General features: G+C 40.2%; 2 protein-coding genes across 2 annotated transcripts; one reads left to right on the top strand and one right to left on the bottom strand.

Annotated features, from left to right (window-relative positions):
- Positions 1–1,972: 1,972 nt before the first annotated feature.
- atrnl1b (attractin-like 1b) lies at positions 1,973–76,134 on the top strand. Its single transcript, XM_034107217.1, has 29 exons — positions 1,973–3,106; positions 6,291–6,374; positions 7,194–7,307; positions 7,550–7,678; positions 8,170–8,378; positions 10,123–10,297; positions 11,186–11,273; positions 11,911–12,166; positions 14,262–14,445; positions 14,556–14,710; positions 14,860–14,944; positions 15,768–15,982; positions 16,344–16,462; positions 16,778–16,910; positions 18,781–18,968; positions 21,009–21,222; positions 21,838–22,029; positions 28,817–29,050; positions 30,088–30,225; positions 32,507–32,600; positions 39,018–39,070; positions 41,157–41,251; positions 41,503–41,581; positions 43,560–43,717; positions 46,196–46,257; positions 50,940–51,018; positions 60,162–60,269; positions 73,085–73,199; positions 74,285–76,134. Exons 1-29 carry the CDS (start codon positions 2,856–2,858, stop codon positions 74,407–74,409), a joined length of 4,131 nt encoding a protein of 1,376 aa, XP_033963108.1. The 5' UTR covers positions 1,973–2,855; the 3' UTR covers positions 74,410–76,134.
- A 14,790-nt stretch (positions 76,135–90,924) lies between these two features.
- On the bottom strand, positions 90,925–118,255 carry gfra1b (gdnf family receptor alpha 1b). Its single transcript, XM_034106947.1, has 10 exons — positions 117,742–118,255; positions 117,133–117,441; positions 116,347–116,430; positions 107,367–107,545; positions 100,529–100,701; positions 99,791–99,900; positions 98,243–98,377; positions 97,031–97,233; positions 93,051–93,098; positions 90,925–92,553 (listed from the first exon to the last, which is right to left on the bottom strand). The coding sequence occupies exons 1-10, from the start codon at positions 117,779–117,781 to the stop codon at positions 92,413–92,415; spliced, it is 1,422 nt and encodes a 473-aa protein (XP_033962838.1). The 5' UTR covers positions 117,782–118,255; the 3' UTR covers positions 90,925–92,412.
- Positions 118,256–144,179: the final 25,924 nt, after the last annotated feature.

Consider the following 144,179-nt stretch of genomic DNA (forward strand, 5'->3'; position numbering starts at 1 on the left):
AGAAGCACGTTGCCCATAAACTACATGTCCCACAATGCATCTCAAATATGACTTTTTTTCTCAGAATTTGCCTTTTTTTCTTCAAAATATGCATTTTTTCATAGAATTCCTTTTTCTCAGAATTAGATTTTTATTTCAACATGTCACTTCGATTTATTTTTTTTCTCCAGAATTTGGCTTTTCTTTTTAAATCATTTTGGGATATACACACTGAAAAGACTTGCAATTATTTGCCCTAGACTTCTGCTTTCAGACGTAGTTAATTATGAAGTTATTACCCTATCCGATGATAATCTAATGCAGAGGCAATAATGTGATATAATACATTATTTTATATAGATGATATATTTATATATGTATTTTTATATAGTCTTAAAGTTACAACCGGCCCTTTGAGTGCAACCATAATGCTGATTTGGCCCGTGATGAAATTGAGTTTGACCCCCCTGATCTAGGCTATGACTGTAAAACATTGAGAACAGGAACCTTGCTAAGTTGGTCCTGCTTTATTCCTCTAGCTCTAACAAAAAGGCTGTCATTTTAGTGTATTTGTGGTAGAGTGTGTACCCTACTTTCTTACATTAGTGGGTCTATATCTGTATTTCTCTGTGCAACATTGCCACCTGCAGGTGTATACAAGAAGTGTACAGCTTTAGATTAATACAAATTCAAACCAACACAAATTATAAATAAATAAAGAGTATTAATATATGACTAATGCATAATTGAAATGTAATTGTGACTTTTCTGTTATAGAGAGTAATATGGTAGTTGTATGCACTATAATACAATGCCGAAGAAGCATTGTTTATTTTCAACACTTTGTCGACCTTCAACTGCCTATCACAATCGGCATATGTTTGATAGACACAAACAGAAGCACGTCAGATTTATTTTAGCCCTGCCGCTTGAAACAATTACACACTCCACCAAAGCATCAGTCAGACTTGGCAGCTGGCAGCTCACTGACAAGCTTTACCCCATACACAGATAAGTGCTCTCTGATGTACTGCATCTGATGTTAGAGTGCTTTACAGGCCCAATAGAGCCTCCTCAAAAGAATGAATGATAAGAGACTTTTATTGAAAAGAGCCTGTCCCTCCTTGACCTTGCCATAACATTGTGTGTTAATTTACTGAGGTGTGCCAGGACCACATATGATGAGAATATAACTTCACGAATGTAAATGTAAATGTTATGCAATTACAAATGCAGATGCGGAAGTTCTTTCTTTTTGCTTTGGTCAGGTTCAGCAGGGCAATTGTAGCTGTAAAATTACCTCTTCGTATAGCAACATGAGCTTGCCTGCAAGGACAAGCGCTGACTATTTTGTGACATCATCATTCTTATCATTATTGTTAATGTGTTTACCTTTTCCCTGGTAATGGTGTTCCAGTATGTGCCATTAAGAGTCAAGAAATGTATGAATTTCAACTAACACTTATTTCACTAAACCATGCAGTGCATACTTTTAACACTCAACTGCACAGAGATGACACTCAATGACAGCAGAGTTGATATTTGGAAAGAAATACTGGAGATTTTCAATATCGGGGTATCTAGTATTTACCAAAAAATTAGGTCATTTGCAATGGGATAGTTTATGCTACTTTTCATATATTGTTAGAGCTGTTTACCCTAAATGCCCATGTATTTGCCATATACAGTAAACCAGAATAAGGAAAATAGTTATCCACAGTTATTATATTTTCTAATTTGCTTTTGAAGAAGGTTGAAAATAAAATGGTTAATCTTTAAAAAAAAGTTTTGCAAGGCATATTTGTCTTTCCAAATGTCATACACTGTGAACTTTAACAGTACAGTACTGTATATTGTTTGACCTGAAATACTTCTGACACTTCCAGCTTTTAAGTGCCGCATTAAATATCTTGGAGGGTCTTTTGTGACACTGTCCCTTTAAATACAACCCGTCCCCAGTGCGCGTGCGCAGCTTCTGTTTAGTTTTCTCCAACCTGATGAACTGTCTAGTGTCGCTGCGCTAGCAAATCCATCGCTGCCTTCTTGTCATGTTTTGAGCACAAGAGCGGTGTTTTGTCCTACTGGAATACAAGGAGACACTACCACAACATGCTGCCAACGAAGTATACGCTTGAAGGTGCTTGAAATGCCGTGGGAATAGACCAGAAGGACCAACAACAGTTCAAAGTATTTTCTCAATGCCCCCCAGTCGGCAAGAATAGCCTTCGAGTTCCCACATCACACCACATCCATGTTGACTGCGGCAGCCTTTCCACTGGGTCTACAAACACCATAACCCCTTTGTTCTTCTGTGGAAAATATACGGTTAAATCACGGTGGTTTGTGGAAGGACCATGGCATGTTATAATGTACATCCCTGTTTGAGTCTGAAGGATTGTTTACGCGTTAAAATGGCTGCTGAAATTGTATTTGGAAGAGAGCAGTCTTGAATCATTGCAGTAACGTTTCATTACCTAGCAGAGAAAACAGCAAATAAGCTACGGAGGCTAACGAATAATGTTTTAGCTAGGCACAGTATTCAACGAGTTAGCTGCTAAATTAGCTTTAATCGATGCTCGGCTTTTTCTGTAGGTTCTTCCAACAAGAGGTAGGGTGAAGGGAATTCCTCCCACTCCAAATCTATGCATGCGGTTAACAGGCAGCCTTTAAAACCCTTGGCTAACCTTACGTTTTAATAGCCATTTTGCTTTGTACACAGGCTAAGCTAAGACTAAATGTAAGTATGCCTAGCACTCGACGAATATGCAGGACTTCTTTGTTTTAATTGAAGCACCCTGAACAACCGAAGCTTTTCCCCAGAAAGCAGACCTAAAGGCCCCGGTGTTTCACTCGGCTTGGTTGACCTGGAGGAGAAAATGGATCCTGGTGGGAAATGTAAGACTGAACTGTTACTCTTTGGACCCAAACTAGCCACCCACGGCGACTTGCGGGGTATCAACAGATACTTGGTGGTCTGTGTTTTGTTTTACTTTGTACTGTACACTCACGCCTCCCCGGCGAAACCTTGTGACAAGAACTGTCTATCTGGAAAATGTATCAACGGATCCTGCGTCTGTGACCGAGGATGGGTTGGAGACCAGTGTCAGTACTGCCATGGCAGGTTCAAGTAAGTGATTTCTTTTTGAACATCTGATTACTTTTGGTGTCGGAGCCTTCCAATGTAGGTTAGGATCAATCGGAGGCTGTTTTCCATCAAACAACAGTGTCAGTAGGTCATTGGCACACAGCTAAAACAAACCTTGGAGCAAACAGGATTTGAGGAAGATGGCTTGCAATAACTGTCTGCCAGGACTAACAGAAAAGCCTTTTAAATACTCAGTAAACAATCAGACTGTTGCTCACAATGTAAACTATTTTTCTGAATGAGCTAGCAGCCTCCACAGACCTTTTGAACACATATTTGACCAACATATCTGAATACAAATACTTGAATTGATTACTAGCAAACATATTTTTATTTGGTGTACACAAGTATCAGAAAAGCCCACCACAATTTACAAAACCCTGAGTTATTCATTACAAATGGGTTCAAGGTTCTTTATTTGTCATGCGAACATAGCTACTGAGTAGTTATGTCGATGAAAATCTTAGGTCACAGGCTTCAGTGTGTTGAAAGTTCAGTGTGACTAAAAGTCCACAACATTAAGAAATTCAGTTTATGGGCATAAAACGCAATGAAAAGCATTACATCTTCACTGTTTATAAACTGCAAGGTTTAGTAATGTCCGTTATTTTCTGTCTTATAGTTTACTTTAGGCTTTGGTGGATTGACTAATTGTTTAGTTAAAATGTCTTATTTAGCCTGTAGCCTCCCACAGTCCTTCAATTCGGGCTTAGTGATTTGTCAGTGTATCTTTGGAGATATACCCACATGTCTAAAGTTGACTAGTACAGGAAGGAATGTACCATTATCATGCACAATCAATCTGCACTTCTGAGCACAGACAAGAAAAAGAAGGCTCTAACATACACTGTTGTATTGACTTGCGTCCTGATGCGTTTGCATTGATTCCACATCAAATCCTTTCAGAAACAAATTCCTTTAGCTTCTGCCAGAGAAAAGAGCCTACTGTGGCTTTGAGGAAACATCTGCAACTAATTTAGCATATGCCATGCAGCCTGTCTATGGGGATGACATCTTTTGTTCCTAAATTGAAGAATACAATACACATGTAAGAAAACACCATATCAACCCCACAATAAAGGCAATGAGTTAAGGATTGTTTGCTCATAGGTATTAGTTAGGAGAAGGCAGGAAAACAAAAGTGACCTAAGGATAAACGTCAAACTACTATGCTATAATCATATTGAAAGTGACTCTTGACATGAACATCTGACGGCTTCTCCGTACATCTAACGCTGCCCTCTATGGTACAGAAGGGCTTTGATCACAGTCATTACCATTGGTCCTGAATGTGACTGAGTTAGTAATGTGAGAATGTAACTGAGAGCTTCCCTTTTACCAGTTGAATAGACAAGCATGATCATAATAACACATTGCTGCATTAACACATGTTTCGGCTTCCTGCTTAACACTTGTGAAATCGTATCTTGTGAGTTATGAATCATCACAGAGTCCTTTTTGATATTATCCGTTTACATGTCTGATTTTAAACATGAAAGCAACGGTGTTTTTAAACCACAGGATCACAGTCTTGAAACGTTTAGGGACAGTCTCTTGAGCAGGATAGGGTTTCCCTGTGAGCCGGTCCAGAGTGCGGCATGAAACATTCATCACCCCTGGATGTCTACTCTGCCTTAATTCATTGCTGGTTGGTGTTTATAATGATCAATAGGCTTTGCATACACTCTATCAATCTGCAGATACACCCCAAACGGACTTATCATATAACATGCTTTCGTGTAGTAATGCGAGTAGTAAACAAAACCATTTTCAGGACATATTTGAAGCCATGTCTCAAGATTATAATATGCATACCATTGCATCTTGGTTACTAACCCATCTTGAGTCCATTATCTTGTCAAAACCTCTGACTTGAATGTATCTTACATCGTGTTTTGCATCTAAGGCGGCTGCTGTGGACATACAAATAAATAGAATTCCCTCCCGGGGTTACTCGGACCACCCACAACAGCCCAATATGTATCTGTGAAGCTTTCAGAGTCATAAAAAGTAACCGGCTTTCAGTGTTCCAGTGCTTTCAAGGACTGAATGTTATCAAACCTAAGTATCTCATATCTAATCTGTTACAAATAAACAAACGTCACAGCTATTATAAACTAGTTTAAACTACCAAGTAATCAGTCCCCGCATTTTTTTCAAAGAGTTTGTTTGCAGTTTTGTGGGTGGCTTACACACAACTCCAATCTCATGTGATGTCATGTCAGTGAGGGACGAATGTTGACTTACAAGTTAATTGCGATACACTACAGTAGTATTTAGCTTGAAGAATATGAAAACAAATAAAAAATGTTCCAGACATGGGCAGAAAGAAGGGTCTCGTTATTGCATTTTTTGGTCGACAGGAATTGACTTTGGCCGGACTGACCGTTTTCTTGGCTTCTTATTTTGAAGCTTGTTACTGAATGCGGTGTGTGACTCTTTCGTTATGTTTCAGTTCTCTTTCATAGAAAACTTTGAACCTGGACAGGAGAGCTGCTTCACACGGCACATTTCTTAACTTTTATACTCAAAAATAAATGTTTTGAATAAGATTTGTTACTTGTCAAACTTTAAATTACACAGCACTCTTTTAAATGCATTTAAAGATGAACAAAATGTTTCGGTGGCATCGTTTGTCTGTACCAACTAATAGTGTTACTGGTTATGAAATACAATTAGCATTTTGAACATCTCTGTGATTTCTGACTGTTCTGAATGACCACAGGACCTGCTATTGGGCCGCTTCAGGGTCATGTCTATAGGATGTCAATAAGGGATTTGACAGACATTAGCTCACGCTATGTTTAATATATGAAGTGGTATAGAATATGTTTAAACCAACATTGACTTTTTCTTTTAGTGTTTTTATGTTTTACAGAATGTCCACTGTCTTGAAGTCAACACAACACATAAGATCATTATTTAGGATGCTTTTCCATTACTTGTACTTCTTTGACTTGACATGCAAACAAAGAAATGTACCTTGCAGCAGTTTGCATAAACATCAAAAAAGTGTGATTGGTGTCTAGCCCGATAATTGTTACAGCCCATGAATGACCATAAGAAGAATTGTTTACTTTGGATTACAAATATATTTCTGTCATATGTCCTTACACATTCAACCTAAGGCAACACATGACTTCTGTGCTGATCTCTGATCTTCCAGGTTGACGGAGCCCTCAGGATATCTCACAGATGGTCCAATCAACTACAAGTATAAAACAAAGTGCACATGGCTCATCGAGGGCTAGTAAGTACTTTTATGAATTGGTATGCCTTACAGAAGCTGCGCATGCACAGACAAATTCAATTATGCAGTGTATCTTTGTTGAAAGGAGTGTCATGTTGTTGCTTACACAGCATCACACAGCGACTCTGTTTGACTACATTTAATCAGCAATCGTTGCTACTTGTTTTTGTACAAAGGACAAAGTTGTTCGGAAACTTTATCAATGTAACGGAAAGAGAAGGCATCCTATTGGAAAAATAACATGTATATTTACTGTTTTTATTCTTGTATTTCTATGCTTAAGTAGGTCATAAATAAGTTGATATAACACGTGACATCCTATTCGATAGGAGGCCCACATGTCTAAATCCTGCTAGTTGTAAAATAAACGTGTGTGTTGTTTAAAGGTGGGGTAGGTCATTTTGGAGAAACCAGCTCGAGTGCGCTAGAATTTGAAAATACACAGCCGGAGAAAATCTGCCACTTCCTTACAGAGCCCCTCCTCCAACACACACGAACGTGCACATGACCAATGAGGGCACGAGATAAGTTTGTGCCCCGATGGAAGGCTGACAGGCAGGTAGGCCATCCAGTTTTTTTAGCCGGGCCGGCTAAAATGATTGGTCGTGCTTTTTACAGTACTACGGCTTCCACAGATGAATTTCTTTTATGGATTTTTAGTCAAAGCACTTAAGATATTCATTGCTATCGAGATGTTAAGAGTATTCCATGGAATATAACAAAAAGTGTATCTCGAGCCGGTTTCTCAAACTTACCTACCCCACCTTTAAATGTTTATAAATGAAACCTAAACCCTGTCTTTGATTGTTTGTTCTGCAGTCCAAATGCGGTTCTTCGGTTAAGATTTAACCACTTTGCTACAGAATGTAGTTGGGACCATATGTACGTCTACGATGGCGACTCGATATTTGCTCCGCTGGTTGCTGTTTTCAGGTAAAGAAAAGTGGATTGAAACGTTATGGTTCTTATGAAGTCACTTTAAAATCAGACACAAATACTGGTTGTTTAAAACAATTCCAAATGGATGTATTCTTTTTTTTTTCAAGACATGAGCTTGTCGCAATTTTTTGTAGCTCATCATCATGTGTCTTGTGACTGTCATATTTTACTGTAAACTACAATTGGGGCGAGTTATCAGAAAGTGAGGCAAATGAATGTTCTGCATTTTATCACAGTGGTCTCATCATACCGGAGATACGAGGAAATGAGACGGTTCCTGAGGTTGAGACTACTTCGGGCTACGCACTACTTCACTTTTTTAGCGATGCTGCATATAACCTTACGGGGTTTGAAATATTTTATTCGTAAGTATGCAGACTCTACATTGAAGCTTAAACTACCATAAAATAATACCTTGCATTGTTTATATCTTTACATTTGGACTCCTCAGGAAGAACTCATTTCATTGATGTGGCATCTAAGGCCCTCACCTGTGTTAAAGACATTTCATCAGTGTGTTTTATTTCTAATAGACTACAGTGGACTGCTTACCAGTTCCATTTATTCCTCCTTGCTGTTGATGGATGGTTAATGTTTCTGCGTCCCACATTTCAGCAACAAAAAGGCTGGCACAAGTGCTTTTCTGCTGGACTAAAAACTTACAGCAACAATCCCCCCTAATGTCCAGTGACCTGCCCGATCGTTTTTCATTTATTACCAATCCTTTTATCCCCAGCTCCTTTGCCAAACGCCGGATGATACTCATCAATCTTCCCCAGTCTCCAAGTAAAGCTCTGTGCGTGGCCTGAAAAGCGCATGCAAGTGTTTGACTTAATGAAAACCTCCTTCTGTCCAGGATCAACTCTTGTCCCAATAACTGCTCCAGTCATGGGAAGTGCACGCCCGGTAACTCGGCCACCAGCAGAGTGTACTGTGAGTGTGACAAGTACTGGAAAGGAGAGGCCTGTGACATCCCATACTGCAGGAACAACTGCGGCAGCCCCGACCACGGCTACTGCGACCTCACCGGGGAGAAGCTGTGCGTCTGTAACGACAGCTGGCAAGGTAACAGACAGCTCCGTCTAAACCAGGGGTGTCCAAACTACGGCCCGGGGGCCAAATGCAGCCCGTTGTCCATTTCTAATTGGCCCTCAGCAAATTCTCAAAGTATCATGGTATATGGCCCCCACCTGAAACTCGTGCTTGTCTTATATTATACTTCTTAAATATATATGTGAGCCTATATTACACAATAGATTTCATGTGTTGATAAGCCCACTTTTCAAATACATTCAGTCAATTAGAGCGGAGAACATGTTCAAACAAATCCTAGTTTTATTTCCATAACAAGCTTTAAATAGACCCTTCATATTTCCCCATATTATAAGCAATCTGAGGCTTCTGTTTTAAGGGATGAGCTGCAAACAGAGTAAAGTAGACCCTATGGAGAGCTGTGATGTTTTCAAGTAGAAAGCATACTTGACCTACATTTGATTGATTTTGCGGAATTATAACTTAACCTATAAGGCAGTATACCTCACCTCTAGTGAGGGGCCCAGCCCTTTGTATGTTTTTCTGTATGTGGCCCTCAGCGAAAAAAGTTTGGACACCCCTGGTCTAAACTCAACAGATGTTTGCAAACTTTCAGATCCAAAAGGATGGTTTGAAGTGTGTGAAACTAAGTGTGATTGAATTACTATGCCATTGAATGTTACATGTGACCAGGCACATACGTAGCTTTAGTGAAAGACTGCTTGCACGATGCACCACAGAACGGAATGGTGAATGGACTAGTATTAGGATTTACTTTATTATCAGCAGCCAAACCGCTTGAAAAAAATGGCTAATTCACCAATGTATATATTGTAATTTACATGTTATATGTTATAATGCTATGTGTACATTCTTACACTAACTTCTTATGTTTATATAGATATTTGTATTCTATTTAATTTATGAGACATTTTACTTTCTATTGCACATTCTAACTTTTTATGTCAATATTTATATTCTACATTTATTTTATTCTAAAATTGAGCACATTTTTATCTTACACGGGATAGATATAATATTCTGAATCTGATTTGTGTACATCCTAACTGCAATACATTCTTTAGATGGTTTTTCTAGCGATAAAAATAAATGATTTAAAGGAAAACTAACAATAAGAAGTCCCAGAACCTGTTAAGCTTTCACACACTTATAATGATAACAATAGTAATTTCCCCACATTCATAACACGCACTTACTGTATGACTCATGTGCAACATACTTTCAACATCCCATGCTGTCGCTCCTCCCATGTCTGCTGTGATGGTTAAGTAAAGATGTAATGAAGACTGTGTTAGCAGACAATTGTGAACAGCTGTGTTGTTTTGTGTCATAATGCTGATCGGTAACACGCCGGTAAGCCCCATGACAGTTATTATTATTATTATTATTATTATTATTATTATGTGCCTCCAGCTGGAGGGGACCAAATGCTTTCACGTGATGAAAGTTGACAGTATCATTAGCAGAGGCATGCGCGTTTTCAGCACGGCCTTCATTCACACACAGTTTAACATATTTACAGCCCCTTGCCTGTCATGTTCGGTTAAGGAGTGGTAATGCTTTTGTTTAGAGGCATGTTTGCTCTTCTGAATGAGTAGGAATTAAAATATGTGGCGCATACTGCTGAAAAGTCCCATCCCTTAAATAGATTTAGCTAGAAGTTCTTGGTCTTAAAATAGTTTTATGTGTTCTTATTTTAGAAATGTTGAGCTGAGATCTCGAGTAACATTGTTTTTTTTCTCATCCTATCTCTTAGGCCCAGACTGCGCTCTCACTGTTCCTTCAACCGAGTCCTTCTGGGTTCTTCCCAGCGTCAAACCCTTTGGCACATCACTCGCCAGAGCTTCCCATAAGGCTGTGGTGCAGGAAAAGGTCATGTGGGTCGTGGGCGGATACACGTTCAACTACAGCTCCTTCCAGATGATTCTCAAGTAAGTCATGTTGCATAATATTTATTTTTTCACATGCAAAGAAGCCGGTTTTTTTTTTAAATGTAATTGCAACATTCAAAGTAGGGGAACCGAGAACTCTGTCAGGGCTATTTCAATGGGTGAAAAATATTGCACGTATCTGCCCCATGGCTTGAATCTGCACTAAAATTAAATGTGTCCTTATTTGGCCCATGCAACACCCTTCCACCGTGTTCTATTAAATTCGGACATGTAGTTCTTTCTCAATCCAGCTGACAAACAAACAAACCAAATTGAAAACATCACACTGGTGGAGGTAATAGGAAGTGTTTAGTTAGTTTGTCCAGTCCACCGTGAAATGGGGTTTAACAAACAAAAACACCAAAACCTGCCCTGCCGCTCAATCATTTTCATTTCCACTAAAGCCCGGGTAGAGTGTTATGTACTCTATTAAAAGCTCATATCTTAGATTAAGTTCTGAGCATGCCCTTACTTTAAATACTCACATATCATATACACATCTAAGCAAAAACAACTAAAGGGAGAAATGCAGGAAAATGTGATGACTCCTTAACAATTCCATCGCACTGTTTGTCCAAACCAGTAAGTGCCGGAGTTAAAGTTTCAATGGTGTGCTTTGTGAATGTATAGGTGTTGCATTCACTTAGCCTAATTGAGTATTAAGTGTTCTTAGAGGGCTCTTAAGAACTGACTTACAGTATGTGCTGAGTCATGTCCTCTTAGAACTGAGTTAAATTGCTACCGTTTGTGATTAAATCACCTGATCGTGAGGTGAAAATAGATGTTCTTGAAGTGAGGGAGGGACAACAACATTTGTGCAGGTAATTAAATACGTATCAGAAGTGTTCATGCATTGGAGTGTAAATGTTCTGTTGCTTTTCTCTGCAGCTACAACCTGGAGAGTGGCATCTGGAGCACCGTTCCCGTCAGCGGTGGCCCCGTGCCAAGATACGGCCACTCTCTCGCTGCCTACCAGGTAAACACACTTTTAAAAATACCACAACTGTCGTAGGAGGGAGGCAGAATTAGAAAGGCGAAAGAGAGAAAATAAAGTTTGCTCATACAGGGACTTTTTATTCAGTATTATAATGTCATCTTCAAATAGCTACATGTCTTTATAAACAAAGCTTAGACACATGTTATATATCCATGGGAACATTTCATATTCTCAGTGTGAAATATTCCTCTTTATCTCAACAGTAAGTAGATGAAGGAATTACGACAAAACAGGCTTGAAAAGGAACATTTTCTAGCATTATGTTCTGGTTTTAAAAAAAGTATTTATTTGAACGCTTCTCTGGACAGTCTTGCACTAATGTGCATTCTCAAAGATATTGAAGTGACTGTTATTTTGTATATATTGATTGATTGTTAATGTGTGCATATGTATAAATGTGTATTTTGATTGTGTCTAGGTATATACATATTTTTTATATATATTTGTTTTTGTATTTGGGATTGTGTGAAACGGTATTTCGATCTTTCTGTCTGTAAACACAAACTGAAAGATTGACAATGAAGTTGACTTTGACTTGACACACTTTAACCTTCCATCCACTTTTATAGCAGCAGGTATCACTTTAAGCTTATTTGAACGCCTCTCTTCTCCTCAGGATGATATCTACATGTTCGGGGGGAAGCTGGAGGCGGGTTTGATGAACGCGACGGAGGAGCTGTGGGTGTTCAACTTACCCAGCCGGACGTGGCAGCGGAGAACTCCTGCGGGGGGTGCACAGACTCAGATTTACGCCGTGGAGGGGCACTCGGCCCACTGCGTGCTGCTAGACGAGGGCGAGGCCATCATGCTGGTCATCTTTGGCTACTCCCCCATCTACAGCTACGTCAGCAACGTCCAGGAGTACAACCTGAGTGAGTCACGCAGCTTTAAGTCACCGTTTGTTTCTCATTCTACCAGCTCCTATTTGTTTTATTACATCACATGACGTCTAGTACATTGTAGGCAGGGTTCGAGTTATAAACTGAGCTCTATGGGGGTCTTTAAAACTAAAACTTAAAAACTAAAACTTATAAACTTAAAAACTTTGACGCACACTCAGCCAGGCCACTACCAGTTTTTTTTGGTGCCATTTTGCTGGATTTATTTGTCAATATTTACAGCGTTGCTGCCCATAGTGATAGCCCTATAGTTTAAATTTACTACCCAAAAATAAACATAATGGACATGGGTTACTATTTAATTTTTTTTACAAATGTATTTAGGAATCTATCCATGTGAACATATTTTCAGTGGGGGTGGACCTCAAATCCTCCACGGGGGTCCGGGGGCATGCTCCCCCGGTAAGATATATTTTTTAATTTTGGAGTTAAATGCATCAATCTGGTGCATTTTGAGGGGAAAATAAAGAGACTAGATCTATGGAAACACCCATATGAAACATAACTGTATACATTTAAATAATCATACAATCCTAAGAACATGGCCATAACCAATAACATACCATATCTAATATTAAAAAACATTGAAACTTGTTTATTTATTTATTTTTGGTTCATTTATAGTTGCGCGTGTGTCTGGGCCCCTGAACCAGCCTCACCTGTCTCCCTCCTCTCCCTCCTGCTCCTCTTTGAGGCACCAACAAATACTTTAAAAGAGTATCTTGCCTTTTTTTCACCTAGTTAACATTTGCTTTCTTTTTATTCATGCTTATTTTTCTAATCACTCCCCCCTCAAATGGAAATATGTGTTAGCATAAATGGAGACCAAACCGTTTGAGACCCACTGAGATAACTGACTAAGTTAACTATTATATAAACACTCAACAGTCCGTAACCTCACCTGAGCTGTAGTTATCTCTCTCAGTCTGACAGTAGAGAGCTCTCCCTCCACCTTATTGTTGAAACAGCTCCTGAAATCCATTAGGGTAGCTAGCTAGCACCAGATGCTAACAACAACAATAAAAGTAACCGGTGCTCTCGCTCTCGCTTTCGCTCTCTCTTTCGCTCTCGCTCTCTCTCTCTCTCGCTCTCTCTCTCTCTCTCGCTCGTGCCACGGGAAACCTCCGGTCCTCCCGATGGCCAGTCCGGACACACACACACACGCACGCGCGCGAGCAGCAGCCCTCCTCTACTTGCTACAAACTTAAATATGAAAAGATTCAACTACGCACACACACATCATCTCGGCTAGCGCAGCACGCTCACAGGCATAGATTGCACCTTGGAGGTGCAGTGCAGGCATATTGTCATTCAAAAGAGTTCTTTTGGAAAACATGTTTTTCTTTTAGCCTATTTACCTCGTTAACGTAAATAAATACGCATTACATTGACACATGCATTATATGCAAATAATGGTTGTTGGTAAAGTATTAGCGACCCCCACAGAAGTATGATTTCACTGCGTCCCTGGGAGCTCAGACCCCTCCTTATAGGAGCCCAGCTCCCATTGGCTCCCACATAACTCGATCCCTGATTGTAGGGTAAGGCGTGGTATTTAATTACAGTGCAAAACAGACATTCCAGGCAGCTTTAATTGGCAATATTATGAATATCCCCTGCTAATAAGAGAAAACAGTTTGACACAGCTGGTTTTTCTGATAATGTTTTGATCAAACTGAGCTCAATTGCACACCAACTGCGGTCAAACTGAGTCTGGTAATGGTTTGTCAAACATTTTTAGTAGTTTGGAATATTTATTTTTAACAATTGAAAACCTACAAGCAAAACAACTTGTGTGAACTCACAATAAACTCCACATTTCGCAATTAAATGTTGCGATACAAGAAGCTTGGAAGCACTGTAGCCTATTTGTAATTTGACAATTTGTTAAATGTAGGAAATCAAAACCTACAAAATATGTTCACAAAACAAACTGCTGCCAACCACTCATGCCCGTCTGTTTCCTGCCAAAGAATATCAAGATCTTTAGGGTGAAGAGCCCATCTGTCTCTAAAGAATGTAGACTTTTTCATATGTATTAAATGAATCTCTCTATATATGTTTTAAGGATCCAACACGTGGGTAGTACCCAAGACTCAAGGAGCCTCTCCCCAGGGAGGTTACGGCCACAGCAGCACGTTCGACAGTGCCAGCGGCAGTGTGTATGTTCACGGAGGCTACAAGGCATTTCCTGCCAACAAATACGGCCTTGTTGACGACCTCTACCGCTACGACGCTAACACGCGGACATGGTAGATCAACGGATATTCATTATGCATGCATGTCTGTGCATGTGACACTGTCGGTTACACGTTTTCTTGTCACAGTTGCCCTTGACACACTTGTCGCGCATATGTTCCAGGTTCATCCTGAGAGAGAGCGGCTCTCCACGGTACCTGCACTCGGCTGTGCTCCTCAGCGGCACCCTGCTCTTCTTCGGTGGCAACACACATAACGACACATCGCTCAGCAACGGGGCCAAGTGTTTCTCTGCGGACTTCCTAGCCTACGACATTGGTAGGACTCTTGTTTTTAAACGGCCTCCAGTGGTGTTTTCAGCAGCTTGAATAATGTGTGTTGTCTCTGGTCTCGGGTATTTGCAGAAATGTACTGTCTTAATTTTTAAAAGCACAAATAAAATGGTCTCTGACATGTGTTTTCCTCAGCTTGTGATGAGTGGAGGGTCCTGCCTAAACCAGACCTGCACAGGGATGTCAACCGCTTTGGTCACTCTGCTGTGGTTAGCAATGGGTGAGTCTCACTTTTTGAGTTTCAACTAAAACACACTGGACAGATGCCACAAACAAACTACCATCCCAGCATCCTTTTAAATGTCTTTATGTCCTTTCTTTATTGTTTTAGCATATATAGACAATATATAAGACAGTACACAAACATCCACTAGACATAACAAAATGAAGTACATTACAAGTCACATAAATAAAATAAATAAATAAAATGAACTTCACAAACACGTGGGTAGGCTACAAACATGTAGGCAGATATGAAAGGCTTTTATCCTTCTCCCAGCAGAGGAACATTAATCATCTCCAATTTGCTGACCCAGTGTACTCTCTAGATCCGCATGTTCCAGATAGTTAAGGAAAGGGCCCCATACTTTTTTAAATAGTTCTTGTTTTCCTTTAATTGAACAGGTTATTTTCTCTAATGAGACACATGCAGACAGTTCTTTTAGCCAATACTTGGACTGTTAACATTTTTCCATGAAAAGTGCTATCACGCGTTTTGCCATATGTTTCGACGTACATTTAAAAATATTTGTTCTCTCTTCCCTAACCCTAACCCTTGTGTTCTTTTGGGTAACACCCCAACACAACACATTTAGGCTCCATGATTACCTGCAATGATCAAATCTCTTCTATCATACATTTGACCTCTTCCCAAAGTATTTTTATCTTGGTACACTCCCAAACACAATGAAAGAATGTTCCGTCTTTATGTCCTTTCATTATCTTGACTTTGTTGCACTTTCTGATAACTGATTTGTCCCTTCCTGAAGGATTTACAATAACAATCTTGTTTACACTCTGTTCTCATGTTTTCCCATATCCAGGTCCATGTTCGTGTTCGGGGGCTTCTCCGGCACGCTGCTCAACGATGTGCTTGTTTACCGACCCCCCAGCTGCCAGGCCTTCTTGGCAGAGGAGGGGTGTGTCAAGGCTGGGCCAGGGGTGCGCTGCATCTGGAGCAGAGGTCGCTGTTTCCCCTGGGAACCCAGCATGGCTAATGGAAGCATTATTCCTGCCCCATTCTGCCCCCTTAAAGCTGGTGAGAGAGAGGATTCCTCTTTTCTATTTTTCTAATTATTAATATTTCCCATCATTTTTCCTACTCCAGCTTTTTCCTCTACAGTGACTACACAGGCATTACGTTGTCAGCTGTTCCTAGGGATTTCTATTGTGGCTTTAGCTTTGACTGGTACTAATAATACACTTAATCTTTCAGTGCTTTCACAGGATGTTCCTCTTTTTGAGTTGTCAACAAATGTAATACAAGCTGAGTCACAAAGTGTTCTTTCCTATTTAAGGACATATTATTGTTTTACTTCCCCAAAGACTCTTATCAGGAAATGGACCTCATCCACATACACACTCATTGCTGCTCTCCGTTGTCCCTCTCCCTTTTTTAGTCACAGTGGACGAGCGCTGCTACCGGTTCTCAGACTGTGCCAGCTGTACTGCCAACACCAACGGGTGCCAGTGGTGTGACGACAAGAAGTGCCTCTCTGCCTCCAGCAACTGCACCGCTGTGAGTGGTCCACCAGGGGGCGTCGGAGCACTGCTGGTCTTCTCAAACACTGCAGAGTTTGAGATTTCTGTGCATCATCACTGTTCAAATCAATTGATAATCAGGGTTTAACTTGGTGCCTTTGCTTAGGAAGAGTACATACAATTTTCCTTTTGTCCTCATTATGTAATTTGAGTTCAATCAATTCTATCATAGGACAAACAGACCTATATCTTTTAAGGTGGAGAAGATATTTACTCGCATGACACAATCTCTGCTCTTAAATTCAGCTTTTGTTTATTCTCCTCCTTTTTTCTATACTCTCTTTTTCTGTAGAACGTGAGGAACTTCACTGAGTGTCCGGTGCGCAACGAGCAGGTGTGCACCAAGATGGCCAACTGCAAGAGCTGCTCGGTGAACCTCAACTGTCAGTGGGACCAGAATCAGTCAGAGTGCCACGCTTTGCCAGGTAAGAAAGACGCTGGGCCCCCAAGCTGAGTTCCATACGCAAAAACACAACCGCACATTGAAGGCTTTGGATTTAGTTCTCACACATGAAACTTGGTGGAAGGGTGTACCATGGGCCAATGAACAACCTGCAATTCTCCTGTAGTTCTTCACAACACACAACCCAACAAGGGACCATGTGTTTAAGTATTGTTTAAAATCTATCCAGGTAATAAGCCCTCTTCTCTCCAGGCAGCACCATTTTTATTAGAAATGTGAAATGGACAGAAAAGACAAACACCACTTACATACACAATACAGCACTTTCTTCCGTTACTGTGGTGTTTTTCTGAAGCTTCTACCTCATCAACTTCTTAAAAAACTTGACCTTTCTTCGTTTTTTTCTTTTGAAAGCCTTTCACCGTCTCCCTGCTGCAGCACCAACCTCTTCCTTAACTGTTACTAAACCTTATGGGGGGAAAATATAAAAATCATATTTTAATGATGACCTCTGTTGCTCCGGGCCAGCATGCGCAGGATGTTTGCGGGTAAGGGTGTTAGCAGACACACACACACACTGCTGGCAGGAGGGGGATTAAGAAAAGAGTCCCGGGCAGGGCCCTGGGGCATGGCCGTGGCAGACTTGTGCCTTTTTTGAATGCCCTTCTTGTCAAATATACATTTGATGTGCACATTTTATTATACTTCTGACTTAAACACATCATCTAGTATTTGCAGGAAATTACTGTCTTCATCCTGATGTTGTTTATCATGTCTGTCAGGTTATTTAGTTTAGCAAACACCCTCTACTCCCCCTCCCAAACGTTGAAACCGACTGAATCTGAAGAATTGATGCTGTCACTTTATCCAGTTTGTGAAGCCTTGTCGCCAAAGGGCTTGTTGCTGCAGAGGGAGTGGATACGTGTGTTTGTGTGTTTATTTCCAATGCCTGAAAGGATGTCTCAATCTCAGGAGGCATGATCTGCACACACAAAATAGATATGTGCATCCACATACACTTGTACATCTTAGTGTGCACCCACCACATTTTTACGAGAAGCCGTAATTAACAGACAATTTGGCATCCAAACATCACTCCATCTCTCCGAGGCAAATACATGCAGATTACACTCCTGCTGAAGCTGTGAAAACACACACACACACACACACACACACACACACACACACACACACACACACACACACACACACACACACACACACACACACACACACACACACACACACACACCACACGCACACGGTCCCAAATCTTAAATCCTCTTTGGTTTGGAGGAAGGCAGACCTCCTGCAATCTGTTTTCATGATTTTGTGTCTTCTACTTGCACTGCTTGTTTTTCAGCGTTTAATGATTTCATTACATTCTACCAAATTATAGGGTAAACCATGTATAGTGTCTCACCTAGTACATACCTTCAATTTAGCTTTACTCATTTGGGTCACACGGACTGCTCTTATAGCATTAATAAAATATAAAAGCTTTTTTTAACAATAAAGCTCTAACACACCTTTTACAAAACCTTCTTAGCACCGAATGGGAAAGCTAGTGACTACCGGTGAGCATTCTGGGGCATTTGGGGGTTAAAGAGTGATTTGAATTTTGTACATATACGGTATATTGCCAGGTGGCCAGAAACATGACTCTACATATGTGTAGTTGTTGCTCAGTAACTGTTGGCTGTGTTGATAAGCCAACAAGTTATATGGAATATAAAAGTAGATTATATGTCAATGTTGTGTTCACGACTTGTGTGTGCTGCCCCCTAGTGGACACAAACAGAATCAGTAGTTTCAGGTTTAATGTTTGATACATTTTTTGCACATTCTCTCGGCCCATGGCTCACACATCTCCTCATCATTCTTTTTTGCAGCCCAGCAGTGCAGTGAGGGGTGGAGCCATGTGGGGGAGGCCTGTCTGAGGATCAACTCCAGCCTCGAGAGTTACGACAACGCCCAGCACTACTGCAAGAACCTCAACGGAAACATCGCTTCGCTCACCACCTCCAAACAAGTGGACTTTGTCCTCGAGGAGCTGAAGAAGCTCCAACAAGAAGACAAGGTAAATATACATGTATTGGCAGTAAATACAGTACATCAAATTCAGTCAGAATAGTTTCCATCAGAGTCCCAGTGATTGGGTTTGTAGCTTAAATCCTGATGTTTAGTCGATTGTAGGGACCAGCGGCAGCGAGTGATTCTCTGCTCTGCTGATGAGCTATGCATTCTGTTATGATTGTCTACGATCAGTTTTGAGTTTGTGCACTCCACCGTTTTATGCCTGATTGCTTTTGGCTTGTGTAATTTGTGTCTTTCAACCATTTTTCATCAATCTGTTTTCTTCGGCACTGCCACAAACAGCACGGTTTGTATTTCACAATGTCACAATTACAATTAGACAACACTGCTAGGCTTTCTGAGATTATGCACCCTGATGAATCTGGCTGTTAAAATCAAAACATCACTTTGCCTTGTTTGAATCGTTTTATCCTTCGCAACACCAAAACAGTTTCTTCTTCCTGCCTTATATAACAAACCAGGGCAACAACGATGAACACTAACGGTACGTCCACACAGCGGCTTTAAACAAATCTTCCAACGCTTCCAACGCTTCTCTGCCCATTGACTTTGAATGGGGATGACGTCACTTTGCCTCGCTTTTCGCCGAACTGCATTGTGGGGGAGCGAAGCGAAGATTTCCAGGATTTTCAGGATTCAAAAGTTGAGCAATGTTCAACTTTTGAAGCTGAGCTGGAAGCGTCAGCCAATCAAATCCCGTTTATGCATATCTGACAGTACAAGCGCTAGCCAATCAAACCGCGTGTAAGCAGGGAGAGCCAGACCGCAGTTAATTTCCTCATATTCCAAACGAGAAATGATGGGAGCAAATCACCCGGTTCTTTACGACCAGACTATTTACCGGGATACAAACCGGAGGAACCAGGCATGGAGGGAGGTGGCAGAGACAGTGGGTGAAACTGGTAGGTTTTCGCCTGTTTGGGGAGTTTATATATATATATATATATATATATATTGCTCGCATAAAATCCCCGGGGTTTGTATGTCGGGGGGCGGGAGATTCATGTGATTGGTTGTTGGTCGCGTTGCTCGCAAAAAATCCCCAAGCTTTCAGACACGCCCATATCCAAGATTTTCAAGATTTTTTCAAAAGCTGCTGTGTGGACGTACCGTAAGACATAGCCTTAGATTTCACTTTGAAGAGAGCATTTTTTTTAGTATTACTTTTCTATTATGAAGTACATTTTGAGTTGTATAACTAATAAGAAGAAATACATGAATGGAAATCTATGTGGCAAATTTAAACGTGTTATTAAAAACGATGTTCCATTTACTTTGAAAACATCAATTTATATATAATAATTCAACTGAAAAACCAATAATAAAAAAAAAAAAAAAAAGTAATAATAGAAAAAAAATCTAATAATATTTCGATTACGTTGTTTTCGTAATCGTTGCAAGCCATAATCGTAATTGCGATTAAAATACGATTAATTGAGCAGCCCTACCCTCACCGTGATACAGTATATTGACCTTGAGATGTCTTTTCTGCCTGGGTTTACTGTACTGAAAATTGCTCATAAAATATAACTCATAAATAATGATTTGTTTATACAAGAAAAAAACTGTCCTGACAACATCAGAATTTAAGACTCTTCCTCTTTAATATAAATGATGCTTTTGGGCAAACACTCCCTCTCCTCATCTCACAGCTTCACATCGCCTGGCACTGAAGGAAAATTGTGAAGTCTACTGATGATTTTAGTTTGGTCATGCCTGCTGTATTCACGAGAACATCGTTTGTTGTCAGTCTGCTGGGTTTAGATACACATGTTTGTTCCAAATAGAGCCTTGACATCTCATTTCCCATTACATTACAAGTTGAATCCTGAAGGCAAATAAGAAATGATACGTGTGTAATTATTTTCAGTAGACTTTTAATGGCATTTTTGATTCCCAGGTGTACATTTGTGAGACATTTATTCCCTAAACAGCATGGTGGAGGCAGAGTTTGGATTTGTTTTATCTTGCATTTGAACATCCGGTTGCTCTGGGTTTTTAGTATTTTGCCGTGTCTCCACAGCGGCTTTCTCCCTGGGTGGGCCTGAGGAAGATCAACGTGTCGTACTGGGGCTGGGAGGACATGTCCCCCTTCACTAACAGCAGCCTGCGATGGCTGCCCGGAGAGCCCAGTGATTCTGGGTTCTGTGCCTACCTGGAGGAGACCCAGGTGTCCGGCCTGAGAGCCAATCCCTGCACGGCCACCGCCCACGGCCTCATCTGTGAAAAAGCTACCGGTAAGACGAGCAAATGTTTCATAAATATGTGATCTGTTTGTAATATGACATGGGTATATTGTCATATTTGTACATTATTTCCGTATGCAATATTTATTGTATTGTACAATATTTAAATTCACATTTGGGATTATCTCAATATAATTGATAAAATATATATATTTATTTTTATTGCAACTTTCTTGCACCGTTATGTCAATTCCCCATCCCTCACTGTTTTTTTTTTTTTTTTAATGTTACGTTTAATTTATTTAGCATTATTGAAGTAGGTTCAAGGTTCAAGGTTTTTATTGTCATGTGTGCAACTACAGTGTAGTTCTGACAAGGAACATCTTAGGTCACAGGCTCCTCCAACAGTGCAACACAATACAACTGATAAAATAGCAAGTAATTAAATAAAATAGAATATAAGTAGCCTGGGATTTAAGATTTCCTTTGCCAGATGGAAATGAGCTTTTAGCTATAGTCTGGCATAAAGCATCTTGTCTCTTTTTGAATATTTTTTGCATGGCTGTTGTTCAATAACAACACATGCTCTTGTTCATATGACTATAAAGCTTTTGGAGAAAGAGTCTTTGTCATGTTTTTTCTTCCGTCTCGTCCTTTGCTGTCCAGGTAACCCCAACCAGAGCAGCCGTCCTGCCTGTAAGAAGCCGTGCTCGCTGCACACCAGCTGTGCTAACTGCACCAACCAGGCCATGGAGTGCATGTGGTGCGGAAATGCCCAGCGCTGTTTGGACTCCACCGCCTACGTCGTCTCTTTCCCCTACGGACAGTGTCTGGAGTGGCAGACTCGAGACTGTTTGGGTAAGTGTCTTTTACTGAACTTCATCTAAATGAGGTGTCTTTAAAGCCCAGAGTCCAGCATTAAGGTGCAATAAGCTTCACCAGATTGGCTTCTGTAAGCAGTCGGTATTCATCACTGCCAGAAAGGAGCTTAAGGGAGGAAAACCGCTTTGTTTGTATGTGATTTCCTGTGATTGGCTATGGAAGCTTTTTGTTTTGCTTTGCTTTGTAATGGCCAATTACTCTCACATATCGGCAATGCAACTCTTAACATTTCCCTGTTGACCATGCTGCAGATGGGACCTTTACCATTAGCTGACCAAGTGGTTTATGGACAGGTTTAGAGAAGCCTACAAATATGTGAATGAAAACCGAAGCATAATGGCAATGGCTGCAAATACAGTAATGTTGATGTGAATGTTATTGTAGTTTTTGGATAAGAATCAGGGGATACATTTACCCAGGGAACAACTAAGGAGCTGTCGCAATTTAGTCGAGCCCTGCGCTGCAAAATGCTATTTAGCCAATGCCCTTTTTTTAATGAACAGTAATATTACATTACATGTCACTTGTTAGACGCTTTTATCCAAAGAGACTTACATACTCAATACTGTGGGCAATCCCCCCAGGGTGAAGTGTCTTGCCCAGGGACACAACGACATGCTGACTGCAGTGGGACTCGAACTTGCTATCCTCTGATTCGAAGATCAGCGCATTAACCCACTGCGCCACAGGCCTCCCTAAATAAATAAACATCAGAATGAAAGTGTTCCCTTTTCAGGCTGTACCTTAATTAAATAAACCTTTCAAAGATGAACTATGATGGAGACTTTATATAGCTGTTGGTTAGAAGAGAAAAGGTAATCAGAATAAAAAACAAAATCAATTTGAAGCCATTTGATCCTTAAATATTCTGTAGAAGTACATACCATTTGTATAAAAGCACTACTGGGGATAACAAAAATAATAACAACTTAATTTGACCTCTTTATTAAACCCAAATTATAAGGTGCTATACTCGCAAGACAAACAATTAAAATGGCAGAAAAAGGGATTACCCACCAGGGTTGGATGGATAGAGTAACAGGCTTAAATTCAAACATGAACCAACAAAACACATCTGCTTGGTATTCTTTATTTGTTATCATGTAAAAAGCAACATTAAATAAGTACTGCACACATTCAGAGGTACCCTGTTGGCAGTATTTCCCCGTCACATTGGTAAGTTGTTTGGAGAGTTCCCTCACCTGAAGGTCGGCGCGGCTCGGCTGTGTGATGTTTGAATTATAGCCTTGGTTCTGTCGGATCGTAAAAACATCTCTGACCGGTTTAGCGAGTAACACATTTAGGGGGCTGAAGGGTGCAGTCTCCAATTCATTTGCGTCAGATGGTATTAGGTAACCCCGAGGCGTTTCTGAACACAGTGGATATTTGTCTTGAGGAATGTGTCCCTTATGGCGTGAAGGACAGAGAAGGGTATCCTATACATGTTCTCTGTTTTCTTTTATTCTCTTTCAGCTTCCTCTGTCTGACTTTGCTCCTCCTCATTAACGCTTTTAAATCACCACTTAAGTATTGGATTACCTCACCTACTTCTTTACTCCTCATTTCCAGTGCATCAAGAGGCTTTCTTTATGCTGAGCAGACTGAATACATGCACTTAAAAACTCAACCTTGTGATAAAAAGCCCTGTAGTATCATAACAAGTGCTGAGTGTGAGAAATGCATTTCTTCTCAGAAAAAAGGCAATTTTTGCAGATTTGACATTGCACAGGAAGTTATTTGTAAGTTCTTAAAAGTTGTGGGTTTGTTGTTTTTATATGGGGAAGGACTCTTGTTATGTTCTTTAACAGCAGTTCTAGTGATCTCTACCTGTCAGGTAAGTAGTGATCCAAAAACCTCTTTAGCGTCAGTGTAGAAATATCTTGCCAGATCAAACACATCAACATCTCTGTGCCACAGTATGAACACACCCTCTGTTTCATCAACGAGAGTGCATCTCCTTGAGCTGACAGACTTTTAAACATGCAAGGTCAAGTTGACTTTTGATGTTTTCAAAGCATATTCCTCCGTGCTTGATTTGATCGTTAATATTAGGACCAGCCTGTTCTTCCACATCAATGTCACTTTTTTTTTTTACTCCTGCAGGTAAGCTGTAGGTGACTGGGTGTATTCTAGTAAAGTAACATTTTTTTGTATTACTTTAAGCCAGGGGTGTCAAACTCAATTTCATCACGTGCCACATTAGCATTATGGTTGCACTCAAAGGGCCGGTTGTTACTATATAAATATACTAGTGCTGTCAAAATTATCGCGTTACTTTTTTGAATTAATTGCGTTAGAATATTTAACGCATTTAACGCATGTGCAGAATGGCCCGCCCCATACGTGCCACTAGTGGCAGCGCCAGGGTATGGCTGGGCTAGGCTACACCCATACCAAGAAATGTTTTAGCCCCACCATGAAAAATGATGTTAAAGTAAGCAAAATAAAGTCTGCCAACTCACGCGGAGTAAATTGCACAGACAGCAGTTAGTAAGATTGATTTCAGTAGCCACGGTTTTGAAAACGTTTGTCACGTAGTGATCGTCTTCTCAATAGAACATCTTTGATAACGGCGTGGTGTTGTTGCAGGAAGTACTGACGCAGAATACTTTTGCTGTAGTACAGGGGTGCACATAACTAGTACGCAGGGTATGTGCCTAATCTGAAATGCGTACCGTCACTTGTGTCACAAAGCGCATTTGCGTACCGACGTACTTGTGTAGCTTTTCCAGAAGGCGGTTAGATCACCGGACGACAGAGTCGGTCTCCGTGTGCACAGACAGGGCTGCTGTTAACGTCGGTCTGTACAACGGAACTGTGCCAAAACTACGCCAACCGGCTGCGGAGGGAGACTCCCCCCTTCACTGGAGAACTGCGCTAAAACAGCTGATCACAACGTTCACACTCTGTGGTCACGAAGTACTCCACTAGCCGCCGCCGCCCCCTCTGTCGACTTTCCTGAAGTACTCCCCCGTTGATAGAAATCAACATGTAATGAATTAAGACCCCACAGTTTGATGATTGATAGGTGCAGTGGTGTAGTGGAGATTTTTTTACTGGGGGGACGCTATTTTAAATTAGGTCATGCCAAACAAGTGCGCACGCGCGCAGTGCACTCACAAAACGGGCAGACAGGTCCACAGAAACTACCGGTACGCTTAGTCCTACTTTACTTACTGTACTGCAAAAAGCAGACGGTGCTGTGCTCAACACACACACAGACTCAAAACCATGGACACACTGGCACATACATTACATAAACAATGTATAGGCCTAAATTGCATAAACTACAGTATTGCAACTAAGCAGACAGCGCTGCTTTTCTCTCTCTCTATCTCCACTTTCAAAATCTATTTAAAACTCATAACAAACAAAATTCCCAAAGTTGTCCTGAAATTAACTTATTAAATAAACAAAAGGAAAAATATATATAGCCTACTAATGCAAACATTGAATCTGGACTGGAAATTATTCTGATTAGGCCTAGCCTACATTGCAAATAAGCAGACAGCGCTGCTTTTTTCACACACACACACACACACACACACACACACACACACACACACACACACACACACACACACACACACACACACACACACACACACACACACACACACACACACACACACACACACACACACACACACACACACACACACACACACACACACACACACACACACACACACACACACACACACCTTGCGTTTTGAAGACTGATACATCAGATATGGATGAACAAACTTTGCAGCCCAGTTTCCCAGCTTTGCAGTCTATCCACGGGTATGTCTCTTGTTTCCTCCGCCACATCTCCTCCGTCCATACCTCTGGGAAAGGTGAGCTTGAGCTAGCCAGGGGAACGTTGCTAGCGCAGCTAACGTGCACGTTAGCTAGCATTATCCACGTCTTTAGGCGGCTCTTCTGATGATGTACTGTTGTACTAGTAGCAGCTTCACTTGTAGCTTCGGTGCTGCTAGACTCTTTCTTCTTGTGAATTATATTCTTTTTAGAAAATAAGTCAAGTAAAAAATGTTTGCCTGCCATTATAGAGCTTTTTCGTTAGCGTTCTTGAGGGAAAGAGCTGCCGCAAAATCGGCGGGCGGTAAGCTGGCCGTGGGTGTGTCACTGACACACCCCCAGCTCGCCGCGGGGTCACGAGCCTGACTAATCATAATTCTTTAAGGAAATCGTTTTTATTTTTTATTATAATTACTGTGAAATGTATTATGTTTTTGTCATTATTACAACAAATACACACTTGCAACTGATAAGACTGGCAATGATTTTATATTTATTAGACTATTACAAAAAAGATCATGCTCCAAATAAGTGGGGGTACGGCGTACCCCCGCGTCCAACGCCCACTACACCACTGGATAGGTGTGTGTGTGTGTGTGTGTGTGTGGGTTGTCTTTCATTTTGACACGCAGAAATGTTATAATAAACATAGATACTGTATGTTAAATGGATATATCCGCCTTCTTTCATTTATCTTTCCATTCCCACAACAATATACATAAATAAATGACATATTTTGGACATAGTTCGAATGGTGATTAATCATGATTAATTAATTTTTAAGCTGTGATTAATCTGATTAAAAATTGTAATCGTTTGACAGCCCTAAAATATACATATATATAAATATATTATAGCCTCTGAATTGGATTATTATCAGATAGGGTAATAACTAACTACGTTTGAAAGCAGAAGTCCAGGGCAAATAATTGCAAGTCTCTTCATTGCCCATGTCACAAAACGAGATGCATTGTGGGACATGTAGTTTATGGGCAACATACTTACATGTAGTAAAGTGGCATGTAACCGTATAATAAACGTATTATATTCTTTGAAAGCTCTTGCGGGCCACATTAAATGAAGTCACGGGCCGGATTTGGCCCCCGGGCCTTGAGTTTGACACCCCTGCTTTAAGCAATAGAGGCAAACATTTAATGACCCTTTTTTTCAAATGTGGGTATTTACTGCTTGACAGTATGTAACTTATATGACGGTAAAATGGATCTTTCCTTGTTTGCGAGAAACTCACTTTTTTATGATTACCTCTGGGAATTAATAATTTGTAATTCAAATGTTCTGTTATTAAATAGAAGGACAAATAATGAATCTATTAATAAAGCAAAAACAATCTGCATATTTTCTCTTTCTAAATAAAAGTAATTAGTTTCACCCAAAGCCTTTTTTTAATAGTTTAATATAATTTATTTTAAAGCAAAATATGCCATTAGAAATTTCAACCAATAATCATTCAGCATCTCTGCCATTAAAATATTCACAATGCTTAAGTACCATGACAACTGGATTTCTACATATTTTAAGAGTTACTGGTCTTAATGCTGCTCTGTGCAGAACACTGTCATAATGGAGGAACCATTTTCTTAAATTGAATAGAGCAGTAGGGAGAGTAAAACAGTTAACTGACGTTAAGAAGATGTTTTCATATAGTAAGTCCACTTACTCGTGAAGATATTGCAGCGGCGTTAAACACAGAAAAAGACAGATATCGAAATGGTGATGCTTTCATTTTGAATAATCTCTGTAGTGTCTTACCTCACAAGCAACATCACACAAGTTCAATTTGCGTGCATTTTAAAATACACTTGAAAGCTTCCATAAATAAATAAAGTCTTTGCAGGACAATATATTGAGTACAAGCTTTATTTGTTCTGGGAAAAGCTGTTGACACTGGATACAGCGACTGTGCCTTCCAGACCTAGTCATCATTGAATTCACGTAACGGCTCCAGGCATCAGATTTAGTTTGCTCGTGTTCACACGTATTGATTTATCTGTCGAAATGCATGTGGAAAATGTCCGTTTTGTTTTAATGGCAGATTTCGTATGTGATCATGCCTTTGTGTTATGGCCAGACACAAGTCCTCATCCAGCTGCTTCTCTTCTCCGAATGGTGTGTCATGTCGTCAAAACAGACTTAAATGGCCTTACTTTGTACTGATTGTTCTGCCGTTGTCATGGTTTCACATCCATTAGCAGAATCGCTGTAGATTTGTTTGACATAAACTGAGGTAAAAGCACTCAATGTTTGTCTCCTTTAAAATAGTAGTGACATTTCTCCCCACCCTGAAGAGTCTGTCTGGCAGGCAAGTAGGCAAGTAGGCAAGTGGCGGCGCTGAAACTTGTCAAGCAATTAAGTGGCTTGAAAGTTCATCCCCATACTGACAAAACAGCGAGGTGCCACTTCACACATCACACATCACATTTAATCCTTTTATTGAACTTTGCTCAAACTTTTCTCACTGGCCTTGGCTTGTAGACACATTTTCTATCTCCTGCTATGGCTTTCCCCCCTCTCCATCGACTGTTAAATGTTCATCTCTTGTCTTCTTACGTGCTCTTAAACCTGACACCTCGCTGGATAGCGACCAGCGTGTGTTTTCAGTGCAAAGTACGTTAATGTTCCTTAATCTGTATGTCCTGTTCAAGGCTAAGAAATGACTGCATTTGTCTGTTAAAAGGCTGAAATCCAAGCAAATAAAACCTGAAACCACATTGGACCTTTTTGTTACAATTTGCATTCTGCTGTTTGTTTCAAGGTGACTCCGGGCTAACTGAATGATAAAATGAAATGCAATTGACAAATGCAGCTAAAAAATCAATATAGAAAGAAAGAATTATGTCCCTAATAACAAAGCAATATAAACAAAGCAAAAACATTTTGGGTGCAACAGTAGTTTTTCAAAGAAATATATCACAAGTGTCTCACCCCCGTCCCTCTCCTTCAGCCCAGAACTGCTCCGGCCTGCGAACATGTTCCCAATGTTTGGAGCAGCCCGAGTGCGGATGGTGCGGAGACCCCAGCAGCACGGGGAAGGGTCTCTGCACGGAGGGCTCTTACCGTGGGCCGCTGAAGAGACCGGCGAAGCAGGGACAGCAGGTGCAGCCCTCAGACATGGTCCTGGACCCGGGCGTCTGCCCCAAAGACAAAGGCTTCGAGTGGGCCTTCATCCACTGCCCCGGTAAGTGATCCACTTCCTGTCTGTCTTACTGAAATTACAGATCATGCATCATTACTTTATCTACTTGAGAGGTTGTTCTTATGAAGGATTCTTGTTACAACTTCCCTATGCAACTTATCCCTCCCTGAGGACTTCATGCAACCTTATGCTAGTGCGGCATTTAATGCTGTCATTAAGCCCAAGTCCATACAGCCACGTCATGTCATGATATGCTCACAGCTAGTTGTAATTTGAGAATATGAGATGCTCAGTGGTTACATGTTAAGGGGTTTTGGTGATTTTTCTTATTTAAGGTTTAAGCCTTTAGGTCTCTTAGTTTTCCTTTTCATTCTCAAAGTTGGAATTATTTGTAAAAATCAATTTTTACTGTCGGAGCACATTCAATACAAACTAGTTTAGTATTAAAGTATGTTAGTCTACAAATCAATCGTGCATAGAATAACACTTTTTATTATTTTGACGTTTGTTTACCACTCCATTAGAGTACATTCATTTGTATTTCCAATTGGACACATAGTTCATTAAAAGTGGCTGCCATTAAAAAATAAAAATAAAATCAGATTAAATAGTAATTATTATGACATGGCAGACACAAGCTACTGACAGCTCTAATGGGTTTGTCGCTTTTCCAGGAAGCAACAACAACAACCCTAAGTGTAAATTCTGTTGGGATGGTGTCAAAATCCTAGCTGACTATTAGCTACAGGGCACACAAAGATTGTGTTACACAAATGACTCAGAATTGACTCAACAGGGTCCAATGAGACTCACGGACACATTGAGATTGTGACTGCGAGCATGTAGGAAGAAATTACTCATTTTTTTTGTCTCTAATAATTAAAAAAAGTGCTACTTCCACCTTGTGTTAGCTTGTCTTCTACCCCCCAGCATAACCAATACAGCTGTAATATTCACGAGTTATTCAATATGTTAACATCTGGAATTTGATGTTTACTTTTCTTAAATATGTAGTTAAAGACGCAGAAAGTCAGAGCAGACCTTGCATTTTCAACATTCGCTCTCTGTTTCTTTCTCAGCGTGCCAGTGCAATGGCCACAGCAATTGTGTGAACGGCAGTGTGTGTGAACAGTGCCGTAACCTCACCACCGGTCCTCACTGCCAGACCTGCATGCCTGGTTACCATGGAGACCCGACCAATGGCGGCAAATGCCAGGGTGAGTGCCGCATCGCCACAGAAATGAGTCATTCTGCTCACAGGAGACTTAACGGATTTACTTGTTATCGTTTTGGTGAAGCAGTCAACTGATGTGGTTAACATCGAACCACCTTAATCTTTTCACAATTACCTGCATATATTTCATTTGAGTTAACTACATTAAGTTTAAGCAAACACTAATTACATTCACTATTTAATTGTATTTAGAATAGACCTGCTGTGTGTAAATGGTAATTGAACTCCTAGAGGAATCTTCGCTACTCATTGAATTCTAATTAGTGCGTGATAAACACACAGTAATACAGCATCTTAACCACCAGAGGGCACTGTTGGGTGGATACAAATTGGTGACAGTTTCTCTGTCCTGTTTGATTAATGGGAATATTCCTCCATATGGTGGTTTCATTAACAGAAAAACAACCAAAGGAAAAACAGACATCTGGTCCCTGATGGTTTATTTTTGCTGTAGTACCTCAGCTGAAAATAACCACTCTCACTAAAGACGGTGAAATATCAAGATTAACTGTGATTTTCTGACATTCGAGTGAGCATGGAGCAGATGTGGTACGCTGAAGGTCACATCCCCTAAATCCATGCTTTGTTGAAAAAAGAATGCGTCATCTACCCTCATTTAGCCTCATTTAGCATGTTAGGTTTAACACACGTACAGGAGTGTTTTGATATCATAAAGGCCTAATGAATATTCCAACACACCTGGTTCTCAGGTTATGTTACTCAGGTTTCTCTCTCTTATCAAAAACTGTTTTGATTATGTTTTTTAAACCGGTCATTGCTGAATAAATTGCATGGCAGCCAATAATTTATACAGCATTCTCATTTTCCGAGCAACGGCACATAACGGCAGCTGAATTTAACACGGAGAATGGGTGTAAACATTAGGTTGTAGCATAGCAACATGCATTCAACTAAATATAAAAATGACTGCGTGTTCATGGGCGTCACTGAATACATTTGAGATTGAAAAAAGACTGGTCGAGATTCCTATTTGAGAGGAGACTTACCCACGCTTGTCCCTTATGAGACATGAGAAGCATTCCTGAGAAATTACATGGAGGCTATTGTTTGAATTGACTGAGCGATACACACACACGCGCGCGCGCACACACACACACACACACACACACACACACACACACACACACACACACACACACACACACACACACACACACACACACACACACACACACACACACACACACACACACACACACACACACACACACACACACACACACACACACACACACACACACACACACACACACCTTGGAGCTTTATGGTCTCCGATACCATCTGTTAATGCACAGGCTATAGCTGTAACCTGTACAGTGATACTGCATCAGTGAAGGCAATATTCTCTTATACTTTCGGAGCCTGAGGACAATCATTACTGCATGCCAATTGATCCATGTTTTAATGTGACGGGGGATCCATTGCATATGTAATGTGTGTTTTATGCACAGTGGGCATTTAGTGAACCCTGCTATCCAGTGTGACTTGCACAAAGTACCACGAAATCCCTGTATGACACGCTGTCATTAACAACAAGTGTTGGACAAAGTGCTATGACACAGTTAAAAGCAGTGCTGTCACCTCAAATATTCATATGTACGTTCTTGTGAGATGCGTAAGAAGCACTATGTCCGCTGACCCTCCTGTAATACGCCTTCTCAGTCGTTTCCATCTCGGTCAACTGAAAGGAATGAGTAAATGTTTTTTTTGTCCTGCAAATGCAAACCTAAAAGGCTGCCAAACTAGAAGCACTTAAGGAGCCAATTCACACGTCTATTGCTTCACTGTTTATATTCCACACACTCACACACACAATGCCCCGCGGGTATCCTGATGTCCTATCTAGCGGGGGGGCATATTTTCTCCATCACATCTCAGATCTTTGAAGCTGAGGCAATCTTTTGGGAAATACACTTGTTTACCATCTTACAAAGATCAATGTCAATTTCATCTCTGCGCGTTCAGTCCAGCCGAAGAGTTTTATTAAGTAGCCTAGCTTAGCACACACACTGCAAACAATGGGAAACTCCTAGCAATGTGCTTTAGAGTGAAGGAAAAACAACTGTTATTGCACAGGTTGTGCAGATGTTATGCTTTATTGTGCCCTCAGGAGATCCTGAGCTCCAAGCTTTTAAACTGGTGTTAGAGCTGCGGGGAACCGAAAACATTCAGTTATCATCGTTTTTTTGTTTGATACTAATATTCCTTCTTTCGCTCCCCTCTCTTCTTCTCCATCTTTTCAGCCTGTAAGTGTAATGGTCATGCAAACGTGTGCCAGGTGTTAACTGGCAAGTGCTTCTGCACCACCAAGGGCATCAAAGGAGACCAGTGCCAGCTGTGAGTACACGTGTTTACACACACACACACACGCACACACATCCAAATATCCTTGTTACATTTTCCAGCATTTCCAAGTATAACCCTATTCTAGTTCCACACAAGGTTATGGTTTCAGTTCACCATGTTTTTTCAAAAGTTCTGATCTGCACCATTGAGGTAAAATAAGAGAAAAACTGTTAATGCTTCAACAGAAATGTACTGGTAATGTCAATCATAACAGATGACTGCCACCGGGCCAGTAATCAGTTGGGATAGTGCCATGATGAAACGCCTGGGGCTATTTTAAAGGTAGCCATTTTGAAAAGTGAGACAGTCACTCATTGGAGGCTGTTATACGTTGTTTGTGATACTTTTACTTAACACACCTGAATATTGGTTCAGGTATTAACAGTAGATCATATAGAAAATAAAACAAAATTATATAACATGGCAATAATACCATTTACAATACATCATAATGGAAGATAGAGACTTCGGGGAGTTTTTTTACTCTCTACCAAAAATGTTACAAACTGGACCAGTGCATCTGTCAGTTTAATTATGAATGTGTTGCCACAGCAATTCATTTCTTTAGTGATGGATTGCGGTCATAAGGAAGTCAGAGAGACACACAAAATAAGTATACACATTAAAAAAAAATTAAGTTGATTTGTATTTGAACCCTGACTCTCAGTGACCCTTTTGTTTAAATGATCTAATGGGATTTATAGATTGTGAGGTCATAGTTCATGAGCATCGATTTCTGATCACTTAAAGCAGGACCCTTCCTTCCGATGTGGCAATTGGATGTTGTGGTATTAAAATAAAACAGAAAACCATCAGTTGGCGTTATTGGCCACCTCCAGCACAATTTCTGCTGATGCGGTGGATTCCCCTGGTGTGGGAGGACCATCTCCACTTAGCCGCCTGCTTTCCCAGTTGTAAGCAGAATGGACTGATGTTTTTAATACCACTAATGCAGTAAGAGATACAGAGGGGTCACTGGCAAACGGGAATGCACGCACGCACGCACGCACACACACACAATGCTTCCTCTCTCTCTCTCTCTCTCTCTCTCTCTCTATCTATCTATCTATCTATCTATCTATCTATCTATCTATCTATCTATCTATCTATCTATCTATCTATCTATCTATCTATCTATCTATCTATCTATCTATCTATCTATCTATCTATCTATCTATCTATCTATCTATCTCTCTATCTCAAAAACACCTCCTCAAAATCACTTCCTGAACGCACTGTGTTCAGACTGTGTCATCTCTACGTGTTGTTACACATTTCACACCATATTTAAAATGCATCTGATGCTCCTTCATAGAAAACATTTAAAGTTTAGTCACATTCTGGACATGCCATAATGATTCTAACAGTTTAGTCAGCAATAGTCACAGTAGTCATGATGCTCTTAAAGTCACCCTTGGGAGTTTTCCTACTTAACAAACAAAAGTTCTGTTAATATTCTCTTTCTTACAAAAACAACAACATTGTGTCTATATTCTTAAAGTCTATGCATGTCCTTCCTCATTTCTCAAGTTTAATTTGATATAAGTTTAATTTTGGATTGTTTCAGCCACTTTTACCAGCTACTCTTCCTCAGTAAAACGGGGGAAAATATTCCTCTATAGCCAAACTAGTAGTCATAAACTTCACAGGGTGCATTTAACCTTTTGGATTTAAATCTCAAACAAAGTCAGGTTTTTTTTATTATCACTTAACATTATTTTTCGTAAATGGGAGTCCATCAAAATGAATTGGTATAAGACGAGCTGGTAGCCTTAATTTATGTTTGGGAAAATGTGTACTGCCTGCACATGTCTCAAATGGAAAAACATTACACATAATGAATACACACTAGAGGCATCATGCGCTGTAGGTTAATCACATGTTGCTCACATGTGGGCAGAGGAATGTTAGAAAATGTACATTTACATAATCCGCAGCTTTTTCACATGATTACATGTAGATTTGTTATTTTTATACCATGGTCTCGATACAAACTATACTTTTGTAAGCCAACCTATATTCAGTTTTCATGAATGTGCCTTCGTAACACCTAACATAAAAGAATAATTTGCACAAGGATGTATACCTGTTACATCTTTAAAGTCATTTTTCATAGCAGCCAATAACACTGAACGTTGTTAGTTGTGTTGAGAAAAATAAAAAAATAAAAACCTATTAAAATGTACTCCAAAGTTCATCTCTTGGACGATGCAATCGATATAACATCAACGCTTTTGACTAATATTCCAAGTGAGAAAACACATGAAGTGTTTAGAGTCGGGTGGAGAGTGAGACCTCTTCAGAACCCTCAATTCTTCTCGGCGAATACATGACACTTTGCACAAAAAACTAAATGTCACCTTAAGTCCTGCTACCAGATGGAACGCAGTACAATGCAGAGCCACTCTCAGGATAGCAGGTGGCTAACATGACACAAACGAGCCAGTTTCTACCCAATGAAATCAAAGCTGCGTATCAGAACACTAGGCCATGCAGCAGCAGGCCGATCATCATCATCAGCCACTTAAAGGGCGGATGTGCCCATACAGCTCTGGAGATAGTTACGAGTAAAGTTCCTGCAGCCCATTACCGATTATCAGCTTCAAATTTAGCCAGCAACATAAACGTCCAGAATATGTCGCTAATTCGGTCCCACTTATAGACTGATTAAATTATCTAATTTCAGTTGTATCCTTTATCTCAAATCAATGGCACATTTACACATGTCAGAGTGAACACCTTTTATTGTTCATGCTTAATCTAATTGGTGTATGTGTTGACCATCAGTCCCTTTTTGCTGTAATGTAATTTCTAGTATCTCATTACATGCAATCAGTTTCTGTCAGCCACTCACCCTCACCATCCCGAGCAGTAACCCCTTAAACAAAGACCTCCACACAAGGGTACTCTGTCTTTTCCCCGCAATGCACACACACGCACACATGCGCGCACCGCAACCACCATTAGGACCGCCGAATAATATATGGCTGCAGTAATGAAGTGAAGGGTGCATCGGTGCAGAATCATTTTGCAAACAATTGACGAGGCCCACACTGCGTTACGGTGACGAGTCAAACAACAGCGGTTAGGGAAATATGTGTTATTATAGAGCTCATTTGGACACAGACATTATTCAGGATCCTTCGTCTGCTGGAGGTAAACGGGAGCAGCCCTGAGAGTGGACACGTGTGTGCCCCCTCCAGCCTGTGTATGTGTGAAGGACATTGTTTATGTTTATTCCACATTTTCTCTCCTTGTGTGTGTTGTGCCTGTTAATCCCAGCGTGTGCACAAGCGCAGACAAAGGTTCCAAGTTGAGTGCAGATCAAATTAAGATACAGCGGAGTGGGATTGCCTCAAGTTCCGATGTGTGCGCGCATGCATGCAGGTGTAGATTAAATTAAGATACAGTGTAGGGGAGTTGCATTATACACTCCACGATGAGCATGCGGGTGCACGTGTGTGTGTGTGTGTGTGTGTGTGTTTCTTACCATTTGCAAATGCCAGGCAGCTGAAACGCCCCAGCAGCCAGCGATGCTCTGTAAGGTCAAAAAAGCCCGAGGTGTCCTCCGTCCTTTGTACCGTAGTAAAAGAGCACTCTACCCTGTCCCCGCGTATTTAATATTAACAGTGAGAGTGTCGGTGCTGATCCCTCCCCATATCGGTGTCCTGACCCCCATTAGGTCCTCCAGAGCACCTGGGCTTGTCTTTCACTTCCTGGTGGTTGGATGTAGGGCCCTTGAGTAATCAGTAGCTCCAATAAAACAACTGTGGGGACAAGAGACATGGCAGTATATTAGATATATATATATATATATATGATTTAGCAATATGAACAATTTATAATAATTACAAATCAGAATGAGAAATCCTTTATTTGTTCCACAGCCGGGGACATTTGCTTTGTCACTGGAAAGGGACATAATACATCATAATAAACAAAGATTATTAATAAAGAGGCAAGCACGCATTGTTTAAAATATAAGTACACATTCATGGTTAATATTAAGTAGCAGCATTATGATATAGGAAGCGGACATAATCAAGTATTTAAGTTGCATCCAGTTGTAACACAAAGTATATATGTTGCAAATAGTATTGTTATTTCTCAACAGTGGTGTTACAGCCTGAAGTAGTGAATGAGTCACTCTTTAAAACAAAATCAAAGTTAAGTTGCAACCTTTTCTACTCTATTTTCTCCCTGGTCTTATTTAAGGAGTCAAAATAAGTCCCTCACCTGACAGACATTTTGTTTTTTTTGCACAATGTCGTAGACGGTGACTCCGGCTGTCTCGTGAATCCAAATTGCTGCAAAACAACCGATGCTGCGTTATTTTTAGAGGCAGAGTCATTCAGCATAACATCACTCTCTGTCATCTCCTCCTCCTCATCAGCGTGCGTGTCTCTCAGCTGGTTTTGCCCCCCCTCCAGTGCTCGATGGGTGTCTTCTGTGACTCCTCGACACCGCTTCCCATTTTAACAACTCTAATTGGTTGTCTGTGAGATAAAAAACAACTGTGAAACGAAATCAGCGTGAGATATGTTTGAATGTCATTCCCACTTTGTTAGTGCAGTTGTAGTTCTTCTAACGGCAGCGGGGTGACACAGTAGTTCAGAGTAAATTGTAGACCGGTAAAGATGGAGACACAAAGCGAAGGGATGCATTAAAATGGAGATAAAGAACCCTGTAATCCAATGAGCACTTTGAAAAGCCTTGATCCTGACGTAACACTTTGTGGATGTTAAATTATTTATCATTACCTCCTTTAAAAACCGAGCCTAAGAAACCCAATCACCACCTTTTTTAACAAATACACTTGAAAAGTTTGTGTAAAGGCTGTTTATTTAGAATTGTATTCAATCTATAGAAAGTTATAGAGATTGCATCCTAAATAATAATACAATCAGTTTGTGTGGAGAGTGGAGACTTTTCGAGGCTTCATAAATTACAATGTTTGTCAACTAACAACAATGGATCGGAGGCAAATAGAACCTCGTAATTGTCCAATTCCCCGCCATGTGTAGCCCTGGGTTATGACCCTCATTAGCTGGAGACAACATTCATTCGCCCTGGGCTTACAGTCATTTCACACTTGCTCCAAACGCAAACCATGGGTTAAGCACAGGGTAATTATAGTTTTTCTGGAAATGACTACTTTTTGTTTGCGTCTTTGTTGCTGCGTTGTCATCAGAATTGGACAAAGTATTTTCTTGCTCCATTGGGTCTTTAAGGGGGAAATTAAACTGTATATTTATTCCCCAATGAAGGCCGTTTACGCCCCTTATTACTCAGGCTTACTGTATAAACGAATGCATTTAACAATGAAGGACAGGATTTATCATTTGTAATAAGTAGTTTTGTGTTTAATAAAAAGAAAGAAAAAAGTATACATTTCACAAACTGAACAACATGCATCATTTTAGTGGTAGAAAGGCATTTTATTGTAATCAAAATGCCTCCGAGCAAACCGGCAGAATTTCTCGTTATGTTTGCCACGCCTCGTGTCTACTTCAATATCTTGATCACAACGTTTCTGATGAAGAGCGTTGGTCAGTGCAGATGTTAACAGCTGCCAGAAAATACCTATTGTCAAAATCTATTCCTAATTGGGAGTTATTTAAGTTTTTGAACGCATTTTAAGTAGGTTGTTAATGTGTAGGTCTTTTTCAACATTGCATTTAAGTTGCACTTTAGTAGGCTATTTAAATAGTTTTTTGTAAGCAGTTAGCACCGATTAAGGGATATTCTGTACTTGAATGCTGCGGATATAAATCCACTGATCTTCAACTACATTGCGATGTACTAACTAATTAATTTTGCAAACCAGCCATGTGCTGTGAGCATTGTGAACATGTTCACCCTGAGTTCTGAATATCAAGCCTGAAGTGTGAAACAAAGTCAAACTCGCCCTCGGCTCTTTCTTGCCTCTAATATGAAGTAAGCATAGGTCACTAGATGTAATCACTTATCTGATGCTTTTAAAGGGTTCACCTTAATTGTTGATATGTTTTCTTTTTCTTTCACATCTTAATTTGCTGCTATACAACTCAAATAATCAAGTAGGAGTTCATTTACATAAACTGTGCTTTTGGCTCCAAGGACATAACGGATTACATTTAGTACTTTAAGATGCTTCTCTCTGTGCGCTGGGATCAGGTAAAGTTTGTTTCATGGCACTTTAGTTGCTTGGATAAATAAAAGTAAAAAAACCAAAACGAATTAACTTTAGCTAACTATCAGATTATTACCTCTTTGTCAGAAGAAGAGACTTGATGAGGCGCCGACAGCAGGAGCTAATGCGCTGGCACTTGGCAAACACGGCTCCTGATAAGAAGGCATTCTTGCTCTCACTCTGTTAGCACCTCTCTCCTTCATCTTGTTCTCTCCTCTCTGTTTCCCTCTCTGCAGATGTGACTCAGAAAACCGTTACCTTGGCAATCCACTCAGAGGAACCTGTTACTGTGAGTAATTCTGCACTGTACAGAGACAACACACACACACACACACACACACACACACACACACACACACACACACACACACACACACACACACACACACACACACACACACACACACACACACACACACACACACACACACACACACACACACACACACACACACACACACACTTGATTTTCTTGGCGACTCTCTCTCTGCTTATCTTTCTCTCCGTCTCTACACTTCCACTTTTGCGTTAAGGGCAGATGGAGCATTTTAGCACTTTGGCACCAGGGGCGCTTGTTCAGTGACAGAATGACTTGTCGTGAAAATGTCAAGTGCATCAGAAGGAGTGAGTGATTGAGCTAATCAAGGAGACGGAGGAGTAAACTCTCCGCTCGACGACTCACTCCCTCAATCACCCACCTACTCATTCATTAATTTATAAAGTTGACTTAATGTCAGTTTGACTTGAGTGCAAAGTACAAGGGAAATATATCAAAGTGACTGATGCAAAGCGTTATGGAAAAAAAGAAATTGACATCCAGTGCTGACGAGTAAATCTGTGCCAGTGTTTCTGTGTATTCTGTACATGTTGGGGTTTGTTTACATGCTGTGGTGTCCTTCACGGTGCGGCGGTATGCATCTCTTTCAACACTCTGCCACTGACAACAGAGCCTTCGCCAAGGTTTTGTCCCTTTTTTGAAATGCCATGGCCTGACACCGGGCTCAATGACGGGGGAGGCAGGAACTAAAAAGCCTGGAGCCGGCTTTAACCTCTGCACACCTCTGGGACTTGCTCTTGAGCTCTGTTACTCAGTATTGTAAACATGACACCCCTGACTATCTGAAAGGCCATTGAGCATCGTGGATAAACACGCTGATCTCACAGTGACATAATCCAGCTCCTTCACAGTGTCTATCAAATGGGAGGACATGCCAGGTCGATTGGAATGAACATTTGATGCTGAAAAATCACATAAACAGACTTGATACATGACGATTGCGTTTGTTGATATAAGAAGAACTTACATTTACTTTTCTTTATTGTAGTTTTTTTTTTTTATAATGAAATTCAGCACATAGGTAAACAATAAAAACAAAATTGCAAATGTAATGTCTTTGTTTAATTTACAATTTACACCCGCCGTGATCAAAGAGTTATTACCATGTGACGTAGCGCTGAAAAACGATAAAAAAGATGACCAATCACAGAAAATGTGTACCAGCCAATCACATCACATCAGGGCGGGACTTGTATTATTAAGATAATTTGAGCGATTTAAACTTTTGCCAAATATTTTACCTAAAAAAAAGTCTTCTCAAGAAAAGCTTTTAATGCAGTTATTAGCTATCTTAAGTTGTTCGTACAGGTATGTACATAGAATGCATAACAAAGGACGCTATGGTGGCTTTAATAGACCTCGCCACATCTCAAACACAGTCCATATCAGATAAACGGTTGAGATGTACCCAGTTTGTCTCAGACGGCTGACATCTTTCCAAAGCGGACTGGGACCAGACATTTCTGCCAGAGCTAATGAATCATGAGTTAGCTGATCATTCTCCCAGACAAGTATCAAATGGGAAAAACATGTTCACTCCAACCTATTCACTTGAATCCAAATAGTTGTATTTATAAAAACAATGTTGACTGGTAAATGATTATTATATTATACTGTAAAAAGAAAACATCTACTGCCCTATTAAATCCATTTAAATGCGATACAATCCAAAATATATCGGTCAATAAATCTCATGTGTGTTTACTTTAATACTTACTCACTGCTACTTAATGTAGTCAATGCGTGTGTGACCACTATTAATAAATAATTTGTAACTCCATTAATCGCTGCAGGGGAGTTTTAGAGCCCGCTGTCAGGTTCTCGTTCTCTGCTTGATGAGAAAATTGTGCAACCTGATTGCCGTCATTGGATTTGATTACAGACTTTTAGATTTCCCTAGTCGCCTTCATGAAGTTTATTATTGGTTTTTCTTTTGATCATATCACATTGCGTACGTCTCTATGTATTCATCTTGTCATAGTAGTCTCTCGTAGTGTGAGCCAGGTATGAGCACTTTGTTTTATCATTTCCAAAACAGACAACCTCCTGATAGACTACCAGTTCACCTTCAGTCTCATCCAGGAAGATGATAATCACTACACCGCCATCAACTTCATGGCCTCACCTGAGCAGGTAATTATATCCTGTCGTCACACACTGACACCTTGACACTTTTTGATCTTTCTTCATTATAATCAAGATGTAAGAGCTGCATTTAGAGTTTGGAACAGCTCATAAATGATTAAAGTCTCAATTTCCTGTACCTACAGTAGGCTTTTTAGATCTACGTTTTCATATTAAGGCTCTTGTGTATGTGTGTGTGATATTCTCAAGTTTTTTTTCTATATTTAATTACATTCATGTTTTGTGTTCTCTGTCTGAAGGCCAACAAGAACTTGGACATGTCCATTAACGCATCCAACAACTTTAACCTGAACATCACCTGGTCGGTGGGATCCACAGGTACCTTTTATTTGCAGTTAATTGATTGTGTAGTAAAAACACATTGCTCTATATTATCTTCCTATATGACAGAAACCTTGACAATGGCTCAACTGTGGTCACATCCCATTGGCTGGTGTTACATCGATTCCAATCTAATCCCCATGGATTGAATAATCAGTCCATTTCTTAGTTTAGTTTTAGATTAAGTCGATGGATTGCGAACATGTCAACAGCTCGTTGGTTAATGAGGAAAAAGGCTTCCTTTTCTTTCCTCATTGTATCGTGGATCCAACCATTAGTCTGTGCAAATGCTTATTGCTATCTTCTGCGCACATTTGCATGAATCATTATGCTGTTGAAACATGTAAAACATTCTAAACCAACAACAACAAAAGGCTTAGGTCATAAATGGTATTAGAGATTGTAGTGAAAAGGCATCAGCATTTTTAAAATGTATGTCATATTTTTATGAAATACATATTTTTTTTAAGCATTGGAAAATTAAGGCAGCAGACATTTATAATTTGCCACATCCACACAAAATAATAAATACACAGTTTGTCCCAAGCATCAATAAGAACATTAAAAAAGGATTTTATACCAAAATGTCAAACTCAGTCCCCGGCTTAAAGACACATTGTCTTTATTTATTGTCAATTAAATACCCAAAAGGTCCTATACAAACATAGTCACCTACTTCCATAACATTAACACATGAATATGGGCTTACATACGATCAAAACCCTTTGTTTTATTATTTCCATTCACTTTTAATTATATTTAATGAAAATTATTTCTAATTTGGTTTCCAACACCAATTACTCAACTGCCCCTCCAGGTGCCTGAGGCATAAACAATGAGTTTATAATGTAGATAATTAAGTTTTTCGTTTGATAAAAGAAATGTGCTTATTACAATAATAATTTATTCGGTTGGTATATCAGGAACAATAATGTCCGCTCTGTCGTTAGTGTGTCCTGTGTCACTGTTGAGTGGGGTCCCCTGAGGAGAGACCCCCCCCCCCCCTCCTCTCAAGGCAGCCGCCACCTTATCCCTCCCCACAACAATGGCATTTTCCAACCACTGAAACACGTTAACCGCCCGCCCGCCACCTTAACCTTTTGTTTCAGAATACCCGCCGTCATTAATATTTGAAGTTGGGTTTCTCAGAAGGAACGGGAGCCTCTTCACAATCGACAAGAGCGTCGGAGCGCCTTTGGGTGGGAGGAGGAGGAGGGTGATTTCAATTAAGATAAACATGCTCACGTAGCCACACTGAAGCTGTCATTTCCAGTCCTTTTGTTTCAGAGCTGTGGGTTGGAATGTCAATGTTGAGGACCCAGTAACACGAGGGAGAATAAGAAATGACTTGAAACATTACATAGAAGGGAAACAGATTTAAATTCAAGTGTGGCTTGGAGATTAATTCGTTTGATTCGACTATTAAAAACACTAACGTTTACAATGCAGTTTTGGCCATATGTAATGTTATTTACCAGTTTTAGCCTGTTGTTAAATGAACTCCCTTGTGAATACTGAACATAACGGGACACAAACAAGTATTCATAATAAATAATTGTGGATCTGCGCATGCTGCATCCGCCCAAGGGAGCAACATGCTAAATTCTAGGGCTCACATATACTCAATGCGTTAGCGGTGAAATGGATTCAAATGGTGACTATGTGCAAGCATGACTCAGTCCTGACCTATGGGCAGCAGCGGCACACATTCCCTCTATCAAGCTGCGCCTCTCTCCCACGTCCATTTAACAATTAAATACGGACGGCATGTATAATTACAAAATAAAAGCTCTACTGTTTTAGGTCAACCCAAAATAAGCTAAATGCACTTAAGACATAATAATATGAACTGCTTATGAGAGCTTTCCCGTCCCAAATGGCTTGATAAACCCATTAATGGATTCATAATGATACGTTGCTGCGCCGTGGCTGTATATAGGTGAGTGTGCTCAAAGTTAACTCTTTGCCCCAACAGCTGGAACCATCTCTGGAGAGGAAGTGCCCATCGTGTCCAAAACTAACATCAAGGAATACAGAGACAGTTTCTCCTGTGAGAAGTACACCTTTAGAAGCAACCCCAACATCACCTTTTATGTCTACGTCAGTAACTTCTCATGGCCCATCAAGATCCAGGTAAGGATGAAGCAGCAAACACCGTGAACTACTCTTTATTCTTGATCTATGTTGCAATGCTGTCTTCTAAATGGCTCACTACAGTATGGACATTGTCATTCCATTGATAAACAATTGTTCCTACATGCATACAGAGAGCAGGAGCTCATTGTTGTTGCTCAGGGTGATTTCAAGTGCATTTTATTCTAATTACAGATTTAATGAGGGATGGATAGTGTGCATAGGTGCACAGCTGTCTTTCTTTGTGCGGGCAAAAGCAAAGCGCCGTTTAACCTTTCCTACCCCTCTTTCTGAATAGAGGAGATTGAGGTTTTGATGTGGCGAAAATACAACAAAGGGAAAATAAATTCAATTTGCTGTCAGTTATTTTGCGTTTGCAGGAACACAATCATTAATTTGTTGTCAAAGAATTGTTCAAGGTTTATTCTTGCAGGCTTTTAAATAAATGGTAATGTTCCTACATATCTGCCAGATGTGTAAATACTCAACTTTTTGGCAACTTGACCATAATCACCTAAAAGCTTGTGATTTATGTATGCCAAAAAAAGCCATTTAGTGTGCAACAATTTCATTGGAGAAATTGCACATTTAAGCGAGACACTTGAACTCAGCAACATGATAGATGCTTTCCTAATATTATCACACAATTCCCATTTTGCTAATTAGCACGCTTCCAAGTATTGATTTTATATTTGTTCTGTGCCTCCCTTTCACAAGGTAGATGATTGGACCACGCTGTGGCGATAATATCTCAGGGGTCAGCCCATCTGTGGAGGTGGCCCAGTAATAGTTTTCTATTAGATTTCCCGGCCAACAGTCACTTATTTATTATGGACTGGCCTGAGCTGTTAAAGCAAATAGCTTTTGTAACAGGATAGGGTCTCTTCCTTTGCTTGCCTTCATGATGCCGGGGTGAGAGCGTAGACCTGCGAGAGATAAAGCAGAAATTGAGAATGCACTTATGAGCCTCGTGTTTAGGCGCCTAACCCATAAAAATAAGCATTTAAATGTTGGTAAAGATAGCAAAGCGAGGTTTTGAGCTTTCCGTGACATCATTATGTGTTCGTATTATTGTCACCCAAGAGGACCACTCGATGTAATAAAAGTCCACTTGTAATAGAAGTACATTCTCAAATGATGCCATTGATCGGCTCACATAGATGAATTGAAATTAGATTAACCCCCAACGTATTGCTTTGACCTCGTATTATGTGAAAAGCAGGGTTGCCAGCACTGAAAGAACTGCCCCACTTACTAACAACGCCAGAAAAACATGTGCTTTTCAGTCATTTTAGCCATGTCAGCGGGCATCTCATTTCAGATCACTGATCTTATTGTCTACCTAAAAGTGTTGGAGAAAGTCAATTGGTTGGAGACGTTGGACAAGAACACTAGACTCTGTACTGCTATAATCAACTTGAACATGCATATCGCTTTGTGTAAGACGAATATATTTAGCCCTGTAGCTTGTCAATTACAAGATAGTTGATTGATAAGCAAAAACAAACGTACTTTTCTTCTTCTCTTTGTAATACATATAACAAATTCATCAACCGTCCGTCATTGATCTGAATCACCGAGAATCATTGCTTTTGGATTTCTGCCTCATCAGTATTCATAACATCCAATATGACGCACATAACCATGATGCTCTCAGGGCTGAAGGCCTTCAAAGCATCTACAGTAGATAATGACGTGTCACTATGATGCGGCCTATCAGATGTGATTGAGCTGCTGGATATGTGCAAGCCTTCTTTTAATGAAGGTAAAACGTTATTTACTGCTGCTGATATAAATACGCTAATCAGCTATATAAGAGATTCACTATTCTTATATTTACATTTGGTTGTCCCTTCACTCAATAGAATCCTTTTCAAATTAGGGAACAATTCAAGTTTGCAATGCTATAGTTTTACATTCTTTACTTACAGTCATGTAATGTAAATGTTTTTTAGACATAAATGCAGAAACAAAATACGTAAAATAGAAAACTGCAGTGCTTTCCATTTCTGGCCTCAAGTCATTAAAGATACATAACATTAAAAACATTTGCATCGAAATGCATCAATACAATACTTTTTTTCTTAGAAGACGTGGATTGTGTTGAAATGGAAAGCTTTCTGCCTTGTTTGTATCTTTGTCCAACAATTCTCTATAAAGTGGAAGCTTTTAGTGAAGAATTCTCTCCAGTGACCTTTTAACGCGTCCACTCTGCTCTTACTGCCGACGTGAACTGTCAACACGAGATCACGTTAACCCCTTCACCATGTCACCGGAAATAAACTCAAGATTGGCTGTGCTAAGTACTTCCCTTTTTAGAGTTAAATATTTCTTTATCACACATTCAATACATTTTAAATATAAAGTGCAGGTTACTAACCCTATTTGTATTGACTGATTAAGCCTGATTAACCTTTTAATATAGTCATTTATATATCAATTTTTTTATAATTTCTCTTCTCTCTTTCCCTCCTCTAGATTGCCTTCTCGCAACACAACAGCATCATGGACCTTGTCCAGTTCTTTGTTACATTTTTCAGGTGAGTGAGTCCAATATGTAACACACTCATTCATGTCATTTGATTCCGCTCTTTAGCAGTCAAGAAGCATCATCCAGAATTTGACCCGCCACCTCTTCCTGTTCCGCTCCTGCCTCTCGAGGCTTATTGAGTTACTTGAGCCTGTTCTGTTAACCAAGTACATGTAAATGCTTCTTGTGTCTTCAAGGCAGCAATCTTCCTTTTTTTCGAGTGGCAAATGAAGCAGCCAGTGACCAATTAAATAGGTGAATATTGCTCTGCGAGTGCCATCTAAAGAGCAGGCATGGGCGATCAAGATATGAGGAGCTCTTTAATCATTTTTCACCCGTAGAGCTGCGGTGGAAATCTTTTCTCATTGAAATGTTGAAAATGAGTCAATTGAGTTCTCTCAAAGGCACTGAAGTCTGAATACATTAAGAGGATGCGAGTATAATTGGAAAATGTATGCTTTAGGTAAGATATCGGCCTTTTTTAGAAGCTTCAATAGATTGAGTTCCCTCTGAAAGCTTTGCTTACCGTATGCAAAACCAGCAGTGTATAAAGTATAGTGGTTTGAATATTTAACTCTGTGTTATTGGTGTGACCTTTTATTTTCTCACCTAACACTGACCGTCGTGCACTTTCTGTGGATAAATGTGCGTTTACTTTATTTCAAGGTGTGCTCCCGATGGACTAACATATTATCGGTGTAGCTGTCAAGGTGGGAATAGAAGACAGTCTTTGCCCAAGGCACCTGCCCGTCATTGCCCAGGCAACAATAACTTTCCTGAAAAGCTGTCACACGATCAGTTATCTTCTGCCTCCATCCGATCAAATTACAGTTGAACACCCGAATTCAGGGATTGTTGGACCGAAAGGGGAGAAGGACGGCTTATTTGATCTAAAAATGTGTCTGACGGCTCCTTGCATCATTTGCACCGGAAACCATTTTGAACAGGGTCACAAAAGGGCAACATGTAGTTTGTCTTTTTAAAGTAACAAATTCAAACTTTTCCTGGGCATTACTATTATTCCTTAGAATGTTTTTGTGTATTATCCTTCCTTTAGTATTAGTTTCGATCAGTTTAGTTCTTCTTAATATAATCAAAAATAACCCCTAGGAATCCACGACACAGCACATAGATTTCACAGTTTCCCAGCGTAGTGTTCAGCACATCGTTTCCCATCAGTATGCATTGCAATTTCTTTGTTTTTCCCTTTATCGTGCAGATTATATTCATTCTCTGAAGTCTTTTCTGCATCCTTGTTGTCCGCTTCTCACTCACCCATACACTCAAAAGTGAGTGAAAGGCTATGAGGCCGTGACAAGCGGTTGTGTGTGTGTGAGAGGATTTCAATCAATCAATCAATACATCAATCAATCAATCAATCAATCAATCAATCAATCAATCAATCAATCAAGCAATCAATGTTTATTTATATAGCCCAATATCACAAATGTTACATTTGTCTCAGTGGTCTTCACAGTGTGTACAGAATATCAGTATGACAATACGACACCCTCTGTCCTTAGACCCTCACATCGTACAAGGAAACACTTCTGGAGAAAACCCACAGTTTAAAGGGAACATGGGAGAAACCTCAGGGAGAGCAACAGAGGAGGGATCCCTCTCCCAGGACGGACAGACGTGCAATAGATGCCGTGTGTAAATTGAAAAGATAATACATTTGCAACATAGGTAGTCCAAATGTTTGGAAATGCATGTGTGTATAATAGGAAGATGAATCCACGAGGATATCCATCCTTTGAGGGGATGAACCTGCGGGAAACATAATCAGCCTGATGACAAAATGTCAAATCACCCCACAGGGTTTCTAGACCTCTGTATGAGAGATCGGGGTGAAGAAATTATGCCATGACTCTAACACACGCTTGTCCCTCCTTCTGTTGTTTTTCTCTTCCAAGTTTATTCAACTATCTCCTCAAGCTTTTTCAATACACGCCGTTTAACAGTATTTTTTTTTTACAAATGTTCCACACGGCTACCTTGTCTAAGTGACTTCATGGACAATATTTACTTGCACAGCACTAAGTTGTTACCTAATGAGATTGTTTTGTGTGTTCTGATTAGACCCTGCATAAAGTCTAATGGGACACGGCTTCACACTCGCAGTGGAACCCCAGGGTCTAATCTATACTAATTAACACGTGTCATTCATGTCACATCTGTGTGTGTGTATTTACAGAATCTCTAGTTGTGTACACTTGCACATGAGTTATTTCTTTGTTTTCCAACCATACACAGTAGACTTATTAAGAAGCATGCACACATTATCTGTGCATCAACTTTATTCACTCAAAGCTGAACAAAAACTGTAAATAACATTTTAATATTTTAAAGAAGTTCTATATCTATATGTACTATATCATTTGCTACCCAACAAGAAATAATTATGTTCCCATTTGGCATTTCAAGGTTGCTTTTTCTACAGAGGATCATGTTTTAGCAGCCTATAAAGCATCTAGGAAGCAGGTATAGAAAATATTGATTGCTTTTCCCATTTGGTAACTGTAGCCTTGTGGTTACAGAGATGATCATGTATTTAAGTTGATTGTCTTCTCTGCCAAAGGCCACTTTTACATGACACTATATTAAGTAACATATTTGGCTGTGTACTACTAAAAACCTCCCTGAGATCAGTACAATTAGGAAAATTGCACCGTGCGACTGCTTGTTTGATTTCATCATGAGTAGTTGAGTTAACACCTGCTGTTACTAACTATCGGACATCAATAAGTACTTGTAGATAACTTAAGTGCATCCTTTGTTTTAAGACTTTTATGTTTGCCCTTCACTACCTTAAGGCGATGGAACATGAATGACTGCTTTATTAACAGCTGGAGCAGAAGGAACAGCAAAGGGGATTTAAGCTGTCGAAAATAGTGATGATGAAAGCCAAACACCTGTCTAGGGATTTTTGTCACTTCTGCTACATGGAAATGTCATTGAAGCCCACACAGCTCCCCCTTCTCCATTCACCGTTATCTTCAAAGCGTTCGAAGATGGTGCAAGTATTTCTAAAAGAATGAAAGGGTGTACCTCTCAAATAAATTCCACTTTTTGAAAGCTTGGCGGCCCACTCTTTGCTTTATTTGAGAGGCTGAAGTGTTATCACGCTCCTCACAGGCGTTATCGTTCAATTGACTTGCAGGTGTGTCCGGCAAAATGAAAGCCTGCGAGTTAAAATATGAAACAAAAGGGCCTGTGATATTAGAGCTATGTGTCTCTGGTGAAATGTGCTTATTGGACCAGGCTGCCCTTTCTTTTAGAAATGTGGCATGTCCCTGAAGACGAGGGCTCATTGGTCATATTACATTACGGTATAGGTTTCAAATCCAAATATGAGTTTCTTTGTTCCTGGACAACAGGAAAAGAGTCCTTCTCATCCAGTGGGTACAGAATAGAAAGAAGGATATCATGAAATACGTGTTGGTAAATGAATATCAATTAAAGAGTTCACCTTTTTAGTTTTTTGGTGTTTTTTTCACCAAACCACATTGATCAGTGTCTTATGTGTTGCTGTGACAACGATCTCTTTCCCTTCAGCCCATAATAATCCGACCGCTCTCATCTGTCACCAGGATAATGAAGTGGAAGCTTTCAATCAGTCATATTTTTATATCCCAGCAGCCCTCGGACCTTGTTGAATTTCCCTTGACTAATGATTTTACTCTTGGGTTATTAAGTGAAGTAATCGGCCAAAATATTCAGTTTGCCAAGAAATTGATGTGATACCTCTTCATATCATACTCGTTTTTTTTTTTTAAATTAAGAGCCAAACTATGAATATTCAAGTCTACCCTGTTTGAGGGAGTAATAATGTACCGTACTTTTCGGACTATAAGCCGCGACTTTTTTCCCCATTTTTTTTTTTGTACAGCTAACGGCCACTAGGGAACCTCCTAAATCTATGGATTTTACAGGTAAAATTAACCACCTTTAACACTATGGGCTCTATGACCGGTCCAGCCAGGCTCCAGCAGGAAAAGCTGGAGGACGGAAAAGAGTGGTAGCGCGCCAAAGTAAAAGTCGAACCGAGAGACAGAACGAGAGCAAGACAGACGGACAATTTAGCTGCTGCGGCTTATATGCAGGTGCGCTTTATAGTCCGAAAAGTACGGTAGTTGCTAAGTAGTTTTTCACAAAATACTATATCACCGATTATACAGTAAAGGCTTTAATACAATCAAACAATGTGTGCAATGCATATAGATATAGGACACAAAGCAGCACAATAAGTACAGGACATATAATCTTGATGGAAATCTGTGTAATTCATTGTCTGAATTAAAAGCGTAAGATGTGTGCATTTTGAAAGTCAAACTTTTTTGGCAGACGTGAGGAAAGACTCAAATGTATGCGTTAATGTTTAAATATATCAAGAAAACAATGTGAAAATACAAATGATTGACATGTAAATTCCTAAAAAATGCGTGGAAGAGAATGTAAAACCACAACGTTTGTTAAAAAAATCCAATATATATAATAGAACATCTTACAATATGAATCTCTTCTACTGTAGGTGGCATGTTCATATCCTGTTAGTATCTACTGATGCTTTTAAATACCCAAGGGTTGACCGCTACCTATATGCAATGGAAATATGTGTGCACTTCCTCAGGTACAGATGTTATTAGTTAAAGTCATGCTGATTGATATTGTTTCCTCTCTTTCCTCCAGTTGCTTCCTGTCTCTCCTCCTGGTGGCTGCAGTGGTTTGGAAGATCAAACAGACCTGCTGGGCTTCACGACGGAGAGAAGTAAGTCCTTAAAACATATTCTGTGGACCATTACAATATTTTAAAAACTTGCAGTTGACACAGGGTTGCCAACTCTCACGCATCTGGCGTGTGACACACGCTTTCACTCTCAATCTCACGCTCTCACGCTGTCCAAACTATTCTCACGCCAAAACAAGAATACCGAAGACTAGAAACGGTTTTGAAAACTTTTGTCAGGTAGTGATCGTCTTCTCAATAGAACATCTTTGATAATGTCTTCTGGCCAATCAGAATCAAGATAACGGTGTGGTGTTGTTGCAGGAAGTCCCGACGGAGAATATTTTTGCTGTAGTACATCTCTATATACATCGATACAACATTACGTGTTGATAGAAATCAACACGTAATGAAATAAGACCCCACGGTGTGATGATTGATAGGTGTGTGGGCTGTCTTTCATTTTGACACACAGAACAATGGGGGCTATCAACCCTTATCCACAATGTAAAGTAATTCACAGCCTCTTCCCTCTTCTCTCTGTGAGGAGCAGCAGGTTCAGCTTCCAGAACAAAGTAACACAAAACTAAAATGGCATTCATTTTTTTAAATATGTCATGGAGTAATAGATTTATTTATTTTTCTTCTCAAGAGAGTACCAGAATGTGTGCAGGGGTTGGGTTTTCAGCATGTCAACTCTTTCACCTGTGGGGAAATTGCAGGATTGGCTCCAGGTCGCCCTTTTTATTTACTACAAGACAAATGTGCCTTTTTTTTTCTTCATACAGTTCAATTTGGATTGAGACGGGGAAATAATCTAAACCTCACGCGTGGCGTTTCACTGTCAAGGGGGCGATATAGCGTGTATGTGATTACATTGCAAATACTGACTTGAGCCCCATCACTGTATGGGTTAGCCCTACCATAGATTACCCAACAAAAGTACTCCGGAGCCGATAAGTCAATGAATTGCTTATCGCGACAGGCACACAATAAAACAGTGGAAACAAACATGTGTTTGACTTTCATTAGTGAATGAAACTGTGTGCCCTTTATAGTCTGTGTCCAATATTGTGTATTTGTATATATTGTATATATATCCTATATATATGCTAAGGTCCCGCTACTGACACGATAGCAGTCATTGTGTGCGCATATGTGTAATTAAAACCATGATATCAAAATCTCACTCCAGCCAGGTACCCAAAGTTGGCAACCCTGAGTTAACATTGTATAAATACTTAACAACATGCTAGCTAAGTTAGCATTATTGTTAAAACCTAAACAACAATCGAAAAGGTCACTATGTGTCAATGGCTAGTGGCCAAGACGTCACATTTTATAAAGGTTTATTTTCTCCAAAAGTAAATATGGTTTAAAGTAGAGATCATTCAGAAGTTAATGATTGAAGTAGCCTAGAAGTAAGTCGAGATGCTGTGAATAACTCAAGGAAAGGGGATAGAAAGTAACATTAATATTCAGAGTTACTTTGAAAGATGGGGTTGAGAAAAGATGAGGATGAAAGATGAGATGACTGGCAGTAAAAATAAATAAATAAGAGGGCAAGAAAGAGGAAGTAAGGAAATGGAGGAAGTGTGCAAATATATGTAAATTCAGCCGTGAACTCAAACTGCATGTGGTGGTTCCTGGTTTCTGTAAAAGCTGCCATCATTTCCATCTCTTCAGACCGAATCCTATATTCTCCTAGATGCTGTCACATACTTGATATCAGGGCGTTTCATTTGGTGCTCATCCAGCCTTATGACCCGCAGTCTGCTAATAAAGCTCCCACAATTTATTCCCCTTTGGGCATGACATTGATTATCAAAAGATCCACATTTTTATACCCTGTAATTGATATATGAAAATAAACAAGAATGATGGCTACCGCAACTCGGGAATCATGCCTATCGAAAGAATTAAAGTCAATAAAAGTTAATGCAGGCAGATGGGCTCGCGTCATTGAAATTCTGCTCACTTTTGCTGTCTGCTCTTGGCATTCCCGTCATCTGTTTGTCACTGCCCTTCAGCTGCCACATGAGGACGGATTCATATTTAAATAAAGATCTCTCATCTCTCAATTTCAGGTGATTGAAAAGTTTTGTCACCGCCAAACAAAATACTTCTTATTCTCTGAGAAGGACTGACTGAGTTGTTTGTGGATGAAGCATCAGCTTGTATTTATTAATTTAAGCTACGTCAAACTTTTATTTTCGCCCTTTTAGCAACAGGACATTATTTATTTTTGTACTTTTTTTTTTAAAACATTGCATTCCTCATAGTGATCTTATTTCTGAATTTGAATCCTAAACCTTTTTGCTGTTTTTTTGCTACAGCTTTTGTTGGCTGCTGATTTGTGATTTATCCAGGTTTGATTGAAAAGGTTTAAAAACTGTAGCTACAATCTGACTAGCCTAATACATTTTGAACCTTTATGTAGTTAAATCCTGTTAAAGGTAGTTTTATTTCAAAATATAGCTGTCATACTGGTTAACCAGTTTCTCAAACATGTCTGCCACATGGCATTATGAAGCTGAGAAAAAGAATACCTTAAGGTTCCTGCCGTGGCATTTTCAGCTGCCCTACTTTTGACCAGAAGATGTAAAGACGAGCTGTGTGTTGGTCACCTCTTTCTGAAAGCTGTGACAGCCTTCAGGGCTTCAGTGCCTTTTCAGCTTTGCTTGTAGACTTTAACATCATCTCATGTGGCTGTCAACATTTCACAGGTCCAAAACCAGGAGGACAATTTCAAGTGATGTTATCTAAAGTAGTTAAGGTCTGTCTATCACCCTGCCAGAGTAAAATGCTTTTATGTTTGGAATGGGGCATCCACTTATGTAAGTACTCGAGTCTGAAATGTTTTTAGCTATAAGGTCAAACCACTATATCTGCAGACCTCAAGCTGCAATCAATGTAAGCTTGTTATATAGGTGTAGAGCCTTATGTTTTTACCATTATGACTGATACAAAAAGTACCCATTTACTAACACAAACACACATTTATCATAGAATAGAATACAAATAAAAACAACAGTTTGTCCTCTGACCAACCTCCAATTTAAATATTGTTTTCATTTGTTTTACTCTGTTATCAGACAGGTGCAGACATAATAAATCTCTCTTTAAAAAAAAAAAGAAGAAAATAAGATCTTCTTCCATTTATATGGAACAGTACATTTTTGTTTTGTTTGTTTATTTGCTTTCTTAAAGGGAAACTATACATTAAAGTGTTAGTCTCTAATTCAAAGTGCGCACAATTTTATGCCGCGGTTAACAAAACCAAAAGTGCATTTGTTCTTGTCAAATCTAAAGTATCATATGAATGTATATTTTTAGTTAAGAATATAAAGATGTTTCTATATTTTCCCCATTTAGACATTTCAAATTTAAATATTAAGAATTGTAAACTGTGCCGTTATTTTTAGCTTCCTCATATGGTACAATACAATCAGCATTTGTCTTACTTAAATGTCTTTCTTTTTTATATGGCCAATTACAAAAATGACAGTTCATTAGATTTGTATTGATCAGTTTTTGTAAATGAAGAACAAGGGATTATGAAAGACAACATCTCTGGTTGTGCTCTACGATTTAAATTGTTCCTTAATTGTCCATCCTACAATGTTATAGGAGTCCAATGCTAAATCAAAAGAGTGCTCTTTGATGTTAGTCACATGCAAAAAAGTTATCTAGTTTGTGATGGCATTAATAACAAATCATTTCCCAAATGGCTTGTAATACATACAGCATCCCATCATAAAGTAAAGTGAAGTTATCATCAGTTTCTCAGTGGAATTTGTGATGACTCGCTTGTGTTGAGAGACGGGAGCAAGTCTTGTATGGTTTCAGATCATCATTTAAAAGGGCTTGTGGTCGGCCCATGCATTTACGAGGCTTGTCCAAATATGGACAGGGAGGATTTGAGCTGGAGGCCATCTAATGCTCACAAGCCCCCATTTCACATAAGTACATGGAATAAACTAGTGGTAATGAGGCCTCTCGAGATAGCTGGGAGAATAAAGAGTCACTGATCCAGTGACATATGGAAGTCTGATAGTGATTGATCTTTTTGGATTGGCTTCCTGGTGTGGAATCTATTGAAGTCCTACTGTACTGTTTCCTGCTAGACATAAACAGCTATGTGTTCAAATGAAACCGTTTAAAAAAAAATGTAATTCAAGACATTTGACATGACATTTTGTTTCTAAACCAAGCTGCCATTGTCTGTTTTGTAATGTGGAAATTAGCTGAAGTTAAAAAAAACAGCCTCTTAAGAAACATTAGGTGGTAAATGTGTAATTCCTGGAGTGCTCTTATTCACTCGAAGCAGGTCTTCCAGCACACTAATGCACTAATTGAATAAGCACTTTCTCTTTTTTGTCAGGAGTTGAAAGGACTTGGTTGCAAAGGCTAACGGTTGTATCTGACTAATTTGAGTTGAGGATAAGTGAGGAGACTGGGGTCCTGAGTGGGAGGGGGGGACAAAGGGATGAAAAGACGGCAGCTGTAAATGCCACGGAGGAGGGCGAGGGCTGACCTCTTTGAAGCTACCTGTGGGGGGAACGGGGGGGAGGGGGCGCTGACATTTCACAAGACTGCAACACGGAAGATGTCTTACACACAAACATGTGGATTTATCTAATGCTCTCTTTATCTCTCTCACACACTCTTACCAACACGTGCATAAACGCTTGCAGCCCTCCAAACTATTATTCAGCAGCTGTTACCATAAAAGTCATTTTTTTTTTAAGCATTCCATAAATCGACAAGTAAATAATAAGGATATTTATTTAAAACACATATGTTTTCTGCTTCACTGATGTTTCTTATTGTCTAATGTACATTATTTAATAACGATAGTGGTGTTGCTATATATATGTATATGTGTGACAATATTGGTTTGATACAATACATTTTTCTCTTTCACCACCAACAGATCACATTTTTATTTACCTATTTTATCAACTACTACACGAATTGTCACCAAGAAATTCACAGTGACAATTATTTTATATTTTGTCATAACAATTTTGAGGCACACGGTAGAAATACAGAACTTAAACACTGATAGTATTAAAGAGATTGTCAGCTTGCACATATTTGATGGCAGATAAAGTTGCATTGCGGTCCAGGTTTATAATTTTAGGGGGATTAGTGTTGTTTTCATTTTGATGCACTCCCAGCTGGCTTTATTTAGGCTTTTTTCATTCGGATTTGTAGTTGTTCGGAACGAAGTGTTGTTTCTGTACATACGTTCTCAGTGTAATACTAATGACTGTAAACCACCCATTCCGATCAACACAACTCTATTACCTATGTGCTTGCATTGACACATCTGAAAGCAACACATTGTCCACATAATCCTCCCATGCCCCTTGAAGAGCTCAATCAGCGGCCATCGATTGCCATAATCAGATTATCCTGCTCCTAAGCCCCCGGTCACCTTGATTGTCCCGTGTTCGGTTTAAAGTTCGCACTCTAATAATTTCCTCTAAAGAAACCGATGATTGAACGTTTCTGTGATTAGGATATTGGATAGGAACTCAGGATATTGTTTACCCTTGGACTGTACCACTAATGAGCAAACATTAATTACAGCAAGGGAACATTTAATGAATATTTTATGTTGGAGTTGAACCTTATTACTTATCTTTTTACCAAGACTTTATGTTTTTCTATTTCTAGTTCTTGCTTCTTAAGCCTGCACAAAACCACCAAACATATCATTATGGCATACAGTGATGGAATATCTATTTGGTTTAGTCCATTAATCCCATTGTTTGTACAGATTGTGAAAGCATTTGTTTTATTTTATTTTCCGTTTTGTTTTCTTCAGTCTCTTCTGCAGGGCAGCGCCTTGTGGGCACAGCCAGTGATCTTTGAAAAGGACAAAGTGACCTGCTTAGGTGTAGGAAATGCTCAGAGGCGGGATGACACATACCCTTTTATAGGATCCAATGAAGGGAGCAAAATGCTGTACTCAAAAGACGGATAATTCATGCACTCATCTGCCAAGTTAATCAAGAGGCATAGCAGTGCACCCTTATCGCAAAAGTGAATGGCTCCAGCTTGTATTCTTGACCAAATCAGAACGAGTTTTTGCTTTCGAAGGGTCCACTCCTGCCTTTTGTCTTTTACTTACAGTAGTGTTCATTTGTAGAGTCTATCTGGTAATACAGTGGCATTTTGATGATTGTATTCCAAGCACATTCTTTGATGCCTGTGCAAAGCTTCTGTTCTCCTTTTTGGCTATAAATGCATTCTGCAACATGATAAATAACATTACTGCTATCTGACATTTAGGATGAATGTTGTTGGATTTGAGGCTCTTGTGTTGGAAACCGTAATAAGCCGTGAGCTGTTTTCTTGTTTTGCAACAACCCCGCCGGGCCCTCCATCTTGCTTTTATCTTTTGGAAAAGGGCAAAAATTTCTCATTTTGACCTGCAGTGGCCCAGCAGCTTAAATGTAGCGGTTTGGTGTTGCTGGTTTTGATGTTTAATAGTAGAGAAGTCCAACAATCTAACCCGAGCGCTTTGATTTAAAGTTTAGAAATCAAAGCTTCAAAAAGAAAAAATCAATCGCGTGATCAATCTCAATTTCATGTGGCTGTTGTTCTCTCTGTCCCACCTTAACCTCCCCCAGGGAATGAGTGATTCAACAATTCTCTCACTCACTCCCCCTTCAGTGAGCCTTGACAACTAGCCAGTGTTGATCATTCAAAATGCGTCATTATGGGCTGCATCGATACAAAAAATGCCTTATTTATGATTCACAAAACATAAATAAAACCCACTGACCATATTTCTCAGTTTTTACATTTTGACTTATTTGATTTTATAAAAAAAGGTAGAAGCCGAGGCATTTTAAAATAAATGATAAACAATAAACACATTACACTTTTAACACGCATTTAGAAGACGTCATTAGCTTATATTGTGTCAGGAAGTGATTTTCACTGTTGAATATCAAGAAGAAAAAGCTTTTCATTACATTGTTGTCTGCCATTTCCTGCGTTTCAGACAGGTTAGAGTGCATTTACTCAAAATGTTTCTTAAAGATTAGCTATATTTGAAAACATGCGGTTTTGATTTTTTGCTTGTAAGCCTGTGCAAGGTCTTTTTTTAGTCGACCTCTATAAAAAGCCACCGATGATTTGAAGCGCTGGACGTAGAACAGCATGTGCCAGTACTAGTAATGAGGCACTGTTTGCTTTCAAATATCTAATCAAGGTTTTTGACATAATTGAATAAAACCATTTCCATCAACTGTCTATGTTTTCCTGTGTACACCCCTAACAGAAATATAACTTGATCAAACGAAGACGGTGCTCTGGCTCTCTCCGTTTGTCATATAAATGGGGACATTGATTCCCCATGAGTGTCATCTTCAGATTTAGTTTTTCTCCACTTGTTCGCTGTACAATGCTATCAACCTCTCCAGACCTCATCTGAAATGTGCCAATTAATAGCCAGACGAATGAATACTTAATTAGATTCAGAGTGAGTGAGTGTGGGGGGTCTGGACAGAAGAATACCAGGGTTCATTACCACACCAAGGACACATTCCTATTCAGGTTTCAAGACCACCAGAAAACTCAGAGCCATACAACTATTGACCCAGTTTTATTGTACGGGTAATGTGAGATAATTGGAAAGTGCCAAACAATCAAGTGTACCTGGAAAATCATTAAAGATTGTGGACAATGAAATCAATGCTTGAATTTACATAAATGCATAGCCCCTCCATGTAAGACCACAGTACATACATGTATGCTACTCACTTTAGCTGATGACCATTTATTTTGCCGCTGAAATCAAATATGTTGCCTTCAGATTTTATTTGCTGAAGCTTGCTAACTTTATAAGCTATCAGTATTAATGTCTCTGCCTGACATTCTAATAAAACCATCTGACACATTTTGAACCAAAATCCATATTAAAAGTGTCTTGAATGCACACTTAGTATAGACAATTGAAATAAAATTGTGTTAAAAGATTGCTAAAGCTAACCGTTCCCAAGCAAAAAGGCAGGCTCCAACAAAATTCCATGTAGACAGGGAAACTTTGTAAATCAATTTTTTGTTTTTTATTAGTTAAGTTATTGAACATGTCAGAAACAACAATAATTATAATTATAACAAAGAGAAGCAAAACAAACAACAATAAAAAAAAACGTTCAAGGTACAAAAAAACTAATTTCTCAAATAATCTCTGTCATGTTCAACAGGAGCAGGAAGAAGCTTACACACGTTTCTGGTCCTACCGCCTCTAGCGTACATTTTTCTTGAAAATAAAAGATTAGGTCATCGTCATCAGCATCCGTGATGTTAGTTGAAAGTAATGCTGAGATACAACTAGCTTAATACCTAACAAGCTTACGTTTGGTAGTAAGCTAGTTAGCCAGGCATGCTAATATATGCAGCCATGTTGTTTTTATTTCATCAGTAAAGAACGGGCACATCTTGATGCCGATCATCACAACCGCTCTGTGTGCGTTGTAATCTGAAGTACAATTAGATCCTAATGCTCAACACTTAAGCTCATCACAAATCCAATACCAATCAGTGATGTCCTTGGCGCTAAAATGGTGGCTTGTTAAGATATTGATCAGACACTGCGTTGCTGATGAAATGGTGCGAGTTGTTTTACAATATTGATTCGTGGGGAACAAGAGAGTGTAGTTTCTTTACAGTTTAGGTAACGGGAATGGTGTCACTCCTGACGCTTATCGCAGTATTTCTAAGTGGAGAGTTTGTTTTTTGAATATTGAAAAAAAGGGTCTATAATATTATAATCCAAAATGAAAGGCAACAAAATCCTCATTATTCTGGGCTTGGTGGGTTTAGAGGCACAATTAAATAATATTGTACTTATTTCTTTTAATATGGATATTGCATAAATATAGTGTGTATTTATGGCACTAGGGAAGTTGGAATTGACCAACTGTCAGAAGTTGTTGTGTGTGTATGGTATTGATTTAAGTGTCTTCCTGTAAGTCCTCTTTATGAAAAAGCTGAAATAAAATATGTTTTTCAGTTTTTTCAAAATCATACGAACCCCAATGTGCTTTCTATTGATTTATGATGCTATATTTCATGTAATCAATGTACGCACTTATATTTATTAATATTTGGTTATTTAATTTAACCATATTTCGAACTCTTTTCTGTGTTTGTTATTACAGCAGCTGATGAGAGAGCGTCAGCAGATGGCCAGTCGTCCGTTTGCCTCAGTCGCGCTCTCACTGGATTCCAGGGGAGAAGAAACGGAACTGTTGCATCCTGTGGTTGAAGTGAGTACACACACACACACGCACGCGCACACGCACACGCTGTTAACAACTGCATACCATAATAGTCTTCCATATTACAGGCTGGCACTTTTTTTTTTGTATCGTCCTCATATCACATGATTTCACCCAAAGTGTTCTTGAGTCCTTCAAAGCACCAAAGACACCCATTGGAGAATCTCAATCCAGAATTTGTAAGTGCTTCCACTGACATCGCTACACTAGTTTTGTTGTGCCACATAATTGGACGATATTGTGATGTACTCAACCAACTCATGCCCTCCACTCGCAATAAGTCTGCCTTTTATCCACTCCTCACATCAGTAAGAAATCGGCCATCGATGGTCCTTTATTCCCACGCCCCTCTCTCTATGAATTGTCCTCTGCAATCAGGGCGACAGACTGGCTGACATTTTTTCAATCGATATGTTATAAATGTTCTTTAAGCGAAATGATGTCATCATGAAGAAAACAGATTAATATAGATTTTTCAAGCTAAAACATGTTATGGTTGTATTAAGAAAAAGGTGGTCATTACTTTGAAAAGCTTCACTGAGTTGAAAAGGGATTGCTCTGATATTAAAAGGATGACGTCAGGATGCTTTATTGAACATTTCATGAGTGTTCGTTTACCTGTAGTGGGCATGTCTTCATTTAACATCATTTCTCCTCCAGGGTTATTTGCTGGGAACATGACGCATGCCATTTCCTTCAAATTGTGATTCATTAGGCTCACATGCTCATCCCGAAATGTTCTATCCAGTCCCTACCTCACTTATTTCTTCCCGCCATGTGAATACCTCCCATAAAAATAGAAAGCAGTTCTGAAATCTGGCGCTTAGCACAGTCCAGGGCTCGGTGACACATGGGATGAAAGCATAGCTTGAAGCAATATGGGGAGCTACATCCTCAAATTGACATCTGAGGTCCAGCAGTGTTTCTTCAGCCAGAACCACCTCTGTGTCACCTGCTGCTGAGAGGAATAAAATCACTGTGGCAACCAGGAAAGAGGCCCCTGCATTAGCTGTTAATGCATAATGCTGAGTGGTACTCACCGTGCATTACTATGTTGTGAAGGGCAAGAGGAGAAAAACAATGCTTCTTAGCTCTGAGTGCACCTTTTTGTTGTGCTTTTAGAGCAGCTACGTAACGTCTGAATCCGAACAGTTTTAGAGACTATTGCTTTGCCTTTATTTAAGTAAAAGGTTAATTATACACTTGTCCTCAGAATGTATGCGTTAATCTGTTCAATTCACGCATTTATACCAGGAGTGTTGCTCCCTTTTCTACACTCTCTGCAAAAGTGTGAGAGTTTGCATCCACTGGAGAGCATTGCTGTGTGAACCATACCCAAAGCTGTTCTGGAAACGATAACTGGGAAAAGTGTCTTCAGTGTTCTGTTTCTTGACCCTTTCAAGATGCAGAGTGAACCTAGGAATGCTTGACTTTCAGTTACCCTTGGATGTCCCTACAGCTTTTGTAGAAGTTAGTATCACAGTTTAGCCAGAGAAAACACCTGAGAGACCTGATTGACATGCCTGTGTCCTGAATGTATTTCAGCTTTATCCTGAAGGCTAATTAGTCAAATAGTACACGGTATATTTGGGATACAGGCACATTTCCAAATGTGTTACCCATTATTTAAAAATAAAGGCATTATGAAAACAATCTCTAAATGGTAAATCCAGCAAACAAAGTGCGTGTCAAATGACATCCAATGAGTTGAGATGCAAGCATTACTTTATGCGTGGTGTCCAGATGTAAAGTACACACACATAACATTATTCATTTCCTGAAAGGTCATACAACATACCTTGCAGGTAAACACTTATTTAACTGTTGAAAATATGTGTTTTCAGACATAGAACTTTTTTATATTGAAATCTCTGATTGCAAAAAATATGTATTGCATATACTTAATTGCATTAAGTATCTATAGAGTGGGGCTGCTCGATTATGGCAAAAATCATAATCACGATTATTTTGGTCAATAATTGATATCACGATTATTAAAAAACGATTATCCATTTACTTTGAAAACATCCATTTATTGAAAAACAATATGAACAGTATGTTCTCATTCATAACACTCCGTTCGATGTCTCACTATGGGATGCGCCTCATCGCGGAGCAAACAGAAGCATCAATCTCATTACGCCAATCCTGATTGGCCGGTGATTCTTGACGTCAACGTCAGGGGAAATCACCCCCTATAAGTAGCCTGCGCCACGACGCATGCGTCATTCAAACACCTCTTCTCGCTTCAGAGCACATCTCGAACGGTAGCTGGGCTAGCTTAACAGTCCACAGACTGAACCCAAAGCTAATTTCGGTCGACGGGCGTTAGCCGGCTCCCCGATTCTCTCACAGAAGAGTATTATAGTCAACCTCGCCGTTCTTCCTCTGGAGTAAGGTAAGGTTTTGACTTCAAGTTAGCAACACACCAGTTGCTAACTTGTGTTTTTTCCCTCACTACCGACACCACGGTAGCGAGGACACTTTTTTCTTCTCTCTTCCACGGAGGAGAAAAGGATTACAGGAATATTACCATAACAGGTAATATCCTTGAGAGAAAAAGACCCACGCTGTCCCTTTTTCCCCCGGATTAAAGACAGATCGGTAAAAAAAATTTTCTCGAACGTACCTGTCATGAGCGGACCCTCTCCACGCCTCACGGCGAATGAGATGGATGCCTCTCCCCCTCACACCAGAGGAGTCAGGAACTCGGAGGCTCGGCGCTGCGGTTGCGGGTTGAAAGTGTCAGGCACAGACTCACACCAGATCTGTTCGTCCTGCCTTGGGCTGGAACACGCCCAGGAGGCCATCGACAACCCCGGCTTGTGCGGACATTGTGCCCGCCTCAACGTGAAGAGCCTCCACCGAAGGTTAGCGCAACAAGTTAACCTGTCGGGACGGGACCCCCTCATGTCCACTGATCCGCCGACCGGCAATCAAGACACGGGGACGTCTGCCGCAGGGATGGAGCCCCTCACTGCGGTCTGGGGCTCACCGACAGCGGCACCCGCAGAACCGGAATCCCGCGCCATATCAGGCCGAGATCCGGTGGCGGCAAGAAACCCGGGAACGGGGCCCCACGCTATACCAAGCTGGGGCTCCCGACTGGACCTCACCATGGTTTCACCCGCGGAAGATGTCCTGGAGTTAGATTACATGGAGGACGAAGAGTACACCTCTGAGTTCCTCCTGTCTGACTCGGATGAGCAAGAAGACGACGTCTTCGTGTCACCAGCTCAGGCTGCAAAGCCGGGAGCGATGGCTGCTCTCTCGGCGATAGCACACCAGCGTCGCCCTGTCTCAGTATGGACCTACAAGCCGTGTGTCAGCGCGCTGCGGCCAGACTAGACAAGTTGGCCGAGAAAATCTCCGGTTCCGGCTGCAGCTCAGGCTCAGCCAACCCAGAATTTTGGCCAGCAGTCGAGGAAGAAGAAGCGAGCGGCGTGACAGCCCCTCCTTCTCCCCTCCGTGAATGTGTTCCAGCCGCCTCGAGAGATGCCTAAACGCCATCCTCAAGTCCGCACAAACACATGTCACACGTTGGTTGATTCCTCCGTCATTAAACATTTGCCGCTGACTCATCCAGGCCGAGGGCCGAGGGCGCAGCTCAGAAAAATGGATAGAAAATCAATAAAACCAATTTTCTCCCCTTTTGAGAGCAGCAACGGCATCTCTCAAAAGGCGGATTATTGACGGGTCTGTGAAGGCACCACCGCCACACGCAGTGCCGGCTGGAGCTGTAAGCGTGACATCTCAGCTGGCTCTAAGGAGCATGCAGCAGGAGATACTCACGACACCCAAGCTGCCTCGAACTCTGCTCGGTTTAAAACACCGAAGACGCAGAGGTCGCAGCCCATCCCGAGTCCCCAGCCCAGGCTGGAGACGAGGGCAAGTTGGCCGAGAAAATCTCCGGTTTCGGCTGCAGCTCTGGCTCAGCCAACCCAGAATTTCGGCCAGCAGTCGAGGAAGAAGAAGCGAGCGGCGTCACAGCCCCTCCTTCTCCCCTCCGTGAATGTGTTCCCGCCGCCTCGAGAGATGCCTCAACGTCATCCTCAAGTCCGCATAAAACACATGTCACATCTTTCTGTCTGAATAAACCATTTTCCGCTGACGCATCCAGGCTCCGGCCAAGGACGCAGCTCAAAAAAATGAAAAGAAAGACAATAAACAGTCCGTTAACCATAAATCCCCTTCTGAGAGCAGCTACGGCCTCTCTCAAAAGGCGGATAATAAACGGGTCTGTGAAGGCACCACCGCCACGCGCATGCGCAGTGCCGGTTGGGGCTTTAAGGGCACTACCGCCACGTGCGTACGCAGTGCCGGCTAGAGCTGTAAAGAACGGCCCGTCAATCCTTCCCCTTTCAAGAGCAGCTACGGCATCTCTCAAAGGACGGATTATTGACGGGTCCGTGAAGCCACCGCCACACACATGCGCAGTGCCGGCCGGGGGCTTTAAGGGTACCACCGGCACGCGCAGGCGCAGTGCCGACTGGAGCCGTGAGGGCACCACCGGCACACACATGCGCAGTACCGGCTGGAGCTGTAAAGGCACCTCCGTCACGCACATGCGCAGTGCCGGTCGGAGCCATAAGAGTGACATCCCAGCTGGCTCTAAGGAGCATACAGCAGGAGATACTCACGATGTCTGCCTGGGCTTCTCAAAACGGTTATAATTTATCTGTTTTCACAAACCCAGAGAGAGTCAACCCACATTCTGGAGAGAAAGGTTCTCGCTCTCCTAGAAAGAAGGGTTTTATCTATAATGCCCGCCGAGCAGAGTCAGATTACGGAGGAAAATGTCCTCGTAAAGCACCCGCTCAACATGGGCCTCATAATAAAACTAAACCCCGAACGCCACGGCTTACGGAGAGTTTTGGTGATTATGAAATGCGTGGTGGCACTACACCCGACTTTTCCAGTGCGGGATGCGCCTACGGGTGCAGTCCTTTCACGGAAGGTGGTCACCACGGATGCAGGTCAGACGGGCTGACAGGGGACTTACGAGGGTCGCCCGGTGAGAGGTCTCTAGAACAGAGACTTCCAGCGGGCACGCGTAAATTACCCGGAGCTTTTAGCGGTGTTCCCCACCCAAAAATGCTTCCTGCCTTCTCTCAGAGGACTTCATGTCCCTGTGAGGATAGACAACACGATATCGTGTATGAACCGCCAGGGGAGATTGCGTTGTCTCCAGTCACACACACTGGCACACAAACTGATCCCTTGGAGCGGCAGACGTCTCCTCTCTCTGAGAACGACACAAGTACCGGGTGTTATGCACCTAGTGACAGAATTACTGTCAAAGGGTGCACCACTCTATGCAGACTGGACTCCTCATCCAAGGATCGGGAGTCCGCTGTGGGTGCGTTAAGTCTGTTCGCAAGGGGAGAAAATGCTCAATGACAGCTGTTCTCTTTAATGCACGATTTAAACGCACCGTTAGGCGGGGACGCACTCGTACACGATTGACCTCCGGGTCCTCTGTACACGTTCCCACCCCTGGTTCTGTTCCCCTTAACTCCGGCCAGAGTGAAAGAGCAACGCCACACACTTACTCTGATGTTTCCACCCTAGCCCGCAATATACGGGCTGGCGGGGATATATCAGCTGTTGTGCGGGCAGCCGTGGCAGCCCCCACCACGCAGGGACAGATTGTCCAGTCCGGGCTTTGCACACATATATGGACAGATCAAAAGAGCTTCGTCTTAATGACCAACTCTTCGTGTCCTGGGCTAAACCTCACAAGGGTAAGCCTGTTACTAAGCAACGACTATCCCACTGGATCGTGGAGGCGATTGCTTTGGCCTATACGAGTCAGAATCTGCAAGCACCTTCGGGTCTGCGGGCTCACTCGACTCGGGGCCTGGCTACATCCTGGGCTTTGTTCAAGGGTGTTTCCATCCAGGATATCTGTGCGGCGGCAAGCTGGTCTTCGCCACTCACTTTTGTCCGCTTTTACAGGCTGGACGTCTCCGCTCCAAGCGTGGCCCGAGCAGTGCTGGGCACCTTGTTGAGTCGGGACTCCACATGTTAAATTCTGGTTGATCGGTGGTCTTCGAGATAAGCTCGTCTGGCAATACGGGAGCTACAATATCCCATAGTGAGACATCGAACGGAGTGTTATGAATGAGAACTATAGGTTACTTACGTAACCCCAGCACTCAGAGTAACATGAAGTGAGATGTCTCACCAGACGGCCCTCCTTGCTATGGTGAAGCGAGAAGAGGTGCTTATTTTGAATGACGCATGCGTCGTGGCGCAGGCTACTTAAAGGGGGTGATTTCCCCTGACGTTGACGTCAAGAATCACCGGCCAATCAGGATTGGGGTAATGAGATTGATGCTTCTGTTTGCTCCGCGATGAGGCGCATCCCATAGTGAGACATCTCACTTCATGTTACTCTGAGATCTGGGGTTACGTAAGTAACCTATAGTTTTTAACAGTTGATTACCCTGAACCTTCAGTACAATTCAACTGAAAACACAATAAAAATAATAATAATACAAATAATAATAATAATTTTATTTCGATTACGTTGTTTTCGTAATCGTTGCAAGCCAAAATCGGAATCGAGATTAAAACTCGATTAATTGCACAGCCCTACTATAGAGCTCTGGAAAGATTTAAGAGACCACTTCAAAATGATCAGTTTCTCTGGTTTTACTATTTAAAGTTATGTGTTTGAGTAAAATGAACATGACGACATTTCTCTGAAGGAATTGAACACCGGAATGGAATGGCTGCCAAACACCTTGAGATTTGAGAACATTTTCTCTTAATTTCTAAATATACCGGTGTGCTTTGGACTCATCTCAAAAGAAGAAGTAGTGTTCAGTGTGCGTTGGCCCATATAGAGCTCCATCACATGCCCTGGCTCCAGCTGAAGGTGAACCATATGAAATGAGCTTAATTCTCTTTATAAAGGATGATTGGTCAGCATCTGGCACCACTTAGCTATCGGAAGCATTTGTTGATGTCAAAGAGGACACTGATGTCACGCTAGCACTAATGGTTCTGTATTTGATCCTCCAGATCTGCTTGTACATCCAACTCAGAGCATTCACTGAGTAAGTGAAGGAAATGCTTTTGTTTGTAACTCAACTACATTATAAAAGAAGTCTCTACCGCAATGTATTTTCGAGTCTAAAACACCTTGATTTGGATACAGGTTAAATTGCTAATGTAAGAATATATAAACGTACATTAATTTGACTTTAAGGACATGGTTCGGAGCATATTTTAGGATATCATAACCCAACTAGTAGATGATCCAGCTACCAAAATGATCCCTCACATCCATTTGAACTAATTTCTAGGGTCTCCTTCTCCGTTTGCACAGATCTCACTGCATTAGTTATTACCAGCTTTTTCTCACTGAGACCCTCCAGCTGGTCCGAGAGCAAATTACAACAGCCTTTGTGCCAATTCTTTCCATTTTAAAACATACAATTTGAAACCCCAGGAGATGGACATTGCTTTTAGTGAGCAAGATGCCAACAGCTGTTGGACAGAGAGCCAATCAGGGCCCACAGGTTGCGGTGTCACAGATGTCTCTATCACTATGGCCGGCATTCAACATATGGAAGCGCTAACGGAAAGCTAGTGTGATGGATGACACCTGTCAGCAGGCCAAAGGGGGGGTGTGTGTGTGTGTGTGTGTGTGTGTGTGTGTGTGTGTGTGTGTGTGTGTGTGTGTGTGTGTGTGTGTGTGTGTGTGTGTGTGTGTGTGTGTGTGTGTGTGTGTGTGTGTGTGTGTGTGTGTGTGGTGTGTGTGTGTGTGTGTGTGTGTGTGTGTGTGTGGTGGAATTGCAGGCTGTGTCCTTTGAAAGATATGAAAATGGAGATAGCCATTTCAAAAAAAAAAAAACCCACCTCTAATTGAAATGATTTATTGATTGGGTTTTTTTACTCTGAATTTTGGATTATTATCCTAGATTAGAAGATAAAATATCTGATTGAATATAATCTAAACGTAAACCGGTTTCATGTTGTAAGTTCCATCTAATAGTCAGGCCAGAAGTGACGTTGGAGAAAAAAGTCTGAGACCAGAGTTTGAAGGACTATTCTCTGGGGATGACAATGTGTAAGAAATGTCATCAACCCATTGCTATCCCTGGAGCAATGGCTGAAATGGCATTTGCCACGTAATAAATCAAATATATCCATTTAATACCCAATGCAGGGGAGGCATTAAGGGTACAATTCCACTGGCCCGGAGCATTCGTCCAAAATATCGACTAATAATGAAGACAATGAACACATTTGTTGCAATAGTAATTTGTGCACAATAGTGCTGGGGGGAAACGATTATTTCGAAAACGATTAATCGGGCGATTATTTGATCGATTAGTCGACTAATCTAACGATTATTTGTCTGTTGTTCAATTCATAAAAAACGTAATGTAAAAAAAACGTATGTAAATTTTTTTTTTTCACAATACTGTGTCTCAGGGGATCTTAATATTTAACAAACTATTAATGTGTTATACCAGATTAACGGTAATAATCTCAGCTAACTGCCGATACAAACCATGTTTACCAAAAAAAAACACAAGTCTCATAAGAAGCATCTAAATGACCCATGAGCGAAAAATGCTAACGGACATTGGCACAGAACTCAAGATAAAAGTACCCTTATTACTCATCGTAGCTGCACATACAAGATATCCGATTAAAGCTGAGACTCCACAGATTATGTAGGTATATAGTATCATCACTGAGTGATCCGGACTCGCGACAGGGGAAGCAAATACAGTCATCACAACACGTACCTTTACAGAGCTTCTAGGGAGATCGTCTCACCACCGTAGCTGTCAATTTGATCAAAAGACGTGTTCAATGGCATTAAAATGAGAAAAAACGCGGCTGAATCGGTTAATCCATAGGTTTTTAACGTCTATGTATAAAAAAATGATTGAATTTATAATCCATAATTCCATTTTTATTTAAAAATCGGAGAGCAAATGCTAGCTGCTAATGGTAGCCACCACAGCTAGCTGTCGCTTTAAATGTTCCAACATAGCCGTTGTGCTTGTGTGATATGCCAACTCCATTTGGCAAAGACTGCAAATGACAATATCTTTGCGTTTTGGACTAACTTTAAAATATTCCCATGCTTTTGAAGACCTAGGGCGAGATGTTTTCGTTTGAGGGCTTCGTGCGCAATCCTGTGAGGAGGTGGTAGCCGTTTCAGTCTCCATTGTGTTTGAAGTGCGATTGCGAACTGCTTGTTGCTTTGTTTACACACCCACGTGTGTGTAGCGACGCGTCGACGCGGAAATATGTCGTCGACGATATTTTGAAGTCGTCGATGCGTCGCTCCAGCACTAGTGCACAAACTGCATTACTACTTGTACTACAACATTTGAACAATCAGTTTTTCCTAATTTTCCTCAATTGTTCATATTTGGTTTATTAAAATAATTATATTGTGGTCATTGTTAAAAAAAGTCTGCTATTATTATGAGTATTATTATTTGTATAATGCGCATTCTGCCTTCCTGTCATTAGGAGTTAGACATGTCATTAGATTAGAACCTTCATTATCCTAAACTGCTGGGACATTTCCCTCGATCCAATACCTTTTATGTTTTCTACTCTTCACTTACTTGTCAGCATAGGTCGGCATTGATGTAAAGACCTTGTTTATATTGGCCTCATATTGAAGCCAACTCCATCGATCAATGGCTGAAACTTTCTCTCCCTCTTCTCATACTCCCTGTCAATCTCCTTTAACTCCTCCGGTGACGTTCTTTTATTTGAAGATTGTTTTTTGCCCGGTGCTTGTCCGGTTACCGCTGGTATTAAAAACTTCTTTGGCGAATGGTTAGGTGGCGCTAAAGTCTGTAGTGAAGGAGCGCGCTCCCACACGGGAGATTGCTCGCGCTGCGCTCCGCAGCAAAAACAGCTGTTTGCTTTTCATCCAACAACGACAACCGCCTTACGAAGCGCTATGTTGTAGCGTTAATAAACGAAACGAATTTATATAAATAAACGAATTTAACAAAATTGCTTGTCAAAATACCTATACCACAGGACCATTTTTTTTAAAAAAAGCAATATTTTTAGTGGCCCGAGCGGGCAAGTGGAAAGTAGCCTACGTTATGCTGGCCCTGGGTGTCTAAATAGTGCTTCCGGGCCAGCGGGCCATTTATAATGTCGAGCCCTGACCAATGATTGACACAGTATTTCTACAATTCTACAATTAATTAGTTTTGAACGGCTGTAATGATGTTTCAACCAGTGGTCCATGTAAGTATGGTTTGCTGTGGAATATGCTTTAATAAAAACTCAGCATACAGTAGGTTACAGTAAATGACCTCCCTTGCTTGGCTGTGGCTTGTATACTGTGGCTGCTCATTAGCAGAATCACTTGAATGGTCATGAAATGGCTGGAAATGTAATTGCCCTTGTATGTCAGCGGTAACTCTAAATGGGCCTCTCGATCATGAATGTCCCCGAAGAGAAGCAATATGAGAATACTGTGTTCTGATCATGGGCCCTAATGGGGTTGAGTCATATTGCAGATAAACAATCGGTAAGGCTCGATAAGGCATGTCTGCAATACAGAAACATGTCTCCCTTTGTGCAGAGAAACACTTGTGATTGATAAGAGAGTTAAGCAGTGGAGGAACGGAACATACATTTGACTAGTATTACGTATTTTACCTAATGTTCTGACATACTTGTACTTAGTATTTCCATTTTATGCAACACATTTAATGATACTTCTGCTGCATTACATTTGGAGCCAAATATTATTATATTTACTCCACTACATGAATTTAATACTTATATTTACAAGCTATTTTGTACCTATAAAAACATATAAAATGCTTACTTTATATGAAATTATCCTTTACTGTATTATTAATCTACCCAGTATCAAGGGGAAGTAACTACATTTGTCTCAACTCGGACACATTAAAAATAAATAACATGTATTTGTTGTTGATAAAAACACAATAGTTATCCAACAATAATACTGTAACAAATCTGCATACTGAGTACTTTTGATTATTGAAGTACATTTTGCTGATAACATCTGTACTTCAACTGAAGTACTTCCACTTTTAACTCATCATTTTTACTTGTAATTTTACTGTGGTCCGGAGTACTTTAAGACCACAGTATTTCTACTTTTACTCATTCAAAGGATATTTAGTACTTCTTCCACCTCTATTATTGATTATTTTTAAAGTAAAGTATGCTCTTTATTTAAATGAAACATGTAGTTAAATTGGAGATATCAGAATTTGTAATGTGAACACAGTTATATGGCTTGAGTAAAAAGTGCAGTAAATGTTGGGCTTCTTATAAAGGTTTAACCACTGATTACCAATTGGAGTTTGTGTCCAGTGTAACGACTGATTAACAATCCGAGTTTATGTCTGTCACATTTAATATACTTTCTTCTCCGACATTGCTCCACCTTTGTCCTGCGCTCTGTTCCCCTCATCTCTCCGTCCCTCTGTATCAGTTCCAGATGATTAGCAGTTCAGGCAGATCGGAATGAACCCAGGCCAATGTGGACAGCTTTTATAACCTCTGCAAATTATTCAAATTTGACAAAGAGGGTTCTCTTTTGATGAAGGACGAACTGAGTAACCTCTCAGAATCAACGTTCAAAAGTATATTTGGGTTAATCCTTTAAAGAAAGAAGGTTGCATTGGAAATGACACTGCATGTTTCATAGGAACAAGATTGCACTACATGTAGTTTCGACTATTAAACCTAACAAATAAAGAAAGAACGAGGCAATGCTCATTACAAAAACACAAGTTAGCATCAGTGTTTCAGTGGAATATGTGTTCCACATTGATTCCAAAGAGCGCATTCCCACCCCCCGGTTCGTTCATGTTTCCCTAACATGTTGTCTCTTCTGGCTCTTTCATTTCCATTTTCAATTCAGCCAGCCACAGAAAAAAAGTCAATTCTATTCAGACATGTTATTATTCCCCCATTTCTCTCCCCTCATCCAAAACATGTTGTGAAACCCTTGACATTCATTATCAGGATGACATGTTTTTCACGCTTGAGAAAAACTGTTTTGGCCATTAACTGAGAGGGTAGGTCATTGTCGCAACACATGGACTGACACGCACGCACGCACGCACACACACACACACACACACACACACACACACACACACACACACACACACACACACACACACACACACACACACACACACACACACACACACACACACACACACACACACACACACACACACACACACACACACACACACACACACACACACACACACACACACACACACACACACACACACACACACACACACACACACAACGGGTTTCCAATCATGGCTTTGATTTAAACTGGGATGGTAAAGTGATTGTGGGATTATAATCCATCAAATCAATAAAGTTGTATCTTTTGTCCCACATTGCCTCAAAGTACTAGTATTGGTGTTGTCTTTGCAGGATGCAGTTGTTTTTACTGTAAACATTACTATAAATGAAGGGATATTTTTCTGTTTGAATTTCCATATTACTTCCCCTACATTTAGTTTTATAGCACTATGTATGGACTTACTGTTGATGTATCTTTCTGTACAAGATTGTAAACACAAATGTTGAACATGGAAGCAAATAATTAGAATACGAAAAGCAAAATGCCAAAGTTTGTTCTGAAACGAGAATAAACACAGTCTGCTTTCAAACCCTCTTTTTGCTGGGGAGGAGGGTCCAACTAGGAGTGTTGTTATTACAAACCATAAATGACAAATCCTAATTGTTGTGCCTTTTTTAAATGAAATGTTTGTAATCTTTATTCTCAGGGTGCGCCTAAACCCGTTGCCATGGAGCCGTGTTCAGGAGGAAAAGCTGCTGTGTTGACCGTCCTCATGCGTCTTCCCTCTGGGCTCTCAGACTTACCTCCTCCAGGACAGTCAGGTAACACACACACACACACACACACACACACACACACACACACACACACACACACACACACACACACACACACACACACACACACACACACACACACACACACACACACACACACACACACACACACACACACACACACACACACACACACACACACACACACACACACACACACACACACACACACACACCTCTTGTTTCCTCCGCCACATCTCCTCCATCCATACCTCTGGGACAGCTGAGCTTGAGCTAGCCAGGGGAACGTTGCTAGCGCAGTTAACGTTAGTGCTAGAATTATCCACGTCAGGCGGCTCTTCTGATGATGTAGTAGCAGCTTCACTTGTAGCTTCGGTGCTGCTAGCCTCTTTCTTCTTGTGAATTATATTCTTTTTAGAAAATAAGTCAAGTAAAAACATTTTTTCTGCCATTATAGAGCTTTTTCGTTAGCGTTCTTGAGGGAAAGAGCTGGGGGTGTGTCACTGACACACCCCCAGCTCGCCGCGGGGTCACGAGCCTGATGACGAATCATAATTTTTTAAGGAAATCGTTTTTATTTGGACTGGACATTTTACAAAGAAAGTCATAAACCTTTTGCTCAGCCAAGGTTTTGTACTAAAGTGCCATGTTTTTAATCAGAGCATGGTTTATTCACCCATAAGTCTGTCTGTCTGTAAATATGTTATGTAATTTTAAGATAGCAGGACACAACCGACTTTCATTAAATGTAATAATTAATAGTCTTAACATCTTCTATTTCCAACATCACAAACAGCCAGCTTGTGCACCTTCCAAAAAACACTTACCATATAACACACAAAGCACACACAGAAAAATACAATTCTTCACAAATAAATAACACTTCTATGATCTTACTGCTGAAAATGTGCTTCCAATCCCCACCGGTAAAAAAACAAATTTACTCCGGGAAGCTGCAAAACATTCTACATACAATTGGGTGTTTGAACTAAGATAGACAAGCCTGTAATATCCATTGATGTGGTTTCTTACTGAACAAAGCAATCTGTTGAAATTGCTGTTTTTCTTGTTTGTTTTTTACAACCCTTTTTTTTTTTCTCCTTCTTTAGGACTCATCGTTGCCAGTGCGTTGATAGACATTTCACAGCAGAAACCATCAGATTTTAAGGACAAGTCCCATGGTTTAAAGAACAGAAAAGCCCATCATCCATCGCACCAAGGCACCTGTGTCTGAGTCAGAGACATGGCATGGCTACATGTAGAAAATAACACTTGGCTGCTACCACTCGAGTTTTCACTGAAACTTGCAAAGTCCACAAGAGCACAACCCTGCTTACTTTTCCTGCCCTCGTCTCTTGTCTACGTAAATCCACTTCTGGTCACCTGATCTCCAATCTCTGGAACCAATTAACTCCAACTAGATGGAGCCTAATGTTCTTGTTGAGGGAACCTGCCTGATCAGCGACATCAGAGACAGATTCATCGAGAGGATTCGCTCCCACCGAAGCTTCAGTCGTGACACCTCATCATCCATTTTGCTCAGCATGAGGGAAGGTGTCTGTACATTAAGGTCAGATCATCACGACACATTCTGCCTATGGGGGTTTTGTTCTTTTTGCTTGCCATCAAGTGGTATTCTATGGTGCTAAAGCATTTAGTTCCTATGCGAATGCCTTTTGCTAAATCACTCTGCCTTTTCGCGGGGACAGCTATGCGCTAGGCCTCTTTTTAACACCCCCGTGATAGTGTTTTGACAACACCACTTTGCAGATTACCATTAATGATCTGTTTTAGCGTTTCCTGTACATAGGTCTCATCCAGCCAGCTGAAGCTAAAGTCTGTATTTTGTGTGTAATACATAATACAAATGCTGCAGAGAGACTGCAAACACTACCAGCAGCACGGAGGGAACACTGCTAACTGGAAGAGGCACGGACAAACTATCGGTCATAGGACAAAAGCATGGAACAACCCGGAAACCATAGGAACAATTAGATGCATTTAATTAGCAAACTGGAAGTTTAATTTGTCACAAACTGCCAGATTTGTTTTTTTTTGTGTGTGCTTACTGTTACAAAGAAGTTACATAATGCAAAGAAACACTGACGTTCTGGTGGATCTTTACTGTACTTTGTTATTGTGTCATTTTGCTGTGCAACTTTTTACACTTGCCCTTGGATTGGTGTGGTGGGCAGATGCCGTCGAAGAAAAAAGGTGTCTGCTTTAAAAAAAAAAAAAAGACCAGGGACATCCTGTGGCTGTTAACCAGTTTGTTTCGTATGTTTTTTTTAAGAGCCCTATGACTTTAGTTCCTTCCTTTAGTACAAGGAGTTACGTTACCTTTTTTTATAATGCCTTGGATTTCCATGGAAGGAGCGGGCCTGTTGATCTGCAGAATTTTAAAAAGCTGTCGACCATTTTTAGCCCCGGCCTCCCCCCCCCCCCCCCGAGCTGTACAGTGTCTTGTTGGAACAAATGTGAGTCTTTGTCACTCTTATCTCTAGAGGTGTTTGTCAGATTTTTATGACAGAACGGCAAGAGATTATCATTTATTTTAGGACTTGTCACCTGTTACTATTATATCTATGATACATTGTCTTTTGCTACACTTGTGAAAAGAGCATTTCTGTTAATATTTTTTCTTTTGATATTTAACAGATTCCTGTGTAATAGCATTTAACTTGATTTTATCGTTGACTTAAATTTGTTGTTTTGGACTTTATGGGCATTGTCTTTTTTGTTGCAAACCTGTCCCTATGATGCATTTCATAAGGACAGTATGCCAGCTATTGTGTTTTTATTTTGTGTTTGTAGAGTAATCCGATTACAGTGTCATTACATAGGAATTGGGGGCAAACTTTACCATGAACAAAAGATGATAAACTGCATATCAGTATCTTCAGTGTATTTTAAAAATGGACAACATGACAGAAAATAAAAAAAACAGACCTTTCAAATATGTTGTGCACCTCGAGTCTTGTGTATTTTTAATGTGTACAATTTGTGTTTTTTTACATGATTGACAATCATCCACGCTGTTTTGAATTTGAGGATTAAAGTTTTTTCTTAAATTCTATCTTGGAAAAGTCCAATTTTAAATGGAATAAGACGCATTGATGAAGCTTGTTATCATTTATTCTTCCTCTACAGTCCTGATAACGGGCAAATTGAATCAAATGCCAGTTAAGTTAAATCTATTTTGACTTTAATATTCAGCAGGCATGCAGTCAAAACAAGTGCAACGGTTCTGATTGAAAAAGGATAGTAGTTGATTGGACAAATACATTACAAAAACGAATGATCCTGTAACAAACTTTTTCATTTCTATTGCGAAGTTTGACTGTACATGTGACAGAAAAGAACATGCTGCATTAGCCCTTTCCATAACCCGCCAGATTAAGAGGTTTGTCCTTCGATGTGCCAACACCTGAGAGTGCTTGAGCCGCTCTTCAGCCTAAAGTGCTGTGCATTTGAACAAGGATGCAAAGAAAAAGGGATGCAGCCTGCCAAAGATCTACTCTGTAGAATCATCACTTACTCAACAGTATACTTATTAGCTGCATGCACTTGGGGAAAAGCCACCATAGGACCCTAAAGGAGTTTGGCTATGTTTTAATGCTGTTGATAGCAAGACATCTAAAGAGAAAACCATTCAGCGCTACTGTATTCAGGTAAATGTAAGATTTTTTACTTAGATTTTAAACAATGCCCCTTTTTCAGAGGAATAGCGTATACAGGGGGTCCAAACTTTTTTCATTGAGGTCCACATACCAACAGTCTCACGGCATTTCGTGTTATAGTCACAAAATATATCTATTGATTCTTGTTACACGATTTTCGCCTTTTTTTTGTGTCACACAGAACGATTTCAGTATTCTGAGGCTCTGAGCCCCATTTATTTTACTCGCGGACGGCAAAAAAACTCCAACATTATACAATTTAAAATAAAAGGGTTAGGCTTAGGGTGTTGAGTAAGAAAAAATGTTTTTGAATCGCACAGCTTCTGTTCTTCCAAGACCCGACCGGACAAAAAGACGTGGTGCAGGCACGAAACATACTACCAATGCATTGCTTTTAAAATCGTTCTGTGACACGAAAAAAATGCAAAAATCGTGTTGGTGAACACGAATCAATATATACAGAAAGAAATACAAAGGGCTTGGCCACTCACTGGAGGTGAGGTATATTGCCTCATAAGTTAAGTTATAAGTTAGCAAAATCAATCAAATGTATGGCAATTATGCTTGATACTTGAAGGCCCCACTTTCGGGAGTACGCTTATCCGGTCTACATGTGTTTTGTAGACTTGGAGAAGGCGTATGAGGTGCTGCGGGAGTATGGGGTGAGGGGGTCTCTACTCAGGGCCATCCAATCGTACTCCCAAAGCGAGAGCTGTGTCCGGGTCCTGTGCAGTAAGTCAGACCCATTTACGCTGAGGGTTGGCCTCCGCCAGGGCTGCGCTTTGTCACCAATCCTGTTTGTAATATACATGGATCGGATTTCGAGGCGTAGTCTTTGGGGAGGGGGTCTGCAGTTCGGTGGACTAAGGATTGCACCACTGCTTTTTGCAGATGATGTGGTTCTAATGGCTTCATCGGTCTGCGACCTTCAGCACTCACTGGATCGGTTCGCAACCGAGTGTGAAGCGGCTGGGATGAGGATCAGCACCTCCAAATCTGAGGCCATGGTTCTTAGCAGGAAACCGATGGACTGTCCACTCCAAGTAGGGAATGAGTCCTTACCCCAAGTGAAGGAGTTCAAGTATCTCGGGGTCTTGTTCTCGAGTGAGGGAACAATGGAGCGTGAGATGGGCCGGAGAATCGGAGCAGCAGGAGCGGTACTGCAGTCGCTTTACCGCACCGTTGTGACGAAAAGGGAGCTGAGCCAAAAGGCAAAGCTCTCTGTCTACCGGGCCATTTTCGTTCCTACCCTCACCTATGGTCATGAAGGATGGGTCATGACCGAAAGAACGAGATCGCGGATACAAGCGGCCGAGATGGGTTTTCTCCGCAGGGTGGCTGGTGTCTCCCTTAGGGATAAGGTGAGAAGTTCGGTCTTCCGGGAGGGACTCAGAGTTGAACCGCTCCTCCTTCGTGTCGAAAGGAGCCAGTTGAGGTGGTTCGGGCACCTAGTTAGGATGCCACCTGGGCGCCTCCCTAGGGAGGTGTTCCAGGCACGTCCAGCTGGGAAGAGACCAAAGGGTAGACCTAGGACCAGGTGGAGGTCCTAGGTCTGGAAGATGGATGGATGGAATATAAGACCAACACAAGTTTCAGGTGTGGGCCATATATATTCCATTATACTTTTAGAATCTGCTGAGGGCCAATTAAAAATGGACCACGGGCCGTATGGCCCCCGGGCCGTAGTTTGGACACCCCTGGCAATGGCATACTATGACCTGTAAAATATATTGCTTTTAACCCAAGCATACATGAGTTTTTGACCTTAACTCTTTATAACTCTCTAGTTTCTATGTTAAAGGACAATCTGCCCGCTCTGTCTGCACTTGTTAAAGAGGGGTGAGGCTCTGAAGTTGACGGGTGGTCTCTGCAGCTGCATTGTGCTTTGCAATTTCATAGTACTTACAGCTGCCAGTCCTGCATGTGAAGTGCTGTATGACTCTCATGTCCTCCCCTGCTGTTTGAGTGATGTTGACAATAGACACATCTTTCAAAAATCCACATTAGTACAAACGTTTCCATTTGTGCAGAAGCCAATATAGTTGTGTTATGAATAATGAATGATAGAAAAGCTAGATAGAAAAAAGGTGTGAGAGAGGGATTGTTCCTAAAATTCTGGATAAATCATCTTCTTATTACAGACACATGCATTTCCTAACATTCGGTCTATATGCTGTAAAATGTATTATCTCTTCGATTTACACACGGCATCTATTGCACGTCTGTCCGTCCTGGGAGAGGGATCCCTCCTCTGTTGCTCTCCCTGAGGTTTCTCCCATTTTTTCCCCTTAAACTGTGGGTTTTCTCTGGAAGTTTTTCCTTGTACGATGTGAGGGTCTAAGGATAGAGGGTGTCGTTTTTCTCATACTGATATTCTGAACAATCTGTGCTGTTGTATTTGCTGTAAAGTGTCTCGACTGTAGGCTATTTTTATTATATGTACAGCACTTTGACTCGACCAAAAATCGTTTATAAATGTGCTATATAAATAAAACTTGATTTGATTTGATAAAGGGTAATCCCAAATTACAATTGTATGTTCATTTATACATCTTCTGAACAAGACGATGATTTATGCAATAGAGCAGACTGTAAATATTAAAACAAAGAAAAACATGTGCTGATTTATAGATATACAATGCAGCACACCATATATGCATATATTGTCAAGATGTATTGTAGCTTTATAATGTTTTTGCTTTTTAATCAATACATACACATTTATTTAGCAAGTCCTTGTGCATATGATATTAAAATGTGTTATAAATGGTCCTGTTTTAGAAAAATATATCTAAGAAGGCACTGAAATCTGAGGACTTTTCACCAAACATGCTGCTGGTGTTCAAAGGTGTGACTGTGAATGTTATTTTTCGAAATGACAGCTGAGTGAACAGAGGTTATTGCTAAGTAATGAAGAGGGATGCACCACAAATATTCAGCATGACTGCTGTGGTGCGCCTGAGTCATGGTTGGCAAACTCTTTTCTGTTCTGGTCCAGCTCTGATGGTCAGGTTTTTGCTGAAATAATTACAGGACCACTTTATGAAAAGCAGTTGCTCAACAGAGAAACCTCTTATGTCATGTAAGTCTTTCTCCTCTCATGACAAAGTCAAAAAACAGTCTTTCAATGTCAAAGTGTCTCCCCGTCCTTATAAATAGGACCTAATTCAGTTAACTTTGTTGTTGCCCTGATAACATTTCAAAATGTTCCTGAGATAAATTAAATAAAAGAGAAGAGACCTTGACCTTGTCTTTCTTGCGTAAGATGTCTAAATGAATTCAAGGCTTGAGTGCGGGACTTTTACATATAAATGAATGTCCGTTACATGCCCTTGCTAGACAAGTTCACAAAATGTTGGAATTAAGTTGTCTGGCATCTGTTTGAAAATTAAAGTTGGATTCATCTAACATGATATGTAAACTCAACATCCACACAATTACAGCCCATCATATGTACCATCCCTCCAGTATACACTGACTCCTATTTATACATCCCTGGCCTTTTCCAAGCATAAATGCACCTTGTTGTTGATTGGCTGGAATAGTGTTTTGTGGCTCAGTCTAAGCCACTTTGTTTTCCATTTACAGAGCCAGGGCTATGTATGTATACATGATTTTTTGGGACACACAAAAAACACACAGCTAGCAGACGATGAGGAAATATTTGCAAACTTTGACTAATACTGTATTGAATTAGAATTGATGACCTCACCTTTAGGACTATAAAACTCCCAGATTAACTTATGATTGAAGAGTATGGACTTTCATTCCTGTTTGTCTCCAGTATTACCAAGAGATGATGATTACACTGTCACTTTCAGCAATATAATTTATGGTGGGGTGTCAGAAGACAGGTCTGCCAAACTATTCAATATAATCCTGCTGGAAGAATTTGGATGGCTGTACACATTTTAAATCAAACTGTACATGCCTTCAATTCAGGAGATATTCATGTCAGTCCACTCTATATATAGGGATAAGATCTTAGATTTATGAGGTAATCTTTTTTGATGAGTGCCACTGCTGCCACCTCATCATAACTGCTTATCTGCATGCAAAATTATGTTCTTTGGAAGTTAAGACTTATTTGTATAATGCTCAAAAGACGTGTCACTGTTATAAAGTATATAATGTTCTGTATTGTGGTTGCAAAGCTATTAGGCCTCTTATGTCTGGTGTGGCCAACCATTAAGTGCATTGTACTGTCCATTACTAGGAAAGCAGCAAGATAGGCCTACTATATGAGTTTTAGAAAAATAATTTAATGATTCAGCTATCATTGTTTATGCTTGTTTTTGTATATTAGCCCTATTTAATATCTGCCCACTTTTTAATAAAAAGGGTTTGCTATGTCAAATGTTATCCCCTTTGTGCTATTGTTAAACTGACTTGCATCAAAAACACCTTCCTTAAAGAACAGTACAATTTCCGATTTAAATAACCGGAAACGCGATTCGCCTATTAATGCTGCATTCAGGGCTCGCCAGAAGAATGGGAAAAGTGGCACTAAATATGACACTAAACAGTAACGCAAACGACCGTTTTCGTCCTTGTGTGGCCAGGGCCTAAGCTTGTGGTGACTGATGTTGCGCTCTCTGACCATTCCTGTGTTGTATTTGAGAGCTCTATTTCCGTTCATACAGTTGTTAAGAAAGAGGTAGCTAACCACTAGACGTTACTTATCTGAAAATGCACAAGAAATGTTTGTTCAGATTTTTCTTCCTCAATTGCCCATGCTAATGACTCAGTAAATGAGCTAGTAGACCATTTTAATTATTAAATTTCAAATATCATGGACACCATTGCTCCCATTTAAAATAAAGGAAGTATCTGGCAAGAAAATATCTCCTTGCAGAAAAGCCATGACCGTGAGAACAGCAAAAACAGAGTTTAGAAAAGCTGAATGCAGGTGGAGAAAAAACAATCTCCAAGTTCACTTGGAAATATATAAAGAGAGACTCTGCATCTACAGGAAATAAAAAAGGCACGACAGTCTTTCTTCCCTGACATCATTACCAAAAACAAAAACAACTCGCGTGCCCTGTTTGCTACCGTCGACAGACTAACAAATCCCCAGTGTCAGTAGCCTCTGAATTTCTATCCAGCAGGGCCTGCAATGAATTTGCCTCCTTCTTCACTGACAACATTCAGAAAATTAGACAAGCAGTCAGTGCCTCTGTACCAGGTACAGCAAATGTTTTGTCCCTGTGTCCACCTAAAATCAATTCAGACATCATGACACAATTCTGTCTGATAAATGATAAAGACCTGGAGGACATTATTCAACATCTGAAATCCTCCTCCTGCTGCCTTGATATTATTCCAACAAGATTTTTCAAAGCTGTTCATTGCATGGCCTCAGATCGACTTCACATACAGTAGTAAACAAGTCTCTCCACTCGGGTGTTTTTCCACAGGCCCTGAAAACTGAAGTAATTAAACCACTCTTAAAAAAGCATAATCTAGACCAGTGGTTCTCAGTGGACCCACTTTTTCCTTTGTCAATAAATGGCGACCCGACATTTTTAACCACTCAAATCTATTCAACAAAAAAAATCGTTCTGTAATATTTTCAGCATACAATGTGAAGTGAAGTACAGTGCATACATCCCTTATATCCTTTCACAGAACTAAAGTATGCTTTAAAAAAGGTTTAATGAGACGATGGAATCAAAGCTGAAATGTATAACATAAAAAGACACATGCTGGAAACCCAACCCCAGCAGGGGGTCTGGGGGGTTTCTCCCCCAGGAGATTTTTAGAAATACTAACATATAAACTACGCCTTCTGGTACACTCTGAGAAGAAAATAAATACATCTATTACTACCCGACGTATTAATAATATTTTATGCCATTGTTTGTTCTTCACTTTGCTCTGACAGCTGAACTTGCTGCTCCTCACAGGGAGAAGAGCAAAGAGGAGAGAGTCTGTGTGAATTACTTAAATTGTGGGTAAGGGTAGATAGCTCCCATTGTTCTGTGACCTGTCACTCATCAAACCGGGGGTCATATTTCATTATGTGTTCATTTTTATCTGAAGTTGTACCCATGGATGTATAAAGAATAGTTCAACCGCAAAGTTATTCTCCGTGGGGTTTTCCGGGAACAATCTTGATTCTGATTGGCCAGAAGACTCGAAAAAACATCAGCAAAGATGTTTTATTGAGAAGATGATCACTACGTGACAGAAGTTTTCCAGACCGTTTATGATCTCTGGTACTTCCAGTCCAAAGCCTACTGCATGCACAGCGTTAGAAAATCGGGCCTTCAAAATAAAAGTTGTTTTTCTTCTCTCACACATCTGCGACCCACTCGAAACGGTGGGTCGCGACCCACCAGTTGAGAACCACTGATCTAGACGCATCCGTAATGAATAATTAAAGGACAATATCAAACCTCCCATTTTTAGGCAATATTATTGAAAAAGTTGTTTTTCTGAGTCATTTCATGCTTTTAAATGACGGTTTGGATGTGTTCCAGTCAGGCTTTCGACCAAACCATAGCACTGAGACTGCTCTTGTTAAAGTCTTCAATGACATCCATTTAAACACAGACAGTGGCAGAATATCAGTGTTGGTATTATTAGATCTCAGTGCTGCGTTTGACACTGTTGACCACAACATATTGCTAGACCGACTAGAAAACTGGGTGGGACTTTCGGCAACAGTCCTAAATTGGTTTGATTCCTACTTAAAGGACAGAAAAAAAACGTTGTCTCTATAGGCAACTACACATCAGCATTGACAAATATGACATGCGGGGTTCCTCAAGACTCCATCTTAGGACCTTTGCTTTTTAATATCTATATGCTACCACCAGGGCCGTATCCAGGATTTCCTAAATACCGAGGTCCAAACATGTTAGGGGGGTTCGGGTGGTACCCCCCGAGATTTTTGGGATTTTCATGATCTAGTTAGGCGCTTTTTAAGTCCTGTGGGGGGTCACCAATTGGATAATATATTGATTTTAAACCAAGTCAGTGGGCTGCAATATACATTATTTTTGTGTAATACATAAGAATCAGTTGATTGTTACTATTAATGATCTGGACATGCAGAAGAGGCTAAAATGATCACAAAACATTGTCAACATTCATTTTCCATGTCTCTCTTCTTTCCATAACCTGCAGCCTCTCTTCCATCTTCTTGAGTCTCTCTGTCTTCTTCCTGTTCATTACTCTCTCTCTCCTCTTTCTCTTTGTTCAATCTCTCCCTCGTTGTTCACTTTTTGCTACTCCTCACTTGTCTCTCCTGCCATTGAATTCAAAGCAATTCAGCAATTTAGTTAATTTCACTCGTTTGTTTGCATTCTTTTTTTTAATTTAAATCTGTTTTGTTTGATTCTCAAAAGAGAACAAAGATGTAAGCAAATGGTGTTTTATACAATTGTATGTTATTATGACATCATAACTGCAATACATGTATGTTGTTTAAAAATTATGCCTATTGTAAATGAAGACTATTGTTATAGATAGATACATACTGTAGATAGATGGGCTTATTAAGCCTACATTCCTTTGTGTGACTGTACCTGCAGTTTCTCCCTGACTTCCATCACTTTCTCTCTCTCTCTTTCTCTCTGCCTGTCCTGTCTCTTCCTTACCAAAGCAGAGCTTCGACTGACATAGTCTTTTAATTATATCTGAGTCAGTGTAAAAAGAAAACAATACAATGTTATATCTTCAATGTTTTACTCAAATTGAAATGAAAGAAAAGCATTACAACGTTTGTTAAAACGTAATCCTTCTGACATTGGATGAATGTAATTAACTATAGCTCTCTAGCTAGTTTATTCACGCAATTTAACCCAAAGTATAGCCTATACTATAGCTGCTGCAATATAAGTTAGTGTGCATGTTGTCGGACGTCCACTGACTAACGTAGAGCGTTCACACAGGATCTGCTGGTCCTATGATGTCCTGATGAACAGAAACACAAGCAGCCCGCTGGACTCAGATCTCTAGATACCTCATCACTCCTTCGCTGCTCCGGTTCAAGTCCGGGCTGCGGAGGTTTGTTGAGTTGATACATGTCGTCTTCTTCTGTTTACTTTAATCGAGGCTACGTAGTTATGCAGCGCCCCCATCGTCCGTAAATGGAAGTACTACAAATAACCCGGTTTAGTGCAATTATTTCACAAGTTTTGTTATACACAACTCGAAAAATATTACCGAGGTCCGGACCTCTGTGACCTCAATGGTAGATACGGCCATGGCTACCACTGGCCCAAATTATGAAAAACAACGACCTAAGTTATCATATCTATGCAGATGACACCCAGATGTATTTAACAATTTCACCAGGAGACTATTCTCCGATTACAACACTAAGTAAGTGCATTGAGCACATAAATGACTGGATGAGTAGGAACTTTCTCCAATTGAACAAACAGAAAACTGAGATGATTGTTTTTGGAGCAAAGGAGGAACGATTAAAAGTCATCGCAGAGCTTCAGTCGGCAGACTTCAAAACAATGAATAAAGCTAGACATCTAGGTGTAGTGATGGACTCTGACCTGAATTTGAACAGTCACATTACAACAGTTATTAAGTCTGCATACTACCACCTGAAGAACATATCTAGGATTAAAAAACTCATGTCACAACAGGATTTAGAAAAGCTTGTCCATGCTTTTATCTTCAGCAGACTCGACTACTGTAATAGTGTCTTTACAGGTCTCACAAACAAATCCATTAAAAAGCTGCAGCTAATTCAGAACGCCGCTGCTCGTGTCCTTACAAACACTAAAAGAGTTCATCACATCACTCCTGTTCTGAAGTCTTTACACTGGCTTCCAGTCTACCAAAGAATTAACTTTAAAGTACTATTGCTGGTTTTTAAAGCACTAAATGGTTTAGGACCAAATTATATTAACGATCTCCTGCAAAAGTATGAACCATCCAGGAGTCTCAGGTCTTCTGGGACGGGCTGCTCTCTGTTTCAAGAGTCAGAACTAAACATGGAGAAGCAGCATTTCGTTGTTATGCCCCGACCATCTGGAGCAAACTCCCTGAATCCTGCAGGTCAGCTGCAACTGTTAATACTTTTAAATCGAGATTTTAAAAAGGTATGTTTTTGACGCTGCATTTGGATGAGTATTTTGTAAAGCACTTTGGGTTGCCGTGTGCTGAAAGGTGCTGTATAAATAAACTTGCCTTTCCTTGCCTTCATGTTTTAGATGTGTCTTTGCATCTTCTGCTTTTACTTTCCTTTTTTCTGCTGCTTGCTTACAGTTTTTGCTTGGTGTGTTTTCCCATTTGTTTGTTTGTCAGATGGATTATGGTATTTTGATTTACATTATAGTGAAGTATGAGCTATTATTTTTCAAGTATCATGAGTGTTGTTGGCTTACAGCATATTTCCTCTTTGCTGTTTCGGTTGTTTGTTGAAAACTCAGATTTGTAGTAGTATTGAGCATTGGCTTCGGGAATCTTTTACACTGTTCATACACAGGTTACTGGACAATCAAACGTGCTGTCATAGACTTGAGTAAGGGTCATATCGTTGTTGTTCCTACTGTCTGTGCAGATTGGCTTTTATATGTGCTTATGTATGTCATTTTGTGTGCGGGTGGGTTTTTAAAAACAGCATTTAACCGGCCATATGTGCATTATGTGCTGCAATCACCATTCAATTGTGCTTATGTGTTTTAATTCTGCTCATATGCTTTTACCTGTGCTTATGTGCTCTTGTATGTTCTTTAAATGCCATCAAACTGCCAGGGACTGCAGATGAAAATGAGCCTTTATGGGTAAATCTGGCACATTTACATAATGGACTTAAGTGCTCATGTTAATTAATGTGCATTTGCAGTTGCACAGTAATTCTTATATGATTATTGTTGTCCTGACAGTTTTTGCTTATTTATACCACAAAAAGTGTTTCGAACAATTCTTTTTGAGAGTGGAATATGTTAAAGTTAGCCTCATAATTATTATCTCCTGCATATCTGAAGGATTAGCTTTATCGCCTAAAGAGTAGCATGTATTCTGCTAGTGGGTACAAGCATCTAAAAAGTGACGTGATGTAATGTATTGATATGTATTCCATAGCCAGGACAATATGTGTCTTCTTTAGCTTTGAGCGGGGCTTTTCGCTGAGTGCTGATCTTAGAACAGCTTTTGGGAGTGACAGTGTCAGGGCCCGGTTGCCATCTATCAACTGTGTACATATTGTTTTTACATAATAACTCTGCTCTCAGTGACTTGCCTGCTTGCCAATATCAAATAGCTTTAAAACACAAGGTTTACTCAACTGGAGTCATTTAAGGTATCGTGTTTGTGTAACGATTAGCCTCCAGCTGGCTTCTTCCCGTGAAGGACACAGCCAACGTGTCAAGGTCTCAGATGTGACTGCTACAAGCAATACTACCTCCAGAATGAAACAGCTCTCGACAAACAAATCATAATTGTTTCACACATTTCGCAAAACTATATACATGTAATCTCTAACTTGACAGAACACATTTGCTGTAGGAGTAGGAGATTTGTTTGTAGCAGTAATAAAGCTGATTAGTAGTTCCTGTTTGTGGAGTGAGTGTAATCTTAAAAGCAGCCAATTTGTGACTAAAGCAGAAAGACACTGCCTTAGTAAAAACACACAGATAGGAGGTTAGCGACTGGTTGTGAGGAGAGCAGCAGGTTTTAATGGGAAATGAACAACTAACCATCAGTAATTTAAAGGGAAGATTGAGGTAATTCTCATGTGGGAGAGTCATTACTTTGATTGAGAACAGCTGGTGTCATATTCTCCAGTTTCACCTCGGGTTGCCCTTTGTGGAAGTGGCGCTCTCCGTGGTGCCGAACTGCTGGCTGAGAGGCATTACACTTCAGTTTGATTCCCAGTACTACTCAGGAAAATGACCCAGGTTATCCAGTAAGAGCTTTACTTTTGCAAAGTTAACAAGTCTTTTTTCATTACTGGCTGTTAGCATAGACTCTGTTCATTAAATCATGATCGAAGAGCGCTTGTAGAGATGCAAACCCACTTTACTGTATACAGATAGCTCTTTACTGTGATTTATCTTATATATACTGAAGTTTTGTAGAGGTTCTACAATACTAACAGCTTTTTAATATGCTCAGCACATGTACTGAGTGATATTGTCAAGAACATCCACCTCCTATAGGTCATTTCATATCTCATTATGGAAATATATCATGTTATATGCATGTTACATGCTTTCTGTACAATTCAATAAGTAAGTTCAACGTGAAATAACCACATGTGATTTTGTAGGCCTACTTCTGTCTGTATTAATACTTGACTAATAAGGAAATATTTTAACAACTTAAGGGCAAAATAAACATGCCATTTTTGAGTAAAGTTTTAGAAAATAAATAAATGAATACAGACCTGGTCCATATTGCAATAAAAAACAATACAGAAAAATACGAGAGACTTTTATTATTGTTTTGACAACATATATCGTCATATCGTGCAGCACCAGTCAGTAGTAACTAAAGTATGTTAGTATGGTATGTCAATAGCATTCTAAATGTATATTTCTAAGGTGTCAGGTGATGAGTCATCAGTTTGCTGTATCAGGAAATATCAATAGTTTACATTATACTTGATGACTAATCATGGCTTCAACTGAATTTCCTTTTCCATTCAGGTTGTTTTTCCAGGTCTACTGTATTTTTTCATTCATTTTGGTAAACAGTTGATTGTTCAATTCAAGTGGAAATACTAATCGTTTGGTTCTAGATTCTTTAATGTGAGGTTTTGTTGCATTTTCTCTGATTTATATCAGAGTTAGTTGCAGCTAGACCAAAAGGTGTCTAGTTACTGGTCATTTTAAGAGTTCATTATCTCATATTGTACAAGTTCTTAAATAAAATATTGACTTGTGTGTGTGTGATCAAATCCTATCAAGGTCAACAGGGTTATCTGTCTCTCTCCAGTACATTAAAAGGTCGTCTCCATCTATCCAGTGATTTAAGAAGTTTTCAGTCTTTTCAGTTAAGTAGAGCTTATAGTTTTGGCTCCAATGTGCAATCAAAGAACGGCTTTATTATCTCTTATCTCTGCTCTGCTGTGGAAAACATGGGGGGGAAGCCTCTCAGAATAAGTGAAGCTGTGGAGTGTTTACTGCGGAAAAGTCAGGCACTCCCTGACATTTGGACACAACAGAAAAATAAAGTAATACAGTGAAATTGGTGCTGCTCTCATGGCTAATGGAAAGGGTGAAATCCACAGAGCAGTTTGGAGCGGCTGAAACAACGTCGCCGGAGAGGTCAAAGTGGCGGTAATTAGATGTGATCCCTACCAGGCAGCTGAGAATAAACCTTTTTATCAGTTTCTCTCTAATCTATGCCGAACTTTAGGATTTGGTGTACCTGCAGTGGTGCTATAGTTGTGGGAGGGGGCATCTCAAAATACTGTAACCCAGTCCTCTGGGCTTTATGGCGAGGAAACAGTTACACTGGCGAGTAATAGTATTTATCATACTGTAGGTTTGATGACAAATGAAGCTTAGCGCAAGTTCTATAAGGAAGACCTAACACGAGTCACTTACACGTCACTCGATGGCTCCCTTCCCCCCTCATTAAATATGGGGGCGTCACCCCTCAGCAGCCAATAGCTGCACATGCTAAATTCCTTAAATGCCTGCTCTTCCTCCCTGTCAGTTGTCATTTGCAGATGACCGCAACCCGCCTCCACCCCTCTCGCCTCCAGTCTCCTCCAGGACAAAGCTAAACCTTCCTTCTTCAGACCGGTCTCACCTACTTATCACCACCACCAGTGTCTAGACCCCGGGGATTTCATCGGAGCGGTTCTTTCCCTCCTGAATGATTATCCTGCAAACCGGGGCCTAATCGCCAAACACCATTACATTCTCCTGTTGTATTATCATGGCAATCATTTCATTCATATGACGTGTAACAATAAATATGTAATTCTTACATCACGTCTCTCCGGTTTGAACTGTTATCTTAGTCACTAATGTGTTACATTGTTAAATCCTTAGCAGTGCAATTTTTATTTTAATCACATCTCTGTTATAGTACCATCAAATCCAATGAAGAATTTGGAAATATGAGTAGTGCTGCGTGGGTTGTTCAATGACCTGTATCCATTTCTAGAAACGGATGAACATGAACGAACAAACACAACAACATGCAACTAACAGAATAAAATGGGCCCAACTTTTGGAAATGCTTCTTGATGACTTTGAATTCCATGTTGTAAGACCCCTTTGATTGATCACCATCTCATACCACATTGTGTATGGATACCTTTTTATATTTACGGCTGTTAATTATATTTGTTTTTTTAACACATTCAACACTGTGTTGGTCCATCCTGTCTATCGCTCTCATCCCCTAGCTCAGTCCTTCTGAAGATGTACAACTTAAATCTTTCACAAATATACGTTGTAATTTCTAAGATAAAACATAATAATATCCTTTTGTTTTTAGCAAACTTTTCTTATGGAGTAGTAAATAGCGTAGTACCATTTTCAGCCGTGGATTAATAACTCAGAGTGTTTATGGCAGCTAAAGGAACTTGAAACCTTCATAACAGTGTATTGTATATCGTTTTTAAACAGCAATTCAGCTCAATGGCAGATATTGTGCATTAAAGTTTTAGCTACACATGTATCGTCCCAATGTATTGCAAATATTTGTTAGAAATTTCTCCAACCACTCTACAGTACGTTCCCTGTATCAGTTAAAATGGAGAGTTGTCATTTCCATCTCATGCATAACATGAGCGGGATGTTTTCGTCCTTTTGGTTCAGGGACATAAATCTTAGACTCTCTCTCTCTCTCTCTCTCTCTCTCTCTCTCTAGGTCAAGTATTCCATCACTGTGCCAAAACAGGTGTGTCATATTCTTGGCGAGACATGTCCAGTGAGCAGTCCGTCCTCTACAGGCTGCGTCCTTGTACGCCGTGTCACTCCGCAACGGGACTAATGTGATCGGACTGACAATAGCGAACTGTCTGCTGCTGCCTTATAATCCTCGATGCTAAAAATACAGAACTAACATTGGGGTAAAGGAATATTACGAGGCAAAAACACGATGTATCGTTTGCAGTTGATCGTAGAAACCAGCACGAGTCATTGTTCACCATTTTTATTTCAGATTTTCAATGTTTCAAATGGTCATGAAGACTTCTTGTACATAAAAGTGGCCTCCTTTATGAGATGTCTTCAAGTGTACGCTGGTAATATCTATAGGTCAGATACACAGTTGTATTTTTGGACCAAAACATTACAAATACATTTGAAATCTAAAAAGAGGTGCATCATTACAGGCTTTAATGTATGTGATTTGAACACTCGTATTTTTAGAAATGGCAAGAAACAAGTTTTCATCATCATTATGTTGTACATTCTTTGAATGATAAAAAAGAGTTTCCCTGTTTATAATAATTATGTATTCATCTTGGCTTTAATCTTTTGGCATTTGCTCTAGTGGATATGTACACATTGTTATTAAAAAAACAAGCTTAGTTCCTTATACTGTTCAACAGGACGTTATGAAAAATCAAATGAAATGGAGGCAGTGTGAAGAATATTGATCAATATCAGAACATATGTACTTTCATTAGAACAGAAGCATGACATTACTTTGTTTTATCCATTTAAATCACTTTTGTAAGTCTGTATGTTCTTGTTGGTGTTACAGATAGTTTGCTATTCCTCGAGGAAAAAGTACTGTTTAAGATAACGATATGCTCTTTGCATCTAAAACATCACACAACAGTCATATCTGTAACCACGTGATTAAAGAACCCCATCACATTTTTTAAATCATAGCTACACTGGGTAATGCTGAGAGGCCTCAGTCTCCAGATACTAACATAGACTCTCCAAAAACATTACAGACGATATGTAACAAGCTGACGGCAGCACACTGTAATTGAGTGTACACTTTATGCATGTACAAAATGTTCTTTAAGAGACGATGTGATTAAACCACAAACCACCGTGACAATCAAATAACTCTACAAAACAAATCTATACCTAGTACCGAACATGTAGAAGAGAAGCTGTTTGCGTTCTTCATACCTTGAGAATACTCTGACAAAATGTTACGCTGTTGATTTAGTTAGCATGTGTTATGAATCGTGTTCCATACGTTGTGTCTATGACGTGTGTTAGTTGTCCCTTGTGACATTTATATATCAGCACAACACCTAGTGTCCCTGCTGTTGAACTAAAGCAGTTTACTGACTGCACGAATGAAAGCACAGTTATGCAGACGATGATCCGCTTTATCCCGAAAACACTCCTCCGCACGTTGGCCGTCCATTCAGTCAAATGAAGTGACACTACGCACGTGCTCATCAGATCACAGGGTTTAGCTCCAAAAGAGTGAGTCTTCCTCAGTGTGAATGTGATTCTTGAAGGACCCGGATTGCCCCTGTGGAAGGCAAGTGAGACTGATTTCAGCATCGTGGACTCCTCGGATATAATCCTCAGTTTTCTAGGTTTGTAGCGCTCTTAGTTCCATTTCAAGAAAAATGCAGGTGTCACACTTAGGCAAATGTCTAAATCAAAATGAGTTGAATCTGATGAGTGTTGATCCGAAGTCCTCAGATCTTACAAAAGTTGGAAACCTTTGAGCCGTATTAAAGCGACGGTTAGTGCGAGGAGCACACTTGAGGGCTTTGAGAAGGTGAAGTCTGCCGCCGCGCTGCGAGCGTTGGCCTTGGAGCCAGCGGACTCATCCAGCTGACGGTTCTGAGGGAAGAGAGCATCGTTTTGAGGTTAGGTTGAGTAGAACGATATCTAAAAATATATGTTTTTCCTTCACTATGAAATCTACTACAACGATAGCACCATTTCTGATAATGTTGGGTTTGAAATTCAGAGTCAGAGTTATTTGTTTTTACATTTTAGATATCTTTTAGTTAATCTGTGCATACTGTATGAAGACCTGATGAATTACAACGGCAAAGCAATTATCTGCCTTTTTGTTTAATCGTCAGTTATGTGTGGATGGTTGAACACGGATCAGATTCTTTGTGTTTCTGCATTTGTCAGCTTTTTAATGTAAAAAAAACATGTCGAGTTTTGCTAGAGACATTTGGACTGTGAGAAGCATATTTTTGGTCTTTTAATAACAACATTTAAAGTATCTTATGATATCAGAATGCTCACAACAATAATTTGCCTTACAAATATGTAGTTCAACACTGAAATAATGAATTGAATAGATTGTATAAAACGATACTCACCACACATTGAGCCGTATCCACCGTTAGATTCAACACCAGTTGTTGGGCCTGGAAGGAAAGAAATAAGTAACAGAAACATCGATTTTCATTTTTCGTTTGCCTGTATTTTAAGATCGCAGTCTGGCTGCAAAGATGCTCTGAAGCAAACGGCAGACTTTCTCTTAGCCAGTGTCAGCGTAGTGGAGTGAACAAACTGTCTCTGTCTGGAGGTTGCTAAAGGAAGGGCATCGACTTTGAAGTAAAACAAGGATGAGCAAAAATCATTACTGCATCAACAACAATAAGATGTATGATAATGCTTTCAGTGCCCACCAATTCCCATGGTTTAGACCTACATGCACCTCTTTCTATAATCCTCCTCCTCGGGCAGGAGATTCCAGTTGTTTGTGTAAAAGTGTGTGTGTGTGTGTGTGTGTGTGTGTGTGTGTGTGTGTGTGTGTGTGTGTGTGTGTGTGTGTGTGTGTGTGTGTGAGATCCCCAACTCAAGGTTATGACAGTTTAATACATTTAAAACTTTTCCTCAAACCTTTTCAGCCACACCCAAAAATACCCACACACATTGTGTACACACTCAAACAAACACACACACACTCATAGATACAGATGAAGAACTGAAAATGATAAAGTGACTCCATGGTGGTTTGGGGACATTATAAACAGTCCATGCGTTGGTTTTTAAGTAGAAAGAATTCTATGAACCCGAGAGGAGTGATTCATTGCTCTATATGAGGTCTTTTCTCCCGGAGGATGTGTTTTTCTTTCACTGAAGATAAATCATATTATCGCTATTAAAAGCCAACATGATATATTGTCTCCCTTATGTGATATCATCTCATTTAAAAATATAGCCCAATAGTATTTATCAGAAGAGGATAAAAGAGGTCTGAAGTGTTGGTGAAGCCAAACAGTTCCTTTGAAGCACATTTATATGGATGTCATGTCAAATGAGTAAGATCCAAGAATAAAATGTGAGTCTAGTGTAAACAAGCTCGATGCCGCAGTTAGCTGTTTTAAAGCTTGCGATCATATCACACAATGTTCCTCAACAGATGGATTTGTCCCAGGAGTCTAAGATGTTAAAATGAGATGTATTTTTCTTTACATTTTGAATTGGGAGCAGTCGTTGAAAGAACTCTCAGTGGTGCTTGAAATGTGGAAACGTGATCTGCTGAGAAAGATATGCAATACGATCAGTATGTTACTTAATGGTCATTTTGCCGACTACTGTCTCCAAGGTCAAACATGTACTTTTGATTTGTTGGGTCAGAGCAACACAGTTCTCAAAATGATGCTCAAATTAGCTTTTTTTTTAATAGTTGTGTGTCTAGTTCTAGTAATCGGTATTGGCATTTACATTTTTCAAGCATGAACAGATAAGAGTGTAACAGAAATGTCAGAAAACATGCACCTACAAATCAAGAAAAGCGGTACACCTACACTACTGATACTTTTTTCTTTTAATGTTTCTTTTATTATCTTTTCCTAATGACTGTTTTTAAATGCCATTTTCTTAATGTCTTTCATTTTTGTAAAGCACTTTGAATTGCTTTGTGTTGAAAGGTGCGTTTTATCCTATATATACAGTCTATGGTTTTATCCCACTAAAATGGTCCTTATGTCCTCTACAGTGGACGTACTGTAAAATACAAAAATAAAAATCAATACAAAGTCTAAATTGCAAGATGTTTTTTAACCAAATAGGTAGGAAATCACGAGAAAAAGGAAATTGGAAGACACTGTTTTTATAAAGGATATAAATAAACTTGCCTTGCCTATACAATAAAATGGTTTCCCTGCACAAACACACACACGCACACACACGCACACGCACACACACACACACACACACACACACACACACACACACACACACACACACACACACACACACACACACACACACACACACACACACACACACACACACACACACACACACACACACACACACACACACACACACACACACACACACACACACACACACACACACACACACACACACACACATGCATGCACACGCTACCCCTGTGGGCCATTTGTGATGTTACTCTGGCAACAAATTAGCTTTGACATGACAGCTTGGGAGACTCTGACTCCGCTCTGACGTCTCATTTTTCTGCCCAGGGGGGGGGGGGGGGGGGATTCTGTGCCTTCATAGACCCCGATCCATGGAGCCAGACGACTGACGCGCAGACACAAAGCTCTGAATAGATCTCCCCTGATATCAATTTAGAGTCAGGCACTTTAGCTCAGAAGTTTGGAGAGGTTTCTGATGCCTTTTTAAATGCACAAGGACAGAAAGGAAATATCAAAATCCTTTGTTGTTGTGGTAAATGTTTTCATCTTATTTTTCCTTAACATGGCACTGTCCTATTGTAGGCTTCAGCCATACAAAGAGAAACTCACTACAAACGAATGACTTCATAAGGATTAATATTTTTAATGATAATACCAGTAATACAAGTAGCTGTACTTTTTGTTTTTCAGCATGGAAATCCTTAGAAGACTAATACAGTTTCTCCATTGAAGAGATTAGTGGAGGTAAATTGACTGAGAAATTGAAAAGTTCTATTATGAATTTCCATACACTGATATGTTTGTTTTGTCTGTAAGCATAACATCAAAAATAATTTACTCCTTGGATTAGATTTGCATCAAAATGTTGCGTGTTTCTTTAGATTAGTTTGCGCTTTCTCCAAAACTGTTGTTGTGACTTTAAAATCTAATAAAAACTGATGCAGTTTCCATATCTTCTACTCGTCTTTTTTTTAAGACACACAGATTTAATGGTTAAATCAGGCCCGGTTCCAGAACAAAATGACTCAGGGTGCATCTGAGATTAGAGAGGGTGCAGTGGTAAAGTGCTATTTTTATAAGTGGGGAGTGGACCTAACACCCTCTAGGGGGGTCCTCACCTCCTCTAGGGGGGTCCTCACCTCCTCTAGGAGGGTCCTCGCCTCCTCTGGGGGGGTCTGGGGGCATTAAATATTGAAGTAAAAAGCATCAATCTGGTGCACTTTGAGAGCAACATGAAGAGATCTATGGATCTATGTGCTCTTTGCTTGATTCATGCCTTCCCTTTTCACGTAGCCTATAAGAGCATGGCGCCAGTTGTTGCAGCCAGTTGTGGTGAAGGCATCTGACTTACTTGAACCAAAATGTCTACATGCAGAAGATGGCATCTTTTTCACATGAATATTCCAGCCAATCTCTGTTTTGAAACCATGAGCTGCAAAATGAGCGCCTTACCCCACTGTACAGACGAGTTGGGTACTTTTTAAAATACCTGGGCAGGCTCTGTTTTGCCGAGGTCCTCTGGCACTTGCGGGCCGCCGAGGGGTGGCGGTGTTTGGGGCAACGAAGACGGCTGCTCCGCCTTCGTGGGCGAGGCGGGCAAAGCCGAGTCGGGCGTTAGTGTCCACGACAGTGGCCGCGGGTAACGTAATGTCCCCATGATCTGAACTGTTATTACCTGCAGTAGATGCAGTGTTACTGCTGGCGATAAGGGCTGGTTGTTTTAACCATGTTCAGATGTCCATCACTGACTGCTGTGTAAGCACCTTGCAGATGATGAACGCGCAGCGGCACAGCTCACGCACACCTGACATAATAATAACGTTACTTACCGTTTAAATTGACCAAATAAATGCAGCAAATGCAACCACAATTACAATTTATTTTATTTCAACTAAATTATTTTTCTTATTATTATTATTATTATTATTATTATTATTATTATTATTATTATTATTATTATTATTATTATTATTATTATTATATATGTAATATTTTTCACTTATAATTTTTTTTTTTTTTTCACTTTTCATTTTTCAAATGAGGGTGCATAACGACTCAACTGAGGGTGCAATGCACCCCCGTAGAACCGGGCCTGGGTTAAATTAAATATAACATTTAAAAAAAAGTTACATCCTATATTTGAAAACACTTTTTAAACTCTCCTCTTTAAATCACTTCACCTGTAAGGTCCCACAGATGTTGTATAATGAGTCGTCACCGAGGTCCAGTTTGTTCATGTCGCTCAGTGAATCCAGCCCGTTACCGGTTCGATCCTTCCCCCCCCGCCGGGTGATGCTAGGCTCCAGCGCAGTGGGCTGGATCGGGGGTTGGGGTTGCCAAACTCCAACATCAGTGCCATTACCAAATGCCTGGATGGCATTACCTGTAAGAACAGTGTATTAATGAATGGCCTACTTGATCCTTTTCTGAATGTATGTACTATTATAGGGCGGCTGTGGCTAAGTGGATAGAGTGCTGGACTTCGAATCAGGGGCTAGCAAGTTTGAGTCCCACTGCAGTCAGCATGTCGTTGTGTCCCTGGGCAAGACACTTCACCCCAAATTGCTCCTGTGGGGATTGTCCACAGTACTGAATGTATGAAGTTGCTTTGTATAAAATCGTCTAACATGTAATGTAATATTCTGTTTAAAACTAAATGGAATGTGACTGGAAAGCAAAATAAACCATCTGTTTTCAAACATGAGTTAATATGCACCCAATGTCATTACTTCTGTTATAAAAACATGTAATACTTTAAGTATTATCTAACAAAATGCCTTCTGAACCTCCATTTAATAACAAATTATGCGCATCTTATAAGTTAGCAGATGCTTTAGAAATAAGAGCAAATGCCATGGCCCTGAATATTTTGTCCATGTTCAGCTTAAATAAATGATAATTGTGTAGGAGAAGAAATCACTTGACCTTTCTCAAGAGATCCTTTTTAAAAGCAGCGTCCGCCTTTTAATATTTATGATTCACAAAAAATGTACTTCATCCCTGCTTGAATTAAGAAAACGTGTAAAATAAAAGGTTGTAATGCAATTTCGATTTGATATTTATTCTAAGATACCTTTGCACCAGCACATTTGTGTTTCGTTGTATAGTAATAACGTATTGGGAATGAGTTATTGTAAAAGCAATTTAGGACATTGCCATTCAATTAATATTGCTCTTCTATATACCCTTATGATTTGGAGCCTGAATGAGAAAAAAAACTGTTAAAAGATATTTCTTGTTACACTCAAAGTAACACACATTGTATTGAAAGTGAGAACAAAGATCATCATACAACTCCAGGTTGTATTCATCATCTCCTAGTCTTTAATTACAAATAGAAAATGGTCAATCTGGCATTCTGTGGTGAATAAAAGCACAAGGTTTGAACTCACGTAGGCATCTGTTGTTGGTGAAATACTCAGAGAATTTGTCACAGTCTGGCTTGCTGTTCCCGCTGCTGCTGCAGTCACACCAGGGTGACAGGGTGATGCCAAGAAATCGCACATAATTGGGTGTCATCACTGTACCTGCAGCATAAAGGAGGACAAAACTACTTTGAGTCTTTGAAACTGTAGTCCCACTCTCACAGTTGAAACCCTCGATAACGGGACTCTTTTGGTTTCTATATTCAGGTCAGCCAATGAGAGTGAGATATTCAATATTACAGGGTGCCTTTATCTCCATTCTCCCCTTTGCCTTTTCACTGACGTAACGACCTGCTGCATCGTGATTATAAGCCTCCATGACTTGTAAAGTATACGCATTATATATGCCAGGGCCTGTTCAACAACATGCAAAATATTCAAGTGTTTTTAAAACGTTTTCAAGGTTGCCTTCCACCTATTGGAGTCGACCGTTGTGACCGAACTGGGACACACGTACTTCAAGTTAAATGAAACAATCTTTGGCCAATTTTGTCATCTTGATGTAACTGAAAAAGAGGACAATTTGCCTTTTTTTTATTACAGTAAGCATGGGTTGAGTAGGCTCTTAGTTATTAGCTGTGCAAGTACATGCACATTTCTGTGAGTGGTGAAGCCAGGGGGCCCAATTAGAGGGTGTAACTTGTGTGGAGTGCAATATGAATGGTGTAGATTAAAATGTCCGCCTGTTGAGTTTGCAATTGGTCACTGTTTCCCTGTGTTTAAATCTCATTACTAAAACTCAGCGTTGTTCCTTTTCTACATAATGGAACCCGCTGATGGCAGAGAGGCTGGACAAAAGGAAATAATCACTACTACTGGTGCCTCAATCTCCACTGAAGAATACATTAAGTTATTGGGCTTGCTGGTTAACATCTGAAAGTCATCTGTTACACAGCTTTGTATTATTATACATGCCTACAGAGAAAGATTCGCAGTTCCTGTGTAATCTTTGATAAAGCGCTATCTGTAGGCTGCACGTCATGTGACATTCGTTCATGGTTTGATTTATATTTTCATATCCTTTCTCCTATATTTTATTAAAATGACATTTGTACCTAAGTCTATTCTTCTATTCTTTCAAAAGTGCTGTTTGGGAAGTTGAATTATTGAACTGTTTGAACAAGGCCATAGCTGCACAGTGACTGTCATGGTAAAATATCACCACCATTGTTTTTAGCTTAAAGAACTAGCACTAACACATATTATGTGCAGCTCTTTTGAAAGAACAATCAACATTCTACTCTTGGGGTTCTGCTGTCTTTTGGCTTCAGAAAAACAGAATCCAATTAAAGCTTTTTACATCACCTCTAATCATGCTTCTCATTAAAAAATATTGTCCGGCAAATAATTGATTTCAAAAACGACCTTGCAACATGTTAATCTGAATGGATGTCACACTGTTGAGTAATATCAGGGGCACAGAACAAAGGGCATCAGTAGTCCAGCTTTAGGTCCTGTTACCAGTCTTATCTACACAATTCTGAGGCCAATTTTCAAATGCTTTAGAGAACTTACCAATTAGACCCGAGTAAGACAGCAGACAGTCGGCGTAGCTCTCCCTCAGACAGCCCGATATGGAGTGAGCTTCTGGCTGACAGTTACTGATAAAGTCTGCCAGCCTTGACCTAAAAACATAACAAATTAAAGATGCTTATTTCCTCATTCTGCATCAGATATAAGCTTAACTTGTTGTTAAATACCAACTATGTGCAATATATATATATATATATATCTATATATATATATATGCCGTTAATAACTGTGCAATATATATATACCTGGCTGCTACATCTTCAGAACTGTTACAGGATGTGTATTTTGTAAATTGTGTAATCTTTAAAAAAGAATTAAAAAAAAAAAAATGTATACATGCTTTTTAATAATAATAATAATAATAATAATAATAATAATAATAATAATAATAATAGTAATAGATTACATTTGTATAGTGCCTTTCAAGGGACCCAAGGCCGCTTTACATGGTGAACAAACAAACAAGGCAAATAATAAAGTAAAAAGTTAAATAAATAGCAGTAGGAGTGGAAGTAGGGGGACTGTGTTCTTAGTTAACATTAAGCTGTCTTTAGCTCTTTTCCGCTGTAACAAATGTATATGTCCCCTCTGTGGGACAAATAAAGTATTTTGCCACATTTATAATGTTCAATAATAAGTCATAACAAAAACCGACACTATTGTGAAGAACGTTAGACTGCATAAGAGTGAAGATGAAGCCCATTAAGCGTCACTTTGTACCTGCAGATGTAGTTGGTCTTGCATGAGTTCTGCAGAGACAGACAGTTGGGTTTGTCTTTGTCCTCGTAGGAACAAACGGGGACAATGGTTTGCCGTCGGCGTTCTGCACATGCAGTCTGATCCCCCGATGGACAGGCGCAAAACAGCATCCCATAGCTGTATTTAGATGGGACCTTTTTATGGAAATAAAACATAGAAAATGTCCATTGATGTTTTAAAAAACATATTTTAATTCCAATGCCACTACCACCTACAGTAGTTGAGGAACTTACCATATCCAGTTAATAAATACTTTTATAGTTAAAGGTCCCCGATTACACTGTTTTTCATCAATATATTATAGGTCTCAGATATATACAAAACATGTCTCTGAAGTGTTTGGCTCAACATACCAAACTGATCGTGCATTGCAGCGTCCCATAATCCCCTCTGTTTCAGCCCTGTTTCAGAAGGGCTGATTCTCTGACTGTTACTTTAGATGAAAATAAGGAGCCACACCCAACGCCGCTCTGAGAGATATTTGCTTAAAAAGAACCCAATGGTGCTCTAGGACAGGGGTTCCCAAAGTGGGGGTCACGAGATGATTAAAAAAAAAAAAGATATAAATAATATAATTTTTTTAAATTATTATCCAGTGTTTCCCACATAATTTGATTCTATTTTTAGGGGCACCGCACCCCCCCGCCCCACCATGCAAATGAGCCATAATCTAATCAAATATGCGCATATTTTAATACATTTCAGGAACACAATTCTGAACATCGGATAAAGTCAGGTTAGAAATTCTTGTTTCATTTGTAGTCATATTAGAATCTGAAGTTTTTACAGGGATTTTGGATATCTCTTTTTATCTCTCCATAAATCAGAAAATACTGTCAACAGTCCTAAAATATCAATGATCATTTGGTTTTTGTCTAACATTGCTTCGTGCAAGTGACAATTGTTGTCGGCTTCTATGTGAATGTTTTTTTCGCTGTTCTTTTGCCATTTTTTGCCAGATTTAAAGGGGACCTATCATGCAAAATGCACTTTTGTACGTCTTTTATACATGAATATGTGTCCCTGGTGTTCCAGGGAGCTCACCAAGTGTCAGAAAATACAACCCTCTCTATTTTCCTCCATACCCAAATCTCTAAAAAAGGGGCTGCAACGGATCTGATACAGACTTATCCAGATTTGAACACTGTCAGGACGGTGGCGCTACGGCTATTGGTCAATTCTCCACCTATCAGGGGAATGAGAGGTTGGGCCACGGCCGGCCATTGCTGCTCAAAAGCGCTGGAGACGCTATAGTACATATGTCAGGCCTGTAAGTGGCGCTGTAGTCTGCCACAAAAGCAGTGAAGAAGACTTCCCTTGCATGGTTAATTCAGTGTACTCCTTGACCTGGTTGCTACACCTCCTTGGACGCAGAAACCGCTGTAAGTAATAATCTTGTTTAATTAGACTTCTCTATTTCAGTTATTCTACTCTGTATAATTGTTCTGTAGTTGTTGTAGCTAAAAGGGCACTTTTGAGAGAATTTAAATCTCAGATCTGACCACGTGAAACTGTCACTGCGTCCAGTTTCTGTCTGGGCTGCATTTAAATCCGCACCCCTCTGCGTTGATTGTGCGTGACGTGTAGAAACAGCTGGAGAAACCAGTTCTCAGCTGACAAAGCAGTTAAATAGCGGTCTCAAAAACTGGTTAATTCAGTGTACTCCTTGACCTGGTTGCTACACCTCCTTGGATGCAGAAACTGCTGTAAGTAATAATCTTGTTTAATTAGACTTCTCTATTTCAGTTATTCTACTCTGTATAATTGTTCTGTAGTTGTTGTAGCTAAAAGGGCACTTTTGAGAGAATTTAAATCTCAGATCTGACCACGTGAAACTGTCACTGCGTCCAGTTTCTGTCTGGGCTGCATTTAAATCCGCACCCCTCTGCGTTGTCGCCCATCAGCTGTAGAGAGTTAACTAACTAGAGGGGCGTGGCACCTTAGCTGTGAGAACTCAGCAATCAGGCGTCCATTTAGGCAGCTGTTTCTTGAGCGTCAGCGGCAGCGTCAGACAGCCGAAGACATTGGAGTCACGAGGGTGGCAAATAGGAGGCAAATCCTACTCTAATTTGAGCTAAGTATCACTGGTGTCTTATTCTTATTTTTCTTTTGTTTAGCTTTCTAGCCCCTCATGCTATAATCATGTGTATTTTCTCCATTCCTGTTCATGTGTCTTCTCGCAATTATCACTGGCCCCGTGTATCTCCTAATCGCTATAACCGGCCCGCTCTCGTCTATCCCACATGCTCCACTGAGATCCAGCACCTAGTTTCAGGCGGCCTGTGGAACTGCCAGTCAGCTGTTCCTAAGGCTGACTTCATCTCTGGCTACGCCTCCCTGCAGTCTCTGGATTTCCTTGCTCTCACTGAGACGTGGATTACTCCATCCAACACATCCACCCCAGCAGCTCTCTCCACAGCATATTCCTTCTCCCATACACCCAGACCCACTGGTAGAGGAGGTGGCACTGGTCTCCTGCTCTCTCCCAAATGGAGCTTTTCCCTCTTCAAGCTACCTAACTTCACTCCTTCCACCTTTGAATTCCATGCCGTCACTGTGACCCATCCTATACAACTGACCATTGTTGTTCTCTACCGTCCACCAGGAGCCTTGGGGGACTTCTTGGATGAATTAGATCATCTCCTCTCACACATCCCTGAAACTGGCCCTCCCGCTGTACTTCTCGGAGACTTCAACCTCCAGACGGGGAAGATAGACGAACTAACATCTCTGTTAACCACCTTTGCTTTCTCACTGTCTCCGTCCCCACCGACTCATAAAGCTGGCAATGTCCTTGATCTCATATTCTCAAGGAACTGCACTACTTCTAACCTCTCTGTAAACCCGCTCCACACCTCCGATCACTTCTTCATTTCATTCTCTTTACCCCTTTCCAAACATAACAAACTAATCTCTTCTCATCCTGCACTTGTCCGCCGTAACCTCTGTTCCCTCTCCCCCTCTACCTTTGCCTCCTCGGTGCTCTCAGCTCTCCCTTCCTCTGACTCGTTCCAACTCCTGCCTCCAAACTCTGCTGCAGAAACTCTCCTCTCTACTCTCTCATCCTCTCTGGACTCTCTCTGTCCTCTCACATCTCGGCAGGCTCGTCAGTCCCCTCCTGCTCCCTGGCTAAATGACGCACTGCGTGCTAATAGAACCGTCCTTAGGGCAGCAGAGCGGAAATGGTGGAAATCCAAACACCGTGACGACCTCCTAACCTATCAGGCTCTCCTCTCCTCTTTCTCTGCTTCCATCTCTCAGACAAAAAGCACTTTCTTTCAAGATAAGATCCAATCTTCCTATTCCAATCCTAAAAAACTATTTTCCATCTTCTCCACCCTCTTGGACCCCCCCAAAGCCCCTTCCCCCTCCTCCCTTCTGTCAAGCGACTTTGTTAACCACTTTGAAAAAAAGGTTTACGACATTCGCTCTTCTTTTTCTGACTCACCCCTACTCACCGCCGGATCACCTGAGCCACCTTCAACCGGCACACTAACCTCCTTTTCCCCTCTCTCTCCAAGTGAGGTTCTTACCCTCATTACCTCTGCCCGCCCCACCACCTGTCCTCTGGACCCTATCCCTTCAAACCTCCTTCAGACTATCGCTCCTGATATTCTACCGTTTCTCACCCATTTCATCAACACTTCTCTAACTTCTGGTCACTTTCCAAACAGTCTCAAGGAGGCGAGAGTAAACCCTCTCCTGAAGAAACCCACTCTCAACCCGTCTGATGTTATAAACTACAGGCCTGTCTCTCTCCTCCCGTTCCTGTCTAAAACACTTGAACGCGCTGTCTTTAAACAACTCTCCTGTTATCTCCATCAGAACAACCTTCTGGATCCGCACCAGTCTGGTTTCAAGGCAGGTCACTCCACAGAAACTGCTCTCATTGCTGTCACTGAGGAACTGCACACTGCTAAAGCAGCCTCCCTCTCCTCTGTCCTCATCCTGTTGGACCTGTCTGCTGCATTCGACACGGTGAACCATCAGATCCTCCTTCGCACCCTCCAAGAACTTGGAGTTTCAGGCTCTGCACTTTCCCTCCTCACCTCATACCTCAAAGACCGCACCTACAGGGTTACTTGGAGAGGGTCTGAGTCCGACCCTTGTCAATTAACTACAGGGGTCCCTCAGGGCTCTGTTCTTGGTCCTCTCCTCTTCTCCCTGTACACAAACTCGCTCGGATCTGTCATTATCCCGCATGGTTTTTCATACCACTGCTACGCTGACGACACCCAATTAATTCTGTCCTTTCCCCGCTCAGAGACCCAGGTCGTCGCACGCATCTCTGCTTGTTTAGCTGACATCTCTCAGTGGATGTCCGCTCATCATCTCAAGCTCAACCTTGACAAAACTGAAGTGCTTTTCCTTCCGGGAAAAGATTGTCCCTCTCTTGACCTAACTATCAACATCGGCCCCTCTGTTGTTTCCCCGACTCAGACTGCAAGGAATCTGGGTGTTATCCTAGATAACAACCTGTCGTTTACTGCAAACATCGCTGCTACAACCCGCTGCTGCAGATACACGCTTTTCAACATCAGGAAGATACGCCCACAGCTGACCCAGAAATCGACGCAGGTTCTGGTCCAGGCTCTCGTCACCTCACGCCTAGACTACTGCAACTCCCTCCTGGCTGGTCTACCTGCATGTGCCATCCGACCTCTGCAGCTCATCCAGAATGCAGCGGCTCGTCTGGTCTTCAACCTTCCAAAATTTTCCCACACCACGCCGCTCCTCCGCTCCCTCCACTGGCTTCCGGTAACTGCTAGAATCCACTTCAAGACACTGGTACTTGCGTACCATGCTGCGAATGGATCTGGCCCTTCCTACATCCAGGACATGGTTAAACCGTACACCCCAGCACGTGCTCTACGTTCTGCATCAGCCAAACGGCTCGCTGCACCCTCGCTGCGAGGGGGACCCAAGTTCCCATCAGCAAAAACACGTGGGTTTGCTATCCTGGCTCCAAAATGGTGGAATGAGCTCCCCATTGAAATCAGGACCGCAGAAAGCGTACACACCTTCCGGCGCAGACTGAAAACTCATCTCTTTCGACTCCACTTCGAGCGATAGAATGACTAACAAAGAACTGCTAACAGAGCACTTATATACTAATAAAGGACTGGCTTAGCCAGTTGAGCAGCACTTGAAACGATTGGCTCTTTGAAACCTGATGTTCTTATATGATTCTGTTTTCCTCAAGGTTGTGTCTTCCTGGTCGAATGTACTTATTGTAAGTCGCTTTGGATAAAAGCGTCAGCTAAATGCAATGTAATGTAATGTAATGGTTGCCATGGTTGCCCTTCTGTTTGTTCTCTGCTGTGGCTCTTTTTCTCCCTCCCCGAGGCAAGCGTTTGCGCCTCCTGCTTTAAAACAAATGGATAATGACTCTATATAATCATATGTAAGGGATAATGTGCAGCGTTCACATTCATGCCGATCTAGATCCCTCCGCTTCGCGTCGGGCTCCTGATCAGCCTGTCGGTGTTCTTTTCCCCATAATGACCGCGTTGCTGCACATTATCCCGCTTATTACATGGCCACATTCTCAACAAAGTAACGACATGACTCCCAATATTAATTTAAATGCTTTTATGGATTTAGAAAATGATTTTATTGATTTAAAAAATAGTTGTATTGATTTAAATTGACTTGCATCCGCTAAGAAAAATGGTCCGTTGTTACTGTTTGAACTAAAGTAGCAACGTCAGGAACTACTTCGATAGTGTTTTTGAGGAGCTTTTTGATTACAGATTTGAAAACATCGTTGCTTGCTTTAAAGGTAGCACAATTCATTATGTCAAACCTTGGAAAGTATCTAGATATCCCTGCCCTAATGCCAAAGTAACTGCCAACTCCCCTCTCCTGCAGGGGGGCGTGGTCAGTTGCACAGAATCAGCCCCCTGCAAAAACAGGGCTGGAAAGAGCAAATGGAGCGAAATGAGGCATGGCTAAAATGCAGGATCTGTTTGGTATTTTGAAAAAATATATATATTTATATACTTTATATAGGTATGGCCCTACAATATATGTTTCAAATATAGCACGATAGGTCCACTTTAAATTCTCCAGCGAAAGCTAAACCAAGAAGTGTTTTAGCACACCACGTGACGCAACAAATCACGTTGTCAGAAATTGACACCAGCCAATGAGATTTAGTTTTTTGGTTTAAGACCCCTTTGTACTTTCACGATTGGTTGCTGATACAAAGGAAATGACCATATTTGGATCCGATGAGATTGTGCAGGAGAGAGGGAGCTTTCCAACAATATCTCTGATGACATGGTACAAACAGCGGTCGCGGTACTTTACGTTACGTTAGAATGGTAACTTTTGGTGGATTTAGGAGAAACAGACGCAAATAGACAAACCATAGTAAAATAAACACCTAAATGTGTATTTGTACGTTTTCCTTCCAAAAGCGTGAAAGAAAACATGTTATGGAATGAAAATAGCACAAAATCTCAAAATTGACCAGTGCATGAAAAACGATGTTTTTGCCTGCCGTGTCTCACCTTAATGAGTGAGACACATCGGAGTTGAGGATCTGTGGGGTTTGTATGTCGATGTATGGGAAACACTGTTATTTGTATATTATTAATAATAACGTGTGCAAAAAATTATTTGGAATAATAGGTGACCTTTAAGTTCTGGTAAGTCACTGTGACTTTTTCAGAGCGATTGTATTCAAAGGTTTCAAAGAAAAACAAAGACATGTAGTTTTGATGTTGATTTTAGCAGCAACATCAAACGCACACAAAAGCAGAACATAGCGCTGAGAAATCACATGCCTAATTACCTTGTCGAAGAACTGTCGTAGGGCCTTTTGGCATTTGCGCTTGTTGCAGACCTCAGACACCGACACCCTGCTGGTGCACGGGGTGATGTAAGACGAGCGGTACTTCTTACATGTGTCATTCAGGTTACACGCCTTGGCAGCGTTCAGACAATTGTTCTGCTTTGTAGACGCAGGCTCCACTGAGGAAGAAGAGAAACACATCAATTCATATTTCATCATGTACGATTTATTGTACAGTTTCTCGCATCATAAAGGATTAGTGCTTCAAAGTGAATTATATGAGGGGATACAGTGCAGCCAACAGTGCAGCCAAGAGCTTTTCTAGTGAAAAAGAGAAAGAAATGCTCCACAAAGAAATACTGTTGTCCTGCAGGGCGATTTTTTAAAAGGGATATTCCACTCATAATCCATATTTTCAGCTTGTAAAAGTTCCATTACATCTGGATGTGACACTGACAGTTTATTTACATGATACCTGGTAACAATCTCCATTCCTCCAGTCATAAGACGGTATCTTTGAGGTGCATTGGAAAAAGGTATTGAGTAGATAACATTTACATATATTTAGCTACTATTGAATTATCCAAAATGATTGGAAGAGACTATTCATCTTAAAGTTATAACCAGAATAAATATTTACAGCATTTTCAAAAATGTCCCTCCAGATATATATATATATTTTCTATATTTTTTAACAAGTTCCTCATAATGTTATACTAGTATTGCATTACTGACAATTAAATAGAGCAACTGAGCCAGGTTGAACTCAGTCATGCTTGTATTTCCAAACATTATATAGCAATCTTTTAAAGGGGCTTCATTATGAATTATTGCACCAATTTGTTTCTCCAGTTGCTTCACATTTGTTGCAGTTGCTTTGTTACACGTCTGAACTCTCTGGGAAAAACAAAACAAACGTTCTACTGTACGTGAAAAAACCTGCCCAGACTGAGTGCATTTTCCCTGCTTCAAGGTAACGTAAAAGTCACCCATCTTTGCTTCCATCCCAGTTTGCCTGCCCTTCCATCACCTCACATTAAAAACGCTCCATGGCCCATACAGTATAATGACTCCCTCACATCTCATTTTTCTTATTTGTTGGTATAAAATCCTTCCTGCTCCAGCGGGTCCTGCACAGTAACTCAAACTGTATCCTCAGCCTTGACATGGAAGGGTGAATTCTGTAAGTCTGCCTTTTGAGGTGGAATTGAAGCTCACTGCACTCTTTCATGCACCGCAGAATGAGCCATGATTACATCTGAATACATTGTTGAACCTTGGGTTAATCACATATTGCAAAACCCATTACTTACATCTGACAAGTGCCTAGAGATGTGGGCTGTGATCCTTTAGTGGTTGTTTGTAGGTCCGGGGCCATAGGTGTGACAGTTCTACCTCAATTACAGTTACAAAGAGAGACATGCTCTCTCTGGTCTTAAAAACACACATTTGAAAAGTAACTACTTGTGGAAGACATAATTGTATACATCTAAGTATGTGGATGTAGAAGGCGGCCCGAGCTAAGTGTGAGTAAGAGGGTTGGAGCGGTAGGTCACAGTGTGACTCCATAAAGACGCAGCACCCCACGGCAGGAGAAAACCTTTTCTATCTGGAGCATTTTTGCATTTAATAAGCCAATTACGGGGTCAAATATTCTCAGTTTCAAGAGTACAATTCATATTTAAAGTCTCTAAGATCACATTGAAGTTATGACATTGTTGATATGGCAAAGTTCAAAAAATTACTTTTGTTGAAATCTCCCACAAAAGAATATTGAGAGCATTAATTTAGTAGTAGCACATTCTAGAAATGTGCTCAACACATGCTGGTCTATGAAGTTATTTAACACTGGTAATGAGTCTTAAAAACAGGGCTATGTTGGACATTATTATGTGTCTGTGCTTTGTTCTGTGCTGCTTGCACTGATTGCAATAGAAAAACACTCTTTCATTGTTTCTGTAATCCTCTCACTGTCTTAAAGTCTCGATGGTCATGTTTCTCTTTAAAATGCAGTGAGTGAAGCCTGACATTTAAAAAAACAAATCAACCACAAAGAGGTCATTTGTCAAAAATAATTATAACACGACTGTGCCAACATGTAAACCTAGAGTATACGTTATTAACTAACTAAACATTATTCTAGTTTCTTGTATAATAAATGTATTTACCTAGAAGTGCATTCCAAGAACTGTAATGCGATATGCCCCCCCTTAAATATAACATATCTTGTTCAAAGATCCATAGGCTTAAAGAAAAACAAATGTCACTTAGCCTTCTTGAGTTGCACCCCTGAGCAAGGCCACCATGCTGCCATTGATGTGGACCACAAACTAAACCAGAGTAGCAAACACTGGAATCTGACCCTTTGACCTCTAATTGGTTTATACAAAAGACCTTTTGAAGGACCGCCAGCATGGTAGGGTTAAATGTATATCTCAAAGAAGAGGTTAATTATGGTGTCCTGGGGGCGTGCGTTCACTAAAGTAAAGATATGAGAACCAAACTTTTCTATTATACAGCAGCCAAGAGTTACAGTGTCTGTAAGGCCCTCGATTATGAACGTTTAGCAGCGTATAACGTTTTTTATATTTAATTACAAACAACACTTCAAATGAGTGAGCTTAAGCATGTTCCAAAGCTTGATTGACACATGGCTCGCATCTTTGTTTAGCTTTTAAACATATGTATCAGGACTTTAGTACACTTTATACTAAAACAGCTGTTAGACAAAATAAGCACTTCATAATAAACAAACTAGGATTGTGCAATTAATGATTTCTTTATCGGGTAGTTGGATCATTGTTTGAGCTATAAAAAGTCAAAACTCACACTGGTGTACGAGCTGCAAATGATGCTAATTAAATGTATAAACAGGGCAGGTTTAGATGGATTATTATCACTTTGCACATGATATAAAAAGCACCAACTGAATTTCCTGAACTGATGCCACCATTCAACAAACTATAGAGGGGGTGAATTGGGTCTGACAATATCAACGTCGTCTTGTATTACTTACAGAAAAGAACTAATATACCACCTTTTGCCATCTAATGTTCTCTTTTGTCAGTCTTTGTATCTGTAACCTCAGCAGCCATGTATTATTGAGAACATGGCTTAAACTAACTTCACAGCCTGTATTCTCCTTTCCCACAGTGATGACACATTAATTTGCCAGTCATTATCTTAACTGCATGTTTCTCCAAGGATCCAATAAATCCATGTCGGAACCATTATGAGCGTCTGACTAATAGCATCATTTGTAGTTTGTAAAGAACCATTTTTGGTTTATTTATATTGGTTACAGTAATTGTGATATGAATCGGCTATCAGCGAAGAAATATTTATAATAATATATTTATAAATATTTATAATAATTCAAAAATGAGTTGAGTTGTACAAAATAACTGATAGGTGTGGCAGAAGCAGAAGCTGGTATTAAACCTCCTTTCTCTATATGGTTTAATTCCAAAGTAGCAGTTCTGGATGAAAGCGTTCTGAAAAGCAACTGCTCAAGCTTTTCTTTGTAATCCCAGAATATGTATAGGAACATGGTGTCATGGAATTTCCCTTTTTATCTGCGTCTGCCATGTAAATCCTCCTATATGTAATACAGATTATAGTAGAGTATTAGTGCGTCCAAACCTCCAGAGCCAGCTGTGTGTGTGGAGATCTGTAGGATAAGTGGATTTAAAGTCTTTCAATGGAGCCCACTTCATATGGTTGGTTAAAACTGATCAGCATTGTTGAGTCCTGTGGCTCACAACCATGTTAAAGAACAGGGCTGTGTATTTTAATAAATATATTTGTTAAGGTTTCTAATTGTATATTTCATAACTCGATCTAATTAGTTATTCATGTATTTTAAGTTAAGACATTTTATATAATAATTAGAAAAAGATCAATGCATTTTTGATTACATTGTCCTTTATTAACAGTTCTGTAACTGTATTTTTAACAGGGTCTAAATTAAGCATTGTGTTAAATGAAAAATTACTATTTCTGCCTCAATGAAAATATGTATTAGCCTTTCATTCCCTTTCTTATGCATTGTTTCCAAGTATCAAAAAGCTACCTTTTTATGCAGATTATTCATAATTATATATGGCGCATATTATTTTCCCATTGGTCTATTTTGAATGAAACGTTTCTGGCACCTGAATCCAGCTAAAGTATGTATATTTGCCATGTAATGTTTAAAAACTAAGTCCAAACCTTAAACATTTGATCTTTATTTACCTAAAAATGCCCTATCCCACAAACTGCAAGACAACTATATTGCTATATAGTCTTTGAATGCTGTCCAGATTAATGCCATAAAATCCTCCTTTACAATGTATCACTGCTTTATTTAATCCTTCTAAACCTATCCCTCCACTTAGCCCTCTTTGTCATCTCCCATAATGGAAAACAGCGATGGCCAGGGCGTATTCCTTCATGGCACCCTGCCTCCTATCAGGCTCCCTGCCAACACCGCTAAATCCACGCCAAAGTCTCAGTATTTATGACCAGACCCAAGACCCATTTATAAAGTGCACCCATGTAATTAGCAAAATCTCACTTAGTTCATACCGCACCAGCTATTCCTCCTTTTATTTCCATTTAATCCTCCAGGTAGTCATCCTATATTAATTCAAACGGAAGTGAAATACCTCCTGCATGTCTCAAGTGGGCCATATTCAGAATGATTCTAATAGAAGATAAGATTGTTTTAAGATGACTAGACACATAGCGCTGTTATGACTGCAGGATATCAGAGCAAGAGCACAAATCAATGCCTTGTGTTGTTCATAAAGTCAGTTATGAACTTGCTAAATAGGGGGGTCTTTTTTCTTCCCTTCTACTTTTAAGCATTGATAGTCATTAATGCATCAATCTGAGAGATGTAAGGAAAGCCTGAGGCACTGAGAGGATGTCACTGTCTATGTAAGGGAAAACATGCAGGCAGGGTGATTTGCATGGAGATGAAGGTCTCTAGCATAAATGCACATAGTATGAATGATTAAGTGTTTGTACATACGTGCTTGTGTGTGGGTGCAGGGTGTGGTTAGCTGTGCACGTCAAATACTTCCACGCCTCACCGAAAACATCATTTGCAGCCGACAGCGTTTTATTTTCTTATCTCAAAGTCATGATTAGCCCTTGCTTGCATATCTACTAGGATATGCATTTGACACAATATGCTTACTAATAAATAAGATAAAGTTTGCCACTGAATGCTTAAGTTGTACTATTTGATTACGCAGCATCTAAGTACATTTCAAACTTGTAATCCATAACTTGTGTCTATTATTGGGTTTGGAGCTCCCTCTGGTTAACTCAGTTGGAACAAATGGTGTTATTCTGCGGTCACAGAGGGGCAGAAGGAAAACAAAGTGTGGGAAAGGAAATGCCTTCAGATGATTCGCTGATATGGCTGAAAGCAGTCTTGTGTTTAAACTGGGATCAGCAGATTAAAAGACTGTCTTCTATACTCTGATGTTCAGCTGGAGCAGTTTGCTCATATTTACTTCATGGTCTGATCGGACCAATGGCAGAGGACAACGACAACGGAGGATGATTCTGTTGGTCCAGGCAACCACTGAATTATTCTGGAGATCATTGCAATGGAAAATCATCATGCCTGTCTTCATCTCTTGTTCACCGACTTGAATCTCTGTTGGACTACTGATGAGGATAGATTGGGAGGAGTGGGGAACGGTACTGGGGTCAGTGGTAAGGTCAGTACAGGTGAGTTAATCCTACAAGTAAACTGAGGATCTGGTTCGAGGGTTTAAAAAAAAAAAGTTTGTCACTCTAAAACGAAATGGGCTCCAATGTATGGTGGTATATCATCATCATAATAATAATAATAAATGATATTTATATAGCGCCTTTCAAGGGACCCAAGGTCGCTGTACATGGTGGACAAACAAAACAAACAGACAATCAACGGGCAAACCAAATAAATAAATAAAGGAAGCCGGGGGACCATGAGTGGCAGGAATGTATTAATAGGAATAGATTAGAAGTGGTTTGTCTGCACATACACATGGTATTAATTAAGGCCCTAAGACTGGTCTAAATTGACATATTCATATTAAAATAAGCGCCAATTTAGCTATTATTTCATTGTTAAAGGGAAGCAGTGAGAACAAAATGAGTTAATTCCCTTGCTTATTCTTAAATGTAGCATGTAAACTCCAAAGATTTTCCTTGGGATGTAATCTGCTCTTACATCAGTGGTGTCAGACTGGTTGAGGAAATGCACAGTCCGTTCATCTTGTCTCTTGGCGACGCTTGGTCAGGGTCCCGTGGCGTCCAGTTGTGACGCGCCGAGGCTCCTTCAGCTTCATAAACGGACGTAAAGAGCTTTCAACTGATTGCAATGTATTCCCATCGGCGGCGGTATTTGACGCTCAGGGAAGCACCGCATCCGTTTATGTCGGCAGCTCTTAAAGGCAATGTGAGCGTCCATTCCCATTGGATAACGGAGAATTGTACACCCGGAAGTAAGTATTATCCTTACTGTCGACTGATTTGACAGTGATGTCTCCACTACTCATCAACTCAAAAACACCCGATTACCTTTGTTAATTAAACGACATTGATAGATTTAAATTGTGTACAATGCTTTTGTGTTTTCCCCCTTCAATTCTGAGAAACAACTTGTTTTCTCTGAAATGTGGAGCGCCAAAGAGACTACACTACCCACAATCCCCAGCTATTGTTGTGACGACTAATTCATATATATTAAATATAATGATATATTTTTGTATATATTGCCTCAATGTATAGTAACAAACATTGATTTTCAGCTTGATTTTCTTCTACTGCATGCACACTGCGCATTGCCTGAGGCCTGGTTTAGTTGCAGAGAGGAATGAGGTCACTTATGGCAAATGGATTCCTGATATTCAACCCAATAGGTGGTTCATTTTTTCATATAGCCTTTGAGTTTTTACACAACTATACATTAAACTGGCTACTCGGCTGCATCTCAATTTATATTGCTGTATTAGTCCTGGACTGTGAGTGAAGAGCACGTTGAAGATTTTTTTAATATCCTAGAGATCAAGATCAAAACATTTCACATTTGTGTTTCATCTACAAAAAGCAAATGTGTTGTTCTTGTCCTCTAGTAACTCCTGTTTTGTTTTACTAGTACTCTCATTATCTGAAAGCCTTGTGAAACCACTCTTCCACTTTCAGTTTTGTTGCAATTCGTCTTAGTCTGGCATTGCTGTGGAGAAATCCGAATTCCAATAAATATATTTATTTACTCTGTGTTTGAAATACAGTTTGCCATTATGTCATCGCGTGTGGAGCAGGGCCACTTTGATACGCTAAGTGGATTCAATCACAGCGAGAGCCAGACGGAGAGAGGGAGCAGCAAAGAGGGAGAGGGAGAATCAAATGACCATTTTTTCCCCACTGGAATGGTAGCTGGCCGGGGGCAGCAGACGCCCTCCTGCAGCCAGAAAGCCAAACACTGACGAGAGCCAGAGTGCTGCACTTGTCACACACAGCTCTTGTTCTATCAGTGCCATTGAAGGCAGACAGATGGTTAATTGCTTCTCTGTGTGTGAAATCTAAATATGGACCTGCATATATATATAAGTCCAAATTGCACTCCTTTGACATTTGAAAACATCCACTATACCATACATTCGCAACAACAAACCGCAACATATCTGTTTGGCTTTTTCTGTTTTTTTCACAATCAACACATTAAGCTCTGCAAGCTCCTGGTGCTCGGACAACACAGGCTTTGCTCTAAAAGGTGTAATTAATTCAAAAATACCTCTTAAATGCTACTTCCAGTGTTATTACAGTGGAAAAAAATACAAACCCCTCATCATCGCTTTGAGAGCTGAAAGTGAAATATGCTAAATGACTCTGCTTTGTATACGGTGGGTCACAGTGGCAGATGAAAAGCTTTTGTGATAGATAATGGGTGTTGAAAGCTGCAGCCTGAAACCAGACGGCAACAGAAGAGTGGTTGTCAAATAGTGACAGATTTGCAGCAGTGAGGTGGTGATTTAAGCCGGGTTTAGAGTACAACTGAGAATTAATGGCTCTGTGTGTGCCGTGACTTAAAGGTCCCATGTCATGCTTTTCCGGTTATTACCCGTCCCCTTGTGTGTTATGAAGGTTTTTATGCATGTAAACGGTGTGCAGAGTCAAAACCCTTAAAGTACACCCTGTAGCGAGTAAAACTCTAACACAGAAAATACCTCCCCAAAACACCTCGTTGGAGAAACGTCATTGTTTACTTCCTGGGTATCGTGACGTAGGAATGGCCAGTAGCCGCGCCCAGAGCTATGACGCGATACGGTCATGCGGTACCCGGAACCAAATGGACCAATCCGTGGAGCCGTTACGTTACGTCCGCGGAGCCGTCACGTTAAGCCCCCACTGATTGGTCCAAATTGACCAATCCACGGACTTCCTCACACACACACTGGCAGCTCTGCTGATTTCTCCTCCCTGGCTGCAGGCTGATAACAGACAGTTGGGATCGCGGCGAAATTCTCTCTGCAGACCCATTCTCACAGCGTTTATCAACCTTTTTCTTACTCAATATCAAGCCACACTTATTGTTTTTACTTCGGCTGTGACTTTGTGTGTGCTCAGGGTGAGTTTGGCTGTGTTTGGCTGTCGCTAAACAAGGAAACCACACCTCCACGTAGCTCAGCGCGATTCACAACGTCCCGACCAATCAGAGCACACTGTGCTCACAGGGAGGGTGGGGGCTGGAGCTATTGGAGCTACAACGAGCCGTTAAAGGCAGAGAGTGAAATTCAGTGAACATGTAGTTTACAGAGATGCTGTATGAGAAACCAATGTGAGTTTGGAAAATTGCACAATATAAATCTATTCTAGTAGACCTCAACAATGGAATTATGATCAGTGGAAATGGCCATGACATGTGACCTTTAACTTTGCACAATGTCCAAATTAAAACCTGAGGAATGTTGGCGATGTAAAAGCAGCTTCTTACCTGCGATGATGGGGGCCAAGCGGAAAATATCTGAGAGACGGCTATTGACTGACTCATATGGAGAGTACTCCAGCAAATCATTACCTGCATGGGAGAGAAAACAACTGTCATCAATATGAGCTTGACTTGACATTGTGTGTATGCAAACATGTGGTGTGGGAGGATGGTATCTGATACACTTGAACATTTTGTCAATTACACTATGAATCCCTGTGAATCACTCATATTGACTTACGTGGTTGTTTTGTATATGAGTATACTGTTGTGTAATTGGACAATAGTTCTCATGAAGTAGTTTGATCTTGTTACAAGTACAATACTATATGAGATAATTGCTTACTGAAATCTGATTCATTCTGGGATTATTCAGTGTTATCAATCCGCAACTATTCTAACTTGACCGAAATACACGTTTTAAGCACTTTCTTTGAGTATAATCCACTTCTACTCTACTACATTTATTTCAAAAACAAATGTGGTGCTTTTTTGCTTCCCTGCCTTTATCTGAAAATGTCTTTGCAGTTCAATATTCCACATATAAAGTGAACAGTATGGAAAAAATGCATTATTGAAGATTAGACCAAGCAGTTGTTTTATAGATCCACCATTGCCAGATGCAGCAGTGGTAATTACCCAATATAAGCCTAATGCTTTTTACATAAAAAATGAAATGTTCTGATGTTATGACTGTACTTAATGGTTAATCTAAAAGGAAGACTTTAATAAGCTTAATACTTCTTCTACAACTTATAATTTAAAAGGTATATCTTATGAATCAGTGCATACCCTGTAAACTCTGATAAATGCTCCAGAAGATCCGGAGGCAGTTCTTCTCCTTCTTCATGCCTCTTCTACACCTGCAGTTGTTCAGCGTGCTCTGCCTCATCGCTTCTATGGCGGTGCGGCACTCGCCCTGCGCCTCGGAACCTTGCACCGCGCTGAAGTTGCTCTCCCTGCCCGCCACACACTGCCTCATGGTCCGGTACCGGGTGCTGCAGCTGTACTCCTTCAGACACTGCTCGCTGGCCTTTACGCAGTCCAAGCGCACGGGCCGGGAGGACGAGCTGCCGTCACCCTTCAAGGTGAACCCGGATTCTGGGAGCAGGAACAGATTTGTGATCCAGATGTGAACTAATATCTTAATTTGTTTCTATACACCAATAGGTAATCGATCAGTCAATTTACAATATTTACAAGAGAGTGGTTGACTATTTTGTCAGATGCACAATGAGCCTTAGACACACTTCCCTAACAATCAAAACAGATCATACGTTTGGCCATTTGGCTAGAAGTGCCCTATTCCAACTGTCTGCTGCGTGTTAAACTGTAAAGGAACAGGTGCAGTTTTAAAATATATTATAGCCAATATAATCAACAGAAGAAAGCGTAACTTACCCGGGAAGGACAAAATCATGACAAAAGTTATTAAAAACATTGCGCTTTTTGTAGTGGTTTTTAAAGAGGGGATTCAAATAAAAGTTGTCACACAGATCCGCTTTTCTTCGGGTTGTACATCATGTTAGTTCAGGTGATGATCCATCCGCTAGATCCAACAGTAAGAGTCAAAACTCTCCACCCGAGTCCACCAGCTAAAACCACATCGTGCAAAACTGTCGGACTTTTGGACGCGTGACACAGAGAGGCGCGCTGGTGGTGGACCATTTCCACTTCACTTCACTCCGCTCACATCAACTCCAACTCAGGCTGTCAGTGCGTTGGAGGAAAAAACTTTACACCCGCGACCGAAATAAATCACAATGAAACTCTAAACTAACTTAATAAAGGAATGCATTGAACTTTAAGTGTCCATAACTGCCCTCATTGGACTGTGTTTAAACGATACATCCTCTAAAAGCTGGAGAAATCCATCCCGTTCCGCAGGTGCAAAGACAAAACAACCCCGTTTGATCCGGACTGTCCTCCACTCTGATGAGAGAGAACTGAGAGGCTCGAGATGCAACGCGTGAGGGCGTGACGTCATGAGACTATGCGCACAATAACCTCAATAAACCCATTAACAGCCTTCATTTACATCAGCCTGCTAAAACACTCAAAACAAATTGATGGCAAGCAGCGACTATGTTACATATGTAGAACATTTCTGCTGGATCAAGTTCACTTATTAACACTGTGGAAATTCAACATTTATAATAGCCCATTATATATTTATGAAACCTGCAGGCCAGCACAACATGAGAACCTAACCGATTTATGTGATATATTTCCTACTTGAACAGCTAAATTGCAGCCATTTTTAAGTGTTTCAGTATCTCACTGAAGGCACTCTTCAGCCAATGTATTCCATGTATTAATAGGCTGCAGCACTTCGATTTAAGAGAGTGGGTCGCCTGCAATTGTGTTTTTTGTAGGAGGTTTAAACATTTCAAGGTATTCAATCTCCAAAATTGAAAGTCGTAGGTGGAATCTGTCTGAGAAAAAAAAAATGACATTGCTTCTTTATCTAAAATTGCAGTTACCGTATAAATTGTGATATCTGTTGACAGAACTTTTTCTATCAAAGTTTGTTTTTCTGCCCCGAGAAATGAGGGGGGTTTAGGGAATGAGTGGAAAAACAAGACGTAGCACTGAAGAATTCACTGGGTAAAGGATTTTGTGTATGAATGCTACCTTAAAATACTGTTTACAGTATGTTCTGCTTTTATATTTTCTCATGCTAACAGAATTGTGTCCACTTAGGGACCAGTATGAAGAAAACAAATCAAACCCACTCAACAAGTTGGACAGAATGGATAGTGCCTTGCTTTAGGGTTACCCGTTAGTCATAGAAGTTGGTGACCATCCCTGAAAAAGTAAGACCACCCATGCTATTATCAAAATAACTAAAACATCAGCCTTGTGTCTCACTTCACATACATGCAATAAATGATAAACATACAAGATGCTTCAGGATCGGTGTCCTACCTAGATATTTGTAAATATAACTTTATTGATGTTGTAATGCAATGCTACCCATTAACAGAACAAAGCCCCTTCTGTTCCAATCCACCTTTCATTTAGTAATTTTCCACTTTAGTTTGCTTTCGGGCATCATACGCCCTGAGCAGCACAAGCATTATCATCCCCATGTTTGAAAACGAAATGGTGACGAATCAAGTTTAAGCAAACGACCAGTCAAAATCAAAGGATCCAATGTGTTTTTAAACGGAGCAGAAATAGAACTAGTCTCCCACTCCAAGTATCTTAGAGTCATATTGGACTCGAACTTGACTTTTAAGAAACATATTAAGAAAGTATCCAATACTAAATTCAACTTGTAAAGTTTTAAACAAATTAGACCCTTCTTAACTGTCAATGCTGCAAAGTCATACCTCCACTGTATGATTCTATCCCATATTGAATACTATTTTACAAACTGGTCGTTTGCTTGTGCCACAAACCTGAAACTGATAGAACAGCTACAAGAGAGCTATTAAGGTGTTTGACAGAAAGCCTTATTCATACCACCACTGTACCATCCTTGAAAAACATAATTTCTTAAGCTTTGACAATTTAAAGTCTTTTAAAAGTATATGTGCTTTATTTATAGATGTGTACATGGACTGGCCCCCCCTCCCTTAGGGGAATTCATCCACACACAAAAAAGATATTTGGGAAAAATAAAACATTTTTATTTTTAAGCTTTGGGTCAGGGTGCAAAACTAACTTTTTTATACACCAGCCAAAGTTGAATGTTCTTATTTTATTTAGATTATATATTTTTTTAGCAAGTGACTCAAATGCTCTAGCCCAGGGGTGGCCAACCCGCGGCTCTCGAGCCGCATGCGGCTCTTTGCCTAGTTTCATGCGGCTCTTCAGTTCATATCGAATTGTATGTGTGAGTTTGGGGGAGAGACACTGACTCCTGACTAGTGTTGCACCGTGCACGGTGTACCGATACTTGAAAGGTACCGCGATACCCTGCCGTTAAAAACGTTACGATTCCTCCGTTTCATTAGTATCGGTACTTTAACAATGACGGGGGAAAGTACTCCGGTGATAAAGCGCCGTTTTAATAAGAGCCGTGTGTGTTCAGCGCTCTGCTTCCACTCCCTGCACTGCAGCGGTGCCTGCAGTCCCTCCCTCTCAAGCACGCTCTAACGGCCCGTCCAGAGCCATATGACTCTGGGCCCGTCCACACAGCGGCGTGCGCTGACGCTTGCCGGCGGGCGTGTCTGAAACTCGCCCAACAACCAATCACATGAATCTCCCGCCCCTAACACACAAGCAGCGGTTTGATTGGCTAGAGCTTGTACTGGCATATGATTCGATTGGCTGACGCCTCGCCGAGGCGTCAAAAGTTGAACATTGCTCAACTTTTTCAGCGAGCCACGCCAGCTACGCTCCACGTCGCTTCCCACGATGCATTTCGGCTAAAAGTGACGTCACCCCATTCAAAGTGAATGGGGAAGCGTCAACGCACGCCGTGTGGACGGGCCGTAAGTCCCTCCCCTCTCTCGTACACGTGCTAGCTGCCAGAGCATGTGAGAAAACGACAAGTATGGCTGCAGGTGGGAGTGCAACTGCCGCTGCACCTCGGCTTGTTGACAAAAAAGACGCCAGAAGCGAAATTTGGAAGTATTTGAGCTATATCTCTGACAGTGAGGGCAAGCCTACGGACACCACGAGGCCTGTCTGTGAGAAATGTATTAATTTGATTTAATACGAATTCTTGTCATTTATTTTATTTATTGTTCTCATTGTTTAAAAGTTTGTGTTATGGTTATGGTTCCGTTTTTTTAAGAAAAGTATCGAAAAAGAATCGGAATCGCAATTCTTGACTTGGTATCGAAACCAAAATGTTGGTATCGTGACAACACTAGCTACTCCTGACAGTTAAACCTGATATTTAGTAGGTCTGTTAAGTATTAACGTAATTTGGCCGGTCAAAGTTGTTTGGACTCGGTTACTTTCGTCCCGTGTTACTTTCGTCCCGGCTCCCGGTGTGTATATGTGTGGTGTCAGGTGTCAGTATGAGAGGATGACATCGCGTCTAATTTTGATGTGGCCCAAGAACCAATCACAATAATACCTGCGATGCAGTGAACCAATCACCTTTGAGGGGGGGGAAACCTATCGTTGATTAAACACTATCCAGTGTTTCCCCTACCATTGTCTTGGAGGGGCGCTGCGCCCCCCCAACGGAGCCCCGGGCCCCCCCCCCTGAAATTCAAGGGGTTTAAAAAATATATATAATTTTTTTTTTAAATATATATGTATAGCACCAAATTGCAAATAATCTATAACTACTGTCACTTTTCACATTGAACATGTGCTCTTTTATTAAATAAACTAAACGCTTTCATTTTAAGTTGTGAGTTTAGGGTTTTTGACCCTAAGAAACACTGATGCATTAATCAATAACAATAATCCACACTTCCTCTCTCTGCTCCAGAAGATTTAAAGAATATATATCCCAATGCCACAAAAATGCATCAGTGACGTGGTTGAAATCTTGTCTCCAGAAAACAAAAAACTGAAACAAGCGGTATCAGTGACTGTGTGTTTGATGTGGCTCTTTGCAGTAACATAGAACAAATGTGGCTCTTAACCTCTGACTGGTTGGCCACCCCTGCTCTAGCCATTGGCAGTAATGGTGCAAAAATAAATGTTTGATTCAGGTTTAATATAAAATGTAAACCTCTAACATTGTATATGAATAGCCTGTACAAATGAAAAGAGTCGAGCAAAGATTTCTCAAGCAAATTGAATCGATTGGAGCAGGACTGATTCATTAATTGTGAGTGCCCAGTGGATTACATTAGTATCATAATAAAAACTCATTTGGGTAAATGTAATTCATGTCACACTTCCCATCCTAAGTAAAAGGAAGCCATTAAAGACATTGATTTGTCTATGTATTGTGCAGACTAATACAAAGATAAGAACAGCTTCTGTAGACCTTATCACAGAAACATCCTTCAGCCTCATGCAGCGCCATTGTTCAGTTGTATTTTTAACCACACGGCAATTTGTCCTCTCTAATGAAGTGTTTAGAGATGATTGGATGGGCTCTTGTAAATGCATTGTGCTATTTGACCGATACGTCAATATCTCTAGCCTGAGCTGAGCTGACCATTAAATATGTATTTGCTTGTTAAAAAGGAAACTGTCCACATTTAAAACCTCAAATAATTTCGACTGACTTGACAAAGCAACAATACTTACATCATATAAATATTAGGCCAATATTATGCTAACTTGCATTATCATCACCTCTCAGTTAAGGATTATTTATGACCCTGTAGCTAAATAACCACACAATGATATAGTGTTATAGCTTTAGGATGTGATTGATTCAATCCCCAGTGGAGGTGAGGAAGCCATCCATTGTTAAGTTTTCCAGTGACAGTAGCTAATGTTGTATTTCCTGCATATGATATGTCCTACTTAAACAAATGAAAAATCTATAGGGAGTTAGAAACAGGAAGAGGCTCGAGCTCCATTCATGCCAGGACCCTTTATTACCTTGCAAAAAGCTCTCGCCTCAGCATTATCCATCCCTAGCCCTTTATGGTGATCATTCATTTGATGTGTCCCCTAAGAACACTGAAACCTTCTCTGCACAGGAACGCTCGCATGATGAGATTTATAAGGGGCTAATCAATATTATTGTTCTGTGTATATCACCAGATCAACACTGACCAATTACCGGGTCCCTAGGCCAGCCCCTGCACCTTTTGATGGGATGCTACTGTATACTCCATTCATGTTAAAAGGATTACATTCTCTTTCAAAGCCCAGTCAGTCATTTTGTTGTTCATACAAATTACGTTTATACTCCCTATGAAAAATTAAGAGTGTGACTTGATCCAAGTTATCTTTAAGTTTTTTAATTGAAAATAAATAAGGGAATTGTATGATTTTGATTAAATCAAAAAACACTGCACACATAGTGACATTTAAGCATTTCACTTATCCTAGTATTGGAGCAGTGGGCAGATATTACAAATCAGTGTGGGGGTCTTACACCTTGCTTAAGGGCCCTCTCAAAGTATCAATGCAACCTACAGTAGGACTGGAACTGGCAACCTTCTGGTTCCCAAGCCGATTCCCTACAGACTGAACTGCCTACCCATATTTGATCAACTAGTTTTGTTCACAAACATGATTTATTCAAACACTCCTACTCTCAGCCCCTGTCAGCTTGAACGCTGTTAACTGCATGTTTTTAGACGCTTCCTCAAATCTAATCTCTGGTCAGGATTATTTACTTGCATTGGATTTCAATGGTGACAAGATATGATATTGACACTTACAAACACATCAATAGAAACGTCTCCTGCAGCATAATCCCCTCCATCTGCATGCTCACCATGTTCCCAAACACCCACAGTTGTGCCAGAATATGGCAGAATACACAAACTCGCATCATTGCCAAAGATGTGAATGGCATGGATTTGCGTAAAGACCATGAAACCAGAAGAGTGGAAGAAGCCATGTTTTGCTCGGTGTGCTCCAAATGCTCGTTATTCCGCCAGATCCCGAGAACACTGTGTTGGAAACACACCGAGCATATGGATGGGCAATATGTGTGTTTATTCATTTTTACCAAAAGATGGCTAATCAGGAATGTGGTGAAAGAAATAGATTGACAGTTACATATTGGTTACATTACAAGTGTGTTTCCACCCTGTTTATAGAGTCAGATCTTTGTGGGGACGTTGCATCCATACAGAGTGGGAACTTTGTATTCATTTGGATGTTTGTATTCCCGGGGATCTTTTGATATCTCTCCTCCCGTTGTGAAACCTGGTCACCCAGTGTGTTTGGACCAGCATGACTTGAAGGTGACTACCATTGCTATTTCCTCAAAGAAGCAACATATAGATAGCACAGATTTTTGGAGGTGTGAGCGTCACATTTTACTGCTGTTCACCTGTGCATAAAAGTCTGTCAATGTTGCAATCCTCATCTTGTTTTTAAGGCTGTAGTTGACCATGGAGGAAATACTTGAGGTTTGCATAGATTTGCCATATTACATAAAAGATAAAAATCATATGTAATGCCGTGTTATTGCCTGTAACTTATAGGATAGGATTGGTCTCTCTAACCAGGAATCTCCATCACTTTAGCCTGTGTAGACCAACCCCCTTTCAAATGGCATTCTCCCATGAAATCCAGCAGTTTAACTTAAAAAGGTTCCCTTCTCATCTCATGTCATTTGAATAGTTTTAGAAGCCTGAACTCGCTCCAAACATTTTTAATATAAAATCAAATGTCTATATTCACAAATGTAAAGGTCTTTTAACTTGAACATCAAAGCCTATAGCTATTGTTTTCTTTGGCCTCAGTAACATATTTGTGTTTCTAAAAGTTTCCTCTTTCAATATGTATTTACAATAAATGCTTTACTATATAAAGTTCTATTATAAGCATCCCTGATCACATTGGAGCAATAGGAAAGATGGCAGAACTTGCAGGTGCTAAAGATATAAAGAGAGACGACAGTACCATCTAGTGGAAAACACAACTCTGTACCAGCCTTCCTGACCTGCTGAATCATGCTCTTCTGTTATAACTTCTACATTTATATTAATATTGTTGATTTGTCAGACACACCCTCGGAGAAATTGAATCTTTCCTTTGTTTGGTTTTGGATTGTTATATTTATGTCATGGCAGACAGCCTTTAAATGGAGAATGGAAAGTTATGGGGTCGAGAAAATACATCTACTACATTTTGTGTGAGAAAACTGGCAAGAGACAAACAAACAACCGACCTAGCCTTGAAACAAACTTTTCTAACCCAAGTCAAATCAAATAACGAACCTCTAATGGATTTAATTTCTGCTATTTTTGACCCCTCAAATTGTATTTCAGCTGCTGTTTAGCGAACCCATACATAACCCTTCCCTCCTGTATTCCTGGGGATATAAACACATTACCTAAGTTACAAAACTCTAAACCTTTTGACTCATTGCATCTCTCTATGTTTCCCGTCTGTCTGTCTGTAGACACATTCTTCTCCACCTGAAAAACAATTGAGAATAGAAACTCCATATTTCCCCGTTTCCCTCCGACAACTGATGAGCTGATTAGATTTCTGGAGCACCTTGCTGCAGTAATTTGCATATCAGAGATGCACATGAAAAAGGGTCATTAAGCAGCTCAAATGCCTTGTGTTTAACTCCCAGTCTCCCTCAGGCAGGAACAAGGTCAGTATGGTCGTAATTAGCATCGAGGAAAGGTTACTTTGATTTGGGTAAAGTAATTGGAACAACAGACTCGCAGTGAGGTGGAGTTTGGCAACGGAGAGCACATCTGTCTGGACTGAACAATAGGAGATGCGTGTTTTAGAGAAATGCCTTCCTTGTTTCCTCTGTGACCTAGAAAAAAGGATGTGTGTGCTACAGTGTTTCATGTTGTGCCGGTAATAGAGGATATAGAAGAGGTTGCACTTGTCTCACTTGAAGAGAGAATGTGACATCAATGATAGAATGTGAGACAAACACAGCAAGAGGAACTACCAGCTTGTAAAAGAAACTGTAGGATTATTACAGATTACATGTCAAGTGATTTATGATCTGTGCTTATTCAGAAGTTAGATCTCGACATACCTGTGTAAAGCATACTGTGGGGTAATGCACGCACATCTCCTCAGTTGCAGACATCCATTTTTGATGAAGTAGAATATAAACGGCCTAAAGGAGCCTCCACTTTCCCCTGCTACCTTCCTCTCTACCTGCACTCCTCTACTCTAAGTTACTTTCCGGTAGGAGAAGAGTGGCTTTTAAGGAACATGGCTATTTAAGGGATTTGTTCCGCTGAGTACATATCCAAAGGTGTTTCAAAAATCCAGATTTCAGGAAATCGAAAAATCAAGTTCTCTTATTTCTATTTATATAAGTGAATGTTAAAGTTAGCTAGTGCCTGAAGTTATTATGTACCTTTCTGATTATTTTCTATGGTGTTTTTCTTGTACTGTATTATATGTCACTTTAATTACTGTTGTCGGGGTAGGGTTAAGTCCTAACTAATTTGTTGACTTTATTCTTTAAAGATTTTGCTAATGGTAAAGGTTTGTGGTTGCTGATCACACACACATCTGCTTGATAAAACATTTTTCACGAATAAATAAAAAACCTATCCCACAGGCCAATGTTTCAGGATAAACGTCATTTGATAGGCCTATTTTTTTTGTTTTAAGCTGCCCACAAAGTCAGCAGTATTTAAGGCGAGCTTAGTTGTTTTGCGGTTTTCAACAGAAAGGCACTAAGAACACACATAAAAGAACACAAAGGCAATATAAAAGGATTATTTTAAAGACACACATACATAGGATGTTTGAATGGAGACTTCATGAGTTGTAGCATTAAGAGATTGTCACACCATGGAAAATTGAGTACATGCACATTTGTTTTTGTTTTTTAGGCAGATGGCTTTTCCTTTCTTTTTTTTATACGAGAAGTGTTTCTGTATTGTGTATGATTTGCTGCAAATTACCATATGTGACCAGTCAACATATGGGTGCACACACACGCCCAAAAGTGTGCACACAGCCAGCTGGCATTTAGGAAAGCGAACAGGCAAACATGATGAATATATTGCTTTATGGCAAGGCTACACTCATTTGGCAATTACTCTTGTGTCAGCTGTTAGTAAAGTGCATTCTATCATTTATTGCTCTCATATGGCGAAGAAACCGTTCCCACTGAGCACAGCAGGAATTTAATTGTGTAGATTTGGTTGTCATCTGCTGTTCATGTCAGAAACCAGCAGGGGGCAGTGTTGTTACACCACAAGGAGCAATGCAAATAAGTGAAGACTGCACAGCGTTTCAAAACAGCACAATGGAGATTATATTTAAAATAGTGCTGAGTGTTGCACTGCCATTGTGTCATCGCCTCAAATGCTCTGGGAGAATTTAGCCATCATGCCACGAAGATGCGTTTTCCCTCCCACAGTTACATTGAATACATTGACAGAGTAGGCTATGAGTCATGTGGAACAGTGAAATCCTTCTTTTTTTCCACCGTAAGCCCTTGCATTTATGGTTTTCTTTTAACTCTGCATATATGCACATAGACAGTGAGTGTGCCTAAGTCCCTGACGAACACCATTACCATGTTTCCTGATCATGAAACAGGGCTCTACTTGTCATAATGTTAATTTTCGATGCTCTATTGCAAGATGGCTACTGTGCTATATCAATACTTCTGTTTAAACGCTCCACACATATCCTGCAGTTGAGAGCTGCCTGGCTTTGGACACAGGCCTCTAACATTGCCTCAACTCCCTGCCTGATGCCTGGGATGTGTTGTCCTTCACTAGGCTTGAAGTTGAGAGTGGGATATATATTTATGCTTGTTATAAACTCGCCCCGTTTTTGTAGAGTAATTATAACCCGCTGCTAGCGGTTGCTCCCATTTGGGATGCTACCAAAGTGGTTATGTAAGACGTAATTTTCTGGGGATTGCATACAATTTCACAGGGATAGTGCAATATTTAAAGAGCCTGATCACATCATTTTATTGTTAATATATCTGTAATGTAAGGTGACCAGATTTTCAAAATTAAAACCGGGGACATTTTGAGTTTTGCGGTCAATATATCATTAACATATCCAATGTTCTTCACTGTTAAAGAAAAAACATGGACAATTCTGGTTCAATGTAATTCGAACATTTTAACTGTTGGATACAAACAGAAGGACGATAGCCCCATGTGAGATTTCAAAAGTATTTTATTTTGAAACTCTACATCAGAATGTCCTGATTTTCTCTGATTGACTAGATGGGTTTGTCCTGCTATCACCCTGAAGTGAAATAAGTATTTAATTGACTTCGAATGACTCTTTGATTATGGACAGTTTCCAATAAATAATAATTAAATATAGATGGACAATAGATCTAATTGGATATTTTAAACAGCATACATTTTAAATTGTGCTTCAGAAAGTAATGTTATTTTAGGAGTGTTGTGAGATGGTGTCAACATCAATTGAAATTAGTCACCCAGTGGAAATGTCAGATATGTCTTCATAACTGTATACTTACATTTTACATTCACTCAGTTATAATGTGGAGTTATACGTAGTTTTTTTAAAAATTATTATTGATCACATTATATAGTACATATTTCTTAATTTAAGCTCCAGTAGCCCTATATATGAATATGTTTGGTGTGTTTTTTAGGTATATTTGTTATTGACCGAGTAAACGCTTTTATTTTGAAGGCAGTTTTTACAGGCCTCTACCGTAATGCATAGGATATTCGCGCACCGCAATACAATGTGCGGGCTGGCTGGACTGTGTTTTCCGAAGTGGGGGCTGGCTTGACCACAGTCTGTGTGTACCCAGTGTTTCCTGACATGAAACGTTTTATTTCACATTTCACATTTCACAATATGTGTTTTTAACGTAAAAAACGGGGACAGTTTCAACCGGGGACTGTCCCCGGAAAACGGGGACGTCTGGTCACCCTACTGTAATGACGCTATATGGCTACAGATGGGGTACAGTAATTACTTGTGAGAATACACAAAGTGTCATCATAGGGATTGGATGAACACAAAGAGACAATGAGCTGTGCAGGTTTTAAAAATTAAACATGCTGTCAGCTCTTTGTAAGATCTACGCGACCAAGCTGACTCACTGCAGTAAATATGACATGATGTGACACTAAATATTTGATGAATTGTGTAACAGTTTAATTTTTGTAAATGAAAATTGATGATTGAATGATGATTTACGATTGAATGAATGATTTATGCTCATAAAGTAATTGCGCTTTTTTTGAAAATGGTAATAATAATATAATAGTATAATAATGGAGTTGTACCCATTTAAAGATACAATTAACCCTTTTCATAAGTAAACAGCCATAGGACAACTTGACATTTTAAAAATGATCAAGGTCATTGTGATGGCCATACATTATTTGTCAAATTATTTGAAATATAATTTTAAATAGAAATACAGTTATTCCCCACTGCCAACAATCTCTTCATGTTATGGACGCACTTCTGCCTAATGTACCTTTTGTGATGAATGATGATGTCAATCTTAATGCGCTTTCCAGCACACATATTAACCATATAATGTGATTACAATTCATTTAAAGTTGATTACAATTCATTTAAAGTTGTGATCTTGCAACATATTTTGTTACTTCTGTGCAGGCAGCTAGAATATTGTTCTTGGCTTTCACTGTTTTCCTTTGCTGTAATTTTGTCCTCCGTATCCTCGCTTGGTATTCCCTCCCACACTTCCAATTATCCTTGACTATAATGTGACACACAAGGGCAAATGGCTACTCTGTCTAGTAACACATCTCCCCCTCTGCATACTGGGGAAGAAAGTGTCTGAAAAGTAAAACTGCTTATTCATTAACCAACAGATCTTACAATATATTTGCATCACTGTTTTTTATTTCTAGAAAAAAACACTCTTCTGAAATACCATTCATTAGGCATTTTGCAAAATGGCAGAACACTACTTCTTATGCAGTTCAGATGCAAATCACTGACTATTTAATGTCATTCAAAGGCAGAAAATGAAGTGAACCAATCCACCTGCATACAAACTAGAACACCCTGTGAAGCTGACCGTTGCAAGGAGGCAGAGAGTTCAAATATAACCCGGTGCACATAGTCACCAGCCTCAATATGACTGTCCTCCCTGAACACAGTCAGCAGCCACAAGGATCTCCCAGCACACACTACCTGTCCACTGACAGGGAAAACAGAGCCTAAATACACACACACTAATCAACAAGACACAGGTGAGGGGGGAGGAGACAACACAGGGCACCAGGTGAACACAATCAGGAGCAACAGACAATACGGGTTTGGGGAACACCCGCAAACCAAACCACATGTGCAATATTACAAGGCCCGAAGCCGTCAGTCCACAGTGACAAAGTCACCTTCGTCACACACCCACACACTGTGGGCTTCATGAAAGTCACTTAGCGACCAAGGCTACTGTCATGGATGTGTTACTTAAACACTCATGACATTAGAATAGAAACACACACTGGAGATTGAAATTGTTGTACAACAGTATTAAAGACAGCATACTTGTGTTAGTCAAGAGTATCTTTGCAAAGACTGAGAGGATATTACAGGTTTTATTTTCTCCTTCATACAAAGTAAACATACGACAAATGATTACATGTCATCCTTTTAGTACTCCTCGAATAAACCACACTGATAGCATAAAGACACACAGTCATGCTACAAGTTATCCTCTATGAATAAATCAACAATAAGGCTCACAATGATTGATCATAAACTAATCAACTACTAATCAAATCATCATTAAGGCTTCTTCTACCAACAGCCATTTCTAGCATACAGTTATACAACCAACATAATACTGGCAAAAGAGTGCATGCAACCTTTATAATGAAACTACTGTATAAACAACATCACAACAAGCATGCCACTTAATGCACAAATGACGACATCCATTGCAATAGCGTAGTTAAAAAGTGGAGCTACCAGTCACCAAATTACCCAAATCATGGTAGTGACTGCTTTGAATGCTTTCTTAGACACCCCTCTGCTGATTGCTTTAAGCTCTGTCCACATTGATTTACCTGCTAGACCTAAAATTGGCTTTGCCTCCCACTTCATCCACCAAATGCCTCAGCCTGCTGATCGCTACAGCTTTACTGTACCTATGCTGGCTCTTAAAAGTCTCATTAGGGATGCACCAATGTATCGGCCCAACGTCAGTATTGGCAGATATTTGCCTTGACTGCAAATAATAATAATAATAATAATAATAATAATTATACACTTTCTTGATTATAGTGGCCGCATTTCTGACGGACTGTATATAATCTGGCATATCCAGCTGCAAGTTTGGAGAAATCCTATTATGCAACATTCATGTTTCATTCTTTCATACATAAACAAGTGTCCCCTCAGTGTAAAGAGATTCTGAAAGTTTCAGGTTAAAAGATATGCTCACTTTTTTTCCTGATCCATTTATATATATAAAAACCTGTCTGAAAATGAGCAGATCAGAGTTTGGCCACATTATGATGTCATAACGTTTTTTTTGGCTTGTGTAACCATTAGCCAATCACCAACCAAGGTAACCCCCCCCCCCCCACCTTATCACCTGAATCGCCTCCGAGAGCACCATTGTGTTCTATATAACCAAATATCTCTCAGAGGGGTGTGGGGAGTGGCTCCTTATTTTCATCTGAAGTAACAGACAGAGAATCAGCACTTTTGAAACAGGGCTGAAACAGAGGGGATTATGGGTAATGCTACATGATCTGTTTGGTATTTAGAGCCAAACACTCCAGAGACATGTTTTGTATATATCTGAGACCTATAATATATTGATGAAAAACTGTACAATATAGGGAACCTTTTAAATTGCACCCGTTTGATTGAGAAAAAAAACACCTTTGTTTTCAAACACTTTGAACTGCTTACATGAAAAGAGAAATAAGTTAGCTTCAACAAGGCCATTGGGCTAGTATAGCAGGCTATAAAGGCTTTTGAAGAAAGAGTCTTAATAAAATAGTAATAATAATTTCATGTTAAAGATAACAAAGATGAAAGGAAAGCTGAATGGCTTCATAACAATTCATTTTTTATAGTGAAAATGTCTTTGTTCCCCTCTTACAGAAAGAAATACACAACAACAACAACAACAACAACAACAACAACAACAACAACAACAACAACAACAACTGGTATCTGCAGTCAGCCAAATCACTATTCTAAACATCCTCAAGAGTTCCGCAAAGGGTAAATCCTTAAATCTTATGAAACCACTAACCGGTAAAGTTAAGTTAAAAATGCAATTCATTAAATCCTTCCATTCCAAACAGTCCAGTTACAATAGCAAACCTTGATTAGAAAGCAGCTTCTCTAATTTAAATGAGGTTAACGTGCCCAGACAAGGCTTTCCAGCGGGAACGCTTCATTCCTGCAAAATGACCTTTCCAAAAATGTACTGCAGGCGTATTGATTAGGTATAACCTTTCTAAATGGAATCAAATGAAATGTCTTCATTAAATGTTTTTACTATCTTAATTTGAAGCAATAGAAGGTAAAGATGAAATAAGCCAAAACCTTTAACTTTTGCATTATGTGGACAGAGAGGGTTGAAATCAAACATTTTAAAGCCTTCTAAGTACTATTTTGGACAAAATGTAGTTCAGACAAGCACAGTGACATGTCATATCTCTTCACCTACGCTTCAATAGATGCTTCGTAAACTTTGTTGTCATTTCAGAAAGCATTGAGATTTGGATTTGAGGGGTGCTGATAGAGTGTTTACACAAGCCACAGTTCACTAACCTTAGAACAATGAACATTAGCAAGTGACAATGGTATATTGAAACCTGTTTTTCACAAGTTATTGGTTTTATTTAAGTTACTAACACGATGTATGCAGTGAATTCTGAACCTAAATGTGGATAGTTCTCTTGCCAGTTGAGCTGAACAGACTCTTCACTATATGCTTATGTCGTGTTTTCAGGCGTGCAGCTTCAGCAAGTATAAAGAGCAGCACATCCTGTTGTAGGCCATAGGATATATTACACTTTAATGGTTTTATATATTACAAGTGTTCAATTCATTGAAAGGAGGACCAGTTTTGGCACTGATCATGGTTTTAGGCTGCGGCATAAAAGTACAATGTGATGTAAAGCAGGGCTACACGAGTTGTCAAATATAACTATTTGCAAATGTTTTGACTCATTAGAATATGATTTCCGATATTAGTGGGATTGATCATTTTGCATTAATATTCTCGATATCATTGAAAAATAAAGGTTATCTATTATGCAAAAATCAATTTGTTGATGTCTTTTACACATACATACGTGTTCACTTTTATGGAAAGTTTCAGGTAAAAAAATTCTCTCTCTTTTTGTCCTGATCCATCGATATAAATATCTGTCTGAAAATGAGCTGATCAGATATTGGCCACTTGAGTTGGTTTGTGTTGTACAAGCATTAACCAATCACCAACCAAGGTAACACCCTCCCACCTTATCACCTGAATCTCTCTCTTTTTACCAATGATCTCGCAGAGTGGGCGTGGCCAGCAGCTGCTCATTTGCATTTAAAGCTACAGACACATAATCGGCACTTGTGGAATAGAGCTGAAACAGAGGGGTTTATGGGATGCTACAATGCACGATCTGTTTGGTATTTTGAGATTTTTTTTAATATATATCTGAGACCTATAACATATTGTTGAAAAATAGTATACTAGGTGACCTTTAAAGGATTTCTACCAAACGATTGTGTTTTTCAAGTACCTATAATACGATTTGATTACTGCAGCTTCACAAAACTATTTTGTAAATAGTGTTTTAATACAAATTTTGTTTTCACCAAATATTGTGCTTACTGCAATTTAAATGTTGCACTTGTCCATAATGCAATTAATGACAGTTATTAAGGAATTTTGCAGACCTTATTTGAAGTTTGAAAGGTGTATTGCACACACTTTACAACTTTAATTAATAATTTGACCACCTGCCTACATGATGAATTGCAGCGTGTTGAATGCAGAATTTGTATCATTACATCACTTTAACCACCAAATAAAAAGTCATCACGTCCACCAGGAAATGTCACCAGCAATGGGAAACACATTTTGATCGGCACCATACTGCAGACTGAAGCTTGTCTTATCCATTGTTTGAGTGCAACACAAGCTGGGGTGGTGTGAGGACAGGAGTGTTGAATCTGTACAAGCGCACACCTTGCAGAATAATGTGCACATGCTGTTATAACTCAAAGTGCAAGGCCTTTTATGTGGGGTATTAAAAGGAACATTCTAGTGTGATTGGAGTTTCTTCTTATTTCCTGCCTCCCTGTACAGCATTCATCACTTTGAGAGGTGACATATTTGTTGTTTTGTATACACAAGGACATCAAATCCAGCTTTCTTTCATGTTTGCCAGACTGGGTTGTGATAGACACAGGGAGAATTTGAGCATAACCACATTTTGTAGGGGAACATTATGACTTTATAAAGCAACGATTAATAATAATAAGAGGAAACCACAGAAGCAACATAAATCGAACTAAGGGCCATTATAGCGGCGTTAATATGAAAACTCTGAGTAGAGCCAAAGCCTTATTACCGCTCTGATGCAACGTCCAAACAATTTGTTTTGTGGCCTTCGGTTCACTTTGATGGATTGCTTTTGACCAACTGAATTAGTTGTCTCAGGAGTTTTTTATACAGCTTCGGGAATTGACTGAGCAAAAGAGCTTTGGCATAACAGATCTTACAAAACTCTCGTCATGGTGGCTGCATGTTAATATGACTCTATTGACATTACAACAGCAAAAAGAGAAAAATCAGCAAAAACTCATTTTACAATGGGACCGACCCTATAATGTAGACCTGACTATGGGCTGGTTTGCCATACACACTCATGATCTGTCCTTCTTTTCTATGAACAGTGTATCTGAATGCTGAATGTGTCTGGAATTTTATTGTTCTGCCTGTTTTGCTGCTTCAGCTTTTCTGCTTATTATTCATGAGTTACAACTTTAAAAAAGAAGAAGCCACTTTCATCTGCCTTTCTGAGTCCTCAGGGTCTCTCCAGCTTCTTTACCACTGCTCTCTGTTCATAAACAACAGAATAACAGTATTTGTTATTTCTACAGGCGCGTTGTTAAAATGAAATCACCAAACCCAACCAAGTGCCCTGTTGACTGCCATATGCAGTCCTTTTAAAACTACATCTCTGTAGCTCCACAGAAAGGTACTAATGTGTGGTATTAAGTAGGGGTGGGCGATATTGAAAAATATGTTATCACGATATTTTCAGGCAGTATCACGATAGACGATATATATCACGATATTTTTTCATGTTGGTTATTATGGTTATTTTTCAAGTTACTTAACAGTACAAGCACCTACAAGGTAACAGAAACTAAAACAAAAAGGAGTAACAGACCAAAATAGCATTTCAAGCTGGTTTTATTTCAGAAATGAAACCCTGAATGAACAAGTGAGCAGTGAACATCAATAAACATGAAAAGGAGGGTAAAACATAACTAAGTAAAACATAAAACATCAATGAGGAAAAGTCAGTGCCAAACAATTAAAATGAGTAGACTTGAAGTGTAATAAAAGACTTTAGCATAACTGAAGGGAAAAACATAAAACAACACAGCGTCAGTTATGTCTTTCCACCGTTTGCTAGTCTTTTCATAAGGAGCCCCTTTATGCAATGCCTGCCCTATGGTTGCTCGCTGCAAAGAAAGGGGGCGGGGACTTTGGGAGCGTGTCAAACAACTCGGACTGAACGAAAGCAGAGGTGCGCTGACATTGTGAAATCGATCGGGCTTGATATATGGTGAAATTAAAATCAGTAGGTGAGGCTGGGGGAGCGGGAGGGGAAGAGGCTCTCTGTCCGCTGTCATAGCCCCCTGCGCCGCGCACGGAGAGCCTCTTACCCTCCCGCAATTTTTTTATTTTTTTTTATCACGATAGGACGATATCTCTGAAAAAGCATATCGTGGAGACCTAATATCGTGACGACGATATATATCGTCATATCGCCCACCCCTAGTATTAAGTGTTATCTTTAATCTCACATTTGCACACAGAACAGCTTGTATTATAGGATAGATATATTCAGCCTGTGTGTCAATGCTCTACTGGATATAATTGTTGCCAGCAAGTTGTAATCCTTTTAATTAGGGATGCACGATATTGTTTTTTTGAAACCGATACCGATAACTTCCTGCTTCTCAAGACCGATAATAAAAAAACAATTACGCCACTAATTATTTTAACGCGATTAACGCATGTGTATTTTTTTTCCTTGGCCGCCCCGTAGTTTCAGAGCGCATCGAGTTTAAAATACCATCTACAAGCTGATGCTGACAGCCCCGCTCCTGCCGCCCGCTTGTGGCAGACCACACTTCCACGCTCACCGGCAGGCACCGACTGGCCATCTGGAGGACCGGGAGGGTGTGTGTATGTGTGGCCCGAGCGAGCGAGAGAGAGACCTTACGTGCATTGTTGTTGTTGTTAGCATCTGGTGCTAGCTACCTGCGCTAACGGATATAAGGAGCTGTTTAAATGAAAACAGAGGAGCGACATTTCGCCACAACTGCGCTTGACTTTATGCAGGAAGCCAGACAGTGGGACATTGTAGGAGAAGTCAGCACACTCAGCACGGATACATGAACATGATTGCAGCGTCCAGGCAGCTCCGGTTCGAGCATATGTCTTGAGTTGCACATAGCTCCAACGACACACACACACACACACACACACACACACACACACACACACACACACACACACACACACACACACACACACACACACACACACACACACACACACACACACACACACACACACACACACACACACACACACACACACACACACACACACACACACCCACACACACCCACACGCGCTCACACACACACACACACACACACACACACACACACACACACACACACACACACACACACACACACACACACACACACACACACACACACACACACACACACACACACACACACACACACACACACACACACACACACACACTTTGTATTGTATTATTGTTTTCGTACGCTTTTAACACACCATCGTAGCGATGGCGATGTTTCAGGTGACTGATCAGGTGACTGATCAGGTTCGAAGTATTAGGGAGCGCTGGATTTGTGAAAAACTCCCCTCTTCCTAAACCACTAATACCACAGTACTGGCAAAACGGGAGGAGCCGAGTGAAAAACAAGCGCCCCTCATCCCAATCCACCCACACCGCAGTATATTTTTCTTTTTTTTTACCCAAAAAATATCTTGTATATTATCGGGGCTATTAATACTGGTATCGGGTTTATCGGGATGACGTCATAATTCCTAATATCGGACCGATAATTATCGGGCCGATAATTATCGTGCATCCCTACTTTTAACGCTAGTTTGCATAAAAGACATAAATGTACTGTTCCCCCAACCTTCGCTCCACTTTTCTTCATTGCCTTTGAATTGTCTCTAGCTTTTAGTAGCTCTTCCACTTTCGTTATATATATTGGACTGCTTTGACAGAGTTCATCAAATGTATTTGTAATGTATGTCGAAATTCCACCCAATTATCCAAATACACGAACATGTTTTTATTCTACCAGTTTGTCGCCACTTTTCTTTCATGTGACCCACCCAGTCAGAATTTGCATATAGTATGAAATTGGGACACCGCTTGTGTGCCACAATCTCTCCCACACATAGACATACTTAAGTAGAATACATTCAGCACTCTGAGCCTTTTCCCAGGACTTTACCATTTTGTTATGCAGTGGATAGCTCCTTATATCAAACGCTGAATTAATCGAGGCAACAGAGCAAATCACAGGTGCCTCAATACTGACTTGCCTAGAAGGCCTAACCTCTCTGTCTTCAGAGCCTTAAACCAGGGAAAAGCAGAGCTCTTCCCCTCACGATGTGAGGGTCTAAGGACAGAGGGTGTCGTATTGTCATACTGATATTCTGTACAAACTGTGAAGTCCACTGAGACAAGTGTAACATTTGTGATATTGGAAGGTCGCGTTAACCGAATATTTTCCGTCTATGACGGATTTTTTTTAACAATGACGGACAAATCTGAAAGCAGTCCGTCATTTTTGACAGATTAGAACAAACTCGGAACAGCGCCAAAGTTTCCCCGCAGCGAAGCTCCGGTGTTATGCCGTGTTATGCATAGGGTTGGGTACCGGGAACCGATTCCGGTTCCAACATTTCGATTCCAACGGCATCATTTAGAAATGTGAATTTCGGTTCCGCTTTTCGATGCCTGAGGAAATGTTTCTCGCCGCTCTCCGTAGTCTACTGTATGACTGTGGCAAGGCGGGAAATGTAGCGTTGTACCTACACTTCCTACAGTCTAACCTGAGACCAGGGCCGCCCCGTCGTACTGGCGTTATAGATGTTCGCCTACGGCACCAGATCTGTGGAGGCGCTGCGTCTGACAGCTCTGGGAGGGAGAACAAATGTTTTGACCGTTGGTGCTCATCCTAATTTTCGGACTTGATGTAACGACATTCATAATTAAGTAAATGTAACACCCTTTTCACCCCGGTTACACGTTTCATTCGATTTCAGCGTACGATGGGCGCTGCAAGTGATGAAAATGGGGGATGTTGGCTTATCTGGCGCCCGCAGCTCACAGCCAAAGTGCGAGGGAACGAGGGAGAAAGGGAGGGTGCACTGGAACCGGCGCTGTTGTTATTAGCATCTGGTGCTAGCTGCTCTAACGGAAGAAGAAGATGTTTCTACAATGATGTGGAGGGAGAGTCCTCTCCAGTCAGACTGAGAGGCTGATAACTTCAGCTCAGTGAGGTAAAGGACTCTGAGTGTTTAGATATTTCACTTTAGTCTAAGTTATCTCAGTGGGTCTCAAACGTTTTGATCACAATTTATGTAAACACATATTTCCAAGGCACTCCTTTATAATTATTGGGATAAAACAGGTTTGAAATCATTCCAATGTATACTATAGGACAGTAAACCAGACATATCGTTTTAAACTGGAGTTAAAAAAATATGCATAAATAAAATAGTAAAATAAGATATGAATGAGCAACAAACATCAAACATTTCTTCCTGGTATGCCTGAGAAGGCAGATATGCTTGTTTTTCTCAACAAGAACTTAATCATTTGTTTTACCCTGCCCCTCAAAGAATCGGGAATTGAGAACCGTTAAGAACCGGAATCGAAAAGTAGAATCGGAATCGGAATCAGAATCGTGGAAATTCAAACGATACCCAACCCTAGTTATGCATGCCCTCCAAAAAGGAAATTATACCGTTTCCAAACCTAACTGTGCCGTACAAATCATTGAAATGTCTGTGAGTTTTGGCATTACGCTGTGCACGCTCCCGCGACGTGCAGCAGCCATGCATAACACGGCGCATGTGAACTGTCTCCCCCCCCCCCACCCCCCCGTTGACAGTTCACGAGCATGCTCCCCCCCTCCCGCTCGTCAGAGTTGTGTAAAGGCCGACGGGTTATTCTGGATTTTGACGGAAGTTTTACGATCCTGTCCGTCAAAATGACTGGCAGCGAAAAAGTCTAGCGCATCCTCTATAAATAAACATTGATTGATTGATTTGTTTTGTACTGTGAAGTGCCCCTCTGGACCAATTTAAGAAACAATAAAGGCCGTAATTATAAGGAAGTTGTTATCGCTGCTACAGTTATTACTATAATTATATACAATTATGTATGTACATTTGATTCGAAAACCTCAATCCATTCACTGATAGTGTAACTAACATGAGCATGCTTTGTGTTAGTATTAATGCTTTTTAATGACAACGTTAAGGAAGAACCTCATTCTTTGTGTGTAAATGAATACAAACAAAGCTATTCTTCTTCATAATGCTGTGTGTTATGCAGTGTTTATAGTTAGTTTGCTTAAAGAGGGTTATAGGTCTCATTTTGATAAGTTGAGTGTAGAGAGGGTGACACATATAGCAGCTTTATTAGGCTTTGATTTTGTGGTTGTTTTGTTGCTGTTATTCTCACACATGTAAGGCCTGTTAGGATTAGTTTTGTGTTTTTAAGGGAGCATTCCTTTATGCTTTTAATTACTGATTTAATCCGATTTTATAAAAAATCTTGGGGTTGAGTTTCTGAACATTGTATTTTAAAACATATATTTAGGTCTTTATTTGGTTTGTCCGGTAACCGTATTGCACTTGATACTGCAAAAATCATTTATGGTGTCCACAAATGACACTGTTTGGGGTGAAGCACACCCCGCTGTAGCCTCTTCTCAACCTATCAAGACACTTTGTTGTTTTATGATAAACTCCATTGCCATAGTGATGGCTAAAGGGGAAATTGTGCTCCCTACCATGATTGTTATTTGCATTATATTCTGTAGCGCAGCTGCAAAGTACACCTCAGTATCTTTAGATTTTCATGTCGTATCACACTTGGTCCACATGGTCTATTTTCATGCTTGGTGTACATTATACATTTCAGATGGCTTATATACCCTGTGAGCTGTCACAAGTGTACACAACACTATCTTTTATCAAACAGTTGTGCACTTGTATGTGATGGATGAGGGGTACAGGCGTGTGCATAATCTAAGATAATTCTATTGCAGGACATGTATCAAAAAAGTAGGAACTATTTTTCCATATTTTTTTCTCACTGTGTACCCGATTTAAACTCCCTTTTTTTTGTAAAATTATGATTTTTTTTATAACATACACTGCTTTACAAAGGCGAAGGACAGTCCTTTTAGAAACTTGTTCTACCTCTTTCGTCTATTTGAACTAATGAGCCAGCTTCATTAAAAATAATGTTGCATTAATTACATTTAAATATAGGATTTAATGGTAGCTTAAGCACATGACATAATGGGAATTAGTGAGGCTGTAAAACTTGCAGTTACTGCTACTCATGTAAAGAGTAGTTCACTTTTAGCCGGATGTGCCTACAGTATGTGGTTTAACTTTATTTGTTTCCATTATCGTTAGATCTTGCTACTGCCTTATTCATTACTCACGATGTTGGATCTTTAAAATATAAGTTTTAATCATAGCTAAAGTGTTTAATCTATTTTAAGCTATCAGCTGACCTAGATTAGTTTCTTATGCTTTTGGTCTTTACCTTTTTTGCACATTTTCCTCTTTTCTTTTTACCCATAAAATGTAAAAACGTTATAGAATAATGTTATAACGGATGTCAAAAAGTCCACTCAGTTTCGACTTACTATGTAGTTACTGTAGTGTGTATTGGACTCTTTGGGAAGTGTACAATCTGTAAATTCAACAAGACTGAAGGCATGATCGACTGATTTCTTTGAGGCATGATGATTTAATTTGGGATATCCAAACTGTGACAAGGTGTCAGTCACAAACAATGTCGACACAGACATGAGACTTTTTTTTCACAATATAGCAATACTCATCAGTCAAGCTACTACAGTAAAATAGCTTAGCCCCCTTCAGTTGAAGTGATATCATGCATTTTGTGATCTTCAACACCATCCCTCCGACTATAATCAATAATATAAGCCTCAGTCTCTAAGAAAACCCCCAACGTGCCCCTATATAGAGATAATATGATAATATTCAACAATTAATGTTTTACTGTTTTAATCTACATATGTTTCTGTGTGTGTAAACGGATTAATGTTTTACAAATCGGATACTGTTTATCTTTTGTGCAAACATAAGGGGCCTGCAATGCCTCTGTAATTAGAATTCAGCAAAAGCATCTCCAGTAATATGTTGTATAAATATCGTCATTCCATCACTTTAATCTATAGTTGGTGCAAGGGATTACAAAACTGCAGAGGTCTTATTCTTATTTTGTATCTAAAAGATTCAATCGTTCCTATTAGATGCATTGAGGTTTTTTCTTTATATTTTGGATAGGGCGGCACAATTTGTGAACGGTTATTATTTTGACTGATATTGCAATTGTGATATTCTTCATTAAATTGGGGGATTGCTCATTTTGGAGTCATATTTTTCATTATCATTGAACAATATATTAAAATGATTATGCTTGTGATTTTAGTTATTTGAAAGACTATCTGTACCAAACCTGTTAAGTCTGACGAAAACAATTTGGAGGCCAGGATATATCTGCAGCTCCATAATTCTTCAGTCAAAATTGTATGTCTATACATATTTAGACTTTGACAAATATGATCGTTGTTCCAATTTGAATATTGGTCTTCTCCATATTTCAATTTTGATTAATTGTGCATGCCGAGTTTTGGGGTGTTTTTCATTTTGCAGCGGGTTAGCATAAAATGAATCACAGGGATATTTTAGCCATTTAACAGTGGTAGGAAGAAATAAACAAGCAGTTCAGCTCAACCTACTTTCAGCTTGTCTTGTTTAATGCCTATAGATTCAGTATTGGCTTAACAGATGGCAGTAAGCCCAGTCTCAGGCAACAAACCAGCTCACGGTAGATGGCTTTTCATCATGATTGACAAGTGTTTTAAAGAAGTTCACCTGCTGAGGAGGCTGAGACCAGACGGGTGTAACAACAGCAGCAGCTTCACGACTACAGAGATACCACAGAGTAGATTAGAGTGCTCCGGTTTGGGCTGAGAGTCACTGACAGTGTGTCATGCTGTTGTTTGCAGCAACAGACAGTTGTTGAATCTACAATGTTAATAATAATAATTCCTTACATTTATTATAGCGCTTTTCCAGTGCTCAAAGCGCTTTAGAGATACACATTACACATATTTTTTATACATGTCACTGTGGACAATACCCACAGGAGCAAGTTCAGGTGAAGTGTCTTGCCCAAGGACACAACGGCTTTACAGACGCAGCAGCGGCGGGTTTCACCCCTTGATCTGATGATCATTGCACAGCGCACTGCGCCACACCGTCCATCTTCACCCCTCGAAGTCATCGAGGCTCTTTTACAAGTATACATTGGTATCATACATGTACTGTGGACATTACCCACAGGAGCAAATCCGGGTGAAGTGTCTTGCCCAAGGACACAACGGCCTGACGCAGTGGCGGCAGGAGCGGGTTTCGAACTGGAGGTCCCCTGCACCCCCCTTGATCTGATGATCAGATGCACAGACCACTGCGCCACCCGTCCCCAGGTTGCAAGAGGGATTTCCTGCCTCTTAATATTTCCTGTTTTTTCAGACGTCGATTCCTACAGGGTGAAGCACTTTCCCTTGTTCTTCATCAAATTATTATCCGCAGGAATTAATAATGGCAGGGCAGGCTTTTTATGGGGGCATATTGTGTGTTTCTTCAAAGGAAAACTGTTCAAATATTAATAGGAAAGTTAATCCCCACATTTCAGTAGAGTATTAGACTGAAAGTCATGTTGATTAAAATACAATCTAAAAGCTATTTTTCATAGTGATATTTTCTGACATATAATCATAATAACTATTTTCTTTGCTGTACTTCCAATTAAAAACTTGAATCTTATCAATCAATTTCTCTCAGCAGGAATTTTAAATGAATGTGTCTTGCAGCTCAAATGTCAAACCCTGTTACGACTGGAGCACACAAAAACTGATAGGACCCAAATGCACGACTCTAGACAAAAGATGATTCAAAAAAGGTTTTACTGTGATGATAAAACAAGGTCATCCATTCACAAGGTTCAAAACGATCTGGCACTTGGCACAGGGAACTCACAGAATATATACAAAAGCAAGGGACTCCACAGGTGCAAACAATAAGGGCGGGGCAGGTAATCAGGTCAGTGGACAAACAGGCAAGGTAGGAATCGAACTACCTGAAATGAGAAGGGAAATGACAAAGTAAAACAGGAAATGGCAGACACGGACTTGACAATATAGACTCACAGAGAAATAATACTAACAGATCTGACGAGACACAACAAACCCTACATTTACAACCACTGATTAATACTATAGGAACAATCTCCTTTGTTTTGCCACCAGGGAAAACAACAGGGGAAGCACTTCAACACTTCCAGACTCCTTCACTAATGGAACAAAGCTAAGTTACATTTTGGGAGGGAAGGTCAGGTGAGGCAATTGTGTAAAACGTACAACCAAGCAGCTATATACAGAACATATTCTCAGTAAATGTAGATGAGAACTGTAGCTTGTGCCGGTTTGAACTGCTGCAGATGTTCAGCCTGTGGGAGGTCTGTGATGTGCGTTTGATAACAGATAACTACAGTACAGCAGTGTAGTGGGTATAAATCAAAAATATAGATATGAGAGAGTGCCAGTTCAGCAGATGACACTTGTTTAGACTGCACTACACCAGATACAATATTATCAAAAGGAGGCATGTGGACTATTTGCATACACTCTTTTAATTGTACAAATTGGTATCTGACCAAAAATACGGGACCATTAATTTGGCACTCATA

The sequence above is a fragment of the Pseudochaenichthys georgianus genome, chromosome 19 (assembly GCF_902827115.2).
Source record: "Pseudochaenichthys georgianus chromosome 19, fPseGeo1.2, whole genome shotgun sequence".
NCBI lineage: Eukaryota > Metazoa > Chordata > Actinopteri > Perciformes > Channichthyidae > Pseudochaenichthys > Pseudochaenichthys georgianus.

Coding starts and splice junctions, on each gene's coding strand:
- atrnl1b (XM_034107217.1), top strand. CDS start 2,856: ATGGATCCTGGTGGGAAATGTAAGACTGAACTGTTACTCTTTGGACCC. Junction 14,945..15,767: donor TCTGCTGTGGTTAGCAATGG/GTGAGTCTCACT, acceptor TCCCATATCCAG/GTCCATGTTCGTGTTCGGGG. Junction 15,983..16,343: donor ATTCTGCCCCCTTAAAGCTG/GTGAGAGAGAGG, acceptor TCCCTTTTTTAG/TCACAGTGGACGAGCGCTGC.
- gfra1b (XM_034106947.1), bottom strand. CDS start 117,781: ATGTTTTTAATAACTTTTGTCATGATTTTGTCCTTCCCGG. Junction 116,431..117,132: donor CATTTATCAGAGTTTACAGG/GTATGCACTGAT, acceptor TCTCCCATGCAG/GTAATGATTTGCTGGAGTAC. Junction 93,099..97,030: donor ACATCTGTGGGACCTTACAG/GTGAAGTGATTT, acceptor CTTTCCTTCCAG/GCCCAACAACTGGTGTTGAA.